The 121,239-nt window shown below is 37.5% G+C and overlaps 5 protein-coding genes and 3 long non-coding RNA genes across 15 annotated transcripts; 5 read left to right on the forward strand and 3 right to left on the reverse strand.

Moving 5' to 3' along the window:
* Positions 1 to 815: 815 nt before the first annotated feature.
* On the reverse strand, positions 816 to 5,234 carry LOC103034266 (trafficking protein particle complex subunit 5). Its single transcript, XM_022682892.2, has 4 exons — positions 5,146 to 5,234; positions 4,871 to 4,983; positions 2,741 to 3,021; positions 816 to 2,368 (listed from the first exon to the last, which is right to left on the reverse strand). Exons 3-4 carry the CDS (start codon positions 3,008 to 3,010, stop codon positions 2,072 to 2,074), a joined length of 567 nt encoding a protein of 188 aa, XP_022538613.1. The 5' UTR covers positions 3,011 to 3,021; positions 4,871 to 4,983; positions 5,146 to 5,234; the 3' UTR covers positions 816 to 2,071.
* Positions 5,235 to 8,590: 3,356 nt separating this feature from the next.
* LOC125799437 (uncharacterized) lies at positions 8,591 to 33,908 on the reverse strand. 2 transcript variants are annotated; one of them, XM_049476145.1, is made up of 13 exons: positions 33,711 to 33,884; positions 30,321 to 30,352; positions 29,629 to 29,661; positions 25,220 to 25,412; positions 24,366 to 24,477; positions 24,196 to 24,290; positions 22,793 to 22,861; positions 22,634 to 22,684; positions 22,429 to 22,461; positions 22,104 to 22,336; positions 20,615 to 20,774; positions 8,817 to 8,936; positions 8,591 to 8,724 (listed from the first exon to the last, which is right to left on the reverse strand). In XM_049476145.1, exons 4-12 carry the CDS (start codon positions 25,410 to 25,412, stop codon positions 8,827 to 8,829), a joined length of 1,056 nt encoding a protein of 351 aa, XP_049332102.1. In that variant the 5' UTR covers positions 29,629 to 29,661; positions 30,321 to 30,352; positions 33,711 to 33,884; the 3' UTR covers positions 8,591 to 8,724; positions 8,817 to 8,826. The 2 variants fall into 2 exon arrangements, with proteins under 2 accessions (XP_049332102.1, XP_049332101.1); XM_049476144.1 differs by lacking the exons at positions 8,591 to 8,724; positions 8,817 to 8,936; positions 20,615 to 20,774; ... (5 more) ...; positions 24,366 to 24,477; positions 25,220 to 25,412 and having other exon boundaries at positions 26,840 to 29,661; positions 33,711 to 33,908.
* Positions 19,827 to 20,807, forward strand: LOC125799441 (uncharacterized). Its single transcript, XR_007438403.1, has 2 exons — positions 19,827 to 20,093; positions 20,672 to 20,807. It is a non-coding gene; the product is annotated as an uncharacterized LOC125799441 (long non-coding RNA).
* On the forward strand, positions 22,105 to 46,319 carry LOC125799438 (uncharacterized). Of its 4 annotated transcripts, XR_007438398.1 has the most exons (6): positions 22,105 to 22,192; positions 22,296 to 22,494; positions 22,622 to 22,706; positions 24,406 to 24,469; positions 35,383 to 35,543; positions 40,374 to 46,319. It is a non-coding gene; the product is annotated as an uncharacterized LOC125799438 (long non-coding RNA). The 4 variants fall into 4 exon arrangements; XR_007438399.1 differs by lacking the exon at positions 22,296 to 22,494 and having other exon boundaries at positions 22,106 to 22,192; XR_007438396.1 differs by lacking the exons at positions 22,105 to 22,192; positions 22,296 to 22,494; positions 22,622 to 22,706; positions 24,406 to 24,469 and adding an exon at positions 32,264 to 32,364 and having other exon boundaries at positions 35,410 to 35,543.
* Positions 46,320 to 52,537: 6,218 nt separating this feature from the next.
* On the forward strand, positions 52,538 to 72,031 carry ubn2b (ubinuclein 2b). 4 transcript variants are annotated; one of them, XM_022682889.2, is made up of 17 exons: positions 52,538 to 53,249; positions 55,576 to 55,695; positions 57,271 to 57,372; positions 58,368 to 58,499; positions 58,640 to 58,740; positions 59,541 to 60,030; positions 60,899 to 61,060; positions 62,814 to 62,884; positions 63,829 to 64,065; positions 64,606 to 64,716; positions 64,841 to 64,984; positions 65,474 to 65,524; positions 65,684 to 65,726; positions 66,452 to 67,765; positions 69,305 to 69,500; positions 71,307 to 71,375; positions 71,708 to 72,031. In XM_022682889.2, exons 1-17 carry the CDS (start codon positions 52,905 to 52,907, stop codon positions 71,752 to 71,754), a joined length of 3,735 nt encoding a protein of 1,244 aa, XP_022538610.2. In that variant the 5' UTR covers positions 52,538 to 52,904; the 3' UTR covers positions 71,755 to 72,031. The 4 variants fall into 4 exon arrangements, with proteins under 4 accessions (XP_022538610.2, XP_022538612.2, XP_022538611.2 ...); XM_022682891.2 differs by lacking the exon at positions 71,307 to 71,375; XM_007229790.4 differs by lacking the exon at positions 60,899 to 61,060 and having other exon boundaries at positions 52,539 to 53,249.
* A 3,332-nt stretch (positions 72,032 to 75,363) lies between these two features.
* On the reverse strand, positions 75,364 to 78,051 carry trir (telomerase RNA component interacting RNase). The gene is made up of 3 exons (XM_007229794.4): positions 76,839 to 78,051; positions 76,283 to 76,360; positions 75,364 to 75,845 (listed from the first exon to the last, which is right to left on the reverse strand). The coding sequence occupies exons 1-3, from the start codon at positions 77,124 to 77,126 to the stop codon at positions 75,738 to 75,740; spliced, it is 474 nt and encodes a 157-aa protein (XP_007229856.3). The 5' UTR covers positions 77,127 to 78,051; the 3' UTR covers positions 75,364 to 75,737.
* Positions 78,052 to 80,052: 2,001 nt separating this feature from the next.
* Positions 80,053 to 100,428, forward strand: mcoln1b (mucolipin TRP cation channel 1b). Its single transcript, XM_007229792.4, has 13 exons — positions 80,053 to 80,269; positions 82,808 to 83,055; positions 83,413 to 83,577; positions 84,401 to 84,557; positions 85,443 to 85,524; positions 86,110 to 86,206; positions 90,878 to 90,977; positions 91,906 to 92,012; positions 92,821 to 92,970; positions 95,262 to 95,363; positions 97,431 to 97,553; positions 97,646 to 97,852; positions 99,449 to 100,428. The coding sequence occupies exons 1-13, from the start codon at positions 80,233 to 80,235 to the stop codon at positions 99,578 to 99,580; spliced, it is 1,707 nt and encodes a 568-aa protein (XP_007229854.3). The 5' UTR covers positions 80,053 to 80,232; the 3' UTR covers positions 99,581 to 100,428.
* Positions 100,429 to 102,370: 1,942 nt separating this feature from the next.
* Positions 102,371 to 104,673, forward strand: LOC125799443 (uncharacterized). Its single transcript, XR_007438406.1, has 3 exons — positions 102,371 to 103,385; positions 104,505 to 104,540; positions 104,621 to 104,673. It is a non-coding gene; the product is annotated as an uncharacterized LOC125799443 (long non-coding RNA).
* The last annotated feature ends 16,566 nt before the right edge of the window (positions 104,674 to 121,239 follow it).

Genomic DNA, 121,239 nt, shown 5'->3' on the forward strand with positions numbered 1-121,239 from the left:
AAACTCTATTCAATAATTGAGAGAACATTGTAAAATCAAACCACAGATACACATAAAAAAAGATCAATCTGTGTGTTGCATAAAGTTACAAAACCTCTGAAATTGTAATGTGCTAAAAATGCATAAAAAAATTTCCTCCAAAAACAATCCACCAGTGGAGTGATTTAAGGACGAGAACTAAAGACAAACAGCGCCATCTAGTGGAGCATAACATACCTCTGCTAATTGGTAGAAAAGGCTATCTCTCTAATATAGATAGATACAGTGACTCAAATGTGCTCTAACAAATGGTTGAGTAGAAGTTGGAGGTTTTAAATGTCTCACTCACTTGCCCATCGTGGGCAATGCAGACAGGGGAGGTGCTTTTATATTCCCTTTTTTTTATTTATTCTGACCAATGGAGCTGCAGATCCAAACTGATGCGCTATGAAAGATAGGTGCCAAGTGTAAATCCCACTCACACACAACAGGTCTATAGAGCACAAAGACAGACCAATCAGGATGCTCTGTGTTACACTATCAATACTTCTGTCACTCACTCTTTTTCTCTATTGCTTTAAAACATCCAAGAAGTATGTGAGTGAGCCTAATATACAATGCCCTGCTTTCCAATATATTTTATATAAATGTCAGGCATCAGGAAGCCAATATCATTATGCCACATACAGATATTAAATAAATGCTAAATATAATTAGAAAAATACACAATGATACCTATAAATTTTGATACTACAGAAACCCATAATCAGTCAGTCAGTCAGACACAAATATTATTAATCCCAAAGGAAATTTTGCAGAAACTAAACAAAGCAAAATAAAATCAAAACCATTTTTATTTATTGTTATTTAAAACCACAGACCCAAATCCTTTTAAACTCAGACAATTATAAACTACATCCAGATGATTATTCTATTCCCTGAGATTTCATTTTGTTGTGTGTGTGCAATCAGACAATTCACAGTCAATTATTTAACAACATATCAGAATTCATCAGGATATTTTTTTGTTTATATGCATTCAACATACATACAAATGTTTGTGGACACCCCTTATGATTAATGCATTCAGCTACTTTAAGCTGTACCTATTGCTGACACATATGTGCACATGCACACAGCTTGTCTAGTCCCTGTAGTAAAGAAGTATTGTCAACAGAATAGGACTACGGGCACCGGGCCTTATACCAGGTGTGGGCTAGAGGGGTATTAAACCCACCAGTATTGAGCTGTGGAGCAGAGCAACTGTGTTCTCTGGAATAAGGGAGCGCTGTCCAGTTCTTTAGAACTCACTAATGCACTAATAATATGTTATGCTCGTCACATTCTGCTGTCAAATTCTCACAGCAACCTTCTATGTAGCATATACTTTCCCTGGATAATAGAGAGAAGAAAAAACTCTTTTTAATACCCTTAATTTTAGAATAAACAATGTATGAGCAAGCATCCCAATACTAACTGTGTCCATAGAGTAAAGATCAGTAAAGGTTTAAAAAAAATTGTGTAATATTATTTAGGACGTTTTTCGTTCTAGAACCAAATTAGTATTCCTGTTTTTCTTTCATGGGTAACAGGGTGGAAAATAAAACAAGGAAAAAGAAGAATATAAGCCGCTAAATTGAAATTCAGGCACGATGTAAAAACATGTGGTCTTGTGCTGAAACTATGAGGCATCTTGTCTTGTTGGAAAGTCACTTATATGTTGTAATTTTTCCTGCTTTAAGTGAACAGCCAGGATAAACAAATCAAAAACAGCTGCTGATCATCAGTGCATGGCACATCGTTTGAACTAAAGGCCAATTTATACTTCTAGGTTGAACCTACACTGCAGTATACCAATAATGCCATGTGCTGCTGTGGACTGTAAAGGCAAGAACGTGTGGGCGGGAACACGAGGCTTGACGGACCAATCACAGCTGCTGCTGCTGTCCGTGTTGCATAGTAAAACATTTCAGGAGGGATGAGCATCATTTTACAGTGCAGGTTCCACACAGAAGTATGAACTGGCCTCATCAGTGTATTTTTTTCAGCTGTGCCACTGTCTCTCCTTCAGCCTGCAGCTGTGTCCCAGTTTCTATCTGCTGTCCAGCTGTTTGTCTCTGGCGATGACCGCTTCATCAAACTTGATCATCAGCGTGGTTCCTTTGTGCCAGTGCGCGGTGACTTTGGCCGGGAAGCCGCTGTGGGTGAGGATGGCCTCCACCATCCCGGCGGTGAAGGAGGCGCAGTTCAGCGTGCTGTTCTCTTTGGGTACGGATATGAAGGTGTTGACCAGCGGCTCTTTCTCAATGATGTAATAGGTTTTGTCATCGTCGTTCGCCTGTTCCAGCTTGTCTGCCTCCTTACCGAACAGAGACTTCCAGACAGACACCTGCGACACAGACAGATCAGACACAGGGAATCAGAAGTGTGATTGTGTAAGTGATGGTGACTGATTGGCTGACTAGGGATTCGCCATATCATATCATATATCATATCATACACAATAACATCACCAAACATTCTAACATGATTTAAAAAACTCAATATGGTGATAATCAAAATATTATCCGGCCCTGGAACCACATATAGCAAATATAGCAGACAGATATTACTTAGCCTGTGGCATCACTGTTAAAAATACATTATTAGAGCATGCTGTACTTTTTCCCTTTCATCTACCCTTGTGTTAAAATGGCACTAAAGTTCTGAATATTATCTGGGGATAAATCTAAGGTTTTCATAAAGCAGAACAGAAGCAGACCTTTATGAAAAGCAGGATGTTCAGCACTTTGGTCTCCCTTTTTCCGTTCTTCTCCCGCAGCACCAGGACGTCCAGCAGGCTGGCCCCCACTCTCTGGCCCATGTCGGCCAGGCGTGCCTGCAGCTCGGACACAGAGTACACACGACTCTGGCAGTACTGAACCATTTCAGAGAAGAGATAGGCAAAGGCACTCGGGCTGACCTCGGTCTTGGGTCGGGAAAGGGGGCGTTCCAGGATGGCCGACCTCCCATTGGTAAAGCTGACGTCCATGTTGGTCACAGCTGGAAAAAGAGACAGAATGATGTATACAATCATGTTCTGTACATGCTGCTGCTAATTTTCTACTACAATTACTAATATTACTAATATAAGTAGGTTATAATTCTGCTGACGGCAGTGTGCAAGCTGAGCAGCAACTCAGTTTTCTGAGATTTCTTATGCTGTGTGAATCTTGCAGATAAAAAAAAACATTATTCTACTTCAATAAAACTCAAACTCAGAATTCAGTTCAAAATGAACACAGACGTAAAAAAAGAAATGTCACCACTAAAAAATAAAAAAATAAACTCTAATATGTAATTGGACAGCCTTCATCTTTGATTGTAGCAGCATTCACTGTGTCATTGTTTCAATAAGCGTCTGCAATGTCATTTATTTCAATCCAATGTTGCATTAATTTTTCACCAATATCTTGCAGCAGCATTTATGATGGTAGAGTCTGACCACTGCACAAAGCCTCCTCCATCCAGCTCATCCCACAGATTCTCAATGAGGTTAAGATCTGGACTCTGTGGTGAACTCTCTCAATCCATGTGTGAAAATTATGATCTCATGCTCCCTGAATCACTCTTTCACTATTCCAGCCCCATGAATCCTGACATTGTCATCTTGGAATATGCTCGTGTCATCAGGGGAAAAAAATCCATTGATGGAATAACCTGGTCTATATTCAGTATATTCAGGTAGTCAGCTGACCTCATTCTTTCAGCACTTACTGTTACTAAATCCAGACCTGACCAACTGCAGCATCAACCCCACATCATTTACTCAGTTAAATTCAGTTGGAGACTTTTTTTGGCCAGGCAGTGTATATTTTAACTTTATATCATTTAGCATCTTTGCTTTAGGGCTAGATTTGTTTTGTACTGTATTCAGGCAGACATCAACACATTTCACTGATAGTTGTGCCTTGTATTTACATACTACAATTACATATGTGAAAAGTAAATCATAAATCTTGTCGATATCCTGTAGAAAAATTATATACTTTAATAAAACCGTTTAGAATTAACACGGTTGTAAAAAATAAAAAAATAAATAAAAAATCAAGTGCTGTATGTTAAATGTATTGTCACCATATAGCACTAAACACTTTCTTTTCATTCTTCAATATGCTTACAAAATTATTGTTTATATCTTATTCATATTTTAGTTTTACTATCTCTGTATACATATCAACTTTATATCATTTAGAATCTTTTCTTTAAGGCAAGATGTTTATTGTAGTGTATTTAGTCAGACATCAACACATTTCACTGACAGATTACATTTGTGACAAATAAACTTTGACTTTGTCAATACAACAGCAGACCAACGTAAAATACACTTCTTTAGTAATAAAGACCAGAAAAAACTCTGATAAGAGAACAGACGTTTGTGTTTTTCCAGAAAGAAAAGCAGGACACAGACATTCCTATACTAAATACACACTATAATAATGAATAATATTGTTATCAATAATAACCCACATAGCCACAGTGAATGATCTAAACTCAACTTCGGGAAGTGAAGCGAAATGTATGTATATATTTTAGAATTACTGCATCTTCAAAATGACATGTAATTGTCTAAATAATTGTTTAGAGACTTAAACAGAAACTTGTAGCTTAAACACAGTTTACTTAGCTAAAATAAGAAGACTAACTATGCTCTTTCTGCAAAGTTTAAAAAGTCTAACAGCTGAATCTGTTAGCTATAAATTAACTTAGCATAGCTAATTTAGTTAACGTTAAGGCGCGTCAGTGGAGCGCCTTAAGAGACACCAGGAAGCATTAACATATATCTATAATAAATAATCTATTAAATAATCCCGAAAAATAATTTTAAAAAAGCAGGTATCAGATTATTCACCTCCTGTTTACAGAATTCTTCCTCTGGATTAGCGCAGATCAGACCTGGACCATCTTCTTCAGGCGGTTTAATGGCAGCTAACTCTCCTATACTCGGTGCATTACTGCCACTTACTGGACACAAATAAGACGGAATGGCTTCAGGAAATAAACAGAGATAAAAAAAAAAACATAATATAATAATAATAATTTTACATTTATTTCAATCTTATTTAAAAGCCCCGAAAGTTTTAGGAACTTCAACATTTAGCATTAGTGTAAAACCATCCTACCCACTTATAAACTCCCTACAGACAGGGATGCACCAAACACTTCTGCCGGTGTTCTGTCGAGTTGTGCTACCCATCGTTTTTTGCTACTTAGCGGGTCTGCGCATGCGTTACACACTTTTTTTTTTTAACTGTTTTCCTGATAATTCAGTTTTTGGGTCCATTGTACAATCTGAGCTCGCCGCCATTGTTTTCTTGAGTGTTACAACCGTGTGAAAAAGTCATAATAAAAACAGAATAAAAAAACTATAAAGTTGTAATTCTAAATACCTAATACATTGTCTTAACTTTATCCTGATACAGCGATTAGGCTATTTAAATATCATACCGAGAATTGTACTGGGAGCATGTTCATTTTGTATTTTACCTTAAAATACACTAGGGTAGCATAGTTTGACAAGATTGCCAAAATCGACAGAACATCAGTTCCGATTCATCAGCCGAACAATGAAGCAGCACGTGCTCAGGGGTCTCATGCTGAAAATGAATGCTGTTACCACAGACATCTATGCCTATTACCGTACAAAAACAAATTAATAATAATAATAATAATAATAAACTTACGTAAGTATAATATATATATATATATATATACACGTACGTAAAAAAAAATAATATATATATATATATATATATATATATATATATTTTTTTTTTTTTTTTTTTTTTTTTTTTTACGTACGTACGTAAGTCCTGCGTAAGTCCAGCGCGAGGCGTCATTAAGCCCAAATATTCGATTGTTTTTTTTATTCAGTTTTTCTGAACACGAGCGCAGCGGCAGCTTTTCATCGATATTTCAGCGACTAATACCACTTTATACTTCTATATATTAACTGTTTATTTATCTGTATTGTCTCATAAGTATAATATAATTTACCTGTTATCTGTGTTGTATTGTTACTAATTACATTTTTTCTTTTACAGGTAAAAGAGGCCGTTGTGGGACCGACATCCCGCGGTCTGGTAAGGCCTGGAGGTTTCTTGAACAGGGCCAGGAAGCACTGACAACGGACCTCGCCCCCACACTCCACCAAGAGCCATCCAACCAGGGAGACACACGAGTACACTGGTTAGAAATTATTAGAAAAGGGGGTTCTTAGGTAAAGGTTCATAGAACCATAAAACTCAAAGAAATGTGTGGATTTTTTTTGTATTAAATTGTTAATAGGTTTTATATATTGTCCTATTTTAGCCTGTGTTTATGTAACTTTTTCCATGCAGAGAGGATGGCTGCAGTTCTTCTTCTGCTGCTTTTCTGTAAGGAGGAAGAGAAGAGGAGGGTGGCAGAAAGCAGAAAAGAAGCATGGGCAAAATAGAGCAGGATAGATAATAGATACATACAGTACACACATACATACACACATTAAAACACATATATACATGCATACACATTTATATATATATATATATATATATATATATATATATATATATATATATATACATTGGCGTAGGAACCGGGGGGGATGGGTGGGACATGTCCCACCCAATATTAGAAACAGGTGGATTTGTCCCCCCCAAAAATTATATCGTTTCGCTCTGGTCAGCTGTACTATTAATGAGGAGACAGACCGGACCAATCACGGAGCCGGTTCAGGTATTAAGTCCCGCCTCTCAGCACAAACAGCCAATCAGCTTGCTGGTTTTGCGGCCCGCGGCGTGCTAGTGGGGGAAGCCCCGCCCCCTCGCTGTGAGATTTAGCAGCGGGATCGAGATACCCCTCGCTGCAGAACCACAAGTCCAGGGGGTGGGGCTGGATCTGATCCAAGGGGTGGAGCCTGACCTCCTTTCATTGGTTTTAAGTCATCGCATTTCAATTCGTCGTTAAACTTAACACGTGTCGCTTACGTTTCCCGACCAGGACTTATTTTATCTTATCAAATAAATCCTGGAACCCAACCTTAAGACTTTTACCGTTTATAGATCAAAATGTTATTTGCTACGTAGCACATTTAAATCACACAATACAGATTTAAAAGAAGGAACATGTCTGTGATTACAAACATAATAAAATGCTGTACATTTCCTATATAAATATTAACTATTTCATTTTTTATCTTTAATAAAAAGGGCCTAAAGACAAAATAAAAAATAAATAATTAAAATAAAGGATGCCAATGAGTGTCTTATCTACCAGCTACCATGTTCATTTATTATTACAGATATTAATACACAATCAAAACGGCGAACAAAAAACAGAGTTCTATAAAAAGAGTGTAACGATGTATAATTTTCACGTTCGTGATTGTTTACTTGACTCCGAAAGGCGAGTGAGTAAAACCGGATGGGGAAGAGTCCGATCTGCTTCAGACCAATGAAAACACGACGTAGGAAGAGTTGGATCAGATCCAGCCCCACCCCCTGGACTTGTGGTTCTGCAGCGAGGGGTACTTGGCGGGATCGGGCTGCAGCAGCTTCAGCTGATTAAGATCTGGATATACGGGGATTTTTCTAAAAGAAAGGTAACGGAGGCTAACCACATAAACTGTGATGATGTTTCTGATAGCTGGATAAAAATACAAGACTCTAAATCAGCACACAGTTTAAACCCACTGTGATTAATAAACTGCAGCTGTGTGAGTGAGTTAGCTTAACTTTGGAATTAGATAGATTGGAAGTCAACGTTAAAGAAAAAATAAACTATATACGTAATGTTCAACTTGCCCTGTACCTGATCAGCTAATTACTGTTTCATTTTTAAACTGTCTTTATTAATTTAGGATTACAGGATTTACTGTGAGCAATAATGAACAAAAATTCATTTAGTTAACTAGTAATCTAGAAGCCAGATGTAGTGGATAGTCAGAATTTAGTACAGTACTTTATGTTTGTAGTTTAAAGCAGTTTCCCAGATAGCAAAGGGACGTTGAATCAACGTTGATTCACCGTTGAACCGTCAACGAAGAACCGTTGAAACAACGTCGATTTCCGACGTTGATTCAACGCAAATGTGCACATACTGATCAACGTTGAATCAACGTCGAAAACTGGTTGAAAGCAGACGGCAAATCAACCCCCTTTCAACCATTATATAAACCATCTGATTATTGTCGGTTTTGGTTGTTTTTTCGACGTAAAATAATTCCTGCTTTATCTACAACAGGAATATAATAATACTACTACTTCTAATAATAATAATAATAATAATAATAATAATAATAATAATAATATCATTATTATATGTTGTTAATTATAGTATTGTCGCTGTTATTGTTATGTTTTTACTATGATTATTAATAACAATAATAACAGCGACAATAATAACAATGATATTACGGTTATTATTATTAATATTATTGTTGAACAACGGTAATATTATTAATATTATTAATAATAATACTAACAATAATAATAATAATAATAATAATAATAATAATACTAACAATAATACTAACAATAATAATAATAATAATAATAATAATAATAATAATAATGAATAACACCAACAGATCTAACAATGCAATGATGTTTAATTATAAACCATAAAAATACATGTAAAAATAACTGAGCACAAACATATTTATTAATTAATTGTGAACTAAACAACAAAACAAAAAAGATGGTGTCCACGTGGCTGCTGCTGGACCTAAACAAAAGAAATATAAATGGAAAATATTAAGTTTTAGTATACAGAGTTTACTGTTCACATACGAATCAAACCAAAACAATGTAGCAAACCTGTTATTATTTATTTCCGCGGAACACCGCCTTCCCTCTCTGGTGCATACTTAAGCCACTTTTTAATTGTGTCAGCAAACTGAAGCTGAGTGCTCCCAGGGAGTTGTTTCTGGAGAGCAGCTGAAAAAGCAAAAAAAACAAACAAAACATTTTCGTGGGGCTGTGTTCAGAGTTGTATTACAGTGAAAGTTAATACCAGTTTGCCAGGCATTTAAGCAGTGGGAATTTGGCATGTTTCACTTATCCTCAATTCAGAGCAATCCCATTTAAGCGCGTTTTCTTAAAAACGCTCATTTTTTCGTGAACGTTGAACTGAACACAACACATTTTTTAATAAAGAACTTGAACGTGAGTTAGTTCACATTATGTGTCATGAACGGCAGACATCACTGTAAATGAACGTTGGAATTTATTTTCCATTGAAAACTTAGTATACTGTTACTATGAGCCCGAACCCCAGTTAAACCCAACATTTTTTTATTAAGTAGAGCCTTAAAAATGAGCTTTTTAAAAACACTTTCGGGCTGTTTGAATAAGCGAAATCTGCACGTTTACAGCTCAAAATGTGGATTACTCGGTGCGCTGCGCACCTCGCAGGATCGCGGAAGATAATGGACAGTTTTGGGAGAAGAAATGATAAAGTACAGTACATCTCAGAATTATAGTTAAAAGGTCAGTTTTAAGCTCTATACTTACTAAATTCATGTCGGATTTAGATTGGGCTCAGGGTCGGGTCCAGCAGAAAGTGCTGGATGTTTTGGACCGATAAACTTTACTGCCTATGGGCTTGCTCTCTGCACCCCATAAAAAAAATCACACAGTGTCTGGTTGAAAATATTTAGGTAGGCTATTAAATTAATAAATCAATATTCATTAAAAAGATCAGTGAGAAGTTCTGTATGCTAAATGACAAAGAAGCTAGCAACAAGCTAGAAGCTAATAAGCTAATAGCATTTAATAATAAATACAAAATAAAAAACAAAAAAATATCTAACTAAACTATGCTCATAATAATGAAAAAATATATAACCTAACGAATTCCAAAAGATATAAACGAAATAGTGAAGCAGTAAGCTACAAAAAATACAATAATATTAGCAAAAAAACCGCAAATATCCCAAAGTAAATTAGTCTGGGCGACTAATCCAAACAAAGAAATAACCAAAAAAAAAAAATGAACACAAATAACAATTTAACAGCCACTAAAGTGGTACTAATCTCAAAGCAGCAGCTTAACATCCACAATAAACAGCTTCTTAAAGACCAGAGAGCGGACACACGCTATGAGCACGCCGCATGGATGCGGCACTTTGCGGTACTATCAACAACTAACTTGAATTGGCTCCAGTCCATACCTCTGACTTTCCTTCACATTGGGTCAAATTTAGCTCACATGATGTAATTTGTCTCCTCACTACAGGCTCTAAAAAAAAGGCTCTATTTTCTTGGAGTAGTAGCTACACACAGCGCTGCAAGTCAAGGTGTGCGCACTGCACAGGCCAGAGCTGCGTGATTACTACATTCTAACTTGTGCAAGTTTTTTTTTTCAGAAACACAGTTTGATGTGTTACTTTGCTATATTATGATGATCACGCCCCAGCTTTATACAAAATAAAAATAGCATTAAAAAACAGACGCCACATCATGGACCTTTTTTTTGAGCCCGAGGGCTCCGGCAGATAATCTAAACTCTATTTCATACACACACAAATGTATATATAATCAATGTTGGGAGTAACGGCGTTAAAACTAAAGGCGTTACTAACGCCGTTACTTTTTTTCAGTAACGAGTAAACTAATTACTATGACTGTTACTATAACGCCGTTACCGACACCCCGTTACTGCACGTTACTTTAGCCGCTCTATTAACTTTTTTTAAACTTCGCTTTGCCCTGGTTAACCCCTCCTCTTTCCGGTGAACTTGAGCTTCTGGCCGCTGTGCCTGTAGGTTTACATGGTTTGGCGTGGTGAAGTGAGACACAATTGTGACGATTTGCTTGCTCTAATTAATTCAGTGATTGCCGTGGACAGCCCAAGTTCCGAATTAAGGACCTTAAGCTCTTTTTAGCTGCTCCGGTTTTTGTGGTGCTGCTGCTTTCTCTTTTAGAGCTTAGATTCTCTGCCAGCGACCTAACCCGAGTACCGACCGCTCCTATTTTTACTTTATATTAAGCTCTGGTGTGATAATCACAATGTTGCTAAGTAACTAATTACTATTGTTCACTAAAGCGAACGAAATAGCGAAAACTTAAAGTGAAAAAACATTTGTGTTAACTGAATCTAATAAAAACGGTAATTAAAAGAAAAAAACATAACTATCTCGAACTGTATTTTGTGTTCATAAAACCAACTAAAACGAACTGAAATTACTGATAGAATACCCTAATTTTCGTGTTTAATTTATTTATAAGCGCTGTTGTACAGCAGGCGGTGTTGTGCCGAGCGCACGGCACCTCGTGGTCAGTTAGTTCTTGTGTAAAGCGCTCGCGCTAGCCGCAAAATACGACAGAGAACACTGAGAAACTGCAGAATTATGTATGGGATTACAATATACCTCAGTGAAGCTGGCCCCTCATATTATTAGAAATGAAATAAAAATATGTCCATTGGTTAGTGCTGCGTTTGTGCAGGTTTGTGCAGCAAAAATTAACATTTGTGCTGTTATCGTTTTTGAGATATTAAACATTTAATTTTCTGACCTGTTATGTAACCCAGCCCCTCATTTGTGGCCAAATCGCACGAAAGTGGTCTCATTGGTTAGTGCTACGTTTGTGCTGGTTTGTGCAGCAAAAATTAACGTTTGTGCTGTTATCGTTGTTAAGATATTAAAAATTATATTTATTACCTGTTATGTAACCCAGCCCCTCATTTGTGGCCAAATCGCACCAAAGTGGTCTCATTGGTTAGTGCTGTGTTTGTGCTGGTTTGTGCAGCAAAAATTAACGTTTGTGCTGTTATTGTTATTGAAAAATTAAACATTATATTTACTGATAACCTTATTGAGATATTAAACATTTAATTTCTGACCTGTTATGTAACCCAGCCCCTCATCTGTGGCCAAATCGCACCAAAGTGGTCTCATTGGTTAGTGCTACGTTTGTGCTGGTTTGTGCAGCAAAATTTAGTGTTTGTGCTGTTATTGTTATTGATTTATTAGGAAAAAAATATTGAATAGGTGTGAAGCTGGCCCCTCATATAATCAGAAATGAAATAAAAATATTTCCATTGGTTAGTGCTACGTTTGTGCTGGTTTGTGCAGCAAAAATTAGTGTTTGTGCTGGTATCATTATTGAGATATTAAACATTATATTTACTGTTATTGACATATTAAGCATTTAATTTCTGACCTGTTATGTAACACAGCCCCTTATTTGTGGCTAAATTGCACCAAAGTGGTCTCATTGGTTAGTGCTACGTTTGTGCAGGTTTGTGCAGCAAAATTTAGTGTTTGTGCTGTTTTCGTTTTTAATTTATTAGGAAAAAAATATTGAATAGGTGTGAAGCTGGCCCCTCATATCATCAGAAATGAAATAAAAATATTTCCATTGGTTAGTGCTACGTTTGTGCAGCAAAAATTAACGTTTGTGCTGGTATCATAATTGAGATATTAAACATTATATTTACTGTTATCATTACTGAGATATTAAACTATTTAATTTATTACCTTTTATGGTAAGGCCAGATTTCATCAAAGTGGTGTTGTTTTTCTAGTGCTGTGTTTGTACTGGTTTGTGCTATTAGAATAAATATTTAATGGGTGGCATTATCCAGCCCACCAATACAGCCCAAACCACAGTGGTCTCATTCAGCAGTGCTGTAAAAATTCAGGTATTTTGATTATTCAGCTACAGGAAAAACAATATTTATTTACACATCTAATAAAGCACAGATGAATGTCTTCAGGTGACATGACTGTTCATGGTAAAAACTTATTTACCATGGTAAAAATTGCTCCTGCACTTATGAAAGCATATATTTAACAGACTGCCATGTTAATGCCTTTTAACCGGGCTGAGTGCCTTTTTGTGAGCACTAACCACACTGATAAATGAGGGGGGCTGGGTGATGTGTGTAAATAAATATTGGGTAATGCCACCCATTAAATATTTTTTTATCTAATAACTCTCATAACTAAACTTGCACAAACATTTATTCTAATAGCACAAACCAGCACAAACACAGCACTAGAAAAACAACACCACTTTGATTAAATCTGGCTTTAGATGAGGGGCTGTGTTACATAAAAGGTAATAAATTAAATAGTTTAATATCTCAGTAATGATAACAGTAAATATAATGTTTAATATCTCAATAACAATAACAGCACAAACCAGCACAAACGTAGCACTAACCAATGAGACCACTTTGGTGCAATTTAGCCACAAATAAGGGGCTGTGTTACATAACAGGTAATACATTTAACGTTTAATATCTCAATAACAGTAAATATAATGTTTAATATCTCAATAACTATAACAGCACAAACGCTATTTTTTGCTGCAAAAACCTGCACAAACGTAGCACTAACCAATGAGACTACTTTGGTGGAATTTGGCCACAGATGAGGGGCTGTGTTACATAACAGGTAAGACCTATTATGTTAAATATTTCAATAACGATAACAGTAAATATAATGTTTAATATCTCAATAAAGATAACAGCACAAACGTTAATTTTTGCTGCACAAACCAGCACAAACGTAGCACTAACCAATGGAAATATTTTTATTTCATTTCTGATTATATGAGGGGCCAGCTTCACACCTATTCAATATTTTTTTCCTAATAAATTAAAAACGAAAACAGCACAAACACTAAATTTTGCTGCACAAACCTGCACAAACGTAGCACTAACCAATGAGACCACTTTGGTGCAATTTAGCCACAAATAAGGGGCTGTGTTACATAACAGGTCAGGGGTGGGTTTCCCGAAAACGATCAATCTTAGGGAATAACGAACGAACTAACGAATGACGTGAGTAAAGAACGAGCCAGTTCTGCGAGTGTTTCCCAAAGAGCTTCGCAAAGTGAAAATTAACGAACAAGGTTAAAGAACGTCTTTGTTGACTCCTCCCCCGACACAGCGCGCTCAATCGATCCACAAATATCGATTCAACACTGCATATATGCAGTATTTATTCACTATTAGATCATAAAAACGTATAACTGTGTTGTAATCATCAACATTATACATATTCTGAAATTTAAATTACAAAAGGATGTACTTTGGCATTAATAAAATACTCCTAAAGATACATATGACTAAATAAATAATAAAAAATCTAATCTATTTTAAAACATTAAACTTTTCTTACTTTTTTAAAATTATTATAGTTAATATATATTATATTAATAGATATTATACTAATATTATTAATAGTAATATTGATAGTAATATTAATGTATTATTATTATTATTATTATTATTATTATTATTATTATTATTATTATTATTATTATTATTATTATGAATAATTATATAAAAATAATATAAAATATATAAAAAATAAATTATATAAAAATAATATAATAATACTTATACGTATACCTGTTTTTTTTAAACCAACCAAAATATGTTTTATATACACTCTGGCTCCTGCTCATCCTAAATCACTCAGTTGAGTTTAGGTCAGGGGATTGTGAAGGCCATGCACCTTTTTGTTTACTAGACAATTCCATATGCGTCCATTAATCGTTTTCATGGTTTTAATATTAATCGCCAATGTAAAAATGATGAACGGCCACAATGTTGGTTAGAAGCACCTGAATAAGGAATATTATTAAATATTACCTGCACATTCACCGATACCCTTTACAATACGTATAACTGGGATTAAAGACACCGCAGGCGTCCCCTGCACCGGACCTACTTTGCAGCTTTGCTTAAACCGTGAGCATCATCTGCAGGAAATCACTGATTGCATTTCTTGCAGCATTAATGGCAAGAACTCTAGCATCGCTAATCTGGATTTTAATGATTTATTCGTGGGTTTGATTGGTCAATTCCAATATGCCCAGTTATACTACAAGCCACAGACAAAGTTGGCATTACAATATAATATAATATAATATAATATAATATAACATAATATAATATAACATAACATAACATAACATAACATAACATAACATAACATAACATAACATAATATAATATAATAATATTGATAATTATATAACAATATAATTGATTATAATTAATAGTAATATAATATAATTGTTCAACCACGGAAATAATATTTTTTCTTCTTCAAAATTGGCGGTCCCTGGTGTTTAAGGTGCTGAACTGCAAGTCGAGATCCCCTAAAGAAGCTCTTTAAGAATAACGACTGGGTGAGGGCACTCGTTAATCTGCGAGCGAGTTTACGTAGTACTTTAGTTACGCACGGGTTTGGGAAACACTCTTTAATTAACGATCAATCTTAAGTACGAGTTAACGAAGTTCTTAGCGTTACGAAGCTTTCGGGAAACCCACCCCAGAAATTAAATGCTTAATATGTCAATAACAGTAAATATAATGTTTAATATCTCAATAATGATACCAGCACAAACACTAATTTTTGCTGCACAAACCAGCACAAACGTAGCACTAACCAATGAGACCACTTTGGTGCAATTTGGCCACAGATGAGGGGCTGGGTTACATAACAGGTCAGAAATTAAATGTTTAATATCTCAATAAGGTTAACAGTAAATATAATGTTTAATATTTCAATGACGATAACAGCACAAACGTTAAGTTTTGCTGCACAAACCAGCACAAACACAGCACTAACCAATGAGACCACTTTGGTGCGATTTGGCCACAAATGAGGGGCTGGGTTACATAACAGGTAATAAATATAATGTTAAATATCTCAAAAACGATAACAGCACAAACGTTAATTTTTGCTGCACAAACCAGCACAAACGCAGCACTAACCAATGGACATATTTTTATTTCATTTCTAATAATATGAGGGGCCAGCTTCACTGAGGAGGCAGATGAAAGAGAAACAGGAGACACAGTGTGTGAGAACATTTACCTCTGAGTAGCTTATACCAGAACAGGCAAATCTCTCTCTCTCTCTCTCTTTCTCTCTCTCTCTCTCTCTTTCTCTCTCACGTTTCTTAGATTGATCTCTCAGATGAGATGTGTGAAAACTAATAAAAACTAGCAAGCCCACCCTAAAAACTTACTGAACAGAAAAAATAATAATAATAAAATTAAACTATAATAAAAATGAAAAATGTAATCACCTAGCTCTGGGCGCACGTGAACGCCTCCGCGTTTGACTTGCAGCATTGTGTGTAGCTGTTCTTAAAAATCATTTAAATTATATAATAGTTCTATGCTTCTATGTTACAGTGTTAATTAACATAATTCTGATTATATTTCGCTCATTCAATCAGCCCGAAAACAGACAGTTTATGGGGCGGATCGGGTTGGGCTCAGGCTCATAATGACAGTTCATGGTTCGGGCTTGGGCAGAACGTGCACGGGCTCGGGCTGGGTCGGGTCGGATTTTTTGCGCCCGATCTAAGCTCTATTCTCTTTTGGTGAAGCTGTTATATTAATACAATTTTAACGGTCCTTAGATTGTTGTTTTTGTCCATTATTTTGTTTTGTTTATATACATATTTCCTTTGAGTGTGGCTTGGTTTGTTTAATTTCATCCCCAGACCGTTTTTCCGTTTTTTCCGTTTTTTTCAGTATTACAAGTTTTAGTAATTTTCTTCTGTGGAGAATTTCGTTTTTTTTTTTTTTTAAATTCGTTAGATTATATTTTTGTCAACATTTTTTTATTTAACAGTTTGTTATTTTTCTAATAATAATAGTAAATGCATAATTGATTTCCTTTTTTTGACTGGCGAATAATAAAAAGTAACAAATAGTTACTTTTACTGGTAACTAATTACTTTTATAGTGGAGTAACTTCGTTAGTAACTCAGTTATTTTTTTAGAGAAGTAACGAGTAACTATAACTAATTATTTTTTCAAAGTAACGTGCCCAACACTGTATATAATATCATATATATCAAATAATATATACATATTTCATATTATATATTCTTTTTTTAATTAAATGCTGGTATATTTCATTGAACTAAGTATAGAACGAGTCTACCTTGTCTGTACTGCTGCAAGTTTCATCACCTGGTAAGAAACCCACAATTGCAGTGTCATGAGCAAATGTTTACAATGAGCAATTTCAAAGAACATATAGTGATTTCTAGCTTGTAGTGTGAAAAAAGTATTAATTTGAATATTTCACGAAAAAAGTAAAATGAACTGAACTTCGAACTAGTTTACAATTAAAATTGTGAACTATGAACGTGAACTGTTCACTTTGAGCATGTATGAACTGAACTTGAACTAGTTCAGAAAAGCTGTGAACTGGCACAACACTGATAAAATTGCATGTTAAATAGATCCCACTTGCTGTATTATTATGTTTATGTTAAATTGTGTATTTAACTTGTAGTTTATTAAAATTGTATTTGTATTAGCTGTTTTTTTTAACTAAAGGTGCTATATACAATAATAATAATAACAATAATAATATTAATAATAATAATTATAATAACAATTGATATTATTATTATTATTGCGGTTGTAATTAGTATACTAATTATTATTATTATTGTTGTAATTAATTATTGTAATTAATTATTGTATTATTATTGTTATTATTATTATTATTATTATTTTCAAAATATAACAGCGAATTTCAGTTACATAATAGGTAAGTGAAATAAAACACATTTATGTTTAGTCGTAGTGCTTTTCTCTTTTCATTTTTTATTTCCAAACTGCAAGAATGAGAATAAGCATCTGTCAAATTCTCAAACAGCAGAATTATTTTAAGCTACAATTATTAAGTCTGTGTACTAATTCAATTCAACTCCTTGTAAATGTAAAAAAAATATAGCTAATCTTGTGTGGCTGTTGACTGTTGAAGTGGTTTTAATCAGTCAGTGGCGCACCTATGTTTCCTGCCGCCAAGTTTGAAACAGGATAGAGAAAGACGGACAGACAGAGTGTGTGTGTGTGTTTAGGCTACTATGGACTGTGTTCATTTCCATATGTGCTGCTTTTTATTTTCATTTTGACATCATGTAAAAAAAAAATAATGCGTGGGAACGTTCTCTCCCTCTGCGCTTCCTAAACTGCAGCCCAAGCGATTAAAACTACATTTTCCTCAAAATACTACGACTTTATTCTCGTAATATTACAAATTTAATTTAACTATTACTTTATATAAAGCCAGGTTGACCATCCTTAAGCAGTCCTATTGCGCACAACCCCTGAGAGCTGCTTGCTATCGGAGCCCTTGTGGCCAGGCCTTAATGGCTACGATATAATTATGTCTTTCGGACGCCTTAATTACGACGTTCTGACGCCTTAATTATCTCGTTCCCACGCATTAGGAGCATTTACCGCTGATGATCTGTTACGGCTGCTGTGATTGCCATTGGTTATCTACGTTTCTAATCTGCTGCTTATTAATGTTCTGCTGTTACAGTTAGACATAGTACAGTGTCCTGTCGGTAGCCGAGCCAATTGCGTTTCGCAATAACGCAGAGAAACAGTGCTATGCAGCAGCGCAGCTCTCCCGACTCTGGCACGCAAGGCAGCCACGAAGCAGCGCCAGCACTCCTAGGCGCGCGAGATGATCCCGTACCCGAGCTTGGAGTGCTAGCGCTGCTTCGTGGCACTGTTTCTCTGCGTTATTGAGACCAAAGGAACATACAGTCAATTCCAGTCATAAATAATGGAAATAAAGCCTTTACTGATGCAGGCTTTGTTTTGTGTAAAACAAATCAAGATATACTGTGAAGTGTACATGATATGCGTGTCAAAGTTATGATCTCTGTGGAATTGTTTATTTCTATTATAGTTAATTTCTCAATAACTATTTAGTAATATAGGGCCAAAATGTATTCATTGAATAAACATAACTGATATAAAACTATTCCTAATAATTCCCAGCAGATGGTCTACCTTATAAAGCACTCCTATAACTGTACACCCAACCATGAACTACGTTTAGTATTAGACATTCAGTCAGCCTCCCTGTTCTTAAATCTGGTTACAGACATCGTAATCATAAACATCAATTTCCTGAAAAGTAAGTCCGTTCATTTAGAGTTTGGGTGGTGTTATGAGCTATTGTATTTGAGTAATATGCAGTATGTACGAAAACACCTGTTGCAGATGTAATCTCTTTTAGGCCCTGTAGTCAGTCCTTCGTTATTTCCTTTTTTAAAACTGATGAAAATCACTACAAATAGGGCCCAGAGAGAGAGACAGAGACAGACAGAGAGAGAGATAGAGTGTGTGTGTGTCTGTGTGTGTGTGTTTGAGAGAGTGAGTGAGAGAGAGACAGCGATAAAGAGTGTGTGTGTGCGTGTGTTTGAGAGAGTGAGAGAGACAGACAAACAGAGAGTGTGTGAGAGAAATTGAGAGACACAGACAGACAGAGGGAGAGAGAGAGAGAGAGAGAGAAAGAGAGAGAGACAGAAAGATAGAGGGAGAGAGAGATACAGACACGATCAGGATATGTATACATGCTATTTATTGTTATTTCTTGTTTTGTTTTTTTAGTTTGGTCGTTATCTCGCCTTTACCATTCAGCAATGTAACATTTTCCACTGCCATATTTTGAACTTGTATGCGGAATAAAAGCGAGATATAAACAGGTTTTACCTACAAAGGACTAAAATTACATTTAGGCTATTATGAACTGTGTTCATTTATATGTTCTGCTTTTTATTTCATTTTGTTAGCCAGTTAAATATAACTTTTGGACGGACGTAGTGATAGGACCTGAGTTTTTAAGTTATACGCCGTTGTAATTTGCATATAATTTGCGTGTGTTGAAGACCTCTGCAGTAAGGCATGGATATTGAATTGATTGTTTTCCAAGATAATAGAGTCAGGTTCAGGTGTGACAGTAAGGTTAAAAATGTGATTTTATTGCCCACATTAGGCCCCTAAAACTATATCTTATATATTTAAAAACTATTGTATGCCATTAAGAACGGTTTCTAAACACTTTTGACATACATACATATTTAACCGCGCCCCCTTTTAACCCGACCAATCACAAACCCTGTCTTTTTAGTAGGCCTCCAATGACTGCTTAATAACTGTTGCTATCCCTATTACATCAGTGGGCAGAAATGAACCTAATAACTTGAAGGAAAAAACGCACGCCATGAAGACCGAAGAATATTGTCTTCTACACAATGCAAAGACAGACATCGTAATCATAAACATCAACTTCCTGAAAAGTAAGTCCGTTCATTTAGAGTTTGGGTGGTGTTATGAGCTATTGTATTTGAGTAATATGCAGTATGTACGAAAACACCTGTTGCAGATGTAATCTCTTTTAGGCCCTGTAGTCAGTCCTTCGTTATTTCCTTTTTTAAAACTGTGTCACTAGAATACCACAAAGCAAACATTCGTTCTCCTGTTACAAATTATAGCTATTATAGTTATAGTTATTATATCAAGTATATAGAAATTAATGTTCAGATTTGCTATAGGTATAGATCTGCTATATATGAGTATATATATATATATATATATATATATATATATATATATATATACTTTCAGTAGTTGCCTATATAGATGTTTTTGGGTTGATTGCACTGAAAGAAAAAGAGGCATTTACATTTAAGATGCAAAAATATTTCATGGTGTGTCGCTGTTGAGACAAATTTAATGTACAAGGTAGTTCAGTTTTATTTTGATTTTGGTTGGTTATGAATGTGGGTGTGTTTGTTTATGTGCAGGTGCATTAACTTACCAGACATTACATCGTGAAGTGCTGTGTCTTTAAATGCCCTTTTGTGTCCTTTGCCAGCCCAGTTCATCTGGCTTGCCAGGCTGTTTGTAAGGGCACATGCCAACATGCGCCTCACAAGAATGTCTTGCGTGTGTCCTCCAGTGATGGCAAAGTAAGACACCTGACAGGAGAAAAACAGAAGATGACTAATAAGGCAAGTATCAACAGGAACAGGTTATGTCCAAGTAAAGGCCATGTATTGGTGTGTCTAATAAATTAATTAAACAAAATAAAAGCAATGGGTTACTTGCTGGCCAGGGTAAACCGATAACATTTTAATATTTGTTAAACAGTCTTTTACATGTTGCATACAGTTGCAAACGGCAGTGTGGCGTACTTAAACTTTTTAAAATTGGGAAGTAGTATACTCAGCTTATGTAGCTAATCAAACACAGCCCAATATTTTGGCTAAGTTAGTTATCTGAGTGCTGCAAAGGGGTAAAACATTTTTACATGGTCTCAGAGTTTAAATACCAAATTTAGGTAATTTAGGTAATTTTTCATGCTTTATAAATTGTTTGATTATTTAGAATTTTTGCTCAGCACAAGTGGGTTACTCTAACCATTTGTCTAAAGATATAAAAACAAAAGTAATCCACAAGAATACAATAAGATACTCTACAGTTTCAGCTTGCATTTTCTACACTACATAAAGTAATATAACTGTAAAGGTCAAGATTAGCTTGAGAAAACTGAGAAGTGCAAAGGCAAGTCAAACCGCAATGGATTTCACAAAATGCTAGAAATTCCTGGAAGCAAATGTCAGACTCTTTGTTGCAGTCTACAGCTGAAAAAGTTGTCGCCGAAAAGTGAACATTTTAAATCTACCTTTAAAAAGCTGTGCATTCATGATAACTCAAGAACGTTTCTAATGACATATTATAACATCCAATAACCATTTTAAAATGATATTTTCTTAAAAATTACTACAGATACTTACATTGTCTTAGGCAATTGTTCATAACCAAGCTTTCTGCCAAAAGGAGTGTTAGTAAGTATTGACCTTGTAAGACATATGTATGTAATGGTCACAGTGACAGTGACCATTATAGAACACAGAAAAGATTGGGATTTGAGTAGAATTTGCTCCAAATATCTTGTTTTTATATTTGATTAGGTACAGAGGCTTTTTTTTTAGAACTGTTGCATAAAACAGTAACACAATGTAACTCATGATAGCACATTCCATTGATCAAGTAGTTAATAGTGGAATGTATGTATGCCTAATTAATATTGTACCTAATTTAATTAATTCCATATTATCAATCATCAATAATAATCAATATTTTGAATGTGATTTAAATCTGAATCTATAGTTCAAAAAGTTTAAATACAATTTCTAACTGTTTTCATGTAAATCCATACCATAATCAGATCATAAAGTGAGCATAAATTTTTTTTGTACATTCTTACAGACTCAATACTACAAGTATAATTAAAAAAAAAGTACCATCTTTTGACGTTCCTCTGGGTTTTTGAGGATGATCTCCGCCTGATCCAGTTCTGCCATGGTTCCAAGGGGTAACCTAATGACTGAAGGTGAGGTCCTTTCTGTGTTTTGACTAACTAGGTCTCTCCTGAGGGCTTTTACCTCCTGGGTGAGTTTTTTTAATTCTTCTTTTGTCTCTCTGTTTTCTTCTAGTGTTTGTGCAAGCATTTGCAAAACTTTGCTCAGTCCCATGTCTGCAAAACACATTTTTGTAAGAAAATGAATACTAGAAAAAGCAGAAACAGCATTAAAGTGTATGCAGACAATGTTGAAATGTTTCAAGTACCTCTGAGCAACTGATGGGGCTGAGGTTGTACATCTGGAAGACATATAAAACATGTTTCATGCCACGGTATTAAGATTTCAAAGTGTCAAAACATGCACTAGCAAATCTCTTTATTATGGTACCACATTATATTTTAAATAGCATGAAGTGTGTATGTTTAACATATTGATGTTAGATGTAATAATATGTTCAGAGGACAACTGACCTGCAGAAGTGTGAGGGAACTCTGAGGGAAGTGTGGGGGAATTTTGATAGCCTGAAAGAACAACAAATGCAAAGTAAGTGCTCAAAATTAAATTAATATGTGCAACATATTAGGTATTGTTAATGTCTAATAATTCAATTGTGAAATTATGATTTCTACCATGAAAGTTATCCTCAGGCCAAGTGTGGTTCAGTGCTTCAGCTGCTGTTTTGTAATTTTGATAGAGATCTGTAATGATAAATTAGCATTTTGTGTTAATCATGTAATTTTCTGTATATTTATTGTGACAGTTTCACAAGATAGATTTTTGTCTTTGAATGCATACAATACAATACAATGAATTAAAAATATGTAAAATTCATGAGGAAAATCCTCAGGTCCTTTCACATGTTTCACATTTTGTCATGTGGCAGCCTTGAAATGCTGTGTTCCCACATCATTTCACACGCGATACCCCATAATTAAAATGTGAACACAGAATTTTTACAGACATTTTAGCAAATTGAATAAAAATTAAATGAAATTAAATTTCAGATTGCACATTTTCATAATCTTTTTCTCTGACACTGAAATTTAGTTATGGTGTCCTCCCATTTCTGTTTATCATCTTAGTTATTTAAATACCTTGACTGGAGTGTCTAAACTTAGCTGATTGGACCTGTCCAATGCCATTTCTACATTGAAGCGTCACACTGTGGGCATTTTTTTCAGTGGTTGGACAGGGATGGTTGAGGGAAAGTCACGGAAGTGTTAGAGCAAAGTTCGTATATATATTTTTTGAAAACCTAATCCAGGGCTCTTGGGACTGAGTAGAAGGTTTACCTTCCAATAAGAAAACAACCCTAACACGCAGCCAATACAACACAGGAGTGACAACACTAGGGGGGGGGGCAACTCCTTACTTAGTAAAGTACTGAGTAAAGGGTCTGAATACCTATATGAGGATAGTGTTTTAGTTTGTCCTTTTTAATAAATTTTGCAATAAAAGTTCTGCACAGTGAGGAATTTTTTATTTTAAATATTGTAATACAAGCCACAACATGACAAAACGTGACAAAAGTGAAACTGCCTGAAAACTTTCCGAATGCATTGTACATTGTGATGTCCAGCACAGCCACAAGATAAGTCAGGAACTAGCTTGGTCATGAAGTTTGTCATGGTTGTGTAAGTGTATTGCCTAGCTTAAAAATGATAAACTAATGCAAGCATTTGAGCTGCTGGGAGCATTTTTTTTGCTTGTAAGTTGTGAATTGCTGTAATGTGTGATGAGGTTAAACCTTTAAAAACAGCAAAGAACAGGTGTTCACATTAATATTTATATTTTGTTTCCTTTACACATGTTATACTTAGTCCTAGACTCCACTGCATAATGAATGGGGATCCCCATTTGGAAAAAAAGATGTATTGTCCTTCTCTTTGTCTGAGATGTACAGCAGGTTTCACTGTTGTTTTAATGGTTTCTGAAATATCTCTTAAATGCACCTTAGGAAAAATTAGATAAACACCAGTGCCTAACTGTGTGGGGTTTTAAACACATACAAAAATAATTTTGAAACATATACCTGGTGAAAGTATTGGTGGAGGCCTAGGCATTCGTCTTTTTGCTGTGTACTCTTCTTCCGGATCACTGAAGATGTTGACATATTTTGGATTTGGTCTGTAAAATGTTCACTATTAAGAAATGCAAGGAAATGATTTATAACACTTAATGTATTCACTGAAATAACCTTACTTCGATTTCCTTTTTCTTCTTTCTTCTTGTTCCATTTCAGATTCAATATCGGAAGTGGGGCAGCTAGGTTCTACGGACTTTTTTAAGCAACCAATGGCTTTCTCGTAAGTGTCTGAAATGAATTTTTGGCAGAGAAAAGAAGTAAGAATTGTATTATATATCTTGCAGTCAGAAATATCCAAACCCCCTCAATTCAAAAGGTATTTTGGTGATATGTCTAGAGTTCAATGAAAATAAAAGTATCATCAAACTAATAGAGATATTTATTGATACATGTAAGCAATATTAACAAGTTCACATAATTTTGAGTTTTTTTTGTTGTCTTGACAAATATCTGTATAATGCAACTGATACAGGCTAAATTTGTGAAAGGTATAGGGAGGAATAATTCTGATTAAACCTACTCTAAGGGTGACAGTACCTCCTGTAAACAGTACATTACAGCTCTGGAAAAAATAGCTGCGTTGATAAATGTTGTTCTTCAGTTAAATGAAGGCCGTGACTTCAGGTGACCAAAAAAAAAGCTTTGTTTGATGGCTTGTGACCATCCATCTTCCTCTTGAATTCATTCTAGAGGTTTTCAGTGGGGTTCAGGTCTATAGATTTTGAAGTGGTCTGTAATTTTTTTCCAGAGCTGTATTAGATTTCCAACAGGCTACTATTGCACAAGTCACAGAAATATTAAATGCTGTTTACAGTAGGATTGTGTAATAATCTGTAGTATTTGTTTCCCATTTATTCCATTTGTCTAGCCATCATAAATTGGTCAATGTCAAAATACAGGGGGAATGTTTAGGAAAAGTAGTATTTGGGTGTGTGTGTGTAATTGGCAGCAACATGAATTTACAACTTACCACAAGTTGCTAGGCAGCGAATTTGCTCATAAACTGCCCAGTCTGGTGTTGGTCGGGTTTGCTGTTTTACAGCTTTCTGAATGTTCACGCTGTCCCGTGGAGGCCATAGACATTGTCCATTATTGACCCATGAAGTGGGCACAACTGCTGTGCTTTTGTCAGCGAACTCCACTACATACCACAGCTGTTCCATCTTATGTGAAACAAAACATTTTTAGCAATTTTTGTTTAAAAATATTATGTGAAAAGCTTCTTATGTTATTGTTTTTTTATTGATTGATTTTATTGATCTTTGGATACTGAAGAACAGAGTTTGAACAATATAAAAAAACATATAAAACTACTTATGTCTGATCTTTTTGTTAGGTGCTTCAATAATGTTTCTTTGTTGTTGCTTTTCTTCTTTACTGTTTGTTTTTGTTATATTTTTAATAGGCTTGTTTCTCTTCTGGGGTCTCTTTCATGTTTATTTGTTTATCTGTTCTTTTCTTTCCTGTTTGTGACAATCCTGCTTTTCTGTGGTTCTGCAGCATCTCTGCTCTTCTTTGTCCATCTTTCTTTCCTGTTTGTCTGTGACAATTGTGTCCTTCTTTGGCTGTTTTTCTTTCCTGTTTGTGACAATTCTGCTTTTCTGTGGTTCTGCAGCATCTCTGCTCTTCTTTGTCCGTCTTTCTTTCCTGTTTGTCTGTAACAATTGTGTCCTTCTTTGTATGTTTTTCTCACCTGTTTGTGACTATTCTGCTTTTATGTGGTTCTGCGGCATCTCTTCTCCTCTTTGTCCGTCTTTCTTTCCTGTTTGTCTGTGACAATTGTGTCCTTCTTTGTATGTTTTTCTTTCCTGTTTGTCTGTGACAATTGTGTCCTTCTTTGAATGTTTTTCTTTCCTGTTCGTGACAATTCTGCTTTTCTGTGGTTCTGCAGCATCTCTGCTCTTCTTTGTCCGTCTTTCTTTCCTGTTTGTCTGTAACAATTGTGTCCTTCTTTGTATGTTTTTCTCACCTGTTTGTGACGATTCTGCTTTTCTGTGGTTCTGCGGCATCTCTTCTCCTATTTGTCCGTCTTTCTTTCCTGTTTGTCTGTAACAATTGTGTCCTTCTTTGTATGTTTTTCTCACCTGTTTGTGACGATTCTGCTTTTATGTGGTTCTGCAGCATCTCTTCTCCTCTTTGTCTGTCTTTCTTTCCTGTTTGTCTGTGACAATTGTGTCCTTCTTTGTCCATCTTTCTTTCCTGTTTGTCTGTGACAATTGTGTCCTTCTTTGAATGTTTTTCTTTCCTGTTCGTGACAATTCTGCTTTTCTGTGGTTCTGCAGTATCTCTGCTCTTCTTTGTCCGTCTTTCTTTCCTGTTTGTCTGTAACAATTGTGTCCTTCTTTGTATGTTTTTCTCACCTGTTTGTGACAATTCTGCTTTTCTGTTGTTCTGAGGCAACTCTGCTCTTCTTTGTCCATCTTTCTTTCCTGTTTGTCTGTGACAATTGTGTCCTTCTTTGGCCGTTTTTCTTTCCTGTTTGTGACAATTCTGCTTTTCTGTGGTTCAGCAGCATCTCTGCTCTTCTTTGTCCGTCTTTCTTTCCTGTTTGTCTGTAACAATTGTGTCCTTCTTTGTATGTTTTTCTCACCTGTTTGTGACGATTCTGCTTTTATGTGGTTCTGCGGCATCTCTTCTCCTCTTTGTCCGTCTTTCTTTCCTGTTTGTCTGTGACAATTGTGTCCTTCTTTGTATGTTTTTCTTTCCTGTTTGTCTGCGATAATTGTGTCCTTCTTTGTATGTTTTTCTTTCCTGTTTGTCTGCGACACATCTGTTTTTATTTGTCTGTCTCGTTCTTGTTTGTTTTACTTCACTTGTACTCTTCTTTGTCTGTCTCTATCCTGTGTGTTTCTAATTGTGCTCTTCCTTATCTGGTTTTCTAATTCTGCTTGTCTGTGACTGTTCTTCACATGTCTGTCTGCTCTCTTGTTTTTGAGTGCTTTAGTGAGGTTTCATTTGTATGTTGGTTCTTTTCTATTTTCCTACTTGTTTCCAATTGTGACATTTCTTAATGTCCTACTCTGTCCAATTCTGCATGTCTTTGTCCATGTTTATTTCCTGTCTGTGATGATTCTGCTTTTCCTTGTCTGTGTTTCTTTTCTGTTTGTCTGTATCACTAGTTAATGTTTCCGTCTGTTCTCTTTGTTTTTAAGTTCTTCATCGCATCTTCACCATTGCATTAGCAAGTTGTTTCTTTCCTTTGTGCACATGCACCTCTGATCCTCACTAGCCTTAATCTAAACAAACATGTGAGCAAGTGGAATGACTATAAAACTATCCCTGTCTTTGTAGAGTGCACACTTTCTTTGTATATGCTCAACTCTACAGACTCCTAGATTGCTGTGCAGCCCAGATACTTGATAAGAACCAATGTAAGATGATGCACAAGGGTACAAAAAGCTGTTCTCCTTATGTTTGAATGTTTGATAGATGACATACGTGACATCTTCTGCCCTCACTATGTTTTTGACCACAGCTATTTCATGGCCGACCTCTATGCAGTTGTCACCTGGCTCTGTGGAAATGGTGCACTCATTCCAGGTAATTTTGTTAAATTGGTCAGCTGTACCAAACTGTGGAGGCAGAGGTCCATTATGGTGCTTATGTTGTAAAGATACAGAGCATGTTGGTATGGGCACCAATGCTGTTGGCATTTCTGATAATCTTTTAACTACTTGTTGTAGTGGTTGGTGTGGCTTCCTTACAAGTTTCTTGATTCTTCCCAAACAGTTTTCAAAGGGAAAGGCTGAAACATTGTCCAAGGCCCCAAATCTTCGGTATTCATCTGCAAGGTGGACAAGCTGGTGCACATTAAAAACAATCTCTTCCTTTCCATACAGCTCCCCAAAGTGTCTAACAAAACACACAAGTATGTTGCCAGCGAAGCACAACTTTTCTTCGGAAATGTCTGGAGTCAGGAGCAAAAACATGGCAACAGAGAAAAGCATGAAGTTGTCATATACTTCCTGTGGCATGCAGTTCTTAAGCACCACTGGACCAGTATAAATCATGAATTGGCGTAATTCTGTTGCCTTCCAGCGATCAATTTCTGTCAACTCTCTTGGTTTCCTAGAGAATTCAGAGGGTGTATAAGGCCGTTGATTTAGCAGATTTTTGGACACCAAGCCAACAGTTTTTGAAGGAAGACGGGTCGCCAGTTTTTTTCCTTTTAGCCAGAAAAGCAGAAGTTTTCTCATAACCCCGAGACAGCACAGGTGCATATAGTCGAGTGGAAACTGGGACACCATCTTTACAATTCCTGTCAAAGGGCCAAGTTTCCCTTCCAAATGATGTTCTTCATCAGCCATAGCACAGAAATTGGAGTCAGTCCTTGGTCTGGCATTGGTTTCCGGGTATGTCATTTTATTATGCCATTTGCCCACCTGCATGCACTTGTCACATCCAGAATAGCCATTATGTGACTTGATGTTCTTTACAAAGGCTCTGGCTGGGGCGTCACAGACAACAGCTGACACTGAAACTTCAAGCTGTTTACCATTGTAGTCAATGCCATGCTCCAGCACATTTGTCAAGTCCTTCACAAAGTCAGCCAGATAGTCAAAAACACTTGCAGGCTTAGTTACTCCGCAGTACAATCCCACAAGAAAGGGAGACTTGGAGTAATCACAATCAGCTAGACAAAGAATAGGCCAAAGTTGGGTTCTTGAGCTTCTGAAAAGTGGTAGACCATCAATGTTGAACTGTAGTTTTAGTCCTTGTAGACTGCTTTGGATTTTGAGACTTTTCAGTTTCTGGTGTATACCTTGCTCCAACCCAAAATGGTAGTATTCACCATTTCCTACCTTTCTTGTGGCTACATGTGACTGCGTGCCAAGCAATGTTCTTCCATCTCTAGGTAAATGTGGATGATACATCCTGAGCAGGTTCAGGAGTGCAGTGAGTCCTACCAATGAAATGGAGAACGTAGTAGCCCAGTCTTTTAACTGGTGGAGGAGCATGGACTCATTTGACTCATTGTCACAACAATCAGAGTCAGAACTGTCACTTCCAGGAGAACTGACACATCCAGGAGACACAGAAATCCCATGAAGCACACTTTGAGAATCTGGAATTCTCCTGTTGGAATCTCTACAAACATGGTATTCTAAACTACCAGAACAAACACTACCATGAGACAAAGGAGAGACTGGGGAAGGATGTTCCTTCTTGGTTTCACCAGAGAGACTATGATTTGCATTTTGATCTAAAGGAGAGGCTGAACTGGGCATTTGAGTGTATTCAAAATGCTGTGCAATATCTCTTTCTGCTTCTTGAACAAGCTTACAAATTCTACGCCTCTTGGACCAAACAGATGACATATCTGCATATCTGCTTTTCAAGTAACATTCGCAACCCTTTTTTTTGTTTGTTTTTACTTACTCTGACAGAAAAGCTCTTCAGTATTCAAAGTACCTGGTGAAAGAAGGGAATGGATGCCATCAGATATTATAATATTATAATATATAAAACAGTAGTTTCAAGCATAACATTATGACCACCTCTTTATACACCAACTATCCATACTTTATTATCTTGCCCTGTTCTTCAATAGTTATGACACAACATGACCACCACAGAGCAGGTATTATGTAGGTGGTGGGTTATTTTCAGCACTGCAGTGACACTAGCATGGTGGTGGTGTGTTAGTGTTAGGGAAAGTGAATACTAGCACAAGACTTCTCCAACACCAGTAAAGCCAGCCACCACCTTTTTGTCTACTCACAAATATAGAGCAAGGCCAGTTGTGCATCACTGCTGTGTCTGATCCACTCATACTAAAACATCTCACACACTAACACACCACCATGTCAGTGTAAATGCAGTGCTTAGATTGAATATACCACCCAAATATTACCTGCTCTGTGGTGGTCTATCCTGTGGGGCCCTGACCATTGAAGAACAGGATAAAAGGAGGATAATAAAGTATGCAGAGAAACAGATGCAGGACTACAGTCTGTAATTATTGAACTACAAAGTGCTCCTATATACTCAGCAGAGCTGATAAGATGGATGATCGTCATAATATTATGCTTGATCAGAGTGCAGAGAGAGTTGATGTAAGTGTTGCTCACCTTGTCAGTGTTGATAAAATTATTACTGCAGTCTGTAAATGAGGAACAACACCATATTACTTATTACTTATATTTAATAATTGTATACAAATTATAATTTCTGTTTATAATAATAATAATAATAATAATAATAATAATAATAATAATAATACATTTTATTTGTAATGCTCTTTACATTTCAAAGAAGTCTCAAAGTGCTAAAACTTTGAGTCATCTGTGTTTATGTAACACTATATCATACACAGTTTTGAGATTCTCAAGAATTTCTCAGGTGCTAGAATAACCCAAAATCCAAAGATTAATAATGAATAATAGAAAAAACATATAATGTCCCTTATCCATGTATAAGAACAAAATAAATTATTTTGCACTGTTCACTGTTATATGGTATGTATCATTTATGGTATAGTTTAACTAGTTTAAACCATATCAGGGACATGTCATGTTGTCAGTATGTAAATTGACTGTCAGTAAATGTACTGCACAAAATACCACTCAGTAAAAATAAACTGAATTAAAAAGTATATTTATTATTTATTATATTTTATTAAGGATAATGACAGTTAATGTTTTTCTATTTACTATTGATATCATTAGAAACAACTTAAAGTTGCCTCTGTCTTTTTTGTGTAAATATAACAAGGGCAAACATGTAGGAAAAGTGTTTACATTAACATTTTAATAGCCATTAGAACAAGTGCAATGGAATATCTGTAAATGTTCAATGCAAAAAATTATATTTTGTATATTTAATAGAAATAATGAAATAATGAAATAATGCATTTGGAATAAATAATATGAAAAGATTTGACAAATAATACATTTAAAAATATGAAATTTCCAGTATTTCATAATACATTCAGGGCTGGAGCCAATGGAAAATAGTACATGGGATGAGATTAAAGCTGTTTTGGGGATGAAGAATTTGAGTGTGGTGAAACTGATTGTCAGCAGCTTATAAGGAGACCTGAAATATGGGATTTTTCCTCTTTATGGAAGTCATTTCAATCAATTAGTTGGGAACCCTGATACATTTAATTTTTTATTCATTAATTTAAATATACTATCTATTTCTTCATATATTTTTGTAATTTGCATATTTTATTAGCAAGGCATATTATGACATTTTCTTTGTCAATTAAAACAATTTTTAGCTGTTTTTTTTTAAATATCTAAATAAATAAGATGGGTCCAATTGGTAACCAATAACAGGCATATACAATTCTGTTTTTATTATTTTCATTAAGTGACTCCCTACTAACGGAACATAGGTTCGTTTACAATCAAATAATGCAGCTTGTGCCTTTTGCCCCCTTTCTAATGTCTCCATTAATATGAAGCATTACGTACACAGACTCCCTATAGTGCGCTCCCTATTACAGAAATAGTGATAACTGAGTGACACACCATATAGTGCACTATTTCTGTAATAGGGAGCGACTCTCAACGCAGTGAACCATAGACACATATACATAAACGCCGAATTACAGGCTGGCGTGCGTTCCACGTCGCCGCCATATTGGATGGGTGTCCCATGCGCCCCAAGTGTATTTATTTGTACTGGTATGGCACACACACACACACACACACACACATAACAAACCAAACCGTGTGTAAACCGGGTATAAATAGGTAGAGTTGTGATTATTGTAGTGTGTAAATCGGGTATAAATAGGTAGAGTTGTGATTATTATAGGTTGTAAATCGGGTATAAATTGGTAGCGTTGTGATTATTATAGTTGTATTAAGCTCCTTCCTCAGTACATATACTTGGGGGCACATGGGAGACCCATCCAATATGGCGGACGGCTGAGGCGGCGTAAGTCACTGCGGCATCTATGTGTATATCTATATGCAGTGGGACTGCCCTGCCCTCCCATATCCGCCAAATCTCAACAAGCGGCGCCAAAACTGCAGCACTTGATTGGTGGTTTAGATGTCAATCAAAACCTCTGAAAGTAGGCGGTTGTTGGCAGCTTCGAGCTGTTCTAGAGGTTAGGTTGTTCAGCCCACATGTGGATTATTTTTCGAGGGAGCAGAAGAGGTGAGTTTGTTTTATTGAAAACAAAGTTGTAGAAGTAGCAAGTGATTCATCTTAAAAGATGTTTAAGTCTATGATTATTTAGATCCCAACCAATAACTAACTGATATTGGCTTGTAGCAGCATCGGGTAAGCTGTAGTTAGGTTAGCTAACGCTAGGTTAGCTGTTTAGACCACTAGCTAGCTAGCATTAGACAGGTTGGAGCTTTTGGGAAGATTTTCTTAAATTATGAATTAACGTTAGCTATTAAAGCTAATAGCTTAAAGCTGCAGGTTAATAGTAGGCTTTTCGTTTTCATACTGCCTGCGTTACTACTGTAGTTCCGTTTTCGTTATGCGTTTTTTTTTTGGTTTAGGCAAAACTAACGTTAATAAGTTAGCTAACTGTTAACATTACTACATCTCCACTTCTTTTTGGAGTCGACCCACGGACTAGAATTCCGCACCTTTAGGGTTAACGGAGTCAGCGTTTCACTAGCCAGGTAACGTTAGCGTTTGGTACTTAGCTTAGAAAAAGTCTATTCTTGTTGGAGAATCACCAGATAGAACATGTTTTCCTAAATAAAACTCTCCTTTTTTTTACTACTCCTCAGAAGTTCCGACATATGTGGGTAAACCTGACATTTGTGTTGAAATAACTTAGCTAACGCCAGCTAAACAGATTGGATTATTGAATATTTTAGTTTTATGTCGGGGATTAACGTTACTTCTGCTTTCCCGAAGTAAAGATTATTTACTGAAAATAAAGTAAATGAAATCTGTGTTTTAGTGGCTAACGTCACTAGGTGACTTTAAGGCTACAAAGTAAAACTAGCATTAGCTAGCTAGTTATTAACTTGTTACAATAAGTGAACGTCACCTAGCGTAGTTACGCTAGCCACCTATTTTAGCTAAGGTTAGCTTAGCTTAGCTAGCGCTAACTAGCTTTTATGAATTGTAACCTAAACAAAAAGGTTAATTAACTCTCTCTCTCTCTCTCTCTCTCTCTCTCTCTCTCTCTCTCTCTCTCTCTCTCTATATATATATATATATATATATATATATATATATATATATATATATATATATATATATATATATATATATATATATAATTACTTTAAATTAGCTAACAGTGTTTTCCATGAATATAGCTAGGCTGGCTAGCTAGCTAGCTAGTTAACTTTTTAAGCTGTATTAGCCACAAAGCTAACTCAAGCTTTTTACTATTTTGGTTAATTCCAAACATGTAAAGTGTTTTTTATTTTAATTAACCGAAATACTACTATTTTGACAATAATATTGTAACTTAAGAGCATAAAATTAACTACACTGTGTGATTTTCTTTTTTCTGCGCTACTTTTACCCACCTTAAACTCACAACCGGCTTTTTACTTTGCAAGCGCGTGCATTCGCTTTCCCGCCCTTTTTTCATATCTTGAATCTGTCCTGCTTGTATTTTAGTAGTATTAAAAAGTGTTAATTGTGCTGCTGATATATTGTTTTTTGTGTTGTCTTGATTAAGATAAGAAATCAGTCAAATATAATAAATAAAATAATAGATAAAACTAACTTTTAAATATAATAATAATAATAATAATTATAATAATAATAATAATAATAATAATAATAATAAAATAAATTAAAATAAGAAAAAATGCAAATATATAAATAAAATAATATAAGTAATAAAGGAATAAACAACTAAGAGGAGGACTAAAACAATAAATAAATAAAATTAAGTATAACAGGTACAGGCTGTCTAAAAAAAATCAACTGTTTTGATTTTGTTAAGTCAAAAACAGCTGCACAATGTTGTCCAAGTCTGAATAAAGGTCGTTTGAAACCAATGTTGTAGCCGAGATAGTGCTGTCCTCCTCTAAAACCAGACTGATAAAACAGGATTTTGTGGGGAAAAAAACCTGCTGGTTCACTAGAGATTCTGACATTTTTGCTAAACGTGACAGTTTTGAGATTGACCTAATAATTATTCAAGTCTGCATCACCACCTTTATGCAGAGGAATTACATGAGCTTTTCCAGACCCTGGGAATTCTGCAAGATAAAACTGAAAGGTTAAAATTTTATAAAATGTATTTGAAAATACTGCGAAACGCAATAAAAGGGCGTCTAGTTCATCATCCTCTTTTTGTGGACTAATTTTTGCCAGGGTATTAGCAACTAAATATTGAGAAAATGGTTGGAGTGACAATGCTTTTTAGAAACAGTAGAGTTGAGATCAGTTTTCGTCTGTGCTACTAAAACGCTGGTGTGTGTGTGTGTATATATATATATATATATATATATATATATATATATATATATATATATATATATATATATATATATATATATATATATATACACAATATATATATACACACACACACACCAGCGTTTTAGTAGCACAGACGAAAACTGATCTCAACTCTACTGTTTCTATATATATATATATATGCATGCATGCATGTGTATGTATATGTATATACATATTAATTCTATTTTATTGGCTATTTCACATAGTTGATTTTACAGACTGCAGTAAAATTTTAAGAGGAAGACTGTTACCTGATTTTATTAAAAAAAAAATCAACACAGACAAGACTTGATATGAGGTCTTGAATGTCAGTGTCAGTCCCAGTCCTGCTTTGCATATTAGTAATTCTAGCATTTTGACAGATAACAATACAACACTTAAAAAGTACATTAATTATTTTGGGGTGCATGTAAGAGTGTTTGAAACAGTTTTTCAGCAATGTTATACAACCAGCTTGTCTAATTATATTGTTGCTTTTTTGTTACATATTTATAATTTTGAAGAAAAAGAAAAAAGGTTACTTACTATTCTCAGTTATCTGAATCTTGGTCCCTTGGTCAGCTGTGTCCAGTTATTGCTGCTATGATTCTCACTTCTGTTGGTGCATTACATTCTACATTGGCTTTTTATTTAGTAAAACTGCAAACCTTGCTGTTTGTAATGATGGTTGGAAGGGTAGGAGATTTGTAATATTTATGCCCAAGACTTAAGTTTTTGCTTCTAAAGGTAATGCCATGGTCTCCTGTTACTCAGCCCCAGGCCCACCTTGCAGCAGGAATGTCGATGGAGCAGTTCAACGGATTGTTCACCACAGCCTTTTCGAGTTACCACGACCACAACAACCGGCTAAGGAGTTTGGAAGATTGCCATTCGATTACAGCTGTCTGGTAAGTTAATGTTTTTGTCCAGAATAGTAAGTATAGTAATAGTAAATAATAGTAAGTAAAGAAAGAGTTGAGATTTTGTGTAATGCTTGGTCCAATAATTTTGATAACACTATGCTACCACACTATAATTTTAATATGAGGGAGAGGATTCAGGAGCCGTATTTCTGTGCAGTGCCGACTTAAAGCTTTAATAGAAACATTGAGGAACAATGAGTTTGACACAGCAATGTCTGTCAACACCATAGATTTAAAGATATATCATAGGTTGAAGATCAATTTGAATCAGAGTCTTTATTTTTAAACCCACTCCTAGTAGACACAATACAGAGACAATTAGTGGAGATTTACATTTTAGAAAGATACAGGCATCATAGTCTTCTGGCTGAGGTCTACTGGTATAGAGGGTAGCCAATAGGGCTGCGCTATATGGGAAAAAAATCTTATTACAATAGTTTTCCATATCAGTCGATATTGATATGTATCACAATATAAATCAAATCACTTTCACACTTAAAGATTTATTTTTACTCATAAGTAAGAGAATAAGGGAGTTATCTAAAATTTTTGTTTAGTCAGAAGTCAACAAATTAACATTAGAACATTATATAACTGTATAAATAAATCAATCAATCAAAATATAACACTCAAATCCTGTATATTCAAAAGTTCAAAAGTTACAGGATAAAGTAAACGCAGAACAAAATTCTTTGATCAGTTCCAAATAAATAAAATCTTTCAAACAAAATAGTCAATTTGTTTTAAAAGAAGCACACACTTGGTCAGTTCCAAACAAATAAAATAATACAACAAAAGAGAATTCTTCTGCTCTAAAGCAAAATAAAGAAAGGCACAATAAATCCCCATTAGTACTAGTGCAGAACTGTCTCTTAGTGCTGTCAAAGTTTCGCACCAGACATACGTTACCCTACTGTAGGTTGCAGGCCAGGAAGATCAGTCTTTCCACTGCCTCGGGTTTTAAAGCTGCCCTGTGGCAGGTCACAATATTACCGCACTGTGCTAAAAACCCTCTCGGGTTTTAAACTGCGTCCATGTGCACGACACGGCGAACGAAGCCCCTGTGCGACGTCCGCGCCTGTTAGTTTTCTCCGCAATTACATCACATTGTTCGCTAGAGCCACGCGAACGTCGTCTCCGCATGAAGTATGCCGAGGCCTTTATTCTCTCCCTCACATCGTGTAATAGTGCAGTTCTGGAAATAAAAAAATAAAAGAGAAAAGCTCTTGTACTGAACACACATATATTTTATTTCACTTTATTTCACTTCGCTATTATTTAACTGAAATTCGCTTTTTTTTTTTTTTTTTTTTTCTTTGTATAAAAAATATAAATCATAGTACCCTGCCACCTTGCTCTCGTGTCTCTTCTACAGCTGCGATGCCCGGTTCTATAAAGGTCTATGTTAGCATTCGTTTCTAATCACCGGGTCACATTTTGAGAGAGTAAAATATATTTACAGTCCAGAGCTGTAAAATACTGCTGGCTAGAGGCGGATGAGAACTGCGGAGCGCGCGACATAGTTCAGATAACCATATAAAGCTCAGTTCAGTTAAATAAACTTAAGATGAGGGAGGAAATGTACAGATAATCAAATATAAAGGATAAGTTGTGGTTTTGGTGTGCTGTTTCTATTACTTTCATATAGTATATGAAAGTGAAAGTAACACAATGTCTGCCTACTTGTATACTACTTAGGGCTGAACGATTAATTGCATTTGCGATAATCTCGCAATATTTTAAACCGCACAGGCTGCGATTTGACTGGTCACGTGACTGGGGAGCGAGCCAAGCCGAGCAAACACGAGCAGAAGGGAGGGGGAGAAGTGAAGTCAACACAGCGCACTTAAACTTGTTGCTCAATGGCTTCAGGCTCGACAGAAGCTGACACAACTGAAAGTCTAATACCAAACTGGGGCAGCACATCAGTTGTGTGGGATTACTTTGGCTTTAAAAAAGAAGATGCTGCTCAATGTCAGGTACTGTGCAAAATGTGCCTTGGTTAAAGCAGATTCTCTTAGTTTTTTGCACTTTATTTTTTTATGATGTTACTGGCTGGCGAGCAGTAAGTAATTTTTTTTTATATCTATTGGTTTTTCTATTTAAAAAAAAAAACAAATGGTAAAAAGGAAAAGCTATTTATTAGGGATGCAACGGTACAGTGTGGCCACGGTTTGGTTCGTATCGCGGTTCTTGGGCCACGGTATCGGTTCGGTTTCGATATATCAATTTTACCTAGCTCCAACATGCAGTACGTTTTTAGCCCTTTCTATTTCAAATCAACAAGGTGCTCCTACTCACACTTAATAATATTAAATAGAAAAAAGGCAATTCCGCATATTAACTCAATACTACATGCAAATGTATTGTCTCACAACGGATTTTAATTTTGGTGAAAGGAACATGGATGTTGTATGCATGTATCTGCTACTACCTTCTTAAGCTCAGTCTCTCTCTCCTCTGCACGCTCAATCTCTCTCCAAAGCTAGACAAAATAATGCTTGCAGTGAGTGTACATTGTACTGAAAATACTATAATTCTAGTTGAATAAATGAGTAAATGAATACAGAATGGGTGTTGGATCTTAATGTTTAGCTTATTAGCGAAAGCCAGGGCGTCAAATTACACACAGATTTAGAAGAAAACAGCACACTGACCTCAGGAGTGGTTTGGGGAACACCTTGTATAGTCCTATATCCATGTTTTATAACTTTTAGAGAATCTCTCATATATGGCTGAACTCATGTGGAGCTGTTTTTTTTTCTCCCACCCGTTTTAGACACCCACTAACCCAAGGCCTAGCGGTTAGCTTAGCTAAAGCTAACGAGCAGCCAGGGCCTCAAATTACACACAGATTTGGAAGATAAGGCTTCACACCTACGCAGTTTAACACCACACACTCACTGCTCCTCCCGCTTTGAAAGCCAGTGGCTGCGTCCAGAAACCCCAAAAGTGTCTCCTTTTTCCTACCGATCCTCCTGCTCTCCTCCGTGACCCGGAAACTGATTTTGTGACGCCATCTTGTCACCTGTCCGAATACCGTAGGAGACGAAAGGAGCCGCTTAAAATCATCCTGTAGGAGACTTCCAAATGAGGGTACATGAAAGCATGCTACTCCGGAAGACTTTTAAGGATTTTTAATGACATCACTGCATCCACGCCCACAGAGGACGCGGGAATGGACAAGGCAACGCACAAACATACGTCATAAACGTATTAATTAACTATATTCTTATCTAATTAAACAGCCAGTAAACAGTAATATAATTTATAGTTTAAATAAGCTGTATGTTCAGTAAAACTATATTAATAACGCTATTTGTAACATGTTATACATATATATACATATATTATTTATAATATATATATATATATATATATATATATATATATATATATATATATATATATATATATATATATATATATATATATAAAAATTTAATTTATCTATTTATTTATATATTTATTTTTTACTTAGGGACTGATGAGTAAACTGAAACCCTCATAAGGCTGAGGTCAGACAGGGCTGCCAGCTTCACTGGCCGGAGATGCGGCCAAAAATGCGTCTGAGAATAAGCAGGATTTTATTGGAATATCTGAATTTTTAGCTGTGTGTGATAGTAATGTTCTGAAACGTGCTGAAAGTTAGCGTTGTGATTGGCTCAGTTCATCAGTCAACATCCTATCTAAAAGGGATCAGCTGTCCCATTTCCCCAATTACAGCTCCTTCCCTCCATTCCTCCTCCTCCTCACCTCTCCTCGATTCCTCCACCTTCCTCCGTGGTAGGAGAGGAGGAGTAGGAAAGGAGGAGTAGGAGAGGACGAGTAGCAAAAGTTTCTGGACGCAGCCAGTCTTCACGTGCGTTCATCAGCACCAAGCGCTGAGCTGCCCCTCCACCCGGCCACAGCTACTGAACAGCGAGACTCTGCACTCAGCACATCGGTACAGCGGGAAAGTGTTCATTCGCTTTGTTAGTGCGCGTATCAACATCGCGGTTCATCCGGGTGTATCGAACCGAACGGTTCGATAAAATACCCAGAACAGATGCATCCCTACTATTTTTCTATTTATTTTTCTATTAAAAAAAAGGGTGAAAAGGAAAAGCATAGATTTGTTTGCTTTATTGTTATCTGTGCTTTAAATAAATCTGACCTTGTTTATTATTAATCAGATTGATTTATTGCTTCTGTTTGTTGAAAAATACTTGAGAAGACATAAAAAAAATTGCATTTTAAATCGCAATCGCAATTTATAGATAAAAAATTGCAATTAGATTAATCGTTCAAAAAAAATCTTTCAGCCCTAATACTACTGCATACTTGCTTAATTTTAGTTTAAAATAAGTATACTAATAGTACACTTGTAAGGTTCCTTTTAACAGGGGCTTTGGCCAATCAGTGGCACAAGGACACTGTCGCTGTACAAAAAGATTCAGAAAAAATTGTAGCTGTTCCTTTTGACTGATGAAAACTAAAGATGTAAAGTACGCTTCTCTACAATAGAAGTGACTGGAACATCAGTTGAATTATTTGGATGGATGAACGAATATTTTTGGCAACATGGTGTATACTGGCTAGTCCTGTGACTGGATAGATTGTATTTAAAATATAGTAGATGAAATACTAGTTTCTTGTGTATAGCCCTTTATTTTATCAGTCAATAGCCATTTCAAATCTGTTGCCACTTCAAAAGGACAGTGCAGCAATAATGGTGTAAGAATTAGTAATACTCATTTTGTCTTCACATGACTTCTCCTACCTTTGTTTTAATGCAACTCAACATTTCACCCCTCTCTCCTTCTTCTAACACAGGGAATGATCTGCAGATCCAAAACCTGACTCTACATCCAAGCAAGATGGCACTGCTTTATGTCACAGGAGGTGTCTTCAAAAAGAAAAAAAAATACAATGATCACTCAATCTACAGCATCACACAGTATTGACATCAGGGGCATGCTATTGACTCCACATAATGTGCACATTATTTGGCCAGGTGTTTATTTATTATTATTATTATTGTTATTGTTATTATTAATGTCTTTTAACGCTGCAGTCACATCCTGTGGCTGCATTTTATGGGAGGCAGATCAGCCAAAAATAAAACTGAATTGAAATGGCTTAAATGAAAATGCAAAGACATTTTGACTTTTTTTTCCAAAATATAATGACAAAATTAAAAATACAATTGCTTAATTTTCAATTTAACATGCCAAGTGGGATACAAATGAAGTGTGATATTTCATATAACCTCAAACGGTGAATGCGAAAGTTACCTGTTCAGTGGTAAGAAGGCCACACGACTAACAACCATGTTTTTAGGTTCCCTAAAAACTGACAATGAGAGTAGTAAAAGGTGTTCTACATTACATTCATATGCAAATGTACTATACAATAGTGCTATGATCAGTGTATAGTATATGTGGAGCTGAGTGATGCAGTGAGTGTAGATCCAAAGTGGATTTAATGAAGTGGCTGTTTATGTTTTTTATATCTGTTCACACAGGCAAAAAAATGTCAAAGGGATTTGCATTTTCATTTTAGCCATTTTATTTCAGTTTTATTTTTGGCTAGAACTACCTCCCATAGCATGTTGGCCAATTCTTTAGAATCCCTCAGAATATATACAGTTCAAATATTTTAGAGGGCTATTATCCTGCATCAGATTTCAAGACCCCACATTGAACTGGCCCAAATCGGAATTGAAAATGTCACAAACCACAAGAAATGATGTATGCATAAGGCCTGCACGATATTGAAAAAAATTCAAATCGCATTGTTTTAGCTTTTTGCGATATATATCGTGATATTACACAATGCAGGACCCGTGACGTCACCAGCCCCGCCCCCACCCGCGCGCGACCGAGAGTCAGCGTTTAGAACAGTCAGCTCAGCACTCAAAACCCGAAGAAAACAGCAAAACAACGGCAATTAAGCATTTAAATGACCTTTAAAAGGCCATGAAAAGGTAAATAAGAGTGTTTTTCTGGGATTAAAAGCATGAATTCAGCTTTAACTTGAAATATCTGCGCAAAACTGTGGACAGGCTGTCTGAGGCAGTTACACGGTTCATACACTTTCCATAGTTTCATGACCTTACAGTCTTTAAAATATCAGTGCAGAAATTAACATTAAAACAAAAAATCCATGTGAAACTGATTATAGTAGGCCTATATCTTACAATGTTTTTAAATAAAAAATATACATTTCTTTCAGCAATGCTGACAATCTTCAATTATAAAATGTGTCAAATCCTGAGAGCTCTATTGTGTATAACGGATTTAACTCTGAGCTGATTCCATACACTGCTAAGCATTTCTATTTGTTTAACCTGTAAACTGTGGTTCATACTTCAAATAACATTATATAGGCTATTTATTTTGAAACTTTGAATACATTTTTAATAATCTGGCTGTTGGCTGGGATTTCTGAACCTGCTTCCCAAAGAAAGAGAGAAAAAGATGGCCATTACAGCCTAAAATGACTTTACACTCATATAAAAAACAAATTAGTAACTTCAAGTCACACAGTTAACCCGTCAGACAACAGCAGGAGAGCTGTATACAGATTTTTTATTACTGAACTATTTAACATGTAATATGTTTAATGTGTATATCACTTATCAATAAGTATAATGAAGCAAAATAAACCTGCTTTTAGAGACACTCTAAAATATTAGTAAATAAAACAACACTGTTGTTGTTACAGAAACTAAAACAGAGCTAGTCATTTTCCATCTAATTTTAACATTTGTTTTTAATGTACACGATGGAAAATGTGGAGAGATTGGACAGGCGAAGATATATATGTATATAAACCGAGCTACACTAAATACACATTACCCCCTCCTTCAAACACACCTCTCATCTCTCTCTCACTCTGCACTGCAGGCAGTGGCGCGCGCAGGTCTCTTCGGTATGTTTTGTAGAAGTTAAATCCGGACAGTCTGTTTCACAGTTTAAAGGAATGGTGAGATTTCGCTGCAGCAGCTGAACTCCGGTCGGATTTCCCGCTCCCCTCGCGCTTGCATGTTTGTCACACTTAAATGTTTCGGAACATCAAACCAATTTAAATATTAGTCAAAGACAACACAGGTAAACACAATGCTATTTTTAAATGAAGGTGTTTATTATTAAGGGGGAAAAAAATCCAAACCTACATGGCCCTGTGTGAAAAAGTGATTGCCCTCTAAACCTAATAGCTGGTCGGGCCACCCTTAGAAGCAACAACTGCAACCAAGCGTTTACGATAACTTGCAATGAGTCTTTTACAGCTTGTGGTGGAATGTTGGCTCCACTCATCTTTACAGAATTGTTGTAATTCAGCCACATTTTCCACCATGTACAGCTTTTTTAATGTCATGCCACAGCATCTCCATCGTATTCAGGTCTGATTGACTAGGCCACTCCAAAGTCTTCATTTTGTTTTTCTGCAGCCGTTCAGAGATGGACTTGCCGGTGTGTTTTGGATCATTGTCCTGCTGCAGAACCCAATATCGTTTCATCTTGAGGTCATGAACAGATGGTCGGACATTCTCCTTCAGTTTCTATTTGGTAGACAGCAGAATTCATAGTTCCATTTATCACAGCAAGTCTTCCAGGTCCTGAGGCAACAAAACAGCCCCAGACCATCACACTACCACCACCATATTTTACTGTTGGTATAATGTTCTTTTTCTGGAATGCAGTGTTTCTTTTACACATACCTTCCAAAGAGTTCAACTTTTGTCTCATCATCCCACAGAATGTTTTCCCATAAGTCTTGGGGATCATCAAGATGTTCTGGAAAAACTGAGACAAGCTTTAATGTTCTATTTGCTCAGCAGTGGTTTTCATCTAGGAACTCTGCCATGTAGGCCATTTTTGCCCAGTCTCTTTCTGATGGTGGAGGCATGAACACTGACCTTAACTGAGGCGAGTGAGGCCTGCAGTTCTTTGGATGTTGTTGTGGGGTCTTTTGTGAGCTCTTGGATGAGTTGTCGCTGCGCTCTTGCAGTAATTTTGGGGGGGGGGGCCGGCCACTCCTAGGAAGGTTCACCACTGTTCCATGTCTTTGCCATTTGTGGACAATGGCTCTCACTGTGGTTCTCTGGATTCCCAAAGCTTTGGAAATGGCGTTATAACCCTTTCCAGACTGACCGATCTCAATTACCTTTTTTCTCAGTTGTTCCTGAATTTCTTTGTATCTCGGCATGACGTGTAGCTTTTAAGGATCTTTTGGTGGACTTCACTTTGTCAGACAGGTCTTATTTAGGTGATGTCTTGATTGAGAACAGGTGTGGCAAAAATAAGGCATGGGTGTGGCTAGAGACAGTGTACTCAGGTGTCAGAAACCACAGTGACGATATGTTTTAACAAGGAGGGCAATCACTTTTTCACACAGGGCCATGTAGGGTTAGAGTTTTTTTCCCTCAATAATAAACACCTTCATTTAAAAATAGCATTTTGTGTTTACCTGTGTTGTCTTTGACTAGTATTTAAATTGGTTTGATGTTCAGAAATATTTAAGTGTGAAAAACATGCAAAAAATCAGGAAATCAAGAAGGGGCAAACACTTTTTCAAGTGCGGATTTGGGACACTTCAAAGTAGTTTACATTCTCTGCCCAACCCAAGCTCAGTATAGCAAAGTAACAACTAATTTTTAATTTTTTTATTATTATTATTTATTTATTTTTAAGTTTTGCCAGATAGAATGATCACACAGCACAGCCATATTGCTGTTTTTGTGTTTTTTGCACTTAGGCTGTATGATTAAAATAAAGAAAATTTATTGTTTAGAAAGGATGTTATATACTTAAACCATCTTAAATTATTAGATTAGAGGAAAGTCTTTCAGACATTCTTGTAGCCTAATTAATCGATGTTCAGGCCAGTGGATCATTGTTTGCATTGTTTGTGTTTTACAGTTTTTCTCTGTCGATTTGGTACATTTCTCACATCATGATTTACATTGGCATCACAAGTGCATTTCTCAAAACAGTTAGTGCAAAGAGCAAAACTCAATGAAATGCCTGCAAAAGCACATACCTCATTCACATTGATAAGCGTGACACAAGCAATGGATAATGCAAAAAAAACAGCTGAAAATTGTACATGACCATTTGCATGAATGACAGACGCATTTGCAAAATGTGAAACACAATGAGAAATGCAATTATGATGTGCCCAAGGGAGGAGATGTGGAGATTGAATGAACAGTTTTGAGAATTTAAATTCTGATCTGAGAAATGTACCAAATCGACTGAGAAAAACTTTCGGGGTCGGGTCGGGCTGGATATTTGGGCCTGATCTAAGCGCTACTTTAAAGGCACACTGGGTAAAAGAGTTATTTATTGAATCGAATTTATTCAATAATTGGCTTGTGGCCTTCCCCTGACTGTAATTCAAGTTTACAGAACTGTCATGAAGTCACATTTAAGCCCCTTTCTCTCCCTGCACAAATTTACTCATGCATCTCTTTGATTGAAAGGACCGAGCCAGCACACGTGCTTACAAATTTAGCGTTTAATACAAACAAGCCAAATATGAACTCATAGTAAAACAAAAACGCAGACCCTTGCCTGGCCTCCATAAGAGGTTTTTGCAATTCAGCAAATATAAACCAACGTGTGCACTGTGCAGGTCACTTATGCAGCCTTTTTTTTACGATTATAGTGATTTGTTACTTTGTTATATTGAGACATCACGGCATAGCTTTATAGAAAATAAAATTGTGTGTTCTTGAACCAGACCCGACAGAGCCAGAGGAAAGTGGTGGAGATCTGTTTTAGAAAGAGAGAGGCGTACTTCTCACTTACAACCAGTTTTAGTGATTACAGTCTATGAAATTAGCTGTAGGTTTAGAAAAGCCGCGTTTGCCAGTGGCTTTGAAAAAATCTTGTAGTACTTGTTGGAGCTATAGTACCATAAAGCAGTTCATAGTTCTCAAAAGAAATGCAGTTCTTGTGAGTGTTGGTTACATCCAGCTCTTAAAGTTAAACAGTGATTTTGAAGCTGAAATATTTTACTTCTTTAAAAATTATAAATCAAGAAAATCCTACCTAGTGTACCTTTTTAACCTTCTGTGTGAACAAACTGATCCAGACTGCATTCTTACTTTTCTCTGCCCTTGGATTAGAGTTGCAATGGTGTAAGTATCTAAAGACAATATCCTGGGTTTCATAGTGTTTCACAATTACCCTAAATAATTAATGACTTATAAATATTGCTAAAATGTGTAAAACATGTTATTTTGCATGTTGGCACCAGAGAGGAAGGAAGTGTTTTTTATAATAGTAATGTCATATGTGCTCAAGTAAAGTTCTTCCAGTGAAATGTTCAATTAAATGATTCATATTACCATGAAGTGCTTAAAGCATTAAAGTGTAAGAACTCAATGCAGAATATTATTCATATTATGTTAACTTTAGTACAAGGGTTGGACATTGTGGGATGAATATTTATGACTGTCATAATAGGTGTATTATTCTTAAATATATTGCTTAATTATATTGCTGTCTAATGAGTTTTGTCAGAACGTTTACTTTGGTGTTGTGTGGTAAAGCCTCTGTTGCACAGCTATGAACTGTTGTAAAATGTTAATTGTGGTATATACTCATGCGAAGTTTTTTCAATAACTGTAAAGAAAGTTAAATTAAATTACAGAAATGAGAATTTCCTGCTAATGGTTCAGGCTTAAAAGGGTTAAATATAGTTAATTCAGAGTAGGGTGTGTGTTTTAACTTGTATTGAATATGTTCATAATAAAGTTTTTATTGTGAATGCTTGTGGGTTATTGTTGCTTGACTGTGATGTTGCTGGAGTTCGGAGTGCTTAATACTGTTGTTTTAAGTATACCTAATGGTACAATGAAACCAGGAGAGGCTTGTTCAGGCTGTAATATAAAGTGTCATGGAACACTCTTAACTCTTTTTGGAGTAGTTTAGTTTGATTTTATTCTACACTTTTATGTATAGTACTGTGCATGGGTGATTCTAGGATTAGATATTTAGGGATGCTAAACACCCAAAGTGACGATTCAGTTGAGAGGCAGTAGATAAAGATAAGGGTTAATATGAATACCAGCGGTGTTTACTCAGATAAATGTCTTACAGACTATGGTTAGGCTATGGACAGGCTCTCCATAAACCTGTGTATGTACTACTCTGCACTATTTCTCAGCGATTTGGGACACGCCCGCTGCGCAGCTCCTCACTGGGCGTGTTTCAGTTCGCCTTCACGGTGAGTTTCCAACACTGTCAGAGAGCCATGAAGAGTCTGTAGTTAGCTGTTAAACGAGGGAGATGGTCTTACGCATTAGCTGGTTAAAAATACAAGACTCTAAATCAGCACACAGTTTAAACCCACTGTGATTAATAAACTGCAGCTGTGTGAGTGAGTTAGCTTAACTTTGGAATTAGATAGATTGGAAGTCAACGTTAAAGAAAAAATAAACTATATACGTAATGTTCAACTTGCCCTGTACCTGATCAGCTAATTACTGTTTCATTTTTAAACTGTCTTTATTCATTTAGGATTACAGGATTTACTGTGAGCAATAATGAACAAAAATTCATTTAGTTAACTAGTTATCTAGAAGCCAGATGTAGTGGATAGTCAGAATTTAGTACAGTACTTTATGTTTGTAATTTAAAGCAGTTTCTTAACCCTGATCACTGCCCCAAAATTGTGTTTTCCACCTGATCCAGCTGATCAGCTAATAAACAGTCATTTACTGAGTTTAATCATGTATATCCAGCAATGCATTAGACACATCATACCACCACTTACTTTATTAAATGTCTTTAAAGCAGAGAAAGCTCTAGAATATGTAGAACAGTGTTAATATTCAGTAGAATATGTAAGTACAGGGTTCACAGTAAGGCCACATGTCCTGACGTTTATAATTAAAATCTTTATGAAACGTAAAGTTACATTCTTTTACATAAAAGGACACCAATCTTCAGAAGAGCTCTTAATAGAAAAATAAAAGCGTAGGATTTTTTTAAAGAGTGGAGAAAATGTAAATATACAACAGAATTGACATGCCAATACATGATAATAATAATAATAATAATAATAATAATAATAATAATAATAATAATAATAACCAAATCTGTTATATTATTTTAAATATTAGGTGATAACTGATAATTTTTGTCATATGTATATGTATATGCATAATTTTTTCTTACAACAGTAAATGTAATGTGAAGTAACATGTTTAGGTTGTAAAATCACCTTGTTAACTAATAAAAAACAAAATACAGTTTTTGTGATTAAAAGTAATTTCCACAAATGTTGTTCTAAGAAACTATAGGGTGGGCTTGGGTTCATATTGGCAAATGTGTCCCCCCCAATATCTCCTACGCCCTTGGTCTTACGGGTTACGTTGTAGATCATAACCAATCACAACGTTGATTCCACGTTGTGTTGTCAACGTTAAACAACGTTTATAATTTCAACCTATAATAACGTTGATTTATGGTTGATTTTTGGTCATTCAACCAAAACCGACCAAAAAACCCAAAAATCAACGTTGATTCAACCTCCCTTTGCTATCTGGGTTCTTAACCCTGATCACTGCCCTAAAACTGTGTTTTCCACCTGATCCAGCTGATCAGCTAATAAACAGTCATTTACTGAGTTTACTGAGTTTAATCATGTATATCCAGCAGTGTATTAGACACATCATACCACCACTTACTTTATTAAATGTCTTTAAAGCAGAGAAAGCTGTAGAATATGTAGAACAGTGTTAATATTCAGTAGAATATGTAAGAACAGGGTTCACAGTAAGGCCACATGTCCTGACGTTTATAATTAAAATCTTTATGAAACGTAAAGTTACATTCTTTTACATAAAAGGACACCAATCTTTAGAAGAGCTCTTAATAGAAAAATAAAAGCGTAAGAGTGGAGAAAATGTAAATATACAACAGAATTGACATGCCAATACATGATTATAATAATAATAATAACCAAATCTGTTATATTATTTTAAATATTAGGTGATAACTGATCATTTTTGTCATATGTATATGTATTTGCATAATTTTTTCTTACAACAGTAAATGTAATGTGAAGTAACATGTTTAGGTTGTAAAATCACCTTGTTAACTAATAAAAAACAAAATACAGAAAAAAAAATATTATTTGTGATTAAAAGTAATTTCCACAAATGTTGTTCTAAGAAACTATAGGGTGGGCTTGGGTTCATATTGGCAAATGTGTCCCCCCCAATATCAAACCTGCTCCTACGCCCTTGTATATATATATATATATATATATATATATATATATATATATATATATATATATATATATATATATATATATATATATATATAGTTCAGTATATATATTTGTATAATTCATTGTATATATGTATATAATATATATTGTCATTTATTTATATATTATTATTTTTATTCATATAATTTTTTTATTATTATTAATATTTATAATGTATTAATATTGTATTATGTTTATTCTATTTTTTAGATTTACATTATTTTATATATTCTATATTTTTCTATTCTTTTCTTTCTTTCCTCACCCTTTTTTCACCAAAGTGGGGAGACCAACTTTCGACCCTATTATTAAATGTAAATAAATGTAAATGTTATCACTATACCTTTTTGTTTGAGATTTAGATGTTATTTAACTAAAAAACAGTTTTTTTCATCTTTACAACACTATCCAGGGTGATATAATGAACTTTTAAACCTCAGCTCACATTTTAAATATCAAACATACAGTCTTCTCTGTAGAAGAATAAGGTTTGCTTCCCTGGTTGGGAATTAAAACTTACATCAGTATAAATCTGTGGGCAAAACTCTTTAATACTACATTCACCATCCTTTGTAACATGATTTAAATGTAAGTGGCTCTGGATCAGGGCATGAGCCAAAAAACCTTTACAATTATGTAAATTAATTAATTTAAAAATGTTTCTTTTTTGTCCTTAAAGTGGTCTGAATATGATATTTGATCAAAACTACATAATATCATGAGAAATACTAGTACTGTATTTGTTTCATGAATTTAATGATTTAAATGATAAACAACTTAATTTTGTAGACATACCCATTTTTTACTATTAGGAGTGCAGTGGGGAACTTCTCTGTGTTCAGGAATTCTAGGTAATTCTAGGTTTATTGAATTAATAATTTAAATAGTGTATTCAAATTCATGAATTAGGTTTCTTATATTTATAAGAAATTATTTATTATTTTAAATGGTCCAAATGTGACTTATTTGACCACAACTACAAAATATCTATAAATCTAAAAAAAAGAAAAAAAAGGCTACATGAGCATTGTAGAGATGTTGTTTTATTCTACTTTCTAAAACAAAAAGGAAGAGTCTTCCACCTCAGCTCTGCAGTGCCTCTGAATAAAGAAATCATGAACTCTGTATTCAGCTTTATTAGTGGCCTTATCCCAGCTCGCATTGGTTCTCTCCTTTCACCTCTGTTGGCTGCAACATTGGAGTTCAGGCTTTGGAGAAGTATGGAATACTGGGTTCTAAAGGTGAAAAACACATCTTTTTTTGTACACATTACATGTCCAAGGTTAATAGATGCAATTATCTTAATACATCAATGCAAACTTAATGTTCCGAAAAAAAATATTAGAAAAAAGATATTTATATGAATAAATGACCAGAAATTCTGCCACAATTTTGTGCTCTCCCAGAATTACAGCTGTACAAACATTTAATTTGCTTTATAATCAGGAAACACCATAGAACATTATTGCTTTAACATTAACTGGTTGACCACATATACACAGATTCACTTTTTTATGTACAGCTTTAAAAGTTAACCATTCAAAAGGCAGAAAGTAAAAGCTGCAGAAAAAGAAAATAAAAAACAATTTCAAGTTCAATTGAACAGGCAGGTTTAGGTTTCTGTAACCTTAATTTTAACCAACAAAGTTTCAGAAATGTTGAATCAAGCTTGCTACTAAGTACAATACAATTAACTGCATTTTTCTGTAGCAAGAAATAGCCAGGCAAATAACAAAACACTTCTGCTTGGGAGGCTTTTATGTACAGGTTTCCCTCCAAAAAAAACTGGAAGTGACATCACACAGCTTCTGGTGAGTATTGTATTTTTTAAATAATATAAATTATAAATGATGAATATTAAAATATAAAATAGTGCCTATTGTATGCATAGACATGATGTCAATGGCTGTTATCCGTTACCTCTGGATCTGCTGCGCCCTCTACCGCTCTACTGGAGACATGCGCAGTTAGTCAACCGGTTTACTCATTTTAAAATGAATAAATAATTAAAATATCATTAAAATAAATATATAAGTAGAATTCAGAAAATGTCATGTTTATTGCAAAACAACTAATTTAATTTTAAGGTACATGTGACACGATACAGAAAGAGCAAAGGATCGCTCTAACACTAAATGCCGTTCTGTTCATTCATTTGCCAACGCCTCTTTATTTTAGCTAACTTGCAATGTACTATACATACACCCTGTGAGGATGCTCAACTCTCTCCCTGCTCTACTACTTCACTTGACTTGATATGAATATACAACAGAATATAGGCCTATTCTTAAAAGTTATGCAGAGGGCCAATAAATGTCTGTCCTCTGACTGCATTTGACACATTTGAAATAATTATCAGAAAACTGTGCTTCCCAAAAAGACTTAATCCTCATCATGGGTGACATATTTGTGAAATCATATTGTGAGATCATATTGTAAGATCCCTACAGATGGCTATGGCATCACCAGGGATTAGACTGATGATCAGGTAAATGTTTGGGTGACTGCACCATTCAGTAGGTACCCTGCTGGAAAAGCGGTTACACCAGTTTATTACTCTCTATAACTGGTTATTACAGATCCCGGATCAGCTAGTTGCTTTTATTTAATCAGTTATATACTTCACTGCCAAGGCCTTTGGAGTTCTGGAGCAGCTGAAACCATACTTTTATACATTGGTGAAAATATGTGTCTTTTTTGGTGTCTTTTAGCTCATTCTGTTCGAAAAAGATCTCAGGTATTACATTGGTTAACAAATGACAGTCATCCACAGGTAATGTTAGGTACACGTCTGAAACAAGATGCATGAAACGAAGAAGGCTGTATTTATTGTATTTACAGGGCTGTCATGTTCATTCAAATAATTAATTAATTAATTATTAACTAAGATTTTAAGACACTGAATCACTGTCTAATTCTGACCCATTCACTCTTCATCTGTCATTCTCCAAATGAACTACAAACCTCTGAGTTTTGCTGTTGGTGTATTTAGATTTGGGAGTGTCACTGTGTGTGTAGGGATTTAGAGTGCACTGATAAATGCAAAGGTAAACCTGGCCTTCATCTGAGATGCAGACAATAGTAAGCTGAAAAGCAGAAAAGGCTGTACATACTAGCATCCTGTCTATATTTATAGCCTTAAATAAATATACTGTTGGACTGTTGGTGTGGGTGGGTGGGTGTCTGTGTGGGTGTTTTATGGCAAAACATGACTCCAAGAATTAAATACATTTTTCCCCTCTAGTCCCTTTAATTGTAAGTTTTGTTATATGAACCTATGTATGTTCTTGTATGTGTAAAAAAGAACTAGCTAATTCTCTTACATATCCCCATATACTGACCCCTGGTGAATTGACGCTGAATCAACGTGCAATCGATGTGCACAAATAAATCAATTATGACGTCAGAAATCATCTTTGTTTTAGTGCATTAGAAATGGAAACACTGATTGAAAATAATTTTGCTGTCTGGGACAGGAGCTATTTCTGTAAACAGGTCAGTGATAAGTGTTGACTTCACAGGTTGACCGGCTAAATGCAGCCAGGAAATGCCTGGGACTCCAGAGGGTAAAATAAGCTACTAAAACTGTGATATTCACGATAAAAATAAACAAAGACTAAATGAACTATAATAACTCAGAGGGGCGGGCTCTGAGAGGCGCTCTGTGCTCTGATTGGTTCTTTTTCACCCCGCGTAATTTCCCACCATTTCCGCCGGGCGGCCGCAGTGCGCAGGCCCGGTGACCCGCAGCAGAATAAACCCGTTCAGCGCTGATAAAATGGCCACCGCGGATGCTGCTGGAACCCCCAGTCTCGTGAAGCTGAAGACAGACTGAACCTCCCCTGTTCTGGTGCGGAAAGGCGACTCGGGAGGCTCGGAGAGACGGCGCTCCTCGGCGGCGGGAGTTTGTGTTGTAGGTGTGCGGGGGGAGCTGCGCGGTGAGCGGCTGGGGAGTTATAGCAGCTCGGCTTCAGCTAAAGGCTGCTGCTGCCCGCCTGCCCGCCCGCTCGGCTACTTTACAGAGTTTGAGGGGGGGAACGGGACCAGCAGAGGGCCGGAACGGCCAGAACTCCAATGGCTGACCCCAGAAAAGTCCCATTCGTGACCCTCGCTTCGTACGGCGCCACTCCTGAATCCAAGAAGCGGCGGAGAGAGGAGGAGGGCGAGGGCAGCCCTCACCATCCTCATCCTCACCCTCACCACCTCCCGAGGGATGGAGGAGCCGGGGCCGGGACTGTGGGCTTATTCGGGGCAGGGAAAGCCCCGGGGAGCGGTGGTACTAGTGGTACCGGTGGCGGAGACAGCGGCGGCGGCGGTTCTCCAGCAGACCCAGAGCCCACAGTGCGGCTGAACCTCTGCCTGTCCGAGCCGAGCGACCGCGGGTCCGCAGAGTTCAGCTACAGCGAGCTCGTCCAGCAGGCAAGGCCCAGACACCTTCACCCAGACCAGTGCACTGATCACACATACACACCGGGGAGCTTTACCGCTTCATAACAGGCTGGCGGGCTGTTTAAACTAACTACAGAACAGTCTTTCTGTCTCTCAGAGTTCAGTGTTTCAACTGTTAAACCTGATAAACCATCTTTAGTGCAAGAAGAGCTCGGTAATGGACTGATTAGTTAGTTAGGAAGGATAAAGAAGTGGGTTAACTCTAAGTTTTCTAGGACCGGGGCTGCCACTCTCTGGCCTAGATACCTCTCAGTAAAGTTCACATGCTTTTATAGATTCATCATAGCCTAACTGTGTTTACCAAACAGATCAGCCTCTCAGAAGATCATATTTGTCTGCTTAGTTAGATGATCATATGTGGTAGAGGAGGGGAAAGCTCCAGCACTGGTTCTAGAAAGCTCTTTTTTATTTATTTATTTATTTTTTTACAATTTACAGGTTGCGTTTATTAACCAGAGCAGCAGCACATAAGATTAATTGAGTTTTACTGAAAGCTAAGAATGTTTTGTTAATTGTTTAATTAGATAAAGTGTGTTGCAAATGTTTTCAGCATCAGTGCTGGGCCTCACTGGTCTAAATACCTCTCTATATAGTACACATGGTATTTATTAAATCGTTATGATGCATTACCAGTGATTTACTGTGTTTAACAACCATAGCATGATCTCAGTAGATCATCCTTGTCTGCTTAGTTAGATCACGTGTGGTAGAAGAGGAGAAGCTCCCAACAATAGTTCTAGGTAGCTCTTTGTGAAGTTTAGAGGCAGTGAAAGCTTCATAATGTATTAGTATGCAGAAGAGAGTATCTTAGATGATCATTTAAGCTTTACTTCAAACCATTTTTAAATAATGTCTTGTTATTTGGCCAATTAGGCAGATAAAGTGGGTTCTTTGTCTTAGAAGGGTTCTCTAGAAACAGGACTGGAACCCATTTTTCTAGATTCCTACCTGTTAAGTTTACATGCTGTCACTGGTTCATTGTAGACTGTTTGACTGGTTACTAACCCGATCAGTGTCGAGTGTGGTTGTGCAGGGACAGTACCAGCACAAGATATTAGTATGGCTTTGTTAGGTGTTTTACACTGGTTTAACCTTTTAAAAATATTTATTTTTGGTAATTGGTGTCTTAGTAAGATCAAATGTTCTAAGGCAGGAAAAACACCTGAATCTGTGCTTAAAAAGTTGAGAACCACTAATAAATAATTAATCATAAAAAAATAACAAGCTATTAATGCGCTGTAGGCTCATCGTGAGACAATGTACTCATGGCTTTAGTTGTTAAGCGCTGTCTAAATGTTTTTTAGTCATCAGGGTCATGGAAATGTTCAGGACCTGGGTGTCAGGTTGATTTTGGACAGAGGTTTACTGTGGTGAACTACAGCAGTGCTCTGCAATAGCCAAAATGTTCAGTTGGCCAGATAACATAAACTAGATGCCAAGCCCTGTCCAGTTAAAGAAGAGAAAAAAAAAAAAACTTTAAAAATGGACTATACTATATTGAAAAAAAACTGACAATTAACTTTTTTTTGTTGTAATATCTGATGATGATTGTTATTATTGTTGTTGTTGTCATTGTTGTGCTTCAAAAATTTAATATTTGCTCAAAATATATGATAGCTGAGAGAAATGTTGCGAAAAATGAGAACAGTTCAAATTTTCTTCTTCGCATTAAGTAGCAAAAAGTTGTAACAATCTGTTACATTTGTCTTTTCAGTTTTTTGTGCTTACTTTATTAGCAGTCATCAATTCAGCTGCACAAAATGTCTGGTTTTAATTGGTTAAATCTCCCACTCAATTTTTAGTGAAAATAAATACTGTTCAGTTTTTTATGTGCACTTTTAAGTTGAGGTCAGCGCATGGAGGTATGGCATAAATTAGGGGAAAACTGTTATTGATACCATAATTCCTGTTTTTTGGTTATTTAGGAATATTTTATCCTTCTTAGTAACAAAGATGTTGTAAAGTATCGTAGAGAATTGTCTAGTGTTATCGTAATCGCGAAAATTTATTGTGAGGTGCTCTGTGATTTTACACCCCTAGTGACAATTCTTCTTTTTTCACACATTTACTAAATGGTTGGATGTGCTTATTTACAGACATGTGTACAGTTTAGCATGTGTTGGAAAAGGAAAGGACAGGATTTCATTAGTGTTACCTATAAACACATTAATTTTCCTAATTTGGGAAGAGCTAACAGTCTGTCCAGCCAGAGTTCACCCAGTCATTTCCCCTTATTGTGCTCAGTCTGTGTCTCTCTGTTCATCTCCTCATTCTTTTCTGCATTGTTTCCCAAAAGGCCAAGAAAGTTCCCTCACAAGGGCTGACCCCAGCGCTGGACCCAAACGACCCGTTCGCAGACGAGGACAGAGAAAGACGAGAGGTTGAAGCTCTGGCCAAGAAATTTGAGAGTAAATATGTAAGTAGGAGACTGTTATGAGATACTTCAGTAGGGATGCTAAACCTGGTTACAGTTTTGCTGTTGTAATTTTGCTCTTGTGCAATACTATTTCTGATACATAAGAATTAAAGTAACATGTAATGTATTTTTATTGGATAACAATAGCAATAAAATGCAAAAAACTTTCTACAGTAGGGCTGTGGTTGGCAGGAATTTGGCGAGAGCTGTAAAATATGTGAATTTGATACAGGGGTTATGATTCAATATATTCCGATATATTGTGATATTGTAAACAAGTCGTTATATCAAACTGTAATAGAATACAAAACATATCACAATCATATATTTATATGATATGACCTTGACTCTCATTATATTTATGTTTCCTGTTGAAAGCCTTATCCGATTGGCTGATGTGGTCATGACGTCACATGATGACACTGGGGAAATTAGCATGCACGCATGGAGTAAAACTACTGCTATCTATTTTTTTATCTAAACATAATGTGTTAATTTCTTTAAAGTTATCCTTGTTTGGAAACGTTAAAAAAAAGATTATATAATGTAGTTGTCCCAAAACAAAAAACAAAAAAAAAGCTGTCACACTGCAATACTTTACACTAACAACTACACTATTACATAATGCTCTTAATTTTTTTTTATTCTGAATAGGTGTCACATTCAAGAGTACAAAAAGTTTTGTACTCATACTCGGTTCATACATTGGTATGAAAAAGTTTGGGTACCCCGATCATTTTCATGATTTTCCTTTATATATCATTGGTTTCTGTGCAAGAACAGCCCGCTTTAAATCACACCACATATCTTCAGTAATATTCAGGTCTGAGGACTGAGATGGTCATTCTAGAATGTTGTACTTCATCAGTTCACAGCACCTTATTCCAAAATGAAGCTGGCTTGTTCAAGTGTGTTTTAGCTTTAGCATACCTCAAGCGACTCTGTTTGTGGCGTGTGCTCAGAAAAGGCTTCTTCTGCATTACTCTCACATACAGCCTCTCCTTGTGTAAAGTGTGCTGAATAGTTGAACGATGTACAGTGACATCATCTGCAGCAAGATGTTGTAGGTTCTTTGGAGCTGCTCTGTGGCCACCTTAACTCTTTCTCATAGATGGATTTACCTGTGTATGTAGGTCAAGGGTCAGTGAGCTTACCAAACATATTTTTTGTTCCAGTAATTAGTGCTAAAAATACTTAAATCAATAAAACGACCAGCGTGCCCAAATTTATGTACCTGCCTAATTTTGTTAAAAGAAGTATTGCACTTTCTGTAAATTCTATAAACTTAATTTAATTTCTCAAATATCACTGTGTTCATCTGCTACATGATATTTTTGACTAAAATTGCACATCTAAACAAGCATTTATATTGATTTATAAAGGAAAATCATGACATTAGTCAAACTTTTAATACCATTGTATGTCAATAGTATTGTTTATTACAGTCTTTTCTGGGACAATATATTGTCCAAAAGTTATATTGCAAAAGGCCTGTTGGAATGTTTTTTTTTATTTTATGGATAATCTGAAATAAATACCTGTACTCAAAAGAGATCCACTCTGCTTGTCTGATAGGGCAACACAGGAAGAAAGAAGAAGAGGGACCGAGTGCAGGACCTCATAGACATTGGTTACGGCTATGATGAGACCGATCCATTCATTGACAACTCTGAGGCTGTGAGTATGGCTCAGTTTTCAGCAGTGCTGACTGCATAACCTTTTTTCTCCGTAGATCAGACTATACTTGAGCATCTCACAGCTAGTTTACGCTAAACCCAAAGCGCAAGAACACAGTATATTTGCGGTCTGTAGTTGCGGTTGTATATAATGAGTGTGTGCAGTTATATGCACACAAAGATCTGTTCATCTGTTGTTGCAGTTATCTGATTATTACGGTAGTCCTGTAAACAGTATACTCAGATTTCAGAGTAAGGTGTAAAAAAACTGATAAATCTGATTACTGACATAAAAGCTCTGTGTATGTAAACTCTTAACAGGAGTATTTGGGATGTCTTAGCCTGTGCATGAGTAAAAACAGAGTGCGGTACTGGAAATAAGCGAGCAGTGTGTTAGACAAACTTTTTTGGATCAACGCTGATGTGTGAGCATATCTTAGCCTGCTGTAATAAAGTGTATTGGGATTGTAAGGTGATGAAATGTGAGAGTTCAAGGGGTATGAATACAGTTTCAGATTTGTTTGTGGAAAACTTTTTTAAATATTTGTGTGTGAGACAATGTAAATTTAATATTGATGTGTTTTTGTCTTTTTGTATTAGTAAAATTGATCTTAAATTTATAAAAAAAAGGGTTCAATATAATTTCCTCATACCTGCGAATACCCTAAAAAAACTCTTATCTAAAGTGCATGTGAATGTTCTTACTATTGTACAAGTGAAGAGAAACTTAATAATCCTTGTTTAAATTAATCTCTTATTCTTACTCTTATTCTTAACTGTTTTAATGCAACACTTAAAGGGCCAGTTTGCTTGGACTGAGTTTGGGCCTCCTCATGGACTATATTTTCCTTTTAATTAAAATAGTTTGTTGTATAATGTGATGTAGTTCAGGACTAGGCTTAATCCTTGTGTAAGAAATCAGCCCAGAATGTCTGCAGCTCTTTTCTGGTTGGCTGGTTACTAAACTAGCCCCTCCCCTGTGTTGTTCCTCTGCAGTACGATGAGCTTGTTCCTGCATCACTCACCACTAAACTCGGAGGATTCTACATCAACACAGGAACCCTGCAGTTCAGAGCTGCTTCTGAGTCCGAGTCTGAGGAAGGGAGCAAGAATGAAAACCACTTCAAGGTTCTCATACTGAATTAAATATCCTGTTGAATCAGACCAGAATAAGAAAAATATTTAATTTTCTTTTTTTTTTTTTTTTTTTTGCTTTTGTGTTTAGTGAGTGTCAATTCTTTATTTATAAGTTTCTGTTTCCTTTGTAGAAACTGAAGGATGTTGAAGAGCGACTCATTAAGAAGAGAAAGAAGAAAGATGGGTCTTTAGACGAAAAGAAACCCAGGAAGAATCGAGTACCAAAACCAGGGTGAGTCTTCAAGAATCAATCAAGACTAGTCTTTTTACTCTGTTTTGTCTTCCTTCCAACTTCCATTTGTTTCTGCATTGTGGCAAATGTTAATGCAAATGCGTTGTGTATACAAAAAACGCCTTTAACAAAAGAAAACCTCAAAAAACTGAATAAATACAGTGCACTGTATAGTTTGATATAAATAGTACACACTAAGAAAAGTAAATACAGATTTGTACTTAAAAGGGTACAAAGCTTGTCGCTGGGGCTGTACCTTATATTGAGGGGTACAAAAAAGGACTTTTACTGAAAGGTACTTTTTTGTACATGTTTTTTATGCCAGATTATAAAGATTTTAAAGTTTATAAACATTATCATCAACTAAATATGGCTAAAAAAACTTGATGATCCAAAATTGTCTGGCTTTAAAATAAAAAATGTGCAAATAAAATATATATTGTTTATTAGCACAGTGATACAGAATACTGAATGTACCCTTTGTCTGGTTAAATGGTACAAATTTGTACTTATTGCTGTTAGAAATTACGTTGTACTTCAGAGGGAACAAGTCTGATCCTGTAAAAACCAGTATTGTACCTTTTGAGGGTACAATTATGAAGAGTGTACCTTTAAGTACAAAAAAGTACTCATATCGTACCTCTGTTCTTTAGAGTGTAGATATAAAAGTCAGTACAGGTCTTTATACACTATATAGACTAATACTTTAATATCTGGCATCGGTATCGGAGAGGGAGAAAGTGTTATCGGTGTGTTCTTACCTGAAACTTAAGAGACTGGTTTCTATTCTCTGGTCTCAGGGTGTCGGCGCTGAACCGGCCTGAGAAAAAGAAGAGGAAGAAGTTGATGAAGGACTCTCTTTCGCTGGCGGCCATGATCCGACGCTTCACCCGTGAGAAAGAGGAGATGAAGAAGAAGAGTCCTGTGCCGCCAGCCGCCCTCAAAGTCGCACGTGCACCCACAAACACCAACAGAGCCTTGGTCAACTCCAACACTGCCACTCCGGGCAACGACCTCTCCATGGCCGACCTCACCAACGACCCCGCTGTGATGTCACTGCTGGGTTCGGCCAATGACAACGAGATGCTTCAGGATCTGATGGGTGATCTGGACTTTGCACTGCTGGATCCTCCAGAGCCCTCCAGTCCAGGCCAGGGAGAGAACGGCAGCGCCGGTGTTCAGAGAGGAGGCACTCCTGGCCGGATACAGAGGACTGGTGTCATGCCCCCTCCTCCACTGCCAGAAGGTCTGCCTGCCCCCCTCATCAAGCGTATAGAGGACCTGCGAGCGGTAAGTGGACAGACTTGTCCTGTAACCCTGTAACCATTTCGATGGCTGGATGGCAGTAGAACAGGTTTGGTATCTTCAGTTTAATTAAAAAACATCCATTATTAGGTCTATGGTTGGGAAACCATTAGGATTTGTTTCTGTGACTGACAGCCTTTGGCAGCAGTCTGTGTCCATAATGTACAAAAAAAAAAGAGTGTTGTAAGTTATGTGAATCATTCACTCATTAACATTCAGGGTGTTTAGCAGACACTCTCTCAAGAATGACCAAAGTACTTCACTGGTTACTAAACTGGAAGCAAAATACATCTTAAGCTTACCTACTGATAAATTCAAAGGTCAGTATGGATATCTAGAAGATAGGTGCTAATTTAGGTACTTAGGAGATTTCATTCAAGGAGATTTTATTGTCATTCACATCACATGTGGTACATGAGGTGGAACAAAATTGTGAAGAGATGCGTCTTCAGTACCCGTTATTATGGCTTTGATTCACCAACACATCTCAAACAAGGGACAGGTAAAGGCTGCAAAAGAAAGTGATACTACTTAAAAACAGTCATACGAGTTATTTGTCCATTGCTCCTCCTGCATCTGACATGTCAAGTCAATTGAAACTTATGTATATGCATATCTTTGGATTTTAGTGTTGGTTTAAAAACATCAGGTCATATTTTAAGATTTTGAGTTCAATATATTTATTCGTTACTTGTTTTGTCTGGTTTTTGTACTGTGGTCAATAAAGTGCTCCTCAGTGCTGCAGGGAGAAGCGGGAGCAGGGTGGCTCAGTAAAAAAGGTCCTGAGCCCTGCCCTGAGATTCACTAGTGTAGGGAGTTATTTCTCTCTCTGCTAAAGACTTTCTCCATACAGGTGAATAGTGGAGCACAGAGAAGGGAGAAGAATGAGGAGGAGAATGAGAATGAGGAGAAGGATGAGATTGAGGAGGAGGAGGATGAAATGAAGAGTAGGGAGGAAAGAAAAGTAAGGAAAGGAGAGAGAGGTAGAGAGCAGTGCAGAAAGAGGTACAGCAAGGTGGGTGAAGTATGAGTTTCCAGACATGGTGCTGTTTGAACTTGGGTTTGAGGAATTAGTAGGGGTGTGACGAGACAATAATATCACGAGACACGATACTGGGTTCACGAGAACGAGACAAGATTTAAAAATAAAATTTTAAAGAAAACATCAAAAAGAAAAAAAAAAGGCTTGAAAACTATTTGTTCTATTTTTGTTCTATTTGACAAAATCATATAAGGCAAACTTAACAGACTGGGTTCTCTCACACATTGATTCTATAAGAAATAGAAATAAGAATAAAAAATAAAAATAAAACTTTTATATAGTGCAAACCATAACCAGTCATATTAAGACTATGGTTTGTGTTTTTTCTCCTAAGTCTAATTTAATCTAATTTAACTATGTATAACCATAACCAGTCATATTAAGACTATGCTTGAAGTGCAAACAGAGACAGAATTTTTTTAAATACAGTACAGAGCTAAGGGATTAGTACAGCTGCCTATGAAACAGTCACATGCTCGATTTACTTTCAGTATTTACATTTGGTTTGTGTCTTGTTGGTCACTCTGTTACCGTTTATTGTTTCCACTGGAGACAAAATGCAGCCAGACATACAACTTAAAAATAGCAGAAGCATCTTCTATACAAATGCCCGAATATTCTCACTGCTCAGCCACCACACACGCTGCCAGATCCCTCTTAAAAAGTCCACACTAAAATGTTTATTTATTTATTTATTTATTTTTTCCGCGAGACAGGTTTAAGCTTGACAAGAAATATCGTCACGTTTTTTGCCACGAGATCTCGTCACACCCCTAGGAATTAGTGAAAGATCTCTCTCTCAACAGACCTCAAATGCTTGAGCAGTCAAATTTAATGCATTAATTTCTATAAATTAATCACAAAAAATAATATTGTAAACTATAGCCATAATCCACATCAAATCACAGAACCTGCTAATCTAACCAGTACAGTGCCGTCCAGTTCCATCAAACCCCAGCCATTAATTCAGCTCAAAACAGTTGGTGTCGTCAGATAGTCGTTAGATATAATGGCTTATGTGCCATTTTGGGCTTCATAATAAAAGTTCCCTAGGCCAGCAACATTACACAGCAACACATAGTTCAGTTGTTGTAAAACACTCAGCAGAGTGTAAAATGTATTTGCACTATAAGATATACAGCTCTGGAAAAAAATAAGAGTTAACTTAAGTTTCTAAAATAGTTTCTCTGATTTTCCTATTTATAGGTATATGTTTGAGTAAAATTAACATTGTTTTTATTTTATAAACTACAAACAAAATTTCTCCCAAATTCCAAATAAAAATATTGTCATTTGGACCATTTATTTGCAGAACATGAGAAATGGATAAAATAAAGACGCAGAGCTTTCAGACTTCAAACAATGTTCATAATTATAACATTTTAAGAAATTAAAAATCAATATTTGGTGGAATTACCCTGGTTTTTATTTACATTTTTCATGCATCTTGGCATGTTCTCCTCCAAAAGTCTTTCACACTGCTTTTGGATAACTTTGTCACTCCTGGTGCGTTTGAGCAGTTCAGTTTGGTTTGATGGTTTGTGATCATCCATCTTATATATATATAGTACTTACAGCATCTGTTTCAGCAATTATTTTGTCTGTGGGCCCCAGTATGGTGAGGGTTTGAAACTCTGGTGACTCTTTCTTGTTCAATTTGTATCCAGTTTCATTTTATTTTTTGAACTTATTTTAATGAGGTATGTGTGCATTTTGGTGTATTCAGGCATCTCGGCAGTTTGACGTGGAGGGAAGGAAGAAGTTCTTCACGCTGGACATGAACAACATCCTCCTAGAGTAAGTTACAGAGAGATCATTTCACATTAATTTTAATTGAACACTGCACTTGGGGCATACATTTGTGCCCAACCAATCTCTGAACCTGCTCAAAACACATCCAGATCCTCACTTGAGCCATGTTTGTCTCAGGACATGTGGCATCAGTCCGTATATCCTGATCCAGTGTTAAATAGTACTGTAATGCAGGATGTTTTGTGTAGTATGAAGTAGATCCATATTAAGTTTAGTATATTTAATAAGATCTGTCCATGCTCTTTTTAATCAGATGAGTTGTGATTCAGTTGTCTTTATAAAGGTGAGAGTGTGTCCAGTGTTTGTTAGACGTGGTCTAAACTAAATAAGCTGCATCAACACATAAACAGGGCTGTGTCCAAACCTGGTACCAAGACACTACCACACTAAATAGTTTGTTAAAAACAACCTTTAGAACTGCGTTTATTAATGTACTAAAATGTGTGGTTTGGGACATCGTCTTATTTTAGTGGCAAGGAGGATTTCACTTTATTTTAGACTTTTCACAAAATTTTAAATTAAGTCTAGAATTTAAGTACAAATAATAATATTCTATTTCAAGTAACTGTTTGCTATAATGAAACAGGTATTGTTTGGTGCAGATTAATGCCCTGAAGTATGTACTATGTAGTGTAGGGGAGGGTTGTGTTAAAAAAAAAAATATATATATATATATATATATATATATATATATCTGTTATGGTAAATCGTTTTCATAAAAAAAAAACATTATTTAGATTAATTAAGTTAATTAATTGAAAATATAATAATTGCTGTAATAACATATTAATTATGTTTTTGCTGATTGGTGCCTATTCCTAATATTACCTATTAGTATTATCAGTTACATTTCTATGAAATAACCGAAGCAGTTAAATAACCTTGTTATGCTACTTCCTTATTTCCTCTGTGTTATTTCCACTGTTCAGTATCGAGCTTCAGGTTCAGGAGCAGCCGGCTGAGGTTCGCGCCGCTGTCTATTCCCACCTGGAGGCTTTCGTCCCCTGCAACAAAGAAGCTCTGCTGAAGCGTCTGAAGAAGCTGAGTCTGAACGTACAGGATGACCGGCTGAAGAACCCGCTGCTCAAACTCAAACTGGCCGTCTGCAGCGCCATGCCTGAGCAGATTGCTCGCTACAACATGGACTGCATGGCCAAGGTGGCCAAGTAAGTGCTTTCTCAGCTGTTTAGCTCCTTTATGTAGAGCCTTTTCACAGTGGGGACCGTACTCAATGAGCTAATTGGTAACTTGCGCAACGCAACAAAATGTGCACCATTGAACCAGTGTTTTCAATGGGACGTGCAGCGCAGATGTATTAAACAGAGAGTGTTAAGGCTGTGAGCAGTGAATGCTGCATATACCGCTCTCTTGGTGTATAACCAGCATGAAGCAGCAGAGACCGAGTTTGTTCATATCATATTATCTGGGTAATATCAGATTAAACTGCAACTTATCAGCACTTTAGCTCAATTAAAAAGAAGCATATTTGATAGCTGGGTCAGATCGACACCAGATCACATTCTTACCACAAACAAACTGCTCTAGAAAAAAATTCTGTTGGGGTCAAACATGATCACGTAATTAATTGCGTTAAAAAATAAAGATCATTGCCAACATAACATATAAGAAGTGAAATGTTAAACTTGAAAGTAAACAAAGCAGTCAGGTAAGTTTGCATTACAGTTTAATCTGTGTGTGATTGGCAGGCAGATGTCGGAGGATGGAGAGCGGAACGGTTCGGAGGATGAAGACGACGAAAGGCCGGGTAAACGGGTGATGGGTCCACGGAAAAAGTTTGTGTGGGATGATAAACTCAGGTAAAGAAGCTAAACCTGAATCAGACTCAGTCATGTTCTCCAGTGTAAAACTGCTACACGTTTACCTAAATATTTGTTATAGACAGTAAGACACATTTTTTGTATTGTGTGTTTTTGTCGGCAGGGCCCTGCTGTGTAATCTGGTCAGAGCGAAGCTGGGCTGTTATGAGGCTGAGGGCCAGAATTCTCCCTCTCCTGAAGACTACCTCAAAGCCTTTATGGAGACTGAGGTCAAACCTCTCTGGCCTAAAGGCTGGATGCAGGCCAGGTTAGTGAGCGTGAGGCTTTGGTTTAGAAAGCTGCTGTTGTGCTGCACTGACCCACTATTGATTTTTTTTTATTTTTTATTTTATTTATTTATTTTTTTTTAATTGACAGTGTTGATTGTAATGTACTGTAGGTTTACACTTTACTCATCAGTTAATTCTGTCTAAATATTATTGATTGTCAAGTTAGGAAAAACATTTATAAATATTGATGTCTATTTATAACTACTACCGTGTACTGCAGTGTAGCCTGAACTGTTTAGTTAGTGAATAGTTTTAACATTAACATTACTTAAGGTAGATACTGAATACTTCATAGTTGGTCCTGAATCATACATATTTTCATATGTGGTAGATAATTAAATGTTTATTCAAGAAAAGTAATGATTAGAATAGCTTTTCTGATGTAAATGTACTATTAGAATAGCTCTGCTGAGTTAAATGTTGAAGAGGTGTTCACACACTCACTTCCTGTCATGTGGTGTTTCTAGAATGCTGATTAAAGAGAGCCGTGTGGCCCATGGCCATCTCACAGGAAACACGTAAGTAGCCTGATGAAAGGACACAATGTTGTGGTTTATTGTGAGTCTCATCAGCACAGGCAGACTAGTTTTGACCAAGGGTTTGACCAAGATGTTTGGGATACTATTGTAAGGATTGGGTTAAAATAATCTTTTAATCAATTTATTATTTTGTTTTAGGGTGAAGAAAAAGATAATCACCACTCCAAAAATGAAACCAAAGGTAAGTGGTTCATAATAATATATTTAAACACATTAATTAAAGGATTACTTAAATGCACAATGAATGCACACAACAAAAGCAAACCTAAAGGCACATTTATGCTACTGCCTGAATCTATGCTGTAGCATACAACTCTGATTTGTCGGAGCACCTTATTTCCAGAGTGACAAAAACACCAATGTACAAGTATAAACACTCAACAGTATTGGGCATTTGCATAAGCTTAGACTGTATATGTAATCAATTAATGATATAGACAGGGCAAACATCAATGTAATGGTGTCATGAAATCAGGAAATACAGGCCCCTGCCATTCAGAATTGTTGTCAAAAAGGTTTTAAGACTCTACGCACTAAAGAATTGTGGGTTTTTGGGTACAGGCTTTTTTTATTTTTTGGGGCCCGATCTAAGATCTATTTTAATTTTTAAAGGAAATGTAAAGAGATGACTAAAATGATGGCTTGCGGTATTTGGTTTTAAATTGCAAAAAACAATAAAAAATATTTCAGTGTGCCAAGGGGGACATAAGTTGCAAGAGTGCTAGTGCACAGAATCATTTTATTAGATGCCAGTTTGAAAACCCCCTGTGCTAGTGCACAAAATCATTTTATTAGATGCATGATTTGATCATAGACATTACTCTTAAAGGATTAAAAGAGGATAAATCTCTCTCTCTCTCTCTCTCTTTCTCTCTTTTTCTCTCTTTCTCTTTCTCTCTCTCTCAGGATGGTGTATGGGTCCAGCAGCATGCCCCTGTGGAGCCTGGCCTGCTGGCTCGGCCACTGTCCCCCTCCGAGCCCATCTGCCTTTCAGACTCTCTTGATGAGGATCTGGGTGGTGCTCCATCACTCGACTCCATCTCTCAGGCTCTGGCTCTGCTCAGCAGCGCTGCCAAGGGTCTGATTCAGTCCGACAGTCCAGCATCTCCCGAGGGACCCAAACCCTCCAACCCCAAACCCTCTGGTCCCACGACTCCCCACCCCTCCACAACCCCACTTCCCAAAAAGACCAGCACCACTACTGCCCCGTCTGTGCCGCTGCCCACCGGCAGCCCTCTCTTAGTCTCGTCCTCCTCCCCATCTCCCGCCATCTCGCGTCCTTCCTCAGTCTCAGTTTCTGCCTCCTCTGCTGTCAGGAGCGAGGGCTTGGTGGGGGTGAAGGTAGGAGCGGGCGCTTTGTCTCAAGCACAGAGACATTCCCTACTGACGGCCCAGCGGCCCGGGATTGCTGTTGGTAACAAGCAGAACCTGCCCGCTACGCCGTCACCACCCAAACCAAGGCCACCGCCCACTGCCTCGCCCCTCCTCCCCCCTCACAAGAGCTTCAGTTCACCCGTGGGGAAATCACCCATGGCCACGCCCACAAGCCTCCACAAATCTAGCAATAACAGCGGTCGAATCGGCGATGTCAGCTTGGCAGCGTCGGCATCATCTCAGGCTCGACCGATCTCTACTTCTTCGCCCTCGTCTTCTTCCGCATCTTCATGCTCTTCCTCGCTCCTCGCTGCCAAAACGCCACAGGCCTTACACACACCTCAACCCAAAAACGAGTCCCCTCGTCCCGCGCCCTCGCCCGCTCAGCCCAAACCACAGCATCAGCAGTCTAACTTCATCACCCCCATGCAGGCCACACTCACTAAATCCCCCCACAGCGCCAACTCCCCCATCCTCAAACTCACCCCCCGGGTATCTGTCCCCAACATGGCTACCAGCTCTCCATCACCTTCTCCCTCCCTCAGACCATCTACGTTACCCAGCGTGCACCAGTACTCTACTAAAAGCCCGGCCTTCCACGCCGGGTTCTCAGGTGTCGGGGCCGGTTACAGCTCCCCTGCAGCGCAGCAGAAGAACTCCTCTCAGGTGAACAGCGGCAGCCTCACAAGCACTCCCTCCTCCATCATCAAGTCCCCAGCAACCAGCGCGTCGCCCGCCGCTGCCTCGGCCAATCACGGGCCACGCCAAAGGCTTGCAGGTGGGATTAATCAGGGAACTAAGACTCTGGCGTCCGTTTCCTCGGCATCAGCTTCTCAGCTACCACAGGTAAGGCACTGTTGGTGATGATTGTATGGGTCCAGTGTTTGTAGCTTTTTGTTTTGGTCTAGCATCCTCTGTTGTAAACTTTTAAATCACTTTTCAAGCCCATAAGAACTGTAATTTGACCCGGCACGATTTGCGACCCTTCGCTCATGCGTACCCTGCTCTTTCTGCACAATGCACAGTCATCCTACCGCTACAAGCCACAGGTCAGGTGTCTTGTGACGGGACAGAAGGAGCAATGAGAAACACTGGGCAGCTGCTCTCCCAGTTATGAGCTGTAACTCCATTACAAATATCAGAACATCAGGGAACCCAAAGCAGAATATTAAAAAACTGTGCCTTCAAATCCTGAGCACACTGTTCTCAGAGAGGTTTAATGAGTGCATTTGTAAATTTCAACATCAGTTAATCAGTAAGTGATGCACTACACAAAAGTCCAGCATTTGTATCTCTCTTCGCTCGATGTAGCCAGTACACATTCTGTGATAAACTTTTCCCTTAATGACTCCAAGACGTCTGCTACTTACTATTCTGCAACTTGGGACTGGGACAGAGGCTTCTATTTTTAGTTATATTTTTGCCCGTTAGTTTGTTTAGTTGTTTTCCTTTAATATCTTGTTTTTTTTGTTTGTTTGGTTTTTTTTTGTTTTTTTTACTTTTTTATTTTATTTTATTTTTAACTTTCTATTGTGATATAAAAGGATTATTGTTAAAAAGATAATTAGGTTACATATTTATAATCAGGCTATCAAGCTCAAGTTTCATAGTTGTGTTTAATGGGTCCTTATTTTAATTTGCTAAGGGAACTTTTGTTATGCAGGGTGATATTCACAGGTGTGCAGACCTAAGCAGGTGCTCATAGAGCAGGGGTCTGCAATTAGTTATGGCCGCGGGCCAGATATTTTCCAAGCCATTAAGTGGCGGGCCACAAAAAAAAATCTGTTTTTGGAAAATGAAGCAGGTAAACCCAGAAAGAAAGAAAATAAATAAATAAACACACCGCTCCTCACGCGAGGATCAAACCCGGGTCGTGAGGATCGCGGTCGAATATACTACCACTGCTCCAACTGAGTTATAGTTAGAAAAAAGGCCTTATAATGAGAAAGGGAGCCTGAGCAGAAACTAAAGTCATGCCAAGCGCGACAGAGACAACGGAAGCGTGTAAACAAAAGTTCGCCATAGAAGCCTTTTTCTTTTTTTTATTATAGTTCAAATAACATCACAGACCAGATGTTTAACGCTTGCGGGCCACCAATTTCTGACCTATGTCATAGAGTAATCAAAAAATAATTGACAGATTACTCGACAAGGAAAATAATATTTAGCTGCAGCCTTACCTAACACTGAAGTTTAGTATTATACATACATTTCAATCAAAATATGTTCCCAGAGTATTTTAGATATCTAACATAACTGTCTGCATCAGCAAGAGATCATGTTCAGTTGTGTTCAAGAAAAGTTCTTATAAAAAGGCTACCTAAGGTGTTTAGCTCTGATGCCGTCTTTCAGATTTGCGGGCTGATCGGTGTTATTTTACTCCAGGTGTCGTCCTCCAGTGGGGCTCTGCTGGGTTCAGGGGCCCCAAATTTGCCTCTGGGTTTCGGGATGCTCGGGGGGCTGGTGCCTGTCTCTTTGCCTTTCCAGTTCCCTGGGCTGCTCAACCTCCCCACACCCACAGTGACCGCCGCAGGGGCCAACTCAGCTAACCCCACCAGCTCAGGATACACTCTACCCCCCAGTAAGTCTAACTCTCATTTTCTCACACTCACTTTCACACACAGATAAATCTATGCACCTTTAAGAATCATTTTAAGAGGTTCTTACTAAATTTTCTTTTTCAATAAATTGTGCTCTGGTGTCAGATTGGAACCATTTAACGTAGAACTAAATACTTTTCAGGTAATCAGTAGTAACTGGTAATTAGTAACTGGTAGCCCTCAGCATTTACAGGCCTAATGAAAACACTGAATAAACCCATTAAAGCTAGAGTTAAAGCAGACTGACACTTTTCAAGTTCGTGTGAAAAGTGGCTGTATAATGAGCATTGTAGCACCACAGGAACTCAGCAGTGTCCTGTAAGGAAGTCCTGCTGCTGCAGATAAGTCAAATTGTGGTGCACAATCCCACTTTAGTATGCAGAAGAACAGAAACATACACAACATAAAATAAAATATTTACACTTAAGTATAGTCACACTATCCTTTTTTTTCTGGACCTGGGTATGCTTTGTCTTGGTACACTTGGGGTGTTTTCACATCTGTAGTTTGTTTCTCTGATCCGGATCAGCTGATCAGTTCACTTACTTAGAGCATTTTTGCCCTTGGTTTGTTTTGTTTAAAAGTGCAGCAGTGTTCTTTGGTGCATTTAGGTTTGTGCCTGTATAAAAACAGAGTTTCAAAGGGATGTGTGGTGTAGTAAACCCGTTGTCCGTTGTAACCGGGTCAAATAGAGCTGGTGTGAAAATGCCCTTGGTCAAGTGTGAAAGGTGCTTCTGAAATCAGTGGCTGATTCAGAAGTGTATGATAAACAACTGGTTACATTGCTATTTACCTGTTCCCCTTGTATCTGTTACCAAAAATTCAAAGGCTGGGTTCCAAACCCCAAACACTGGTAGGACTGCCCAATAGAGTGGGTATGGAAAGTGTTTAGACTCCTTTAAATTTTTCCATTTTTGTTTTATTGCAGCCATTTGCTAAAATCTAAAAGGTTCATTTTATTTCTCTACAGAGGGCTGCAGTGATAGTTCTCCCATCTCCCTACTTTCTGTTTTTGTCAAGCTGGGGTGCTGAGTGTACATTAATTTAAATTTTTTTTATTGATTTTAGCAAATGGCTGCAATGAATGAGTAAAAAATGCAAAGTGGTCTGAATACTTTCCGTACCCACTGTAGTTTTATCATTGTTTTTGCAGCGTCTCTTACAGCCTCAAATAGAATTTTTTGGAAAACATTTTTCTGCTACATACAAAGGAACATTTAGTCTTTTCTCATTTTCCACAAATAACCAAAAGCAGATTTTTTTAATCCCCAATATCATTTATTTTACTCTTTGGATACACAAAGTGTACATTTCTATTAGTAAAATATAAGAGGTTTGAATGTTGGATCCTGGAGAACTGCAGTGCTGCACACTGTACTGTATTTAATGCTGTAGATCAAACACTGTACTGTGTGTCTGTGTCTCTGGCTTGTCTCCTGTGCTGCTGTTGGTTCATGTAGTGTTTTGGACTGTTCTGCTGCTAGCCTGTTTGTATTTCTCATCAAACATTTGATTCATTTTGTTCATCCATTCTTCTTATCTTGCTTTTTACCTCTTTCTTCCTTTCTTCATTTATTCCATCTCTGCTTTCTCTTTGATCTCATCATTTATTTCCCTCCCTTCACCTGAATCTGTCTATCCTTGTCCTCATTCATCACTTTACTCGCTTCCCCAATGTCTGCCCTCTCTCTCTCTCTCTCTCTCTCTCTCTCTCTCTCTCTCTCTCTCTCTCTCTCTCTCGCTGTCCATCTATCTACCTCTATATCTTTCTGTCCATCCTTCCTCAGATTTGTTAAAGGGTCTCATGTCAGGTGCTCAGGCTGCTCTGCCTCCTCACTTGCAACTCGCTTTCTCAGGTAAACAGTGGCCCTCCCCTCCGTCGTTCTCTCCGCTCCTCCAATCCTCTTTAAACCACACCCCCCTCCACTGCCTGCCTGGTGGCTGTCTGTCTGTCTGTCCGTCTGTCCGTCCTTTCGGTGGTGGTTGCATGTCTGTCCTCCTGTAGATGTTTGTAGTCCAATGTTTGTGTGTGTTTGGGATCTGTCATAAATGTTGTGTTAAGTGTTTTTCTCCCCCCATTTCTGTTGCTTTCTTTTTTTTGTGTGCATAAAGTAAAATATAAAATAATATATATTTATATTTATATATTAAACTGATCCTTGCTGTTATCATGGTCTTTTTCTTTTAGATGTCACTCAAAGTCAGGGCGGAGACGTGAAAAGGAAGACATTATGACCTCACCCAGAACCTGCTAGACTCGGACTCTCTCTGATACGTTGTGGGCATCAGGGTGGCTTTCATGCTGAAATGGACATAACCAAGGGGGCCTGACCACACATGCATGGACTGCTGGCTTACCTAATAATGAGAATGGATCATTTTTTTTTAATATTGATGAAATTTAATTAATAATATTGTCATTGGAGTGGATGATTTTTTTTTTTGCTAATGTTTACACAGACAGACCTTAATCACTGTGGACAGGGAGGGAACATTGTGGATGTACACACTCTGAGTTGAGTTGTTTTTTTTTTTTTTTTGAGTGTGTGTTTTCATTTCTGAACCACTGAGTGAATTTTGAAAGCTGTAGCTAGATGAATGAGTGCATAGAGGAATGAATGAGTGAATGAGTGGAAAAATTGAATGAATGAATTCATCCCTCCCTCTCTCAGGTGTAGGTCAGTGTCTCTCTCTGGTGCTGTTCCCAGTGGAATTATAAATAAGCCCCTGTTGAACAAAAATTCATATTTTATATCCAAATGAAAGCGGGGACTTTTGGGAGGGGTGGGTGGGGAGGGAAGGGGGAGAATTTGTATTGTACTTGAATTTTCAAATTTTGTCTACTTAAGCTGAACTCCACACTAGCTAAATAAAAGCATTAGTTAGTCCCAGTAACGTCTTCTCAGGGTCACAATGCTTTTGAGGAACAGTTGAGAAGATGAGTTCACTGTTCTCAGCCCAATGAGGACACGTCATCCGTGTTTGGAATGCTTAACTTATTCACTATTTAGAATTTACTATATAGTGAACTGTCTAGGGACCGACCAAAAAACAAACCATCTGTTTGTGCTGTTCTGAGAATGTTTGACATGTCACCGCATTGCAATATGGAATACAATGGAACTTGCAGCATACATAGTCTGTACACAATAGCACACACAGTATTTTGCAGTGCATTATGGGTGTTTGATAGTGAACTGTACAGGGAATCAAAAATACTATTGAGATTTCGAACAGCACCACTAGACGGCTAACACACAATAAAGTCCACGAATCCTGTAATAAGGAACAATTCTGAACGCATAGTTTTGCAGCTCTGGTGGAAAAAATGAGCTGTGTTTTAATGTAGTTTTCAAAGATATGATGGGAAAGATACTTTTTTTTTTAATTCAGCAAAAATATTGAGGATTTGAATATCCTCTATATCAGTCACACAAAAACCTTATATATCTCTAATTTTCAATATTTACATTTTGACAGAATGAATTTTACAGTTCTTTACATTGTCCCCCAACACAAATTTCTGATAAAATATTCAAAGGTGACATAGTCAGTAAACCTCATGCATGCTGTTGTATTTACACTTGGGTCTTGACTGCCCCTATAAGCACTCCAAGTGAGAGAAAAAAATCTGGACATTTTCTATAAATCAGGCAAGAGAAATTAGTGTCAGGAATCAGATGCTTCTGTAAGCTGTTTGGATGTTCCCTTATTGTGATGAAATAACCAGCATAGAACCACCCTGGTATCACCTTTAACCTGTCAACCCCCACCAGATCAGGTAAAGAAACACCGTTTTGGTTTGCTGGTTCAGATCCTCAGACAGTACACAGCAGGGTTAGCCAGCAGACTTTGTCTGAGTGAGGGATCTGTACTGCAAGTCAGCTGATGAGGAAAATGTAAGTACTTTTAAATGAGTTTTGTGCTTCTGTCGCAGTTAAGCATCAACTAGGTTGTCTGTTTTTTCCCATTTAGCACAAGCTATTGCTAACATGATGAACACTCAGCATAAACATGGGGCATGGCCAGCAACAGCTTATTTGCATAAAAGTGACAGAGCCCCTAAACTGCTCATTCTGAAATGGTCTGAATGTTGTAGAATATGTTATCTTCAATTTATATCAAAACATTTTCTTTGGTGTACTAAAGCTGAACTTACATTAGCTACATCAAAGCTTTAGTTAGTTCTAGTAACGTCTCTTCAGGATCACAGTGCCTCTAAAGGAATAGTCTGGCATATGAAAGTTACTTACAAATATATTAACAGTACTTTTCACAAAAAGTCTCTGATATTAAATAGTTGAGGAATTCTGTTGTATGTACTGTTAAATAATGTACCATCATTGTAAAATGTTACTAAAAGTTGTTCAGGGGTGCTGGATGATACGTATTGATGTGGTAGTGTGTGTAATATTGGATATTTGGCATTGGCAAAGATTCATATATCAGGGTCTTATTATTTATTTTCTCGGAACACATGTGAATGCTGGAACACGTGTGCATCTTTGTCTCCCCACTCAAAGACTTCCTACAAAAAAAGGGATATCATTTACTTACAATGCACTGCTGTACAATAGATATGGTATAAAATGGGACCCAGTAATTAACCAGAAGTAATACTACCACTTCTCTAAAGACAAAACCTCCCATCTCCAACATTGCTCTTTTTAAAGAATGGAAAAGATACATTTGTTGAGCTTCTAAATACCTCCATATCTGTCAAGTAAAGAGCTTGTAAACGTTTTTTTCATTTGTTACATTTTGATATAGAGTGAATCTGGCATCTGGCAGTTGTCCTTTATGCTGTGTCCAAATTTCATGATGAACGGACTAGAAGAAACTAGGAACAGGAAATGTAATGTTCTTCTTCTGTAGTTCCAAAGCTATTGTAGAGATATAATTTGTTTTGTGATTGTGTTCAGAAAATGTCAAAGCAGGTTTGAACATTCCTGCTGACCAAAAGCATATTAATGTATGTTATTTCAAATTAGATACTAAAATAGATCAATTCTAGTAGAGCTGAAATGCACCAGCCTGGTGTTATGAAAGATAAATAAGAGCTCCTCGAAAAGGAAAAGGGGTGTTTGACAATTTTACAGTATAATTTGATTGTTTTGCCCTCCTCAGATTAAGAACTCCTAATTTGTTGGTCAATTCCTGAAGATATTTCACACATTGATCAATTTTTAAACGTTACTCAAAAAACAAGAACCATGGTTTTGTCCTAGCATTTACAATATCTTTTGCTGTGAGCACATTAGACCTTTTAAGTGCTTGTGATGAGAACATTTGGGCCCTGTCCACACACACCATCCATAGTTTTAAATTGGTAAAATCTTGATTTTAACCTCCTATTCACACAGAACTTTTTTAAAATCTTGTTTTTATTGTTGTAAACCAGGTAACAGCTTTAAAAAGCTGTGTTGTAGCTAAAAAGCTACAACACATGCATGTTACTAAATCTCAAATTCCTCTCTACTCATAACAATAATAATCAAAAGATTAGATTTCCTCACATGATGGACATAAAGCACCTTTCAGGTTTTCAAGACATCATTTCAGGACAACAGTACATTACTTAAGGAGAATTGTGACTTTTTTGTTTATGTGTCTCTTCTAATAATGTACTACAAACACAAGGATAGGGTGCTCAGGAAAGTGTTTGTCTTTGTGTGAATGGGAATATATTTTATATAAAAATATTTAATTTTACACTGGTTTCATATTTTACGCCTAAAGGAGCTTACCTTAAAACAAAGTTCTCCCCAAGATTGTGTGTGACTGAAGCATTGATTAAAGTGCTATGAATGGTATAATGGCACAATCACTCTATTCAGCCCGCAGTGGTTTGATATTTTACCCTTTAATTCAGGTGATACGGAAAGTGGAAGGGGAGCCGAGGTACAAAATAGCATGGTGTGATGTCAGTGCAAATACAACAAACACCACAAATATTCTTACGTTCTGTAATAATAACAATAATTATCATAATAAGGCTCAAATGACACCTTTAAAAAGCATCTGAATCACCATACATCACTGCAGCTGGCACAGACCGCATACATACTAAAATTAGGAACCTATAAACAAAACGTTCGAGGGGAAGAAAAATAAAACTAAACCAAACAAAAATTAAGCAGTGAGGCTTTTCATCGGCTGCGTGTTCGGTGGCCTGGCAGTCTGGAGAGAGAGAGGGTCTGGCGGCTGCTCCTTTGAGTCTATTTGACCAGCGGTCTGGTTTTGTCGTCATCTCCACACTGGTGAGCTTTGTATTTTTTCACTTCGGCCATGTACTTAGACCAGGCGTCTCCTTTACCCGCCTCAGCCTGTAAACCAAACACGCAAAGGAACTTCACTACTAATGAAGAACACATCAGTCATTACTACATAAGGAAGGGAAGTCATGCCCACTCTAATGCTCTACTCCAGCTCCCATCAGACAGAACTGGTATACCATACTGAACCAGAGCTGGAGTAGAGAATACAGTTTCGCCATCTAAGGGGGGGCAAAGATATAGGGGTAATCCTATAAGAATCCACTTTTCTACTCACTATGATGGACTAAAGCCCTCCAAGACGGTATCTTTTCTAGACAGTGCCAAAGGGACTGGACAGGTCAGAGATTATCCTCCAATCCCACCACCGTTTGGCAATGTCCCTGCTGATTATGCTGCTCAGCATTCCTTTTGGGGAAGCATCATCTCACAGTTCTAAACTGACACAAATATGGCATGAAAAGGAAGTGAGTGAAAATCTGACCCACCTCCGAATCCAGTTTCTGCTTCTTGGCGACCATGCCAGTCTTGAGGGCCAACTTGGCGCCGCCTCTCCGCTTGCCCACCTGGGTTAGGGGAGAAGACTGAAACCGTTATAGGGGCCGTTTTTGGGGGGAGGCCTGCCATTCACTTAGGACAGCATCTACAGTATGCTTCACCCGTCCCAACAGCGAGACATGAGACCACCCAACAAACAAACAGCACCACCATAACCGCCCTGCTAATACACTAACAACTAGATACATCTCCAATAGCATATCAACAGAGACAAACCCCCAATGGTCACCTTCAACCATCACGATGGGCTGGACTCATATAACAAGCCCATTCCCACACACTGAGCACTGGGTGAAGTAAAGAGCTGTGTGTGGCTGCTGTTTCTACTGTTCTGCACATTTTAGATGTATAAAGCTCGTTTCTCGTGTTTTTAAGACAGCAATGTTTCAGTATGCAGTAATGTACAGTATTAGTGTACAGTGTTTAGCTAGGGTTAATTTAGCGCGGCCGTCTTTAACCGGCTAGAGCAACTGCTAAACCCCTTACAAAGCTGGCCGCCGGGTTTAGCGTCTTCTTGCTGAGAGAGGACTGTCCCGCGACCGCACTGATCTGCTCGCTCTTGCTCTCCTCCTCCTCCTGCAGCTCCCTCTTCCTCCTCTCCTCCTCTTCCATCTTCTTCTTGAACAGCTCCATGAAGCTCCCGTCGTTGGCAAACGCGTTACCGGCAGCGGCGGGAGGCGCTGCGGGACTGGCGGGGGACGCGGGCCCGCCACTGGAGTCGCTGCTGCCGCTGCTGGGCGGCTGGGTCTTGGCGCGGCTCCGCTTGGCCTCCATGTTGAGCGGAGGTTTCTAGGATTTGATTCTTTAAGAACCGAGTCTTTCTGTGACCCGCAGCCGGAGAGGCTTCAGCCCGGGGGCCGCTTTATCAGCCCGGATCCGCCCAAAGCTCCGCGCGGCGGGGAGAGGGAGCAGGCCCCGCTGCAGCGCTGGAGGGGGGAGTAGTGTTTATTCCGGGTTTAAAGATATGAACCGGATTAAACCCGCACCGCAATCACCCTGCGGGCCTTCCCTCCGCTACCTAACCCCGCGGCTTGGCCTGCTCGGGCTGTTAAAGCTCCTGAAACGCCGCAGTTTCTATCAAAATCCCCCGAAAACACTCCGCTCCCGTTCCGCCGCCATCTTTACTTTCTACACTTTCTTCTGCATCAGAAGGAACAAAGGCGGAATGCGGCGCAGCTGCTGCTGATATGAGTGCTGCCCCCTGCGGGCCTGACGGAGCGCTACTACAACTACACCTTAGTCCTGACCGTCACCAGGGGGCGCTGCTGAGTGATACCAAAAGTTAACGGGTTCATATGGAGCGTAAATTCAGACTTTATAAACTCATTATAAAATCATTTTCATACTGAAAAAGTCATACTTTCCTCGTCACAGAACAGCATATTTTAGCATATATATAAAACGTTATATTATTTAAAACGTTTAAACTTCACTTATAACCCTTTTATAACCCGTGGTTGTAACTTCAGAACTGGGGGCGGATTAGGCAACGTAGGCTAGTTATAACGTCTTTAAGTGTTATAACTCATTACTCCTGAGCAGCGGGTGTAAACAGTAACGTTAACTAAACCAATGAAAACCATTATATATTACTGCCTGTTCGGAGCTCGGTAAAAACAATGGCTTTCTCCACAGGGTGTTGAAATAACGTTACTTTTAACAACACAATATGTACATATTAAATAATAACGCTAATGAAATATTACCAATATTACAGTACACTGGTATGTTACCCAATAAATCATGCAGTTAAGGCCGTTCATATCTATAATCATAAATTATAAAAACAACTGCCTGTACTGGTGACAACCGCGTTACCATGGCAACATGGTAATATCAGTATGTAACTCTGTATGAGTGAGTTAGGTTCGTTGTTAGTAGTTAAGATACGACATACGGATTGTAGCCGGATGTAGTTAATTGATAGATTAAAATAAAAAAAAATAATAATAAAAAATATATATATATATTTTTATATTTATATTTAGCCGACTCACTCGAGGGCTCCCTCTGGCGGTTATAACGGGAGATAGGAGGGTGACGCGGCCAGAGAGTCTTTATAGAGGAGAATACACACTTAAACGTGTTTGTTTATCTGCGTCACTTCCTGTTTATGTCTCTCTGATTACATTAGCTAACTCCATTATATTTAACTTTCTTGGAGAAACAAGATTCATTATAAATGTATTTTATATATATATAATTATATATATATATAAGCTGTATATTTCTAATGTGTTGTTGGGATGGATATTCAGGGTTAAATGGTTGAGAGATTGTATACGTTAAATAACCTACAACTCTTTTGGTATCTTATACCTAATAAAATATTTGAAAGGGTTAAAGGCCTTGATTTTCTGGTTAAATGTGAATATCAGCTTTTAGAAATGCCTTTAAAATTATCACAGTTCAGTATGCTGGTAATTAAATAAAATTTTCAGAAAATGAGCAATTTTTCTCCCCACAAGTGTTTACTCTGCAAAATAACAGATTAATTATATTTATTATATAATATAAAATATTATTTAATAGGGGTGTGACGAGACACTAATATCACGAGACGAGACACGATACTGGGTTCACAAGAACGAGACGAGATTTTCAAAAATGAAAAATGGCTTGAAAACTAGAGTTTTATTTGACAAAATCATATAATGCAAACTTAACAGACTGGTTTCTCTCACACATTGATTTTATAAGAAATAAAAATAAGAATAAGAATAAAAAAATAAAAATAAAACTTTTCTAGATCTTATATAGTGCAAACAATAAGTGCAAACCAAAACCAGTCATATTAAGTCTATGCTTTGTGTTTTTTCTCCTAAATCTCTTGTAATTAACAGAGACAGAACATTTTTTTTAATACAGTACAGAGCTAAGGGATTAGTACAACTGCCTATGAAACAGTCATGTGTAGGATTTACTTACAGTATTTATATATGGTTTGTGTCTTTTTGGTCACTCTGTTACCATTTATTGTTTCCACTGGAGCCAAAATGCAGCCAGACATACAACTTAAAAGGGGTTATGCAGCCAATGCGCATAGGGGCGCTGCACTACAGGGGGCGCCAAATGAAAGGCCCAAATAATTTTTCTCTCAGGAGAAACCGCCAATCAGCTTGCTGGTTTTGCGGAGCGCGGTGGAAAAGTAATGACAGAACGTATCTCCTCCTAATAAATCAATTCTGATGTTGGAGATCAACACAGTTTCAGTGCATAAAATGTATTCAAATCAATGAAATGACAAGGGTGCCCAAATATATGATTTATGAAGAAAAATCATGAAAATTATCAGGTGTGCCCAAACCTTTTCATACCACTGTATCACCAATCCAGCATTTATGGGAGCTGCTGGACGCAGCTTCAGCAGGATCTACAGGCCCAACTGCAACATCTGTGTGTAAATGTGCTGCAGGATACCATACACAACCTGTACACCTCTATGCCCAACCATCTCATACTCCTCTTGTATCCAGACTAGAGGCTCCAACAGGGTACTAGACAGAAAAATGAGCGCATATTAAACACATTATATCTGGGAAATTGTATATACAACCTGGAGCTTTAAAATTTTATTTTCATACATTAATATATGTTTGTGTTCATTGAAGACTCCCTCGCGGGCTCCCTCTAGCGGCGGCAACAAGTTACTGATGCAGCGCGGAGAGCGGGCAGGCTCGCTATAAACCAGTCACGTGACCCGCCCGGAAGCTGGCTGTGTTTACTGCGCTGGGCTGTTGTGATCTGCGGGTTATTATGAGAGAGAAGCTGCAGGTTTTCCCCAGCCCGGGATCCGCTCACCTCCTGAATCTCCTGTATCATCTGTATCACACACTGCTGTCCCCGTGTACTCACTGATTCAGCTCCTCCTCACTGCAGCATGGAGAACTCCCCCAGAGCCGGAGCACAGGACACAGGTCTGACCACCTCCTCACTAAACATCACCTTCTGCAGCTTTAGAGGTGAGGAACCCAGGTCCAGAAAGTACAAGTCCATCCCAGGGTTTTGTACTAATTGTCAGGGCGGCTCTGTGCATATCTCAGCTAGAGCAAAGCTGCCCAGGCAGTTGGTACAAAACCCTGGGATGGATTTTTACTCTCTGGACCTGGGTTACCCACCTGTAAGTTTAATACACGTTCATACACTTAAATACTCATGAATACACATTAGCACACTTTAAAACACATAATACACTTTAATTAAGCTTCATAGTTGTTAATAAATAATAGGGTCTTCATGTTATGTCAGCAATGTTTGCCTGACAGCAAATGCCTCTTTTATAGATGCATTTTAAAATAATTGTACTATTATTAATTATCCTCCTCCTCGTCCAGCCAGAGTTCTGACTGAGCTACTCGTATAGCGTCATATTTATGGGTAGAAATACAAAAAAGCACCATATTAGAACATGATCCCTGCAGAAGTCCAGTTAAGAGGTTTGGTATATTAGTGTAAATAACTTTGTCAGGGTAAAGCTAGAAAAAGAGAGCTTATTAGAAAGTATTTTTGTATTTTTGCTGGTTTACTATTTTTCATTTTTTATTATCATTATTAATTGCCATTTTCAGTTTTGGAAGTGAGTTAAGATTGTTAAATGTACGTGCGAAGATCAGAACTATCAGCACATAGTTCACTCATTAAAACTGTGGGTCAGCACATGTGCAGTGCCTGGTAAGAAGTTCATACTGATGGGTAGCATAACTGGACAGAACGCCTGTTTGACCCACCTTTTCTGCAGTAACAGTGTTTACTCTTTAAAAAATCTTTGAAAAGTGAAATGAAGTTTATAGGATTTACAGAAAGTGTGCAATAATTCTTCAAACAAAATCAGGCAGGTGCATAAATGTGAGCATCGCAAAATAAAAATTACACCAATATTTAGTAGATCCTCCTTTTGCAGAAATACCAGCCTCTAAAGTTTAGAGGCTGTTATTTCTGCAAAAGCCAGGCTCTCATTCGAAGCTATAGGAAGTGTTTAGAGTCTAAACACGTCCTATAGCTTCGAATGAGAGCCTGGCTTTTGGTTAAAGGTATTTTTTGTTCTCAAGAATCTGCTGATATTGACTGGAATCCATGAGACCCTCAACTTTAACAAGATTCCCAATACCTGCACTAACCACACAGCTACACAGCATGATGAAACCACCACCAAATTTTACTGTGGGTAGAAAGTGTTTTTGTGTTGGAATGCTGTGTTCTTTTTCCATCATGCATTCCGTCCTCCAAATAACTTAATTTTAGTTTCATCAGTCCACAACACCTTATTCCAAAAAGATGCTGGCTTGTCCAAATGTGCTTTAGCATACCTCAAGCAACTCTGTTTGTGGCGTGTGCACAGAAAAGGCTTCTTCTACATTTCTCTCCCATACAGCCTCTCCTTGTGTAAAGTGCACTTAATAGCTGAACGATGCACAGTGTCTCCACATGCAGTAAGATGATGTTGTAGGTCTTTGGAGCTGCTCTGTGGGTTGACTATGACTGTTCTCACAATCCTTCTCCTCTGCTTATCTGAGATTTTAGCTAGAACTGTACCTGTAGTCTTCCATTTCCTCATTATGTTCCTCACAGTGGAAACTGACAGCTGAAATCTCTGAACTAGCTTTTTGTTTTTTTTTCCTATAAACCAACAGTCTTTGTTTTCAGGTCTTTTGGGAGTTGTTGTTTTGAGGCTCCCATGTTGCCACCCTTAATAGAAAATGCAAAGAGGAGAAAAACCCTTTCTCATAATTGGATACACCTATGTATGTAGTTCAAGGGTCAGTGAGCTTACAAAACAATTAGTGGTCCAATAATAAGTGCTAAAGAGATTCAAAACAATAAAACAACAAGGGTGTCCAAATTTCTAATTTAAAAAAGAAAATTCATAAAAAAAATATCCGACGTGCCCAAACTTTTTCATTCCACTGTATCACCATTCCAGCATTTATGGGAGCAACTGAGACACAGCTTTAGCAACCTATGAGTGTAGAGCAGAACCTACAAACCCAGCTACAACATCTGTGACTAATTGTGCTGCAGGATGCCATACAAAACCTGTACACCTCTATGCCAAACCTTCTCAATCTTATCTTGTATTCAGATTAGAGGCTCCAGCAGGGTACTAGAGCATCCTTTACAGCTTGTTTTCCCCAATAAACTTAAAAAGTAATCGTTTCACAATACTGTAATCACTTTAATATATCATTATATCCACATAGACAAACATTCACTACATTACATCCATTACCTAATTCTTTATGTAAATTATTTTTGACAGTGAGTGTAGCTTCAGATCTTCCCCTCGTTCTGTTCAGTAAAAATGCATGTCATGAGATGCTGTGTTTGAGAGCAAAGCGAGGCCCTACTCAGTATTGTCCAGTGTTCATAATGAAGAGCTCAGTATGGGTGGGTTTATTTACCTCCTTATGTCTGGGTTTTTAATCGCTTGCGTGTTTTTTTTTTTTTTTTTGCTTCAGAGAAGGACGGGCTGCTGACCTCTGTTCATGACTGCAGTGCAGGTGACCTCGGGCCTCAGGGCAGCCGTCCCTCGCTGGATGTCAGCAGCTCGTCGTTGTGGAGGCGGAGTGAAGAGGAGGAGGAAGAGGCTCTGCGCAGGAAGCTCAAATACTTCTTCATGAGCCCTTGTGACAAGTACCACGCCAAGGGACGTAAACCCTACAAGCTGGTGCTGCAGATGCTGAAGATAGTCATTGTCACCGTGCAGGTGGAGCTCAGATTCACTTGTGTTTAGACCAGACAAGATAAGCAAGTTCAGGGTCACTTCACGGTGTCTTCAGATCCATAAAATGTTTTAAAATTTATTAAATGCAGCTCCCAAAAGGCTTAAAAATGCCATAGATGCAAAATAATACGTTTTAAGGTTTTATTTTTGCTATTTATCTCTCACTCTCTTTTTCTCTCACTCTTTCTTACTTGATCTCTTTCTTTCATACTTTCACACTCTATCTCTCTCTCATTCTCTTTCTTACTCTGTCTCTCTCACTCACTCTCTCATGCTCTTTCACTCTCATTCTCCTTCTCTCACTTACTCTATCACTCTCTCTCTCTCTTTCATTCTCAGCTGGTGTTGTTTGGGTTGAGTAATCAGATGGTGGTGATGTTTAAGGATGAGAACACCGACACCTTCAGGCACCTGTTCCTGCAGGACTATCAGGACGACTCTGACGGACTGGCTGTTCACACTCAGAGCGACGTGTACCAACACATGCACTACGCTATAGACCAGGTACACACACACACACACACACACACACACACACACACACACACACACTCTCTCTCTCACTCTCTTATACACTTACATTCACATCAAATAGCCTTATCTCCCTGTATCCTCTCTCTCTGTCTCTCCTTTTGTCTGTTCTTTTCCTTTCTCTTGTTTCTTTACTTTCTCACTCGTACTCTCTTCATTTCTTTTTTCTTACCTCTCATCTCTTTTTCATTTAGTTTTACTCTATTCTCCCTATTACTATTATTTGCATACTCCTGTTTTTCAATGCTCAGAATCCCACATGATAGACCACCACAGAGCAGCTATGGCACTGATTAGAAAGAAGTGAACTTGGATTCCGCAGCAGGACAATGATGCAAAACACACCAGCAGTGAAGACTTTGGAGTGGCCTAGTTAAAATTCTGCCTTGAACGCTATTGAGAGGCTGTAGCGTGACCCTTAAAAGGCAGTTCATGCTCAGAAACCCTCCAATGTGATGGAATTACAACAGTTTTGTAAAGAAGAGTGGAGTCAAAACTTCTCTACAGTGCTGTTAATGACTTACTGCAAGTTACAACAAACACTCTATTGCAGTTGTTGCTGCAAAGGGTGACCCAGCCAGGTCTAAACGTTTTTGCACACAGGGCCATGTATGTTTGGATTTTTTTCTCCATTAATAATGAAAGCCTTCATTTAATAATTGCATTTTGGGCAGCACAGAAAGAAGTGCAGCTGTCTGTGGTCACTTTGATTTGGCAAGGATTTGCCTCTGCTGTGGATATCTGATGGCCTCTCACTCTCTCTTTCTCTCTCTCTCTCTCTCTCTCTCTCTCTCAGTATCTGACTCTCTCTCAGAACTCAGTCAGCATGTATGCATATGTGATGGGTTCAGGGGTGAACGCTAGCGCACTCTCTCTGTGTCAGCGGTACTACAAGAAGGGCAGAATCGACCCAGTGAACGACACCTTCAACATTGACCCTCGAATCATCACCGGTAAGCGCCCATCTTCTCGTTCGCATCTACTCGTCTTCCATCTGAGAAGAGTACAGAGAGATCACCCTGTCCGTGATTAACATAAATGATGAATTATGTAAACAAATATAGATTGGTTTGATTAATATTTGATTATGATCTGTCCAGATCTTGTGATTTTGTAGACTTTGGAACTGAGCTGTAGTATTAAAGGCTTTATTTGACTGTAGTTAGCTGTTAGGCTGTTCTTTGTTTTCCCCAGCTTGCCACCAGCACAGTAGGGCTGCAACTAATAATTATTTTGGTTCATTTGATGATTATTTTTTTAATTAGTCGATTAGTCAATGATTATTTCTGCCATGTGCTCCATCTCTAAAACAATAGAAACACCTGAACTTGAGATTTAAAAGCCATTTAAATGTCTATATGTTGTTTAAATGTGGAAAGTTTAAATGTGGATATTTAGAGATTTAATATGTAATCTGTTGAATTTGGGTACTTTTGGAGACACAGACTAAATTCAGTGTAACCTGGGTGAGTGAGCCATTTACTCATCTCCCATTGTGCTTCTGTTCCCAGCACTTTGTGTAATTCAGTACTGTTACAAATTAATGATTAGTCGACAATGAAATCTGTAGTCGACAATTTTAAATAATCGACATTGTTGATTATATCGACTAATCATTGCAGCCCTACAGCACAGATAAATGTCCTTTTTTTTTAAAAGAAGTACTGACAATCATTTGTACTGTTTAAAGGATCTGTTGAAACACTGTGGAGCTACAGATACATCAAATACCAACTTTAGTTCTACCAGCTATTTAGTTGTTTAAATTGTTTTAGTGTATATGTGATGAGATTCAGGTGGAAGTTTGGTGTGTCTTTTTTTCTGTCTCTCCTTTATAGACTGTATAGGAGTGAACCCCCCTGCAGACCCCTCTGCTCCAATCCCTGATGATTACAAGAACTTCACACTCAAATTCCACAAGTGAGTACAAGTGAGAGATACACCTTCAGACTTGCATGTAGAGATCTGTTAATACAAAAAAAGGCCAAAGCCCAAAGTCCATTTAAAATTTGGGTCACTTTAACATGTGGATATTTAAAACGTAGCATATTTGCGACAATAAAACTGGAAATGGACAGCAGTAGTGAGTGAGATCTTCACTGGCGATAAAACAAGCTAGCAGAAATCTTTCTGTGGCTGAATAACCTGCTCTTTTAGGATTAAAGTGAATTTTCACGTGAAGTGCATCAATTACACTGTTTAGACCAAGTCAGATATAGGATCACATAAAAATTTGTGTGAACAGCCTAAAATAAACATCAATTTTTTAAAATAAAAATTGCATTTAAGCCACTTTCACTTGGAGTGTGGATGTAGAATAAATGGCTAAATCAGTTTTTTGAGTACTGTGTGGTTGCTCAGTGCTGTATAGCTGTACTTTTGTGACCCTGAAAGTAGCATTGGTTGAGCATTAGCTCTTTTTTCGTATAGTTATAGTAATTTTAGAAAGCATATTACAGTCTTTCTCACAGCTGCTCTTCTCTCTTCCTCTTTCTGTTCTTTCAGGCTGATAAACGTGACCATCAAATTCAAGCTGAAGGCCATAAATATCCAGTCCATCATCAACAACGAGATTCCAGACTGCTACACCTTCTCAGTTACTGTAAGCCCCGACCCCCCCCCAAACACCACTTTCAGTCCACCTGCACGCCGGCACATGTGGTGACCACTGAGGTTCGACCCAATTTAGAATCATTTAAAATCCATACTGGGAAAAGTGAATATTCAGTAATTTTTGGAAGCGACAGTATTAGTATTAGTTATTAACATACTAATGAATGCCGTTTATTTGGAAACTTTAACAGGTACATTTTTTATGCAAACTAATCACATTACCAAGTTTACAGAGTGACTTAGGTTAGAGGTAGAGGTAGATTAGTTAATAAGGTAGGTACTTTTTAAAATCTTGTACCGTAGTTTTTTCGCTATAAGTGGATTGTAAGGTGCATTATGCGACACTAAGGAACAGGGGTGTTGCCCTGTTTTCCTTCAAATTCAGCAGGTCTTGCCGCTGGGGGCGAGACCTGTAAAGCTAAGCTAAGTGAAGTGAACAAAACTGTAATTTTGTAAAAAAAAATATATATATATATATATATATATATATATATATATATATATATATGAAAGGCAAATGAGTGTTGGATAGGAATCTACAGATTTTTCTCCTGAAAATCTTAAATTTAAATCTTAGATTTCCACAAAGTTTTAACTCAGTAAACATGCAGGCTACAGTCCGATATACCAGCCACCGAACAACAAAAAAGCTAGAGTTGTGGTTAGCGGCTAATGCTAATACTGATCTAGCTGTGCTACCCAGGGTTAGCAGCAGGGAAGAGCCTAGCTTAAATGTAGAAGTTATAAATAACTAGCTAACCTAGCTTTAACTGTTTAGCTAACCTATCTTAAATTTATGTTATAACTAGCAAGCCTAGCTTTAAATTATAAGTTATAACTAGCTAACCTAGCTTATTTATATAAGTTATAAATAACTAGCTAACCTAGCTTTAACTATTTAGCTAACCTATCTTAAATTTATAAGTTATAACTAGCGAGCCTAGCTTTAATTTGTAAGTTATAACTAGCTAACCTAGCTTCAATTTGTAAGTTATAGCTAGCTAACCTTGCTTTAACTATTTAGCTAACCTATCTTAAATGTATAAGTTATAACTAGCGAGCCTAGCTTTAATTTATAAGTTATAACTAGCTAATCTAGCTTTAATTTATGTTATAACTAGCTAACCTAGCTTTAATTTATAAGTTATAACTAGCTAACCTAGCTTTAATTTATAAGTTATAACTAGCTAACCTAGCTTTAATTTATAAGTTATAACTAGCTAACCTAGCTTTAATTTATAAGTTATAACTAGCTAACCTAGCTTTAATTTACAAGTTATAGCTAGCTAACCTTGCTTTAAGTTAACTAGTTAGCTAACCTTGCTTTAATTTTTAAGTTATAACTAGCAAACCTAGCTTTAATTTATAAGTTATAGCTAGCTAACCTTGCTTTAAGTTGACTGCTTAGCTAACCTAGCTTTAATGTATAAGGTATAACAAACTAACCTAGCTTTACGTTAACTGCTTAGCTAACCTAGCCTTAATTTATAAGTTATAACTAGCTAACCTAGCTTTATTTGTTAAGTCATAACTAGCAAACCTAGACAAAACACTACTATGAAATGTTTCTGGTGATTAATAAACCACAACAATAATAGCCTTACTGTTTTACACTATTGTCTTTCACTTAGACCACATTGGGTAATGTTGTTTAATGTTGTTAACCAGTGATCCTCCATGTTGCTTCCAAGCTGGTAAAGCTGAAAAACACTCCATTTGCAATATGTTTCCCCCTACGGTTGCGAGAGCTATTGTGGCATTTGATAACACAGCAAGCATTCACCATTTTATCATATTGTACAGTAAATTAAGTAAACAAAATCGAACTGCGCTGCCAGCCTGTCTCTGCCATAGTATCCGTGTCCTAAAAAGCTAGCACTTAGTGCGGTTAGTGGTTAATGCTAATGCTGCTCTAGCTATGCTAGCCGGGGTTAGCAGCAGGCTACAGGCTGATATACTCACCTCTGAATGCAAAATAGCAGTTAGCGGCTTATGCTTATACTGTTCCAGTCTCGGCTCCAGTATACTGCTGCACTTCAGCATAGTGTTTTACTGCTCCTTAAAACCTGACTGGTAAAATTCATACAAAAGGTGCATCGGATTTTAAGGCACACTGATGATTTTTGGGAAATCTATCTGAATATATCTAATACACACACACACACACACACACACACACACACACACACACACACACACACACACAGCAGCTTCTCCTCTCCTTTCTGTAAAACTGTTACTCAGCTCATTAATAGATTCTAACGTAAAAAGCATCTAAACTTCCCTAACACATAATAAATTAAATAGACTCTGTTTGTGTTTACCAGTTACAACCCCTGGCAAAAAGTATGGAATCACCAGTCTTGGATGAGCACTCCTTCAGACATTTCATTCTGTAAAACAAACTCTGATCAAAAACATGATACAATAATAAGGTCATTCCAAAGTGCAACTTGTTGGCTTTCAGGAACACTCAAAGAAATGAAGAAAAAACATTGTGGAAGTCAGTGAATGTTACTTTTATTGACCAACCATAGGGAAAAAAATATGGAATCACTCAATTCTGAGGAAAAAAGTATGGAATCATGAAAAACAGATAAACAAAAGATGATTCAAAATACATCACTAGTATTTAGTTGCACCACCTTTGGCTTTTATAATGGCTTTCAGTCTCTGAGGCATGGACTTGATGAGTGACAAACAGTATTCTGCATCAATTTGGTGCCAACTCTCTTTGATAGCAGTTGCCAGATCAGCTTTGCAGGTCGGAGCCTTCTTGTGGACCATTTTTTTCAATTTCCACCACAGGTTTTCAATTGGGTTGAGATCTGGACTATTTGCAGGCCATGACATCGACTGAATGTGTCTTTCTCCAAGGAATGCCTTCACTGTTTTTGCCCTATGGCACGATGCATTGTCATCTTGGAAAATTATTTCATTATCTCCAAACATCTGTTCAATTGAAGGGATGAGAAAACTGTCCAAAATGTCAATGTAAACTTGTGCATTGATAGAAGAATTAACCACAGTCATCTCCCCAGTGCCTTTGCCTGACATGCAGCCCCATATCATCAAGGACTGTGGAAATTTGGTTGTTTTCTTCAGGCAGGCCTCTTCATAAATCTCACTGGAACAGCACCAAACAAAAGTTCCAGCATCATCACCTTGTCCAATGCAGATTCTTGACTCATCACTGAAGATAACTTTCATCCAGTCATCCACAGTCCATGATTGCCTCTCCTTAGCCCACTGCAGTCTTGTTCTTTTATGTTTAGGTGTCAATGATGGTTTTCTTTTAGCTTTCCTGTATTGAAATCCCATTTCCTTTAGGCGATTTCTTACGGTTCGGTCACATACATTGGCTCCAGCTTCTTCCCATTTATGCTTCATCTGTTTAGTTGTACTTTTTCGGTTTTCAAGACAAATGGCCTTAAGTTGCTTGTCTTGACGCTTTGATGTCTTTCTCGGTCTACCAGTACGCTTGGCTTTAACAACCATTCCATGCTGTTTGTATTTGGTCCATATCTTGGATACAGCTGACTGTGAACAGCCCACATCTTTAGCAACCATGTGTGAAGAGTTACCTTCTTCAAGAAGTTTCACAATCCTCTCTTTTGTTTCAAGAGACATTTCTCTTGTTGGAGCCATGGTTCTTGCCACTCTAATTCGTCCAGCAGCCCTCCAAGGTGTCATGACTGCAGGTGTTTTTAACTGCAGACTAACGAGCAGATCTAATCTGAGGCAGGTGTCCATTTAGGGAAAGGAAATTGACTGGGTGTGTCCTTATTTTCTACCTTCAATTTGAGTGATTCCATACTTTTTTCCTCAGAATTGAGTGATTCCATATTTTTTTCCCTGTGGTTGGTCAATAAAAGTAACATTCACTTCCACAATGTTTTTTCTTCATTTCTTTGAGTGTTCCTGAAAGCCAACAAGTTGCACTTTGGAATGACCTTATTATTGTATCATGTTTTTGATCAGAGTTTGTTTTACAGAATGAAATGTCTGAAGGAGTGCTCATCCAAGACTGGTGATTCCATACTTTTTGCCAGGGGTTGTATAACACACCACATGTTATTGTTATCTCTCTCTCCCAAAACTACAGGAAAGTACCAGCATTTTACTTGAATTTTTAGTGTTGTCAAGCTATTAAAAAAAATCCAAATTAATTACTTTTATTATCAAAGTGTTTAAAACTACAGTTTAGTTGATTTTTATCTGAGAATAAGTGAATGAATAACTGGTATAGATTTTAAAAGCTCCCTGTAATGAACATCAGTCAGTAACATATGCTGTAAATACTGTATATCTCTTACAACACTAGACCACTACTGGAAAGTAGTGAAGTATACATTTTTCCCTGCTCAGTAAACTGGCAGGCATCAATACACACATTAATTCATATTGATTCTTTGAAGTTAATTTATTTTCTAAATGGTATTAACTCTGACAGTATATAAATAAATGAGTTAAAACTATTTTTCAGGAAAAAAGCAGAGATTAAAATGTGGTGTGAATGATTTTGCTGATGATGCTGCAGTTCTACAATTAATCATTATTTATTCTCAGTGTCATGGTTTATTTGCAACTACTTTTTTTTTTCAAGGAATATAACCGCGTTTGTGTGTGTGTGTGTGTGTGTGTGTGTGTGTGTTTTCAGATCCTCTTTGATAACAGAGCTCACAGTGGGAAAGTGAAGATCAGTTTGCGTAATCAAGCAGTCATTACAGAGTGCAGAGACCCCAACGTGTCCGGACACAGTAAGACACTCTCTCACACACACACACTCACAGACACACACACATCATGTCTTCATTGTCTAATTCCTTTACTGTGAAAAACTGTGTATATGTTAATGGATAACAAATCTTAAGGATTGGGTCATGTCACAGATTTTGAATCAGGGATCGGATAATTTTTTTTAGATCATAATTTTAAAAAATGTAGGACAAATTTAACAGTGTGTTTTTTTTTGTTTTTTTTTTATAAACCTTGGAATGGTTTACAATACAGTTTGCCGGTGTTTTGCTGAATTCAGCACCCCCTCTGGGCAGCACGCATTTATCGTCTTTTTTTTGGCTTTAACTACGTTGGCTCATAAGAGATAATGAAAAAGAAACATGTCACTTCCAGAGAGGGGGTGCTTTTCATAGCTGGGGTGCTGATTTTGGCACAGCTGTTGGTATATGTCCACTGAGTTCCACAATGACAAGTTAGGTGAAAACACTTTGTTTTGTAGCCTGTTTTATTTTATGCAGTTTTGATATTTAAATTCATTGTACATGCAGTTGGCATGTTCCTCCTCAGTTTCTTACTAATGCACTCTGAAAGTGAAATATCTAATTTTGTGGCCTTACTATTATGTGCAGGTTTGATATTTAATTTTATTGTTATATTATTGTTATATTATATTATTATATAACAGTTTCTTATAACATTTCTCTGAAAATTAAGTTGCTAAATGTGTTTTTGAAGGCTTTTTTTTATCAGTTTGTTTGGTTTGTATTCTATTACAGTGGGTCATGACTTAATGACAATGAGAAAATGTGGGTCCCAGGCTGGGACCAGTTGAGAACCCTTGTCTAACATATTGTGACAATTGTCTCTCTCTCTCTGTCTTGTCTGGCTTTACTGTCTATCTGTCTGTCTGTCTGTCTGTCTGTCTTTCTCTCTCTTTCTCTTAATCAGAGGAGAACTATCTGCGGGTGGCGTTTGATGTGTTGGTGGCGGTAGTGTGTGGTCTGTCTCTGGCGCTGTGTGGACGCTCTATACTCAGAGGAATTGCTCTGCAGCATGTAAGAAACAGAGGGAGTGGCAGACTCTGCTATACGTTACCGCAGATACATAATTAACAACTGCGGGAGCAGAGAGGAGAGCATCTCACTGTTACAGCGAAAGAAAGTACAGGATGCGTAGGCCGATCCCATTTCACCACTTAGCCCTTTTTTTTTTTTTATACACCTTGAGGTAGGGTGTCCTGGTTTGTGCCAGGATAGAGAGCTACAGTAAAGTGTTAGAACTACACGGCCTCCAAATGGATATTCTTTTTGAGGCACACTTTAAACAGAGATTTACACACAAGCAGCCAATGAAACACACAAAGGTGTGTGTGTGTGTGTGTGTGTGTGTGTGTGTATATATATATATATATATATATATATATATATATATATAAAATGTCGTTTGTTAACATTTACATCTAAGTTTAATGTAGTTTCGATGTTTTACTTGCTTTTCTTTATAACAAGCTAGCTATATTCCCCGTTTCAGTTTAAATAATGCACCAGTTGCATTCTGGCACCTAAGGCTGCTGCATGATTTAAGGTGGAATGGAAAAAGAATAGAATGAAAACTAGCAAATATTCAGCTCCCTATAATCAAGAAATCACAAGTGTACAATAGTAAATAATTATTTTAACTATGTTTTAAGCGGAAGGGTAATACTCAAAAGGAAGGGGTAAGCATACAAATAAGAAATGAGATTGGGCTACAAACTTCTTCATATGTTCACACAGGGGTGGGAGGAGGTATGGATAGATCTGTGGTGTAGTGGATGAAGTGTAGAAAATCTGTGTGTGTGTGTGTGTGTGTGTGTGTTTGTAGGAGTTTGAACGCTTCTTCAGACAGTCTCTGGGGCGTCAGGTGTGTTGGGCTGACCGGATGGAATTCATTAACGGCTGGTATTTACTACTCATCATCAGTGATGTGCTCACCATCATCGCTTCCTTTATCAAGATCGGCATTGAGACCAAGGTTTGGGTTCTTTGGATTTCTCACAATAGGCAAATAGTAAAGTCTGAGGGTGTTTTCACAACTGTATCTGTTTTTATTTTGGTTTGGTTTTACTCAAGGAAAACCACAAGTGCAACAAAATGCATCACAACAAATCATGTGAGCACATTCTCTCCTCTTTTTGGTCAGACCTGTCTGCAGACAGAGCAAGAAAGTAAACACAAAGGAAGTAGGTGTTCCAGAGCAGCACGTATTTTGGTATAGTTTAGTATGGAGAAGCAGCAGAGAGGCATTAGTTAATAGCTGCAGTAATTATCTGGGTAATACATCAGGTTAAACTGCACCTAAACAGTTATTTAGCTCAACAGGAGGAGTATATTTGACATATTCTCTCCACAAACAAACCGCCCCGTAGTTGATTTGGGAGCACACCAAGATTACCTCCTCTTGCGGGCCTTGTGCGGTTGTTTCAGAGTGTAATTACAGTTTTCAGGTTGTTTTTACACCAGCACTATTTGGTCCCCTTGAAATGAACTCTGGTTCATTTGAACGCTTGGTGCAGTTCATTTTAGCAGTTGCGAAATCAGTAATCACATTCCGGTTTGGACCACAACAACCAGACCGAGACACTCCTCTAGCGGACAATGAAGCGGTTCGCTTGTGGTGGTGATGTGAAAAAACATTATTAAACAAATTCACACTATACAGACTCTTTCCTGCATTACATAATCCTTTGTCTAACTGTGTATCAAGCTGATTACTGTGCAAAAGCACTGAAATATTAAGTCTTAAGTAGGACTGGAAAATAATTCAATATCAATATTTATCACAATAGAAAATATTTTGCTAACATTGATATAATTATTAACACATTTTTGATATTTGATACCGGTGTTCTGACCTTCATAACTAAAGACCATTATAACATACAGATATCATACACACATCATATAAAACTTACCCTCACAACTATCTAAACAGCACAATAACATCCATCTGTTGTTAAAAATTATAAATTAATTCAGCTCAGAAATCTTTTTATCTACAAATGATTGTGTATGCTGTGAAATTAAACAATGGCTCTTATTAATTGAACCTATGTTCCACCTATCAAGAGCCAACTTCCATTGCTAAGGTCCTTGATGCCAAAATCCCCTTTGCACTTACCCGATTGTACTCCACCCCATCCTCAACCTAATCTTTAAGAGGTGATCAGCTGACCCTGACTGGGGTACATGGGCTTGTCTCCTGTGGATATTTCAGGGTTAGACCTTTCTGGGCAGCGTATACCCTTTAATCATACTCTGTCTTACTAGGGTTTTTGTACTGTGTTTGTGAGGATCTCCCTAGGGAAAATAAAGTACCTGGCAACCCATCCCTGGAGCTTGTTAGATCACTTACAGTGTACCCAGTCCAAACAACCGGGAGGAGCCCACAGGGAAGGCCTAGGATCAACTGGAGGGATTACATCTTATATGGAACAGGGCAAAAAAAAGATGATTTTAATAACTGAGCATCTTTAAAGTTAAAGGTTTTGATTAACTAAGCCTAGACTAAACGGTTCAGTACTCTGCAGTATCCAGGCTAAGCAGGCTAACCAGACTCTAATAGTATTCAGTTAGATTTTCCTCTATACCCCTGGGTGTCTATTTTAAGCTTTGGATTAAATGTTCCTCTTCAAGTAGTGGCGTTTTGTGGTACAAACTTAGTGGCTTGGTACAAACATACCACTGAAATTCATATAGAAGCCTGATCCCAGCAGTGGAATGCAGATCAGATTTGAGCAGTAAAACTGACTGATAATGATGTAACTGTGGTTAAAAAATGGCAAAAATGTCTTAAATTTGCTTAAATTTTATCATGAAAATGATTTAAAATCACTAAAAGGTATTCAGATACCCTAATAATAGACATTTTCATTACTATTACGTGTTTATGATATATTCCAGTTGTTGGAATAGTAAGTAGCAATAGTAACCTGGAAGAGTAAGTCACTGATGAGGTAAGTTTAGGTCGTGTGTGTGGAAAAATTGATTTAACTGTCCTCCTCACTTCAAATTACAGTTTAATGTCAGCAGGAAGTTCTGCTTTACCACAGAGTGGTGTAATGCTGAGAGCGTGATTACATCACAGACTGCATTCTGACCCAACTATAACAGAACCTGTGGAGTCCTGCTGGTTTCACTGGATGATGATTTCAACTGATATTTCTGACAGAACCCTATCCATAATTATAGATTTGCATATAAAAAACTGTAAATGTGCCCAGTGTGGTTTCAGTTTTCTGATTGGTTGTTTGTGTGGTACTGCAGAACCTGTCATCCTATGACGTGTGTGGGATTCTGATGGGCACCTCCACTCTACTGGTGTGGGTCGGGGTCATCCGCTACCTCAGCTTCTTCCAGAAGTACAATGTAAGTTTCATGCAAGATGTGCATGAATTAAATATGGAAGTGAATGTAAGTGAGTGACTTAATAAATAACCAAATTAATAATAACACAAAACTAGGGGTGTGACGAGATCTCGCAAGATTAAAATGTGACGATATTTCTCGTCAAGCTTAAACCTGTCTCACGGGAAAAAAAAACAGTAGGTGAGCGCCGCGGTACAGTTAAAAAGCTCTGCGCGACAGTGGGTGAGCTTCGCATGACAGTGCTCTTACTGTCCTAAAGATTCACAGCCCTAGTAAATACTGTAAGTAAATCATACACGTGACTGTTTCATAGGCAGTTGTACTAATCCCTTAGCTCTGTACTGTTTTTAAAAAAAATGTTCTGTCTCTGTTTGCACTTTAAGCAAAGTCTTAATATGACTGGTTATGGTTATGAATAGTTAAATTACAAGAGATTTAGGAGAAAAAACACAAACCATAGTCTTAATATGACTGGTTGTGGTTTGCACTTATTGTTTGCACTATATAAGACCTAGAAAAGTTTTATTTTTATTTTTTATTCTTATTCTCATTTCTATTTCTTATAGAATCAGTGTGTGAGAGAAACCAGTCTGTTAAGTTTGCGTTATATGATTTTGTCAAAAAACTTCTTTTATTTAAAATTTTATTTTTAAATCTCGTCTCGTTCTCGTGAACCCAGTATCGTGTCTCGTCTCGTGATATTAGTGTCTCGTCACACCCCTACACAAAACAAATGATTTATTTAATTTATAATAAATAAATAATCATTGTCATGCCAAAGGTCTTCACCACAAATCAGAACTCACTCCAACTCCCATAATTCACTTGTACCCACTATTAGCCCTCACTCCAACTCCCATAATTCACCTGCACCCCCTATCAGACCTCACTCCAACTCCCATAATTCACCTGCACCCACTATCAGACCTCACTCCAACTCCCATAATTCACCTGCACCCACTATCAGACACTCACTACAACTCCCATAATTCACCTGCACCCACTATCAGACCTCACTCCAACTCCCATAATTCACCTGCACCCACTATCAGACACTCACTACAACTCCCATAATTCACCTGCACCCACTATCAGCCCTCACTCCAACTCCCATAATTCACCTGCTCCCACTATCAGACCTCACTCCATCTCATATAACCTGCACCCACTATAATTTCTCAATCCAACTCCCAAAATTCACCTGTACTCACTACAACTCCCATAATTCACCTGCACCCACAATCAGACCTCACTACAACTCCCATAATTCACCTGCACCCACTATCAGACCTCACTACAACTCCCATAATTCACCTGCACCCACTATCAGGCCTCACTCCAACTCCCATAATTCACCTGCACCCACTATCAGACCCTCACTCCAACTCCCATAATTCACCTGCACCCACTATCAGACCCTCACTCCAACTCCCATAATTCACCTGCACCCACTATCAGCCCTCACTCCAACTCCCATAATTCACCTGCACCCACTATCAGACCTCACTCCAACTCCCATAATTCACCTGCACCCACTATCGGACCTCACTCCAACTCCCATAATTCACCTGCACCCACTATCGGACCTCACTCCAACTCCCATAATTCACCTGCACCCACTATCGGACCTCACTCCAACTCCCATAATTCACCTGCTCCCACTATCAGACCTCACTCCAACTCCCATAATTCACCTGCACCCACTATCAGACCCTCACTCCAACTCCCATAATTCACCTGCACCCACTATCAGCCCTCACTCCAACTCCCATAATTCACCTGCACCCATTATCAGACCCTCACTCCAACTCCCATAATTCACCTGCACCCACTATCAGCCCTCACTCCAACTCCCATAATTCACCTGCACCCACTATCAGACCTCACTCCAACTCCCATAATTCACCTGCACCCACTATCAGACCTCACTCCAACTCCCATAATTCACCTTCACCCACTATCAGACCTCACTCCAACTCCCATAATTCACCTGCACCCACTATCAGACCTCACTCCAACTCCCAGTGAAGTTCTCTTCACTACATTAAATTGTGTGCTCTCCTGCAGATCCTGATCGTGACTCTGAGAGCTGCGTTTCCCAGCGTGATACGTTTCTGCTGCTGCGCTGCTGCCATCTATCTCGGCTACGTCTTCTGTGGCTGGATTGTCCTGGGACCCTACCATGCTAAAGTAACGTTCTACTAAACACACCCCACACCTTTACCCTACGACCCTATGATGAGTTCTCTTCCCCTGACTCTGTTCCTCCTTCTGTTCCTCAGTTCCGTTCCCTGTCCACCGTGTCTGAGTGCCTGTTCTCCCTGATAAACGGAGACGACATGTTCGCCACATTCTCGGAGGTGGAACGCAGCGGGACACTGGTGTGGCTCTTCAGTCAGGTCTACCTGTACACCTTCATTTCGCTCTTCATCTACATGGTGCTGTCGCTCTTCATCGCCCTCATCACTGGAGCTTATGACACCATCACTGTGAGTCTGAATGCAGTTTATTAGCAACCCCTGTACACCTTCTCATTAAAGCCATTAACTAAACAGCCAATCGTGTGGCAGCAGATACAGCAAAAATAAATAAAAACAAATCAAGGTTATCAGCCAAGAGTCTACTTAAATATGATTAAAAGCCAGGGAGAAAAAGTGTGTTTTTAAAGAGGATTTAAAAACCTTTAGAGAACCTGCAGATCGAATGTGCCAGTGCAGGTTATTCCAGAGCCTAGGGGCCGCCGCCACAAAGACTCGGTCACCCTTGCTTTTGAGATTTGTTTTAGGAGGACCAGTAAAAGCTGATTGGAGGATCTCAGATCTGGCGGGGGAGTAAATATGAAGGAGCTCATCTGAAATTGAGGGCTAAACCACTAAGAGCGTTAAAAACAAACAATAAAATATTGTAATATTGAAAATTTGACTGTAGTCTTTACATTTACCGTGTTAAAACAAGCTACGTGAGACGAACCACTAGCTGATAGCGCCCTGTGTTACCAGAGCACTCAGAATTCTCAGTCTACAGGTATCGGGCTGCATTTACTAGCGCTAACCAAGGCTGGCCAGTGCTAATAACCGGGTTTGGCTAAGCACTTGCTAACCGCAGATAGTGCTCACCCTTGGACAAATTACTGGAATTCTACTGTAAATAAATACAATAAAGACACTTTACTCACCCAAATAAATGTTTTTCAGGAGAAATCTGTATAGATTAAAATCGAGCACTCATTTGACTTTAAAGGGAATGTTTTTTTAATAATTACAATTTTGTTTACTTAGCTTATTTTAGTTACACAGAGGCAAGACCAGCTGAATTAGAATAAAACAAATGACAACTCTTCTGTTCCTTAATAGATTTGCTTGATCAAAAAATGTTAAAAACCAGCAGCACTTGTTGGTTATTCTTGTATTGCTAATAAATCAGAAATGCTTTAGTCAACAAGTTTCAGCGCTCAGGCCTTCATCATGGTTAAAAGACAAAAGTTAATAGCATTCCAGCTTTTAAAAAACACATGATTACAAAACAACCAATAAGAACACTCCAAATACTAAATGTCTGGAATGTTAATAACTTTTGTCTTTTAACCCTGATGAAGGCCTGAGCGCCGAAACGCTTTGGTTATTCTTGTATTGCTAATAAATCAGAAATTCTCCAGTCAACAAATGCTGCTGGTACCATTTTTGATCAGTGATTTTATTGCCAGGCACCTTGTTGTGCAGTGAAGTTACACAAATAAAATGCTGAGTGTGTGTATGGTATGTATATACACCTCTTAATGTGAAACTGAACTATGGACAATTAAAGAAATCTAAGGACAGACCCATCACGTCAGAAACCTGTCAGTCTTCATCAGAGAGTGCTTTAGGAAAGCAGCATTAGAGAAAAAATAAATATAAAGGTCTAATACACAATTATTACAGTTCCCGCTTCCATAGGGAAATACCAGCATTAACACTTAAACAAGGTTTTAATCCTGATTAATAACAGAAAATTATTGTGATTTAATGCAATGATATGTTTAGATCAGTTGACATCACTTATTAAAGTGTGTGTGTGTGTGTGTGTATGTTTGTGTGTCTTCATAGCAACAAGCCCAGGAGCCGGTACAGGTGTCAGCCCTTCATAAGTTCATTGCAGAGTGCACGGACACGCCCACTTCAGGAAATTTCCACAGCCCAGAAAACACAACCTGTTCCCTCTTCTGCTGCTGCAACTAGACAGGAAAGTGTGTGTGTGTGTGTGTGTGTGTGTGTGTGTGTGTGTGTGTGTGTGTGTGTGTGTGTGTGTGTGTGTGTGTGTGTGTGTGTGTGTGTGTGTGTGTGTGTGTGTGAGTGTGTGTGAGTGTGTGTGTGAGTGTGTGTGTGAGTGTGTGTGTGAGAGTGTGTGTGAGAGTGTGTGTGAGAGTGTGTGTGAGAGTGTGTGTGTGAGTGTGTGTGAGTGTGTGTGAGTGTGTGTGTGGGTGTGTGTGAGAGTGTGTGTGTGAGTGTGTGTGTGAGTGTGTGTGTGAGTGTGTGTGTGAGTGTGTGTGTGTGAGTGTGTGTGTGTGAGTGTGTGTGTGTGAGTGTGTGTGTGTGAGTGTGTGTGAGTGTGTGTGTGAGTGTGTGTGTGAGTGTGTGTGTGAGTGTGTGTGTGTGTGTGTGTGTGTGTGTGTGTGTGTGTGAGTGTGTGTGTGAGTGTGTGTGTGAGTGTGTGTGAGTGTGTGTGAGTGTGTGTGAGTGTGTGTGAGTGTGTGTGAGTGTGTGTGAGAGATGAAGTTTGAAGTGGTGTAAATGTGTTTGGGTTCTTATGGATTTTATTGTGCAGCTGCTGAGGTGCAGTCAGTTGGACTCTGTGAAACAGTGCCCCCTAGTGGCAGTGACCGTTAGCACACCTCCACACTCTACACCGTTCAGGATGTTTCAGGACTTTTATATATTTTTTTAATAACATATTCTTTTAATTCTTGTTTATTTATGAAGGGAATGCAATGTGATCAGCACTATTTGCACAATAATTGTTTTTATTTGTTTGTTTGTTTGCTTATTTGTGTTGTAAATAAACACACTTGACTGTGGTTAAAGCTAAATTACAGCTCTGTATAAATCATCAGATTAACTGCAGACTGCAGGACTACAGAGTAATGAATGTCCAGTAAAAATACTTAGAATTGTTAGCACAAGCTGTGCCCACACACACACACACACACACACACAAACACACACACACACACACACACACACAATAAAGCTGCTTTCTGGCTTCAGCTAAGTATCACACACATTTCCTTCTCCGGTAGCCTTCTTCATGTTCTCCTTTCTGCTCTGCTGCTTCTTGTCTTTCATCTCCATGCTGCCAGCGATAGTGTGAGAGTGTGTGAGAGAGTGTGTGTGTGTGTGTGTGTGTGTGTAGCCTTAAGCTTTACTGAAGCATCAATATTTATGTGAGCTCTTGTGGTGTCCAGGGAGCTGACCTTGTGTTTTTAATGGAGTCGGAGCAGTTGGAGCCTCTTTTCTGACCACGCTGCCCTTTCATCCACACCATCCCCACAGAGAGAAAAAGAGAGAGGGCGAAAGAGAGGAAGAAAAGAAAGAAGAGGGTGGGGGAGACAAGGGGAAGGAGATAGTTAGAGGGAGGAAAAAAGGGGGGTTAATAGGGGGAGAAGTAGAGGTGATATTTGAAACAGTCATAAAAATTCTCCAAAAGTTGCTCCAAGTTCTCTAAGCGATGCCATGAATCAGGGGTGTTCAAACTTTTACCAGATTATACCAGGTCCTACATCCCTTTCTACACATACAGTGGTATGAAGTTTGGGCACACCTGATAATTGTCATGATTTTTCCTTTATAAATCATTGGTTGTTTAGATCAGCAATTTCAGTTAAATATAGCATATAGCAGATGAACTAAGTGGTATTTGAGAAGTATAATGAAGTTTATAGGATTTACAGCAAGTGTGTAATAATTCTTTAAACTAAATTAAGCAGGTGCATAAATTTAGGCATCCTAACATAAAAATCACATCAATATTTAGAGGGTCCTTTAGCAGAAATAACAGCCTCTAAATGCTTCCTATAGCTTCCAATGAGAGTCTGGCTTCTGGTTAAAGGTATTTTAGATCATTCTTCTTTACAAAACATCTCCAGTTCAGTCAGGTTTGATGGTTTCTGATCATGAACAGCCCGCTTTAAATCACACCACAGGTTTTCAATAATATTCAGGTCTGGGGTCTGAGATGATCATTCCAGAATGTTGTAATTGTTCCTCTGCATGAAAGCTTTAGTAGTTGTCTTGTTAAAGTATCCAGCCCCAGAGCAACTTTAACTTTCTCACTGATTCTCAAATGTTGTTCACAAGAATCTGCTGATATTGACTGGAATCCATGAGATCCTCAACTTTAACAAGATTCCCAGTACCTGCACTGATGACACAGCCACACAGCATGATGAAACACCACCACATTTTACTGCTGGCAGCAAGTGTTTTTCTTGGAATGCTGTGTTCTTTTTCCACCATACATACTATCCTCCAAATAACTTAATTTTAGTTTCATTAGTCGCCAGCACCTGATTCCAAAATGAAGCTGAGAGTTTGAGAGTTGTGTTTTGAGGTTCCCATGTTTCCATTCTTCAGAGAAGATGCAAAGAGGAAAAACACCTTAACCTTTTCTGATAATTGGATTCACCTGTGTATATAGGTCAAGGGTTAATGAGCTTACCAAATAAAATGTGTGTTTCAAATAGTTAGTGGTAAATGTATTCAAATCAATAAAATAACAAGGGTTCCAAAATGTATGATTTATAAAGAGAAATCCTGAAAATTATCTGGGGTTGCCTAAACATCACTGTATAATATTTAGGAATTATCCAAAAATTGTATCCAAAATATCAACAAAAAATGTACAGAACAATTATTTATATTATATGCATAACTGTAACAGAATAAGAAATGAGTAAAATGTGTGATTATGCTTTTTTTTTTTTGCAGTGCGCTCAGTCACTAAATTTTAGTGTAAAACTAATTGGACTTAATGTACATAATGCAATGTAACACACCTGATATTTAGTCTAAGCTCACTAAATGCCATTCTGTAAATTAATTTGCATTTCAATCAGAGAAACTAACAGCTCTTTATGTAAGATCAAGTCCATAACACAGTGCTGCGAAGTAAAATAAGAGAAAACTGAAGAGCAACTGTTGGCCTCGTATAATGTAGTCTTAAACGTAAAGCTGAGGGCCAATACAAATCTGTCCGAAGGCCACATTTGGCTCTGAGCCAGACTTCAGACTTTTTTTTTCTGCCATAGAAGAATATCTTTAGTTCCATAAAGAACAATGTTTTTAAAATAGATGTGTGTGAGTGAAAAGAACCTTTAAATTGGTTTTAAAAAACCCTTTGCATCTCATATAAGGTTCTTTTTATTCACACCTATATTAAAACATGTTTCCTTTTGTAAATGGTTAATTTATGGCTTCACTTAAAGAACTAGTTGAAGCACCTGAGTGGTTTAATGCTTGGTTGGGTTTCTATAGTGTGTGTATTAGCGTTAGTGTGTGCTCGGTTCTGAACATACTATTCAGTGCTGTTTTAAAACAAAGAAGATGGTTATGGAAGTAAAACAGTGTCACCAGATTTTGAATTTTAAAAGCACTTGAATATTTAGCACTGACTTATTTTACATTGAATTATTGCATGTGATTTTTTTTTGCCTCTGAATTAAACACTTTAATTTTTCAGTATATCATTTTCACTTATTTTATTTTAATGTAAAAAAATTCAAAAGCAAAAATTCAAGTTTTAAAAATTCAATTAAAATAAATTCAGGTTGCTCAAATTCGACCTGTCAAATTCGACTGCTAAAATACAACGCTCAAAATTCGCTGTCAACATCCGGGACACACAGGATGAGCAATCGATTCAGTCTTCAATCGAGCCAACAACCAGCCAATCACATCACGCTCCGAAGATCACGTGACAGGTAGCGCCTCAGTACAGCAGAGCCGCTCAACGCGGCTCACAGCCCCCTCCGCTGCTGCTCTCGAGAAGGTGAGTGTAAAACAGCTGAAAACAGGGCATTTACCTCACCACTGTGACCATGTAATATCACTTAAACGGTGTAGAAATCATCACTTTAACCACGGTTTGCTCTGTGGTTTGTAAACATATTAAATTAAGATAGATATCCAGATATACCTTGTTAAACTAACTAAATAAATAAATAAAGCTCCTCTGTTCATTTCAGAAAGAGCTTCAAACACGAACACTAGATCAATTATTTATAAATACAGCCAGACTGTGGAAGATAATTACTACTGTAGAATCTGAGATAGTAACTTAGTTAGCTAAATTATAGCTACCTATCTTGCTAGTTAGCTGTGGGACTGTGCGATTATAGACAAGATACTACCTAGTTAGCGGTTTGTTTAGCAATACCTTATTTACACTTTGCTGCAAAGTATGTTGCTTAGTGTACTGGCCACTGTCTAAATAAATATATTAAGCTATATTACACTTACTATACCCCTCTCAGGCCGGTCCTCTCATTAAATAAAGGAGATTTATTAGAATTGCTTTTTGTCTCTTTACTAACTAATTCAACAGAGATAATTTAATTTATTTAATTTAATAATTTATGATATTGATTTTAATGCTTATATTTAATATATATTTTATAAATTTGTTAACAATTCAACTCAGGCTTTAACTGAGGATATCAACAGTAAATAATAGTCCTAAAATGCTTGTGTAATTAAGATACAGCATGATTAGTCCTGTTTACTAGTGCATCTCAATAGTGAAAAATATATATTTGTGTTTAATATCGTTCAGTAAACGGTCACATTTAACTTTTTTTTATTTTAAGTTTAAACTACATATTCTAGTAAACTGGGTTAAGGTTAGGACAGTAATTCTGGTTTAATGAACTTTTAGCCAGGTAAAATGATTTGGAATATGTCACTTTACATGTAGTGTAATGTATAATTTCTGTTAAATTATGATATTCTCATGATCTTCAGATTTTCTGAGATGCATTAGTAATTGGTTTGTGCCAAAACCAATGCAATAATAATTGCAAAAATATTTTAAATAAATGAAGTAAATACTGAATCCAAACAACACCAAGTTTAACACAGTCATAATTCTTGTCTTCATTTTCTTAAACAGGATATTTTCTCCCAGAAAAAGAAAGGATAATAAAAGGTAGGTAATGTTCTTAAAATGTTTAATTATATTCATGTATCAAATGCAGTAATTTTTCAAGTTTCTTTTGTATTCCACAGGTTTCCTTTCTCCAAACTTTTAAAGAACAAATAAAGAAATCCAATTTCATGCAGTCTGTGCTGTGTTTATTTGATTTATTTACATGTGCCATGTTCTGTTTTTCTTTAGTTGTTTACATGTGTTCTGTATTTTTTTTTTTTTTGTATGTTTTAGGCAGCCTCCCTATATTCTGGCACATCATATCATGTTCATCTTGTTTGTATAAATAATAAAAGCTGTTGCAAATAATGTGGTTCCTATTCATAATCCAAATAATTCTGCATAAAATCTTCAAGTGGTGACTTTAGAATATGGACAGATCTTTGTATTCTTTGACTTCGTTCTTTTCGTGGTGAACTCTGCATAGCTGCCAGCTGAAACTTCTTCATCTTCTTTTCAACCTTAAATAAAAACATCAGATTCACTTTTAGCGACAGCATTTACAAAATGTGATAATTATTATTAACATAAAACATTTAATAAATATTACTAATAATACTCTCTCATGGGTTGCAATATTTGATTCTCCTTTATTAACATGACCTAAATATAAATAAAAATGTATAAAAGACATCACTAATAAATATTGCACTGATTACAAATTAGATAATGCCCACACATACATCTAGACCTAGTTACCAGCCTGAGAGGTATATAGTAACTGTAATAAATCTCCTTTATTTAATGAGAGGACCGGCCTGAGAGGGGTGCAGTAAGTGTAATATAGCTCAATATATTTATTTAGACAGTGGCCAGTACACTAAGCAAAATACTTTGCAGCAAAGTGTAAATAAGGTATTGCTAAACAAACAGCTAACTGGGTAGTATCTTGTCTATAATCGCACAGTCCCACAGCTAACTAGCAAGATAGGTAGCTATAATTTAGCTAACTAAGTTACTATCTCAGATTCTACAGTAGTAATTATCTTCCACACAGTCTGGCTGTATTTATAAATAATTGATCTAGTGTTCGTGTTTGAAGCGCTTTCTGAAATGAACAGAGGAGCTTTATTTATTTATTTAGTTAGTTTAACAAGGTATATCTGGATATCTATCTTAATTCAATATGTTTACAAACCACAGAGCAAACCGTGGTTAAAGTGATGATTTCTACACCGTTTAAGTGATATTACATGGCCACAGTGGTGAGGTAAATGCCCTGTTTTCAGCTGTTTCACTCTCACCTTCTCGAGAGCAGCAGCAGAGGGGGCTGTGAGCTGCTCTGCTGTACTGAGGCGCTACCTGTCACGTGATCTTCGGAGCGTGATGTGATTGGCTGGTTGTTGGCTCGATTGAAGACTGAATCGATTGCTCATCCTGTGTGTCCCGGATGTTGACAGCGAATTTTGAGCGTTGTATTTTAGCAGTTGAATTTGACAGGTCGAATTTGAGCAACCTGAATTTATTTTAATTGAATGTTTAAAACTTGAATTTTTGCTTTTGAATTTTTTTTACATTAAAATAAAATAAGTGAAAATGATATACTGAAAAATTAAAGTGTTTAATTCAGAGGCAAAAAAAATCACATGCAATAATTCAATGTAAAATAATTCAGTGCTAAATATTCAAGTGCTTTTAAAATTCAAAATCTGGTGACACTGTTTTACTTCCATAGATGGTGCGATTCTCCTGATAATAAAACAGAGCATTTGGGTGATGAGATTGACTCCACACTTGAGACTCTAACAAAAAATGTTTATTTACCTTCTGAGAACTCTCCTCAGTTCTGTCAGCTGGGCAGTAATATTGAGTAATTGCACACTGAAGACACTAGATGGCGCTTTGAACACAGTGCTTAACACAAAGAATCAAAACTTGTTTTGGGATAAAATAATAAAATAGTCTATTTTTCTGGATCTGTTGACCCATTTTTGGAACTCCAGATTTTTCACCTTTTAATCTCGTACTGAAACTTTTATCCATGCTTGAGGTGTGTATTTTACCTATGGGCTGGACTAGAGAAGCTTAAAAACAAATGCTGCTTTTTTTCTTATAGCGTCTTCATCGTGTATTGTGGTTTGCTTTTCTATCTCCCCAGAACCCTGAGAGAAAGGGCAGAAAGGGGCTGTTGTGAGAAGGATCTTGCTGTTCTCTGGAGGATTTCTGCCTGTAGCTCGTAGCTCCCAGCTGAGTCAGGCTCAGACACTGCAGCTTCTGTACTGCTTCAGATTCCTGAAAGATTTATTGTGCGTCATTTGTGGACTTGGTTTAGCAGCTGTAATGTGCTATGCTTTAATTGAAGAGGCTCATAAAGGCAGATTTATGAAAGATCTCAGCTTGATGAAGGAGGTGTCTGTGTGCTGGAGGGCTGGAGAACCGCAGAGCTTTTAGTTCCTCCCTGCTTTAACATGCCTCATATAACAAATATCATGTATCATATATCATATCAGCAACCCTTCATGAAGTGCAGTCAGCAGAGATATAGCAGGAAATCCAATCATTAATATACAGTACAAAAGAAACCACTGAGCAGGAGGTTCTAGTGTGATGATTTGGTGCTGTACAAAGAAAAAAGCTTCCCTGTACTACTGTCACTCTTAACAATAAAGGTTTTTGAGCAATGCATACCGAAATGTCTATATATGTGTATATATGTAAAGTCTCTCTCACATAATAAATATTGAATTCTGTACTAAATCTAATATAATGTTATTGTTTTATCTTATTCTCCTTTAGAGAATTGTCTTGTGATATAAAGAGTATTGCAGAATCACAGTATCATGATATGATTGTTATTGCAAACATCATATCGCAATAATATATTTTAAGCTGCCCTGCGTTTCTGTTTTAAGGAGCAGTAAAGTAAGCCACTCTGCTGAAGTTCTCCGGCACTGAGACTGGAGCAGTATTAGCATTAGCTATTAACCGCGCTAAGCGCTAGCTCTTTTAGAGGTTCAGAGGTGAGTATTATCGGCCTGTAGCCTGCTGCTAACCTCAGCTAGCACTGCTGGAGCAGTATTTGCATTAGCCTCTAACCGCACTTAGCTGTTGCTCTTTCACCATTCAGAGGTAAATATTATCTGCCTGTAGCCTGCTGCTAATCCTAGTTAGCGCTGCTGGAGTATCATTAGCCGCTAACTGTGCTAAGTGCTAGCTCTTCTGTCATTCAGAGGTAAGTATTATCAGTCTGTAGCCTACTGCTAACCCCAGCAAGCACTAATGGAGCAGCATTAGCAGCAAGCGCTAGTGGTTAGCTGCTAATGCTACAGCACCCAGACTTAGTGGAAATCTGGAAATCTAAGCTGTAGATCTGTAAATAAACAGAAGCGCTTTATTAACCCAAATAAACAGTTTTCAGGAAATCTGTGTAGATTAACATCCAGAGCTCTTTCTGTTTTGTTTTTCTTTTCGAAATTACAGTTTTGCTTACCTAGTTTAGCCTAGCTGCGTTACTAGTGTTGCATAATGCACATTATAATCCTGTGCGCCATATGTATGAAAAAAGGACAGAAAATAGACGTTTATTCATAGTGCGCCTTATAATTCAATGCACCTTATAGTGTGAAAAATATGATTTTTCTAAAAATCGCTTTTTACAAAACCAAACCTTTATTTTATATATACAAAAATAAGGTTATATGAGATTTGCAAATTATTGCATTCAGCTTTTATTTACGATTTACACAACTTTTTGTACTCATTGCCTTTTCTAAGAGCACTAGGCCCAAACCTTTTGAGCAGTAGTCTCTGTGCTATTTTAAATGGCTTTATTGAGAAACACAGTGCATCTCAGGTGTGTGTGTGTGTGTGCTGGTGTGACAGGAGGACTGGGCCATTATATCTTCATCTGAGTGTCTGGAGCAGTGCGAGCGTGACTGTCTCTCTGTACTGTACGTCTTTTGAAGTGTAAATTCCGCTGCAGATGCGTTGAGGTTTTCTGAAGGGTGTTGGGGGTGGAGGTGTTTGGAGCTTTGGGATGGAGCGCCTGCTTGTATCCGTGCGGCGATGAGGGGAGATAAAAGAGATGGGAATGTAGCTGCCGAGGCTGAGAACAAAAGAGCGGCACGGGCGGCGGTGACAGTCGATACCTACCCAAACACACACTCCAGCAGCATTACAGATGCAGGAAAACATGCACCTGATCCTCCTGGAGCATCCTGTGGTCTGCGGTCTGTGTGCAGCAGCCCTCACTCACGCTAAAAATGATTTCTGGGTTAGTGTTTATAATTTGCAGGCATCAGGGAGCCCCTGTTGAAAGTGAAAGACAAACATAAAATAGCACATAATTGTGAAGTGAAATGAAAATGATACATAGTTTTTAACACCCTATATCAATACTTTGTAGAGCCAAACAATGGTAAGCTTGTTGCCACTATTCCATAAAGGCCAAATTTGAGCACAAGCAGACAGATTTGCCCACCTGAGCTGTGGATTTCTGCAGCTCCTCCAGAGTGACCATTGGCCTCTTGGCTGCTTCTCTGACCTATGCTCTCCTTGCTTGATCTGTCAGTTTGGGTTTGGGTGGACGGCTTGGTGTCTATGTAGGTTTGCAGTTGTATAATCATTTTTCCATTTTTGGATGATTCATTGAACAATGATCACTGGGATGCTTTATAACCTGACCTTGCTTTAAACTTCTCCACAACTTTGGTCAGTTCTTTTGTCTTAATGGTGCTGTTTGTTCACTAGTGTTTTCTAACAAACCACTAAGATCTTCACAGAACAGCTGTATTTATACTGAGACTAAATTATACACAGCTGGATTAACTACTAAAGTGACTTTTGAAGGCAATTAATTGCACTGGATTTTATTTAGGGGTTTCGGAGTAAATGCATGTCACACTTTTTAGATTTTTATTTAATGTATCATTTTTGTTACATCCTACAATTATGTGATATTTTGTGTTGTTCAATCACTGAAAATCTCAATAAAATTTAAATGTATGATTTTAAGGTGACAAAATGTAAAAATGTTAAAGGGGTATGAATACTTTTGAAAACCACTCTATATCTTTTTTTTTTTTTACATTTCTGTTGGCAATGTTTTAAAGGCAGCTTGTATATTCATTGCAGGGCACACATTTGCTAAACACTCATTTTGAGAGGGAGATTGGTGTGATATGATTTACAGTGAAGCAGTAGATGGGTCACAGCTGTTGGGTAGTAAGTCCAACTCCAGAGTGTTCCTTTCGGAGAGTGTGTTTTTTTTTTTGTTTTTTTTAATAATGGACCCAGGGTGCATCCAGCTTACAGTGTTCTCTAAAATCCACATCAGCATCCAGAGTCCGAGAGGTTGCTATTGGTCATGTTCTCTCAGGGTGGGTAGGTGGCACTCTCTAGTGTATTGTAATGCTGGTCGGCACATGCATCTGTTAGCTGATGTATCAGTGATGCCTAGTGATGCTGCATTAGTGTCAGTTGAAAGGAGGTGAAGGTGTATGTTGATTTTCAGTTTTCCCCCTTCTAGTTTCAGGAGCATTGCTAGTGGTATGGGAAATTCATATGGACAAGAATTAAGTCATTAGTTTTTTAAACATAGAGGAAAAATGGTTAAAATGTAATTATTCAAAGATACATTAATTAAAGTTAAAATACATTTTATGCCAAAACCTTATGTCAGAATTATCTTGAAACAGTGTCTGAAACAGTCAGTGAGCTTTAGAGACATGAAAGAGAAGATTTCACACCAAACCACCTCTAAATGACTTGCATTTACCTTCTGCTGTGGAGCTACTGTTTAAGGGATCATCTCTAAAGTGCTGTTTTTTGTGAATTAAGTATGTTTTTTTAAATTTCATTACAATCTGTTATAACTGCCTTTTTTAAAGACATACATTTTTTTCTGTCAGTTTGTAAGCTATGTTTTAGAGTGTTTTAATGGGAAAGTCTTTCCTGTCCAGAAAAGAAATTATGGAATTATGTGTTTACTGGATTATTTGAAAAAGTAACTGATTTATCCTAAACAAATCCTAAATAACATTATAATCAGAGCTATTGAATAGATATATCTTTATTTGTCTTTGTAGCTTTTAAAGAGTGATTCCACTGACCTTAGGACAGAAACTAAATTATGATCCATTACATTTAGCATGTCAAGTGACTATCAGACCTCACTTCAACTCTCATAATTCACCTGCACCCACTATCAGATCTCACTTCATCTCCTATAATTCACCTGCACCCACTTTCAGATCTCACTCCAACTCCTATAATTCACCTGCACCAACTATCAACCCTCACTCCAACTCCCATAATTCACCTGTACCCACTATCAGACCTCACCACAACCCCCATAATTCACCTGCACCCACTATCACCACTAGGCTAGAGGTGGAAGTAGGTACACAACTGGATTCATACCAGTTTGCGCATAAACATCAGAGGCACTGATGATGTATGTAGTAGTGTAGTCCATTTAGTGACAACACCTAGAGAATCAGAATGCCTACGCTAGACTACGTTTTGTTGACTTTAGTTCAGCATTTAATACTCTGCATCCCCACGTTTTCCTGGCAACTCTGCAGAGGATGAATGTAAACCCATTCATTATTAAGTGGTACCACTCTTTTCTAACTGATCGCACTCAGCAGGTCAGAGTAAACAGGACTCTGTCCGAAACATTGACCATTAACACAGGTGTTCCTCAAGGGTGTGTTAGCTCTTCAATTCTGTTTTCGCTGTACACCAATGAATTTACGTGTAGCACTTTTAGCAACTACATGTTTAAGTTCTCCGACGATACAGCAATCCTGGGCCTTATGTTTGATTCATCAGATGCAACCGGAGACAAATACCAAGAAAACAGTCCTCCTCCTAACTCCCATAATTCACCTGTACCCGCTAACAATCCACTTCATGAACAGTATCTATACTGCTTTCCCATGACTGCTTTTATCTTGTCAGTGTGTTTGGCAGCAGTACAGTACATATAGTATAGTATATGTTGTGGAGTCCTACAGGGCTCAATTTTAGGGTCAATAGAACTGGTGCTGTGAGAGTATTGCAGCTATTATGGTGAATAACTGAAACCTTGGTTTATGCACAGGGTTCAATGAGTTCACACATTTTTCTTCTGTATTGCAGCACTTGAGAGATGAGAGATGAGATAAAATGCTATATTCATAAGGAAAGAAGAACAAGTGCAATTAATTGTGATGAATCACAGGCTATTATGATTAATCTGATCCTGTTTTTAATCAATTGACACCACTATTAATATTATTTTGCCCCTCCCATTTGTGCACAATCACAGTCAACGCACAGAAAAGGCAATGCAAGGGAAAAAAAAAAACAAAAAAAAAGATTTTGTAGAAGATTTTGTATTTTTATGATTTAAATGTGAGAGGGAAGCCAGACGGATGCAGTAAAAGCTGCAGGTTTGATTGCAGGCTGGCTGTAAAGCAGTCAGACAGTGTGCTGACTCACTGCTGTAGTTCATCCACAGTAATTACATTAAGAAAAGGCTGCTGTTCCCCATCGAATTCCTTTATGTTCCTCAGTTTTCCCAGATAATCCTGATGGAGTCTGGGCGAGAGGTGATTATACAGCACAGCTGCTTGGGAAGAGGATCTGCCTCTGCTCCTAATTGCTGATGGGTTCTGTATCTGGCTGCTCATTGTTGTCTGGGCTGAACTGAATCTGTCCTTATTTGGGCATTACTGTGCTGTGCAGTGCTGCGGCCGGGCGCCAGGGGGCGCAGTGAACAGCAGTGTGAGGGGGCTCAGTGCTGCCTGTGGCAGGAGGAGCAGGGTGGGTGGCCGGTGGGGGGGATGTTGGTGGCTGCAGTGGTTCAGTATAGTGAGTGAACAGTTAGTAGTAAAGGCAGGGAGATGCTCGACTGGTGCCGGGTGACTGTTTCAGTGGCAGCTCTAATTATAACAGTGACTGCAGGCAGACTTACAGCCGAGCTCCAGCTCAAACCTCATCCCAGTATCTGCAGTACTCACACCTGATCACCTCCCACTGCAGCACTGCAGCATCACCACAGCCACATCTAATACAATTTACAGTTAGCACAGAATCAAAATCCAGATTATATAATATATTAATATACCTAATGAATGTACACTAAAATTAAGTTCAAATAAATTAATCTCCATAATTATAAGAATTAAAAACTAATTAAATTAGAACAAATGTATTTCCATGAAAAAATGAGTATCAAGAAATATTTAAATAAAAAAGAATTTAAATAGTTATAATAAATGAATATCCAAAATTATATTCTATTAACAATAATTATAATTATTAATTTAATTAATTAATTAATATATATAATTATGAATTTCTTAAAAAATAAAATAAAGTTCCACAAATTCCATTCTAAAATTCCATTCCAATCAAAATTTACATTATACTACTTTACATTTAAATTTAACAAAATTAAATAAAAAAGAAAAGAAATGTACCACCAACAAAATCCTGTATACTTCTGTATACTTAGATTCTAGTATATTATAATATAATATAAATCTAATATATCCAATATCTATTATATAAAAGACAATAGTATTCAGAATACCACTGTAGCAAATCATTCTCCTGAATTAATTCAAATGCATTAATATAGTACTTTTTTAATTAATTCTGCTAAAATAAATATCTAAAACTACTTTCTACAATATTAATATTAATATCTGGAATTGTATTCTAATAACATTAAAATCCACAATTAAGGAAATGTCTAATCCAGAACATTTAATTTGTGTGTGTGTGTGTGTGTGTGTGTGAGTGAATTGAGTTGAAAAATGACCTTCAGTGGTTTAATGTACTGGGCGAACACCAGCATGTCCAATACTCTTAACAGTGACATCCATTATTCACTAAACAATGGAGCCGGCACACAGGAAGCACTTAGCATGTGACCCCAGAGAGAGTGAAGTGTGTGTGTGTGTGTGTGTGTGTGTGAGAGAGAGAGAGAGAGAGAGAGAGAGAGAGAGAGAGAGAGAGAGAGAGAGTCTGGACTCGGGGGAGAAGCTAACTGTACTGCCACTGGAGCTTCAGGAAACCTGGCTCCTCACCTACCGGCCTGAATATTTAATGTCCGGCCCGGTGTTCCGGGATCTTCCGGGGTGTTCCGGGGCGTTTGGGGTATTCCTCTGCTCTCGGCTGCTCGTCTCAGCCGGTGTTCTGGCGAGTTGTGCTTTGTCAAAATGTGCTACCCTAGTGTATATTACTGTAAAATTAAGGAAATAGAGCTGATTAGAAACCATTTTCCTTCTGTTTCTTGCTTTCTCTATCACCTCAGAACTATAGATACAGCTGAACATGGATTTAAATGCCTTATAAATACTCAGAAGATCTGTAAATGTGGATATCCTGATATTTAGTGAGTAAATATTGTCACTGTCCAGTGAAAAACAAGTATCTCCTTTTTTGATGATTTTTAGTTGATTTTTGAACAAACAAACATTGACTTTCATTGAAAGTTTAAAAGTTTTTTTTTCTTTTCTGTTAAGTCTTTAATTGGACAGCATTGATATGTAATCTGTTATTATTGGTCACTTTTGGAGACACAGACTTGAGAGTTGAATGTGAACTGGGTGAGAGAGCTCATAACCTGCAATGCATTTGATAATTATGTATATATATATATTTTTTTTTTATTGTTTTTCTAGAGTAAATAAATAATTTAGTTTTATGTATTAGGCTCTATGTTGTAATCTTTGCATCATGTGTATTTCACATGTAAAAATGAATGAAATGTGATTTAAACATATTTAAACAGTACGGTCTCCTGGGGGACATCATCTATTTTGTCATTGACATGCATATTTACATGCATATTTAGCCTGAAATCACTGCAGGAAGTGGGGCTGCAGGGGGCTGTTCCCCCTGGGGGTAGCTGGGGGGCTTAGTTGTCCTGCCCTGGGGGCAAACTGGGGGCTAAACTGTGTATGAAATGAGATCAGGCCTCTAGCATGAAAACTGAGATAATAGAAAAAGGCCAAGCTGCACTTTTATTAAACAATCCTTCAAGTTTATGTTATCTTGTTATCTAAGTACATTATAAATCCTTGAGTTTATCAAGTAAATACTAATGAACATGTCCAACTGGTGCCCAAAGTTTCAATGTTTTGTGTGACCTGAAACCTTTTGGGCATGGAGTTAACCAGAGCTGCACAAGTGCACTGAAATATTCCTCCACTCATCCATATGTCACAGTATATGGAATTGAGCTCCCAGTGCTAGCAGAACTTAAACCATAATGCCACCAAAACCGTGCTTTACTGTAGGCAAGGGACAGTTGTCTTGGTACTTCTTTGGCTGATTCCTGGCGAGTGGAACCTGTCCTGGAAAGTTGTATGACCTTGGCCATTGTGCTATAATTCAGTTTCAGGGTGTTGGCAATCTCTTTATTGTCTTGGCAACAATTTTATCTCTCACATCCGCGGAGAGTTATTTGCCATGAGGTGGCATGTTAAATATCAAGTGGCCAGTATGACAAAATTTTACCCAAACCACAAATTTTAACAAGCCGGCTCCCAATTCACAACTAAGTACTTGTATTGCTAACGAGTCACATGATACCGGGGAGACACAATTTAAAAATGTTCACTGTAGGGTGTACTCATTTGTGTTGTAAACCTATACTTCTATTCTAGCTGTACAATGACTACTTTAAGTTATAGCGAAGATTAATTTTACATCTATATCTCTGTCTCTGTAATAGCAGTAAGTATGATCCTGATAAGACAGTGTGTTGTGGCTCTGGGTGCTTGGACCTCTTTGTGTTACCAGGTTTGTTCGGTACTGCCGGAGTTCTGGCTGGTTTCCAGTATCCAGGGAGACGCCGTGGGCTTGGAGCACTGCAGCTGCTGCAGGCAATGTGTGTGTAAGTGTGTGTGTAAGTGAGAGTGTGTGAGTAAGTGTGTGTGTAAGAGTGTGTGTGTGCATAAGTGTGTTCACCTGTGATGCTTATATTCGCAGTTCTGCGTGAAGGCACTCGCTCTGTGTTTGCTCCGGCGGCCCTGTTGATTATTTATGCACCGCACTCGCTTGGTGTTTTTTTTTTTTTCGGACTGGAGGGAGTGTGTGTACCACGCAGGGTGTGCCTGCTGCCGGCACGCTTCCACACAAACACACACACCCTGTTCCTTTGTGTGTTTGGCTGTGAGAAGTGCAACCATGGTGTGTGTGTGTGTCAGTTCAGATTGTATGTTTGCTCGGAGGTCATTGATTTCTGCTTCTGTGTGTGTGTGGATTGTGTATGTGTGTGTGTGTGTGTGGATTGTGTGTGTGTGTCTTCTGCAAGGGTCTGATTGACTCCCCCTCCAGCTAAGCTTATTGAACTACTGCTAACGCAACATCACAGACAGCTCAACATGCTTGGAGGAGAACACTAATTACCAGATTTTTACTTAACTGTTATATCAGTTAACAGACACATTGACTTGATGATTGACTAGTATTGTGAGTAATGCAACAGTGCCTGTGGGTAACTCAGCTCTTTCAGAGTCCTCACTACATGTGGAAATGTCTAGAGCTCTTAAGGGGATATTCATTCGACACCTTTTCAATCTCCTTTAAGCGATTCTGTGCTTTGTTGTGTATGAAACATTGCAATCCATATATGAGCTTTTAGCTGCTCCACAGGCCTAACTAAACTATGTGTTTAAGGATTTTTGATTGGCGGCATAAAATTGTTAAAGAAATTTCAAGAACGGGGAGTTTGGGACCAAAATATGCTCTTTATTCTGTTGCATGAAACAAAATGAAATCTCACCCCTGCAAAAGCAGCAATAGTTATGTATTTTGCTGTTACTAAAATAAACAGAATCTATAGTGGCATATCCTGTAATTGAAGTGTTTCTTTAAAGCGTTTTTTTTTTTACACTATTTATTGCTGTTTACCCTTCTTCCTTTTTCATCCTTTCTTCCTTTATCATCGCAATCTTTTTTTACTGGAGCTAGGTTTGCTCTAGACTGCCCTCTAATGGATGTATACCTTAACATGCATACCAATGTAAAGCATGCATACATAGAAGCATGTGGGCTGTGATGGTTAAGTTTTTATTACGTGTAAAGGGACTATGTACAGTATAAGCCATTACACAACCTCCACCAGCCTGAAGTCCTGACACAAGGAAGTCTGGATCCTTAAAATCAAGTATAAAATAAAGAAATTTGAGATGAATGAGTCTGTGGTAAGCTTCTGCAGCCTTAGCTTTGTGGACTTGGCTAAAAGAGGTAAAACACAATATGTTATTCTGCTGTTGTAGCTCATCAGCGTCAGGGTTCAGGATATTCTGTGTGATTTTAGTGTTTACGTAGAAATTCTTGTTGTTTATTATCATTTAAAGCAGTCTTTGACAGACAGACCTAAGCTGGGCTTGAAAGCTTGTTGCCTGTGTGTGTGTGAAAGAGTGAGCTACAGAAAGAGTCTGTGTGTGTATTTCTAAGTGTGTGTATGTTCCTCTGTCAGGATTTGACCTTGTGCCAGTGCTTTTGTGCCGTGTTGCCCAGCTGCCCATTGAGGCTAAGGGCTAACACACACACACACACACTCACACTCTAATGGTCAGGGGGAAGTAAGCAACTGGCCCTGCCTCTTCCTGCCTCTCGGTGCTAGTCCACTCTGCTTGGACCGGGATGCTTCCTCCCTTTGTGTGGCTGGCTGGATCGGACCAGATCACACACCCACCTCCCTGAAATACCAGCCTGAGCTCTTATGAGTGAGAGAGTCGGGAACCTTTGACCTCACAACAGAACGATTCAGTCCTGTAGGAAACAATTCACTGCATCATAGCAGCTCATTTGCTGTTGAGCTGTGATTAGGTCTTTGATTTTGAATTAGATTCACAGATAAAGCCCTGATACCTAAATGTGACTGACGAACTTGTTTATTACCAGAGAGATTTTGGTTTTTATCACTGTATTTTTTTAGATTCCAACCGATTCTACCGCTACCAGTAATAAGGGTGGGACAAAATATCGATATGGCGATATAATGTATTGTTTTTGTTTGCAATAAGTTACCATTTTGCTGTGGTGCTTTAATCAAATGAATAGGGTAGGAGAAAGTGGGATGATTTGTGCCAGTGGGGAAGTTGTGCCACCCCTCGTTTCTAGGGAACCACAAAAGAAATTGGCTATGTGACCACACATTTTCGAAAAGTGAGACATTTACTCATCCTGCAAAAAATAAAGCGTCATTGCATGAGAGTAAGCACATTAACGTTAAAATTTCACCCCACTCTCCCCTAACCCTGCGCTGAAGAATATTAATAGTTAAATTGTGTAAAACTGGCACCAATAAATCCATAAATCCTGGAATTTGCTTATTTAGGATTATTTTATTCTTTTCAGTAACACAGATAGCATGAAGAATCGTAGAAAATTGTTTTGTGAAATATTTTTAGTATTGCAAAATCACAACGTATTGTGATCTCATAGTTATTTTGAGATGCCATGTGATTCACACCCCTGACCAGTACTAGTATAAAAAGAGCAGTGCTGTATAATGAACAGATTCATTCCTGCCCCCTGTTTATCCCACTGATGAAGCTGAGATCATGTCCATGATAGCTGGTGTGATGATAGAGGAATAGAATGCAAGAGAGGAGGAGGAGGAGAATGCCGTCATAGAGAGACACACAACTACAGGCTGAATATTCTATTCACTAGAGGGTCAAGTCGGTCTAGCATTGCTGCTAAAAATGCAGCAAGTATAGTTTTAGTGAACACTATGCCATCAAATGAACCTTTTGTAGCTGTCACAATCCAATAATATTGCATAGTATCATGTCCCGTGACAGCTGCACCTGTGGGATATGTGGACGCAGTAATATTTCAGGATTAAAATGAGGTTTAAAATGTACAATATGCATTAAACCAAAATTTGACCGGTGCAAACATATGGGCACCCTCGTCATTTTATTGATTTGAATACTCCTAACTACTTTTTACTGACTTACTGAAGCACAAAATTGGTTTGGTAACCTTATTGTGCTTTGAACTTCATAGCCAGGTGTATCCAATCATGAGAAAATGTATTTAAGGTGGCCAATTGCAAGTTGTTCTCCTATTTGAATCTCCTCTGAAGAGTGGCATCATGGGCTCATCAAAACAACTCTCAAATGATCTAAAAACAAAGCTTGTTCAACATAGTTGTTCAGGGGAAGGATACAAAAAGTTGTCTCAGAGATTTAACCTGTCAGGTTAATAAAGGCCATAAAAAATATCAGAAAGGCAGAGAAGAAGAATGGTGAGAACAGTCAAGGACAATCCACAGACCACCTCCAATAAATCTCATTTCAATCCTGAAATATTACTGTGTCCATCAGTTATTAGATATATCAAACTGAAATGGCTGTTGCAAATCCAAATATTTAGAACTAAAAATGATTAATATTAATAGGGGTGCCCAAACTTTTTCATATGACTGTATGTGGATGTGATTTCTGTCAGTCACTTACCTGTTCTTAATTCTAACCACATTCCACTGGTCATGATCTGTGGACATGTTCCCACAATACCATAATATTATCAACTGGTATAGCTATCAGGCTATCCTAGGATATCCTAGCTAACAATGCCATCTGATATCTTAATGTTTAACTGGAACACTGTCAACTCAAGTGTGACATCATTCTCAGCTCCAGCATCTGACATCTGAGGTAAATAATACGCAGCATTAGCTAAGGGGCTGTACATTACTCATATTCGCTAACTAGCTAATTTGCAGGCAGTCTAAATTATTACCAGTTGGTCTCCCAGGTCTAAAAATGAATCCTGGGGTTGCAGTGCTCATATGGACCAATATAAGCATGCTGTTATATTAGCATTTAGCTTGGTATTCATACAGACTTTATACAGCAGCAACTTGGTTGATGTTTCTTTGACTCTAGCCTGTACAGACTAGCTAAAGATATTTTCAATATAAAGCACTTTTTTTAAATCGCTCTCGATATAAATCTTTGCCTTGGTATGGCAATCTATTGTAGCTGATGCAGCTGTTATCTTGTCTCAAAATGCCATCTGCTAAAGTCTGATCTTGGCTCTACCCGCTGCAGGCAGAAAGTGACACAATAAGATAGAACCTCCTCCTGCAAGTTTAGAATAGTGTATTGTTCCACTCCCAGTTCTATACCAGGGTCAATGTGGGCTAAAGGGAGTGTGCTGTGTCTTGAGAAGTTTGATGTGTAGTAATAAAAATAAAAAAGAGTCTATAATTTACATACTTTGGAACATAGAATTATTTTATTTTAAATTGGTATAAAATATAGATAATGGTATAATATATTTTTTTGATTATTATTTACATACAGATTTAAAATCATAAAAAAATATTTTGATTAATCCTTACTGGCTATTTAGTGCGAGTAGTGGTTCTATACATCACCCTATTTTTGATTTATAAAACCAGTTTTGTAAAAAACAATAACAATACATAAGAGGTTTTGTATGATTTTTTCTCTCTTGAGGCTGTTTCCCTTGTTGCCCTTGGTGACATCATTTGTTAAGATGCATTTTGTTGCACTTGTGATTTTCCTTGTGTGAAACTAAACCAAACCAAACAACTAATTCAGACCACAGAAACCAACTACAAGTGTTAAAACACTCCAAGAGGTGCTGAAATACCCATAAAGGTATTTCAAGCACTGTGAAGATTTATCTGCACTACAATATAGCAGTGCGTTCCAGAAGCTGGCGTGGTGCTACAGGACCCAGAAAATGGCAATCAACAGGAGGCGAGGGAGCGTGGACTACATGGCTGTGAGAGTGTGGGCCTTTCGCAGCCTTTGTGCTACAATAGCGACGCTTACACGGGAGCTTTTGTATGTGAGACAGTGGAGGACAACTCTAAGCCTGCACAAAGGCCTGGCTCCTGCAGACAGACAGACAGGCAGGCAGACAGGGGGAGGGAAGGAGAGAGAGAGGGAGGGAGGGAGGTAAGAAAGAGGGAGTGAGGCAGAGAGAGAGGGGTTGACATGCCAAAAACTCTGAAGACCCAGAGTAAGAGAGAGAGAGAGAGAGAGAAAGCAAACCGAAGACAAAGGCTTGTATGCTGTATAATACCACTGAGCATCACCAAGCATGGCTTAACCCTTTCAGGCCTGAATAATGTTCCAAAAATCTAAGAATGTTTTTTTTTCTGTAATGTATTTATAAACAAGATTCAGTAAAATAAAGAAATAAAAATGAATCATATTATTTCAATTTTTTTAATTATTGTACCGGAATTAATAATTTGTTTACCTTTGTTATTTTTATTCTATATATTTTCTATAACTTATTTGTCTCTCATATTTTGTTTTGTGTGTTTTTTAAAAAGAAAAAAAAGTATAACATGATGGGGCTGGGACAAGGCCTTGCTTTACATAAGTGTGAAGATTTTTATTTTTTCAAAGCAGTGGGAGGGACTAGGATGCTGTTTTATTGGCTGAATAATGTGTATTCTTGTACTTAGCACAGCTTAAAAGTAATTGTCCATATTGTAAAAGGCAGACCTAGGGTCTGAAAGGGTTAGTTAGAGAGATTAGTTAGTTAGTATACTACAGAGTATGAGATGCTCTTCAATAGCTAACAAACGTTCACTAGGTCAAACCATATGCAAGGTCATTTTTCTCATTATTTCATTATTTTTCATCATTATTATTAATAATTTACTTATAAATTATTGATTATTAAGTAATTTATCCCATTATTTAACTAAGTGGCTATTTGAATATGTTTTTGTTAACTTATGTTTCAAAAT

Source organism: Astyanax mexicanus, chromosome 3, assembly GCF_023375975.1.
Source record: "Astyanax mexicanus isolate ESR-SI-001 chromosome 3, AstMex3_surface, whole genome shotgun sequence".
Taxonomy (NCBI): Eukaryota; Metazoa; Chordata; class Actinopteri; order Characiformes; family Acestrorhamphidae; genus Astyanax; species Astyanax mexicanus.

Bases quoted from the DNA above. Each gene is read 5' to 3' on its own strand.
- LOC103034266 (XM_022682892.2), bottom strand. From the start codon at position 3,010: ATGGACGTCAGCTTTACCAATGGGAGGTCGGCCATCCTGGAACGCCCC. The intron at 2,369-2,740 runs GTCTGCTTCTGT...TCTGTGTCGCAG, and splicing joins ACATCCTGCTTTTCATAAAG to GTGTCTGTCTGGAAGTCTCT.
- LOC125799437 (XM_049476144.1), bottom strand. From the start codon at position 29,567: ATGTCATCTGTTTGGTCCAAGAGGCGTAGAATTTGTAAGCTTGTTCAA.
- ubn2b (XM_022682889.2), top strand. From the start codon at position 52,905: ATGGCTGACCCCAGAAAAGTCCCATTCGTGACCCTCGCTTCGTACGGC. The intron at 53,250-55,575 runs GCAAGGCCCAGA...GTTTCCCAAAAG, and splicing joins ACAGCGAGCTCGTCCAGCAG to GCCAAGAAAGTTCCCTCACA. The intron at 57,373-58,367 runs GTGAGTATGGCT...GTTCCTCTGCAG, and splicing joins TCATTGACAACTCTGAGGCT to TACGATGAGCTTGTTCCTGC.
- trir (XM_007229794.4), bottom strand. From the start codon at position 77,126: ATGGAGGCCAAGCGGAGCCGCGCCAAGACCCAGCCGCCCAGCAGCGGC. The intron at 76,361-76,838 runs GTAAGGGGTTTA...CCCCTAACCCAG, and splicing joins TAAACCCGGCGGCCAGCTTT to GTGGGCAAGCGGAGAGGCGG. The intron at 75,846-76,282 runs GTGGGTCAGATT...TTTGGTTTACAG, and splicing joins AGCAGAAACTGGATTCGGAG to GCTGAGGCGGGTAAAGGAGA.
- mcoln1b (XM_007229792.4), top strand. From the start codon at position 80,233: ATGGAGAACTCCCCCAGAGCCGGAGCACAGGACACAG. The intron at 85,525-86,109 runs GTGAGTACAAGT...CTGTTCTTTCAG, and splicing joins TTCACACTCAAATTCCACAA to GCTGATAAACGTGACCATCA. The intron at 92,013-92,820 runs GTAAGAAACAGA...GTGTGTTTGTAG, and splicing joins GAGGAATTGCTCTGCAGCAT to GAGTTTGAACGCTTCTTCAG.